This window comes from Emydura macquarii, unplaced genomic scaffold, assembly GCF_026122565.2.
Source record: "Emydura macquarii macquarii isolate MOO-44397 ecotype Brisbane River unplaced genomic scaffold, CSIRO-AGI_Emac_v2 contig_2863, whole genome shotgun sequence".
In the NCBI taxonomy this organism is placed as follows: Eukaryota; Metazoa; Chordata; order Testudines; family Chelidae; genus Emydura; species Emydura macquarii.
The window spans coordinates 1143205-1270652 of record NW_027133000.1 but is presented as its reverse complement, the minus strand read 5'-3'; the positions used below and the strand labels follow the sequence as shown (position 1 = coordinate 1270652).

At 43.0% G+C, this 127448-nt stretch overlaps 1 long non-coding RNA gene across 1 annotated transcript; it reads left to right on the top strand.

Moving 5' to 3' along the window:
* The first annotated feature begins 19952 nt into the window (after positions 1-19952).
* On the top strand, positions 19953-98061 carry LOC137166512 (uncharacterized). The gene is made up of 4 exons (XR_010923723.1): positions 19953-20067; positions 94942-95061; positions 96676-96815; positions 97539-98061. It is a non-coding gene; the product is annotated as an uncharacterized lncRNA (long non-coding RNA).
* Positions 98062-127448: the final 29387 nt, after the last annotated feature.

The window sequence follows — 127448 nt, the reverse complement described above, 5'->3', positions numbered from 1 at the left end:
ATGTCATTTCAATGGATTGCAATGTGTAAATAGAAATTCTAATTCTAGAGAATTTTTACTTCCAGGGTGAAATTCTTACTTAATCAAATCTCCCCTTGAGAAAAAGTTGCAGGATCTGCCCTTCATTGAATTACTCTCTGAAAATACACATGCTTTTACTACACAAGGGTTCTACTGTAAAAGAACTCTACAGGAGGACTTATGCCCCTGGGAGGCAATGTGAGTATTGTCCACCAGGAAAATGTTACATTTTGAAGTAGTATTTGCAAAATTTAATAATGATAAAATAATGGTTTTATTTTTAACATAGAAATCTGGTGCATTATTTAAACCCTGAGTCTGAAATCACATGAATATTATGAATCTCATTAACTATAATGTTGTTAAGACAACATCCTGTCCTAAGTAGTATAAAAAGATGTATATATATTCTTTATTTTATTTTTAAATGCTAGATTCTCTCTTCAATTAAGAGACGCTTTGGTGCAAGCTGTGGCTGGACCAATGGCATCTTTTGGCAGACACCTTGAATTGAAAGTGAAAATGTCAGTTTCAGCAAATACCTGAGATATGGTGCTTGTTTATTCCCTTTAATTTAATTATAATAGATTAAAATGGCCAGGGATGCAGGAAAAATCAACAAAAATTTCAATGTATTAAAAAAAAATATTAGTAGAGGCAGGACAATTTCAAAGGAGTGTAAGAGAGTTAGGAGCCTAACACTCTTTGGCTCCTTTGGAAACCCAGCCTGAGTGAATACTTTAAAGAACAGGTATAGTTGGTATGATGATATCTTTTCTATGCCAGCCTCACTTGTACTTATTCATTCTATGTCACTCAAATTCTATTTATTTGATAGTTATGAATAAAAATTCTGGTTACACCTCCCTTACAGTACTTTAATTAAAGTAACAAAGCATGTGGCTTTGATTCATAGCTGTTAGGGCCAGAAGTGACTATTATAATAATCTTGTCTGACCTGTGCAACACCAGATTTAGACTATCAACTAGTAATTACTGCATCAAGCCCATAGCTTGTCTTTTAGAAAGAAACCTCCAGTCTTGATTTAAAGATTCCAAGTGACCAAGAATCTACTGTCTTCCCAGGTAAGTTGTTCCACTAGTTAATGACTCCTACAGTAAAAAAAAATCTGTGCCTGTCTGGTCTGAATTAGTCTGGTTTCAGATTCCACCCACTTGATCTTTTTCTGCCTTTGTCTGCTAGATCAAAGAGCCTGCTTCTATCAGAAATTGTCTTCCTGTGTAGGTGCTCAGAGGCCATGCCTATGCTACAAACTTTGGTCAACACAAGTTATGTTAGCATATAGCCACTGCAGTTAGTATATTGCTTATGTGCATGCATATGTGGCTCCCTTGTGTCAGTGCTGCATATGCTCACCAGGAATGCTTGTGTCGATGCACAGTGCGGTGCATCATCTGTAGGTCTCCCAGTGTACAATCCACCACTGTCCAGTGCTCTGTCTTTGGGGAAATTTTAGCAGTGCATGGTGAGGCAGAAACAAGTCACGTGGGGTAACTGTAGCAAAGGGTTAACTTCCCAGTGTTCAACTGTCTCCATCCCATAATGGCATTTACATCCCATAATTTTCATGCCTTTTTAAAAAATTCCACAAACCTGCAGAGCCCTCCTCACTGTCCACTATCTCTGCCAGAAGTATACAGCCTGCACAGCACTGCACTATTTTCATAAGCATTGCAAGCAGAGAACACATGATCATCTGGTATTTGCAGAACCAAATCAGTGGGGAACATGAAGATTTCTTAGGGGACAGATTGATGTGGAACATAGCAAGAACCAATTCAAGAACCACCTGTTGTTGGTGGCATTCATGGAGCAGCTGCAGATGGGGGCCTGAGAAATGAGCACTGACTTGTGGGATTGCATCTTAATGCAGATTTGGGATGAGGAGCCTCGGCTGCAGAACTTTCAGATGCTCAAGGCCACATTCCTGGATCTGTGTGCCATCCTTGCCCCAGCCCTCCAGTGAAGGGACATCAAAATGAAAGTTGCATTGACAGTGGAGAAGCAAGTGGCGATCGCACTATGGAAACTTGCAAAGCCAGATTGCTGCCATCAGTGGGAAATCATTTTGGAGCTGGAAAATCCACAGTGATAGCCATTTTTATGCAAGTGTGCTGGACCATTAATTGTCTCCTGCTATGCAGGACTGTGACCCTGAGCAATGTGCAGGACACAGTGGATGGATTTGCAAGAATGGGGTTCCCGAACTGCAGTGGAGCAATAATTGGCTCGCATATCTCTATTTTGGCACCAGACCACCTTGCCACAGAGTACATCAACAGAAAGGGCTATTTTTCTATGGTTATGTAAGCATTGATGGGTCACTTGGGACTCTTCAGCAACATCAATGTTAGCTGATCAGGGAAGGTGCATGATGCTTGCATCTTTAAGAACACAGGATTGTTCAGAAAACTGCAAGCAGGAACTTTCTCGATTGGTGAATTACCATTAGGAATGTTGAAATGCCAATAGTGATCCTGGGGCATGTAGCCTACCCCTTACTTCCCTAGCTCATGAAGCCATAGACTGGCTACCTTGACAGCTGTAAGAAATGATTCGGCTACCGGCTCAGCAGGTGCAGTAGGACATTTGAATGTGGTTTTGGTAGATTGAAGGGATGATGGTGGTGTTTACTCACAAAATTGGATCTCAGTGAAAACAAATCCCAGTGGTTATTGCTGCTTGCTGTGTCCCACATAATATCTGTGAAAAAAAGGGGGGAAAGTTGTTGCTGGGGTAGAGGGTAGAAGTGGAGCACCTATCTGCTGAATCTGAACAGCAAGACACAAGGGCTATTACAAGAGCTCAATGCAGAGCCATATCACTGGGAGAGGCTTTAAAAGAGCATTTTAATAGTGAAACACAGTAATGCATTGTGGTGTACTGTGCTGTACCTGGCCCTGCTGTTTTGGGGCCTAATAGGAATTGTGTGATGCTTGGTGTACATCTATGACTATAACACTGTTAATGCACCTATTAATTTTCTGGTGCTTGCTGTATATTTATGATTATTACACTGTGTTTGTCACTGATCCTATGAGTTGTGTCACACTGGACAGTGACAAATATGTAGGTGCTTTCGGAACTGCTAGGCATTCTGCAGCATATGTTGTCTACTAATACAGATTAATTATTTTCCAAATAAGAGAATTTTATTCAGTAACAAAACCAATATAAAGAAACATCTGTGCAATTTAAAAGCGAGTACATAAAAACTTAATAAATTAATGGAACAGAGCTTGACAAGAGGAAAGAATACTGATGACCATTTTACCTACCCATACAGCAACCGTGGCTTTCCCACATCAGTGTATGTGAAGCTGTGGTTGTCCTTAATGTCTCCAGTGTTGGAATGGTAGGATTAGGGATGATGCCAAATGGAATGTAGAGTGGTGTGTGTAGGGAGGTGCTGTAATGGAGTTCTCCATGGGCTGCAAAGGGAGGTGAGCCCATGATTGTTGAACCTGTAGGTCCACAAAAGTCTGCAGTATCTGTTTTTGCTGTCAGAGAAGCACCATTATATCCTGATGCATCTCACTTTCCTTTTCCTGCTGGGAGTCCTGCGCCTTTCTTCTGCCTGCTCTTTCCTTCTCCAGGCTGTCTGCAGTGTCCAACCCAAGCCCGTTCCAATGGTCTGATGCAGCACTGGCTTGCAAGATCTCACTGAACATGTCATCCTGAGTCCTCTCCTTTCTTCTTCTTATCTGGCTCAGTTGTTTCTGTTGAGGTAGAGGGGAAACCCCTGAAGGCAGGAATGATAAAACACACAGAGGTACCATTTTCAGTACAGTCATAATGGAAAGTGAAAGTTAAGATTCAGAAATCCATTCCACTGCTCCCCTAAAGTTTTAAATAAGACATGGATATTGACACTTTTCCTTCGGAATGCTTTGTGCCTGCCACCACTCACAGCAGCAGCCATAGTGAGTATGGCCCACCAGGGGAGAGGGAAATGAGGAGGGAATTGCTTGATTGCATGGATCCATGAGCATAGGACAATGGCACTGAATGCTGGCACCATTGTCCATGGACGGAGATGATTTTAGCTAATCTCTCACTCGTAGGGCAACAAATCGACAGAGAGCACAGCTACTGATGGAGACCTGAAGCTGCCCAGGCCCATATGCTGCTGATCTATGTACAGCAATGATGCCTGCAAAAGTTATCATTGACTGGCATAGGAAAACGTCCGACTGCGGAGGAAGAAATAAGGCTGTCATCCCTAGAATCCTTCAGGAGAGGATTGTGGAATACCTCCATGAAAGAATCATTGAGATCTCTTAGGAGGGTTCAAGGGACATCCCTGTGTACATAAACAAACTGCTCCTCATGGCCCCCTATGCCTAACTATACAGGGGAATGAAAAACAGATACCAGTGCTACCTCCCTTTGTTGTACTGCTACCTCTTCTAGTATGAGTAAATTAATAAAAAGTCGGTAGCTGTGTCCCGTTAAATTGGTGGCGCTATCAGCACCAGATTGACTGTTGGCTCCCTGGCCTGGTTTGCTTGAAACAGTTCTTCCACTTTCATGTGCCACTGCTTCTGGTCCCTGTTATATCCTTTCCCCTGCAACCCCTGTACAGTCTGCTTATAGATGTCCACATTTCTTCAGTGGTTGCGTAGTTATGCTTGCACAGCCTCTTCTTCTCACAGGCCCAGGAGATCCCGTACCTCCTGTCTACTCCAAGCCAGACAGGGTCTGGAGTATGTAGTTGGCATTTCAAAAGGCATTTCAAAAATTCGCATTACTTTAAAGAGAGAGGGGCCTTCTGGTATCTATGATCTCTGAGCAGTAGAGTTCAGAATTATGAGCAGAGTGGTCAGTATCAGATATTGTGGGACAACTGCTGGAGGACTGTTAGGGCTGTCATAAATAACGCAGTGGCTTCACTTACGCTGCTTTGACTTCAGTACATTGACCATGGCTCAGTGCTGCTCAGAGAAGTGGTGTTACTGTTTCACTGTAACCAGGCAATTACGTCAGTGAGAGACAAATTTAAGTGTACACACATGCACAACTAGGTCAGTATCAGGTGGCTTACATCGACCTAACTTCATAGTGTAGACTAGGCCATAGTCTGTGATCAAAACACCTCTTAACATTCCCTTTTTAAAAATAAATAGATTACATTTCTTTAATCTCTCACTGTAAGGCAGATTTTCTGCTCTCAAATCATTCTTATAACTCTCTTCCGAAGTCTTTCCAATGTGTCATCATCACTTTTGTAGCATGAGCACCAGAACTGAACACAGTATTCCAAGCATGGCATTGAAAGTCATTGCTTCCCATGTATTCCTTAATCTGAGTTCACATCTTCAAACTGTCAAGATGGCAGTTAATTAATTGTTAAATTATATTTAAGACACAAACTACACTCTCACTCTCTTGACCAAAACAGCACATTCACTCCAGAGTTAACAATTAGGTTTATTTCTCAATGCGTATTTTAATAATTCTGAGCCAAACCTGCTTTCCAGCATTCAACCTCAGTAACTAGTAACAAATTCTGCTCTTTTCTATGTATGAGTTATGATACAATCTGTGATTACATAATTGTTTCTCTTCAGGATCCCTGTTTCATCTAATAGATGGGATGGGGGGCTCAGTGAATGAGGCAGCTACTCAATATTTTTTTTCCCTAGCCCTGGTCTACACTACAAACATTGCTCTGGACTCTCAGGGAGGTGGAATACCTACACTGTCAGGAAAAGCTCTACACTGAGCACTACAGCGGCACCAGCAATCTCCACAATACTGCTAAGAAAGTGGTATATGTGGACTTTGAAGTCATTTTTCTGTATCTGAGGGCTTTGATCATTTAACATCTCTCTTCTTGTTTGGTTCGTTCCTTTTATTTTAGTTTTAGTTACTAAAGGATTGGCGTGCAGCGTGGTATTTTGGGTCAGATCCAAACCAATATTCATCTCATGATGTGGCTGACTCTTTTGGGATCAGGACAACTTTTTAATTTAATTTAATTTAAATAACTTATTTCTTTACTGGACCTAGATGCTGATTGGGAGCCAGAGACTGAAATGCAGTAAAGGGGGCTGTGTAACTTCTCGTTTTAGCTTCTTGATAACCAGTGTGGGGAATCAGAGGCACTGTTTGTGACAGGTTGGTGAATCTAATTGCAGTGTTAGCCACCAGTTTGGGAGAATCTGCTTTCAGTTTTGCAGCCTGCCCTGACCTTAGCATTTTCAGGTGGGCTACCCTAGGCATGTACAGGTCACAATTATCTTACAAAACTTCTGTTCAAAGTAACCAAGTCTTATAGGCTCAGCTTCTGAGGCTTATCCTAGCTGTGGTGGCAGCTAGAGGTCCTTTACCTGGCAGATAAAGTCCTCTCTTCTTACGATCCGATCTGGTAAAAAAGGACCCTGTTTCCTTCCACTAAGCAGCTTTTATCCAAAAAACCCTGCCATGTGACTGTTCTGAAGCCAGGACTCACAGATGCAAAAGATGATGGCAGGGGAGTCCATGCAGCATCAATTCCTTGGTGAAGCCATCCTGAGTGACTCATCCCAGGTGGGAGTTTCCCCTTCTCCATTGTCTTGTAAACTGATTTCTAGCTACTGCATTGAGAAGTGAGGAGTTTCCTCTGGACACATTGCTTTTTGACCACTCAACTGATCACTCTCTCCTCTAAGAGGGTAGCCATTTCTATGGGCAAAATTCAGCAATGATTAGTGGCTCTTGTTATCATGGGGTCCGTCTGAGCCATGTGAGAGTTATGTAACAAACTTGCACAGATATTACTCTTAACTTGAGAAATACAAAAATCAGCATGTAAGTATTACAGTCATCTGTTCACCAGCATTTAGAACAGTCCAAACAGTAGATATTTGACAATGTTCCACCAACATTAAGCCTGACACACTCTCAATTGATACATAGACTTAGAGCAGTGTTTCTCAATTAAATTTGGTCACGGAACCCTTTTGAACTCGATAAATAATTGCGGAACCCCCCAAACTCTTAGTATTTTTACATATGGGGCCAAAAAAAATGTCGAAATAAGCAAATTATATACAAACAACTAGGTCAGCGTTTCTCAATTAAATTTCCCCACGGAACCCTTTAGGCTCCACGGGGAAATTACACTCATACCTGATACCCTCCGCCGAAAAATCCGGGACATCTTCCCTTTTTCGGCGGCGCAGAGAACAGTTGCTCTCGGCGGCGCAATGTCACTTTCTCGCGGAACCCTAACAGTGTTCCCACGGAACCCCAGGGTTCCGCGGAACACCAATTGAGAAACACTGACCTAGAGTTGGCCTAAGCCTTCAACATCATTCTAATCACTCAATGAATGGCCCTGTACTTTATTGGAGTGCCCACCATCCAAATGCTACAGTGATGATGGTATTACTAATTTCTTGAACTTTTCTGTGATGCTCATCAGTGCAGTGTTAGCGTATTTAAAAAACACTAATGAATTTGTCTTCACAAAAGCCCTGTGAAGTAGGGAAGTATTATCATCTCCATTTTACAGATGGGAAACTGAGGCACCAAGACCTTGAATGCACATTTTTAAAAAATGAGTGCTGAACTTTAGACATCTAGGACCTAATGTTTGGAAATGCTGAGCATCAATAACCTTCATTGACTTAAATTATAAGTTGTGGCTGTGAGTGTTCTCCATTTCTGAAAACCGGGTTCCACATGTCTTAGGATGAGCACTCAGAATAACAGGAACATGCACTTAGCGACCACTAGTGAACATTCTGAATCACAGATCTTGCCAAGCATCACATGGGAACACTGTGGCAAAACCAAAGGCAGAACTGACTGTTGCTGATCATAGTCAATTTTCAGCCACATAAATTATCATTCTTTCTCTTTCCATAAGCCTCTGTCTCGTGCCCTACATACCTCCCAACTTGTGCGGAAGGTGGAGCAGAGGTCCCACCATCCATCCTAAATTCTAAATGAGGCAGAAATCTCGTGGGGAAAAATAGCATGTGATTATGGAGTTAAAGACTATTCTAATACATATGCATAAGAAGATAGAGAGTGTTGCACAGTTACATGGCCACTTGACTTTGCAACTTGAATAATGTTTTAGCATGTAATTTTCTCATTTTTTAAACAAGAAAAATTAAAGTTTTTATGTGTACATATATATGCACACATACATGCATATTCTGTTCCGTATAGGCTTTTATACCACGCTCATCACTGTAGTATCTGAGTGCCATGTGGTGTGAAGGTTTGATATGTTTGCAGTAGCATATGTTGCTAAGGAGACATGCTGCAGCATTCTGAACTAGTTGGGGTTTCCTAAATGCTGAAGACTTCATGTCCAGGTATATCACATTACTGTAACCCAGCCAGGTGACAAAGGCATGAATAACTGAGGCCAGGTCCTCATCTGCCAGGATGGGATGAGGTCTTCAAGCCGAGTGGAGATATTAGGAAGCATTACTTGTGAATGCTGCTATGTGATAGCTCATTGTCACTGAGGAATCCAAGAGTACTCCTCGACCATGGACTGAATTGACCAATTGTGGGCGTGTATCTTCAACCTATAGAGACTGTGCGGTTGTTGCAAGATCTTCAAAATATTTTCCTCAGCATGCCAGCCAGGTGCCACCTGTTTTTCTCAGGTTCAGCTTCAGTTAGCTGTTCTTCATCCACGAGTTGATCTCATCTAAGCACCGGGCCATCTTGCTGGTGGTGACATGGTTGTATGTGAGAAAGGTTATGCATATTTTTTGTCTCTATGGTGAGAGAGACACTCCCTCACACACCCAAATGTAATATTTATACTCTGTAGTATCTTTGATCTGATAATCTCAGAGAGCTTTGCACATATCAGTTAACTCAGTCTCTACTTTATTATACTTAATGACATTTTTAATAATTATTATTACTTATGCCTTTGAAATAGGGAGTATGATATCCATTTTGCAGATGGATAAAAATGGCACAGAGAGCATAGTGACTTGCCGAGGTTTACCTAGCAAATCAATGGCAAGGGCAGGAATTGAATCAACAAATTCCAGTTGGCAATACCATCTCTGGCCCCCACTCTAATCACTATATCACACTTTCTCTCAATGAAGTGAAGTCTCACTTTGGGCTGGTCTACATCACACTTGTATTCAGACATGAGAAACATCTGTAAACACTTGATTTAGATGGCATGATGCCGACCATAATTTGTCCTGGGCTACTATGACTGGCTAATTTGATTCTTTACAGCTTTGTTCAAATATGTTAACACTTCGTACTGTACAAGCCCACTGGGAGAAAGAATTCTCCTTAATAAAATGGGTATATTTAACAATGGAGATTCTCTTTATGAAAGAGAATTTCCCTTATATAATAATTGATATTTAAGCCTAATTATTTATCCATGAGTGCTGAACAATATAAATTTCTGTTATTTAATTTGCCTTATTAGGTACATATAAGGTTATGCTATAGGTTATGATAAAAGAGCTTATTGGCTAGAAAAACCCTAGACAAAGAAAGAGTGTCTGTATATAGTAGCTGCTGGAGCTGTGAAAGGTTACCATTGGATACCACACAGAGATTGCTTTCTTTTTCTTCTTTTTAATATTTACAAACCATTTGAAGGAGACAGCAACAGCACAATGCTAACATTTTTCCAGCTAAATGAAAGATGAAGATAAAGTGAATGATGAGGAACAGAGGGAACCTGATCCAGAGAAAGATGGAGTTAATAGAGCCAGGTGGCAGAAATAGTCAGTGAATGACAAAGGCACATTTTAGACCTAGCCAATATAATAAGTCTGGTAGCAACAAGTACATATTAAGTTTGAGAGTACATATGAATAGAACAGCACTGCAGAGGGAAAAAGGCTTAGGAGGAGATCATAGTGAAAAAAGCCTCAACTCCAGTGTACACAGAATTTGTAATGAGAAGAGGCTAAAATGTTTGGATATTATTGATGAGTCACAATCACTTCTTAATTTCCCTGGAGAAAATAGGGCTCTTCACCACCTCCTACTCGGGCCAATGGCTAAATGCCACAATTTGGCCTTTCCTGGGCAAAGATAACTGCCTAACTTATGTTTCTGCCTCAGAAAGATGAAGTGGAAAATATGAGGGGGGTGCTTAAAAATTGATGGCCTGATGTGGCCTTCTGTATTGTAGAAATATTTTCCTAGTCAATGGGTTACAAAAAGTTAAGGAAATGAAAATGAATTTAAGGAGATAGTTTGTTGAGGCCGAGACTGCGGGGGAAGGAAGCAACCCATTATCACACCTGAGATTAATGGTACTGAGAAATCCCTCGTAAAATCTCCAGAGAAAAAAGATTCAAACACAAACAAAAGCCTGTGAGACTGGAAGTCGGAGAAAATAAAGAGACCAACACTGACTAGAGAATTTTCTTGAGCTCCCAGAGAAAAGAGAAGGGAAGAACAGCTTCCCTTCATCTTCTGAGTCTACATTTGTTTAAGGAAAAACAACTGTACAGTGAAATGAAAAACTTTCTGTTAGTACTGGAGGAAAAAGTTCTGATTATAGGCAGGTGACAGCTTGAAACTCCCTATTGAATTAAAGCTGATGCATACAGATGCATAACAAATGGAAGAACAATGTGACTGTGAGATGGTACAATTTCTCTAAAACCCAGGCTGGTGGGATTTTATCTGAAAATAAAAGGGAAGGGATTCCCTGTGCAAGATCAGTCTGTGGGGTTGTAGCAAGGCGCTGTGGCCCTCCTAGGAGCCTGGGCCCAAGGAAGGGACATGACACCCCTGCTGGGCAGATCAGGACACTACAGGCCACAGACCCTGGAAGCAGAGGGGCGGGGCCAGGACAGGACAGGGAAGTATAAAAGGCTGGCTTAGCAGCTCAGTCAGGGGGAAGCTGCTGATAGAAAAGGATGTGTGTTCCTTGAGGGTGTGGTCTGTGCCTGATACAGGCCCTGTGGTTGGGCAGAGCAAGTCCTCTGCTGACTGGAGCCTCAAGGGCCTGTCAGGATTGCTGGGCCCTAGTGACTGGGAAGGGCTACTGGAAGCTGCTGACTGGGAGGGACCCCCTGAGGCTAGCCATGACCTAGAGGAGCTGCCTGTTGCCTGGGACCTGCTGGAGCCCTGTGTGGTGGAAGACCCACCGAGACCCTGTGACCTGGAGGAGCTGCCATCTGCTGATGGCCCCAAGGAGTGCCCGGACCTACCACTGGCCGATGGTGAGGGACTAGTGGGACTCCCTGTAACTGTTTACCCCAGTGACTTGGAGGAAGACTCCTGGCTCCAGGTACCTGGGTTCAGGGTGGGAGGAAGTAGCCCAGGGGCAGCTGACTACAAGTTGGGTAAGCTTGTGGTTGCACCAGTGTCAGTGTGTTGTGACTGGAGCCCCACTGACCCAGTGGCAGAACCCCTTGTCACTGGTAGGGCCCTGGGTTGGGATGCAGTGGAGTCAGGTGGACCTGTGTCCCCCTTCCCTAGCCACCCCAGGAGTGTTTGTCTCCTCTGAACTTGCTGCCACAGAGGATACTGGGCATTGTGGCTACAGACTGCTTTGCTATACCTGCCCCGGGGGGCATGGGGACCTGCTTTACTTGCGGCCAGATGGGAGACCTGCAACATCAGTGTCCAATGATGGACTGCTCCTTCAGCCTAGTCTATGCTGGGGAGGGATGAAACCAGGGGCCAACCACCCCAAAAGCCATGATCACGGTCGGCCTGGGAAGGTGTTTGTAGGCCCTGGCCAACTTTGGGTGTGGCCAAACTCTCATTCTGTGGGGGCTGGTCCCTGAGGATGGACAGGTCCTTGGGCAGGTCAGTCTCAGATGCATTCATGGGGACCTGAAGATCTACCCCACACTCTCTGTCTCTCTGACCATTGGGCAGGTTACCTGGGTGCTCCCAGTGGGGCTGGAGCCCTGCCTACCATGCCCTGTTATTTTGGGCTGGGACTGACCAGACTTCATGGGGGTTGTGCAGAGGGTAGGCTGCCAAGAGGCCCCAGGAGAGGTGATCCAGGAAAAGGGAACCCATGGCGACCATGGGGCTCACCCCGAAGATGACAGTCGGGGTCCCGCCCAGGGCCTCCTGAGCAACCTGGGGGCCCAGGAGGGAGAGACCCTTCATGACAACGGCTTTCCCACACAACCCGGGGGACCCTGGGGGGTGATTTCTGCTGGGATCAACAAGAAGACCTCAGCCATGCCTACGAACAACTGGCTGCTGTGGGTGGGGTGGCGAACGACCCCCAGTGGGTCACGCAGTGGCCACAGTTTGAGCTATGACCAGATCGGCTGTATTGAGTGGAACAGGATTCCCAAACCAGGACCCCCAGTGCCCAGTTAGTAGTGGCCTGGGTCCATCAGAGAACCATCCTTCGGTTGGCACATGACATCCTGGCTGCAGGCCACTTCAGCCGTGACGAGACCCTGGCCTGAGTCCTGGCCCATTTCTATTAGCCTGGAGTGCATCGTGAAGTCTGGGAATATTGTGCCTCCTCTCTGGAGTGTCAGAGGGCAGCCCCGACTGGTGTTCCACGGGACCCCCAGTGCCCATCCTGCTGGTCGGGACCGCATTCAAAAGAGTAGCCATAGACATGGTCGGACCTCTGGAGCGGAGTGTGGCAGGGGTATCTCTACCCCCTCGTCCTGGTGGACTACACCACCCACTTTCCAGAGGCCATCCCCCTGAAGAATGCCACAGCTTGGACCATCGCGGGGTAATGGGTAAAGGTTTTTGCGAGGGTGGGGTTGCCCCGAGAACTCCTCATGGACCAGGGGACTAATTTCACCTCCTGACTTTTCTGTAAAGTCTGACATCCTCGGAATCCAGAACTTGATCTTCCACCCACAGACCGACGGGTTGGTCAAGAGATTCAACAGGACAATTAAGCACGTGCTCGGGAAGTTTCCCCCAGAAGATCTACGGAGGTGGGACCAGTTGACCCTGCCCTTACTCCTAGTGATATGAGAAATATCCCAGGCCTCCACCCAATTTTCCCCCTTTGAACTGTTGTATGGCCAGCAACCAAGGGGGATCCTGGACCTGATGAGGGAGAGGTGGGAGCAAGCCTCCTCACCAACCCAGTGGCTGCTACAATGTGTCCTGGATCTGCGGGAGCATCTCCGGCAGGTGGGGACTCTGGCCCAGAAGAAGCTGCAAGCTGCCCAAGTCACACAGGCCTGGACCTACAACCAGGGTGCACGGACCTCCACCTTTGAGCCAGGCGACCGAGTCTTGGTGGTATTACCGTCCGCTGAGTACAAACTACTGGCCCGATGGCAAGGGCCCTATGATGTCATCAGGCAGGTAGGCCTAGTGAACTTCAAGGTCCGACAACCGGACCAGAGGAAAAGAAGACAAGTGTATCATGTCAACTTCTTGAAGCCCTGGCATGAGTGGGAGGGTCTACTAATCAACCCTTATTCCCCCCCAATCCGGATCTGGGCCCACAGATCACTGAAAGGGAGGACCCTGGCAATCCCTAGTTGGGCACCAACCTCTCCGAGGCCCAGCAGCGGCAAGTGAACCACCTTCTGGAGACCTTCACAAGCAACCTTTACAACGACTCCCTTTTCCTCCCCCCCTGAAAACCACCCAGGTATATCACAGTATCAAAATCTGCGCAGGTGAAGTGGTGCGTACTGGCACAATGTCTGCCCCACTCCATCTATAGGCAGCTGTGGAACACTAGGTCCAAGCCATGTTAAGTTTTGGAGTGATCGAATCCTCAACCAGCGAGTGGCGTAGCCTCATCGTATTGGTCCTGAAACTGGATGGGTCGTGCCAGTTCTGTATAGACTTCTGTCGGGTCAACGCCATATCAAAGTTTTACGCCTACCCCATGCCTCAACCAGACGAGTTGCTCGACTGAGTCGGGGAGGCTCAGTACTTTACAACACTTGACTTCACGAAGGGGTATTGGCAAATCCCCCTTGCAGCCAACTCTAGGGAAAAGACAGCGTTTGCTACCCCAAGTGGACTGTACCAATTCATTAGGATGCCCTTCAGCCTCCAGGAGACCCCTGCGATGTTCCAATGTGTGATGGACCAGCTCCTGGGACCCCATGTGAACTACGCCATGACCTACCTGGACGATGTCGTGGTGTATAGTCGACACTGGGATGATCACCTGAATCAAGTGGCTGCTGTCCTGAGAACTCTGCATGATGCTGGTCTGACCGCAACCCCCCAAAAGTGCCACATAGGGTGGCGAGAAACCACCTACCTTGGGTACATTCTGAGTCAGGGAACCCTGCGGCCCTTGATCAGGAAAGTACAAGCCCTTCAAGAATACCCCTGACCAACCACCAAAAAGCAGATGAAGCAGTTCTTGGGCTTGGCTGGCTACTACCGGTGGTTCGTGCCCTACTTTGCCACCATCGCCGCTCCTCTGATGGACCTACTTATGAAAGACCAGTCACTCCACGTCTGGTGTACCCTGGAATGTGACAGAGCATTTACCATGCTAAAGGATGTGCTTTGTCATGAACATGTCTTTTACAGCCCCGATTTTAATTGCACCTTCCTGGTGCAATCGGATGCCTTGGCAGTAGGTCTGGGGGCCATTCTCGCCCAGAACATCAACTGGGAAAAACATCCCATCCTTTACATCAGTTGCAAGTTGTTTCCCCATGAGCAGAAGTATGTGATGATAGAGAAAGAGGTGCTGGCTGTAAAATGGGCACTGGAGGCACTGTGGTATTACCTCCTCAGCAACCCCTTTGTGATCATCGTGGACCATGTGCCCCTACACTGACTACAGCAAATGAAAGAAAATAATACCTGAGTGATGCGCTGGTACCTGCCCTGCAACCCTTTGTGTTCACCATTCAACACCAGGCAGGTAGGGACCAGGCCAACACGGATGCCTTGTTGAGCTTAGGGGAAGGGGCACAGGCCAGCTTCAGAGACTGGGAGCTGGACATGAGGGGTGGGGGTGTGTAGCAGGGCACTGTGGCCTTTCTTGGAGCCTGGGCCTGAGGAAGGGCCAGGATACCTCTGCTGGGCAGATCAGGACACTGCAGGCCACAGACCCTGGGAGCAGAGGGGCGGGGCCAGGACAGCAAGAGGCAGTATAAAAGGCCAGCCTAGCAGCTCAGTCAGAGGGAAGCTGCTGACAGAGAAGGATGTGCCTTTCCCCAAAGCTGTGAGCTGGGTCTGACCCCGGCCCCACTGCTGTTCATAGCAAGCCCTCTGTTGACAGGAGCCTCAAGGACCTGCCAGGGCTGCCGAGCCCTAGTGATTGGGAAGGCTACCAGGCCCTAGTGACTGGGAAAGGCTACCAGTGGCTGATGACTGGGAGGGACCCCCTGAGGCCAACCATGACCTAGAGGAGCTGCCTATCGCCTGGGACCCGATGGAGCCCTGTGTGCTGGAGGACCCACCGTGATCTTGTGACCTGGAAGAGCTGCTATCCGCTAATGGCCCTGAGGAGTTCCTGGACCTACTGCCGGCCGATGGTGAGGGACTAGTGGGACTCCCTCTAGCTGTTTACCCCAGTGACTTGGAGGAAGACTCCTGGCTCCAGGTACCTGGGTTCAGGGTGGGAGGAAGTAGCCCAGGGGCAGCTGACTACAATTTGGCTAAGCTTGTTGTCGCACCAGTGTCAGCGTGGTGCAGCTGGAGCCCCACTGACCCAGTGGCAGAACCCCTTGTCACTGGTAGGGCCCTGGGCTGGGATGCAGTGGAGTCAGGTGGGCTTGCGTCCCCTTCCCTAGCCACCCCAGGAGTGCTTGTCTCCTCTGTACCTACCGCGACAGAGGATACTGAGCATTATGGCTACAGACTGCTTTGCCAGCCCTGCCCCACCCAAGGGTTGGGAGCTATAGATTTCTTGCCAGGCCTGCCCTGCCTGAGGACTGTAGACTTGTGCAAACCTGCTAACTCTCTTTGGAGGTGCTGTGGCCTTCCTTGGAGCCTGGGCCCAAGAAAGGGCCGTGATGCCCCTGTTAGGATGAGTCATCAGCCTACAGGAGTGCTCAGTGGAGAGCAGCTGTCTATACTCTCAGGTGGCTAATAGAAGGGTCCTGTTCTGTTATACTGTTATCTCACTGATGAACCAAGTAAGGTTCTTCAGGTTTAATGGAGATAGTGTCCATATATCATGACTTTGGGTAAGCAAAAAAAGTTCTTTGTTGTAAATCATTTATTTAGAAGCATATGTTTTTATTTCTTTCTAAATTTCCTGCCTGAACTAAAACACTAACAAACGAAAACAAATATCCTTAAGAAACCCTGAGGATGTGTTAACACAATTTTCAGATGCCTTGATCAGTCTCAAAGGTTATTTCAGCAATCCTCTTGAACTGCTATATTGCAAATCCTCTTCAGGCAAGTGCATGTCTGTAACAGACAGTTCTGTCTCATAGTCAAAATTAAGATCAATTTATGAATTGTTTTCAATTTGTAGGTCTGCTCTTACTTCACTTGTCTGTGCCAACTCTAGTCTTGAGTAGATGCTTATGACTCCTTCATAAGATTTTGCCTTTATCTGTGATCACTGAGTATGAGTGAGATGGATCACTGTAGCTTTGACTGGCCAGTGCCTATCTTGCCAAATTCTCACCAAGTCTTTGTTTGTTAACTGTGAAAGAGATCTTGATCCTTTGTAATACTTCACCTGCTTATACTTTTTCAGTCTCTTTAGTCATCCTTTGTTTTTTGTCCTATATTTGATAATTGAGTATTTATACATCTATTGCTGAGGAGTTCAGCGGGTGACTTTCCACACTGCAGCAGAGTAGGTTTATAGTTGAGCAGTGCTCAGTACGGATCTCCTCTTGCATGTTTTGCCTTTTTAGAACGTTCTTTGCTATATGTACTCCACATTCAGGTAACCCATTAGTTTGAGGATATCTGGGAATAGATGTCTTATGATGTTTTATATTTTAGCAATGGTCAAGAATTCTCTATTCTTGAACTGTGGTCTATTGTCCACTGTTACAGTTCTTCGAATTCCATAATGTGTAAACACAGATTTAATGTGCCTGGCAACTGTTGTAGTTGTGGTGTTTTCAGGTATGACTACTTCTGTGAAATTGGTAAAGTAATCCATTATAATCAGGTGATCATATCTTCCCAGGCTGTGTGTGTCAATTCCAATGTCTTCCCAGGGAACTGTGAGTTGTTGGTGTAGTATCACTGTTCTTTCCATGGGGAATCTCTGGGCTTCTGAAATGTTACATTCTTGCTCATTTCTTTGATGTCACTCTACATCTGTGGCCAGAATACAAATTCTCTATCTTTCTTTTTTGATTTTGTCTTTCCCAGGTGCCCTTCGTGTATGTTCCAATATTTTCCTTCTCATCATTCTGGGAACCATGATCCATTTCCATTCAAAAATACTCCTGAGATAGCTGAAAGCCTGCTTCTGTAGAGGGAACAGACAGGTGGGAAGTGTTCACTTTTTCCTCTTTTTTTTGCTTATAGCTTGTATCACCGCTTGCAGCATTTCATTTTTAGCTGTTTGTCTCCAGTTCATTCATATGCCTGGAGATAAAGCACATGATGCATTTATCATGATCACATGTATGTTTACCATTTGCTCCAGATCATCAGCTGTGTACTGACCGATGGTGCTTATGCTGTTGAAAGTGTCTGCCATTATTAACTGGCATCCAGGTTGCAACTCCAGGGTCATGTCTCACTTCAGTATTTTCAAAACTAGCTGCTGTATCCAGGGCCCAAGCATAACTTTTTTCAGGCCCAGTACAAACTTTTAACACAGGCCCCCTCCAGTAATGGAGGTTGCAGCCTGGGCCAGGCTGCTCAGGACCTCCAGGCGCCGGTAAAGTTTACCCTACCCCCCCTCCCATCTGGGGGCCCTGGCTGTATCCTTGGTGGTTTGTGATCAGCTTCTCTTTTTGAAGTTAAGACCACAGAGAAAGTAATAAAATCTTGTAAATGTGTATGCCAGACCTAGTGTCTCTTTTTCAGTTTGTTCATACATTTTCTCTGTAGCTGTCATAGCCCTTGATGCATATGATACTGGCAACCAGTCAGTTCCATGGCACTGTAATAGTGCTGCTCCCAGCCCTCCTTTTGAGACATCTGCGGAGAGTTTGATGCTTTCAATGAGTGAAATGTTGCAGCATTAGAATGTGCTTTAGATCACTGAATTATCTATCATGCTCTGGCATCTCTGGTGACTTTGTGGAGGAGATGTCTTAGGTCAGTCCTGTGAGCCGTATAGCCAGATATGAACTTGCCGACATAATGCAACATGCCTAGCAGTCTGTGAATTCCTTTCTCATCTTCAGTATTGCCTGATTCTTTGCTTCACTAGGCAACATTCCTTTCAGGTCAGTCCTCTACTGAGTATATTATTTCAGTTGTTTGAAACTGATGTTTGGCCTTATTCAGTTTAAGGTGAATAGCTCTCAATTTCCAGTGTTTGCCTCCGTTATTCCTGATATTCAATGGCAATGTTTGCCCAAATGATGATGTCATCGGTATGCACTTTCACAGCATCTATGCATTCTATCAATGGTTCATTTTATGGTGGCATACTTCTGGAGCTGCACATATTCTGAAAGGCCCTCTGTGGAAGCAATATCTGCCAACTGGTTTGTGGAAAGTGCAGATGTTGGATCTGCCAAAATTCTGTGGATGAATCTAATTTGGTGAAGAATTTGGTTCCTTCCAGCTCAAACAATACTTCACGTATTGTGGTCAAGTGAAAGTGTTCTCTTTCTGTATGTGTGGGTTTTTTTTGTTTGTTTACTTCCTTAAGGTCCATATAAAGCCACTGTCCCTCCTGTTTTCTCTACATATCCTAAGAAGTGAGACCAATTTCTTGGTTCTTGTAGTTCTCTGAATGGTCACATCTGCTGTCTTGTTTCACAGCTCTTCTTCCAGCCTCTTTCTTGACGTTTAGAACTTTTTGTGAAGGGTGAAGCATTCACCACTGGTTGCCTATTGTCCCATTAACCCTGCACATTTGGTCCCTCTTTGGGGGAATGCAAGGCTAGCTAAACTTGATTGCAGCCACAGTCTTGTATTTGATCTGTAATCATATTACCTCAGACTGCATTCTTTATACTTGAATAAGCTCTGATTTTTGCATTTTGTCTACTTTAGCTTTGCTTTATCTTACTGATAGTGGGGAGAAGCGCCACGTGAAGTCAGTAGACTCTGTCTATGAAGTGCCAGAGTGAATTTAAACTGAACTTGCATAGTTTTTAAAGACTATAATGGTACAGGCCCAGATTATAGCTGAGACTACTTTCTTTGACTTTGCCCAGACAGTTACCTGCACCAATATCATCTGCAATGTATAGGCACAGGGTAGTGTTCCTTTAAATACTTTAAGAACCTAGTTGTGGTGCTCACCATGTTCTGTGCTTCAGTAGCTGCCAGAAAGTCTTCAGAGCAACCTCAAGTATGTATCGAGATGTAGCAAAGTGGTGATGGGTTAACTGGGTTTCCCAGAGTATTATGAGATGGAGCCATGCTCCACCCTATTGCAGTTCCCTCTGTGTTCCCTCCCTTTTCCATTCAGCTTACCCAGAACACCTCTTCCAGTTCTGGGGTAATACTTCATCCAGTTCTCTGGAATCCAAGAAATCATTTCAACTCCAGACTTATCACTGAAGAGTCTTTATTGGCAGACAATCAAACTAAACTTCTGTTGATCAGGCCCCAGTGTAAAGGGCAGGTACCGGTTATACCACACGTCCAATGTACATAATCATGAATCAGCATATGTATACACTTACACTTAATGATATTGGTTAATATATCATATCACACACTTCATGATTGGTTCTTAAAATTAGTAGACCAATCCCATGAAATGTTCAAGAGCTGCAAAGTATGCAAGTAAGCAAATATGCAGCTGCAAGTTTCACACATTACTCTTCTTACCATTTCTATGTCTACTAGCTATATGTTATTTACCAGGCCACTTTTTGATTTGTCTGTTAACCTGTTTCCTAACTTCTCTTCCTTCCTTCTTGCAGTGTTCATGCAAGGCCTGCACACCCCACCCTTACTTCCTGTTTGATTCAGTGGAAGGCACCCCCACACTTCGTGATGCAGTTGAACAAAGCAACAAGTTCCCAACCTGCAGTCCTGTAAGTAGGCTTTATCATTGTTTTTGAATTGAATGGCCCTTTCCAAAACTAGGTCTGGCATGTTTGTGTATGTTTAGCAAATATAGTTATTTGGGACTCAGCTATGTTCCTGTGGTTTCATCCTATTGTTTTTTGTTATGTAAAGAGTAAAAGACACTATATCCACTCACCATTCAAGGAGCCCTAGCCATTTGTCTTTGCTGTGTTGTGCCCTCTTCCTTTCGGCATTTATCTCAGACTTCACTTGACTCTAAAAGAGCATCTGAATTTTCCCCAAAAGGTGTCTTAATGCGATCACTGGAGACCTGTCTTCAGTACCTTCCCCACCTCTTGTCTCCTCCTTTGTATATTCCCTCACATTTGTTGGGCATTTTAATTATATATTTTATTTATTAAAATATTTTACTACACTTTAAAAGAACCTGAATACTTCCACAGAAGGATGGTAACTGGGGTATTGTGGGGAAGATGGGCAGAGGAGAGGGAGACTCTACAAAAATAGTTACTAAGTCCTGACATGGAGCTGCCACTCTTCAGTGATCTGTCTAATCTGTTCTTTCAAAGAAAAAGGTGCTAAGAAATCACCCAGAATGCAACTTAGGTCTTCAAAAACCTTGTAGTTTGGGGAGTGGGGTAAATGGTCTTCTAGTAAGAAACAATTGAATGAGCTCCTACATGCAGCTAGGCACTTTTATAGAGAGAGTAGATGAAGGATTCAGTAACAAAGAGAGGAGGGGCCGTGTTTAAAATCAGGCAAGACAAACAACTGTTGGTGAAGGTTGAGGTTTACTTGGTCCTGCCTCAGTGCAGAGGGCTGGACTTGACCCCTCGAGCTCCCTTCCAGCCCTACATTTCTATGATTCTGTGTCACTCTCCCACCTAGCTAACCTTTATGAAATTATGCAAAGGGCATTTCTACTTTTGTCAAACTGGTGTAGGTTTTACAGGTCAGCACCCTATGTGTATGCAGAAAGTTTGACAGTGAAAGTGATATGGTTTAGGAAAGAACCCTGCAAAGACAGTGAGAGGCAGACTGCGACAGGACTTAGGAAGATGAGTCAGAAAACCAGGGGCTTGATTGCACGTAGTGCAGTCATATATAACGTGAAGTGGGTGTATAATGTAACCAGCTCAGACGGGTAGATAATTTTCATGTATTTTCCCCTCACTACTTAATATATGCGCAACGTGCCTCATGTGGCATGTGACCAGGATTCATCAGCAAATTTGGTCTGCTGGTTGGATCATTGGCTTACCCGACTGTAGTGGGGTACGGACAGGGAGTGTGATGTGAATGCTGATCTATGTCCCCCTTCCACTCACTCTTCGTGGGTGGCTCTAACTGCAGAAGGTTCAGGATAATGGAGAATCCAGGGTTCTATTTCTGACCCTGCAATTGACATCCTGTATGATCTTGGGCAATTCATTCAAGTGCTCCGTACTTGGTTTCCCTATTTGTAATAGGGGATAATACAACACTTCCCTAGCTTTAAGTGCCTTGATTTTCACAGGTGAAAATCAGCAGCACTAAGTTATTATTATTAGCAAGTAGAGCTGACAGGAGGACAACAATTCCACTTCACTGCAGCTTCTGAGGTTTTGAAATGTGGTTTCTTTCTGCACTGGAACAAAAACAATCATTTTAATGTTTCTGCAGAAATCGAGTTGCCTAAATTTCCATTTTTGGATCAAAACCCGAGCTTTGCAATTTGGGAAGGCAGATGTAGCCTGGTGGATAAAGTATTGGCTTGGGATATGGAAGGCCCAGTTTCAAGTTCCTTTCTTCCTTGATTCAGAGGCAACTTTTTCTTCCTAGATCATTCTTAATCAGCCAGAGCCAGGGACTTGACTCTGGGTTTCCCATATCCCAGAACTATGCCCTGGCACAAAGCTACAAACAGTATCTCTAACTCCCAGGGAAAACATCGTAGAAACCGATATGTCTCTGCAAAACATTTTGTCTTTGATGAAACAGCATATTTCAACAAAATGGAATTTCATTGAAAATGTTCTCACCAGCTGTATGGCAACAGACTGAACCAGATGATCAGATAAGTCTCTGCCACCTCTAATTTCTAGGAATTAAGAGTGAAACACAGAAGTCCACCTTTGGATAATGCACCATTCATAATTCAGATTCAGTTCTAGACCAGTCGTTCATTATACAGCACATAGCCAAAGTTTTTGTTACTCAAAGCATAGCTGCTGATGCTAATTTAGATTTACAGCCAAAGACAATGGCTGGCTTCTGGCCCTAGGCAACCTAAGAAAAGCATCAGGGACAGCATAGGCATTTTGGAACAACATTTCAGTAATTAACTCTTGAGACACAGGAGCTGTCAGTTCTGATAGATTTATTACTATTTGTTTTTGTGTTTTACATTCCCCTCCCTCCCTAATTTTTGGGCTGTCTTTCTGCCAATGTAATTTGAAAATAATCTCACATGCTGTCTGGTCTCCTCCTGAAGGAAGTGCTAAATTGGAATTAACAATTAACGTTTATATTTGAGCCTCTGAAGAAAGTGTTGATGCTTTTCCTGCTGTTAAGCAACAGACAATGGGGCTGATATGTCATTATTTAGATTGTGTTCTAATTACACTACAAGGCACGCACATGCACGCACACAGTGTGAGTTCTTCTGTTCGGGGGAGGGGCCGGAGAGGAGAAAAGAGGAGTGCTGAACCAGTCAGCCAGGTACAAAGCCTGTAGATATTGAGGACCTGCAGTTTGTTTGTTTGTTTTTGATTTCAGTTGGTGTTATGGGTGCTTAGCCCATCAGAGGAACAGGAAATAAATTCATAACAAATATTGGATCAGATCTGCAGCTGTTGTCAATTGTGTCCCAATTTTACAGCAACTGAGAATGTGGCTCATTGTTCCCAATGAATACCTCCACCAAATAGAACAGTTGGCTTTGTTGGCTAAGCTATATGCAAGTTTGGTATGTTTCCTCAGTCTATACAAGAACATGCTTAAATTTCTAAATATAAATGTGAGTTTGCATTAAGTATGTGGTGTTTCCAGTAGGGTCTATTTGGAAAATCTGCCCCTCTCCTCGTTTTATGATCATCATCCTTCAAGAACTTCTGCTTCAATCAACTTTCTTCCAGCTGAAGATGGCTTCTTTTGAAACCCTGCAGATCAAATTAAATCACTAGAAGCAAACCCCCTGCCCCCGCCAGAGCTGAGCTTGCTGCTTGTGCACTCAGTTTCTACCAGTCTGGGGTACAAAAAAGTACACTGAGATTTGCTTCTGGGTCTAACAGAACACCAATGGAGAGACAGCAGATGTTGGTGGGAAAGTTTGGTAGGTTAATGGATGACAGGGGCAGGTCCATTGGCTTACATAAGAACGGCCATACTGGTTAGACCAATGGTCCATCAAGCCCAGTGTCCTGTCTTCAGACAGTGGCCAATGCCAGATGCTTCAGAGGGAATGAACAGAACAGGTAATCAAGTGATCCATCCGCTGTTGCCCCTTTCCCAGCTTCCAGCAAACAGAGGCTAGAGCCACTTCAGAGCATGGTTGTGCAGCCCTTCCCTATTCTGGCTAATAGCCATTGATAGACCTATCCTCCTCCATTAATGTTTCTAGTTCTCTTTTGAACCCTGTTATAGGCTTAGCCTTCACAACATCCTCTGGCAAAGAGTTCCACAGGTTGACTGCCCTGTGTGAAGAAATACTTCCTTTTGTTTGTTTGTTTTAAATCTGCTGCCTATTTCATTTGGTGACCCCTAGTTCTTGTATTATAAGGAGTAAATAACACTTCCTTATTTTCTCCACACCAGTCATGATTTTATAGACCTCTATCATATTCCTCCTTAGTTGTCTCTTTGGGACTTTTCAGTTGGAAATCTTAATCTCTCCTCATATTGAAGCTGTTCCATACCTCTAATCATTTTTGCTGCCCTTTTCTGTACCTTTTCCAATTCCAATATATCTTTTTAGATGGGGCAACCAGATCTGCATGCAGTATTCAAGATGAGGGTGAGCCATGGATTTATAAAGAGGACCGAAAATATTGTATTGCTTATTATCTATCCTTTTCCTAATGAGTCCCAACTTTGTTAGCTTTTTTGAGGCTTTTTGAGGAAAGAGTGGTTTTGAGTAGACATAGGTGAACCAGTTTGATTAAAATAAAATGCATCTGTGACCCAAACTTGAACTGAATCCAAATATGACTTTTTTTGGAGTTCAAGAAATTTCAGTTAACCAAGGGAGGGAGGAGGGGGCGGGCGGGCATGTGGAGTCACATTGCAGCAGAGAGAACTTGGGGAAGGATTTCCCCTGGGAGAAATACAATCCCTTCCTGAGCATGCCTGATGCACACAAGAATTGTGCAGTTTGTAGTATCTATTTTGTTATCTCCTTCTGAAACTACTCCTTACCCCAGTTCCTTTTTAAAAAACAAACAAACAAACAAAAAAACGTGTTGTCCTAGTAAGAGTAAATACTCTACTAACCCTAATCACACACCTAAGGGTGAGCTCCCAGAATAGGATACAGCTGCTGTATCTGCAGTGAAGACATTGGTAATGTGCATCTTTCATGCTCAGACAGTGCTCCGTAAAAGCACACTTGTGAATTTTATAATTCTCAGCAACTGTTTGCTAAGACTGGCCTATCACAACGACTTTCTCTACTGCAGCTGAACAGTAACCTTTTGTCACTCTCCTTTTGCTATTTTTAGCAATATTTAGTCTGCACTAAGTCTTAACAAATATCAAGGTTTATTTCACCTTCCAGAACAATGCAATATGATAGAAAAGATTTCTGGGAACCATCCCACGCAGAAAATTGGTCCCATTTTGTGCACACAACTTAGGGCCTTGTATTTTTCATTTAATTTAATTTAAGGTAAATTGGGTGGTGGTGAAATACATATATGTTTTTAAAAAGCATTCTTTGCAGATCGAGCCAATTAATTGACAGCTTCCCCCAGTTTTAAATAGAAAGTACTGCTCTCGGTATATCAGTGCCAACATAAATCAGCACAAACAATTGTTAAGTCATTAGCAAAGCCAGTGAAAGCCAGTAGTCCTAATATTAAGCCTTCTGGTGCTCTCCCTGGAATTCTTTGACTTGATTGCATCCCGTTACATTTACAATCTGTTTTCTGTTATTGGCAGATAGGCTGACAGCCACTTAAATTCTTATTTAGAAAAATCCAAGAGCACTCACTTTTTTGCTCTCGGAAGGATGAGTCACTGAAATCAGTGATTGATGTAGGGAAATAAAGAGAAGGGCCCATTTCTGTGAGGTGCTGAGTACCCTCAACTGAAGACACCACCTCATAGACTCAGGCCATTAACCAGGATGAATTAATAACCTACTAGAGCAGCCTAGGGGAGATAATCTCTTCTTGCAGAGTGGAGTGCAAAGTGCAAGTTGCTCCATCCATTCAAATGGAGCTGATTGTTTCTTCAGGCTGTTCAGCAGGCCAGTATGGAATAAGGGGGACAATCCCTAATATGGAGAAGCAGAAGTAGGTAGTTATTGTGAGTTGCCACCAGTGCAGCCATTCCAGATGTAGGGGAACATCTGCCCATTATTTGCCCATCTGCTGCTGTGTGGCCATGAAGGGGCAACTCACAATCCGGACTTTAGAGTCCTAGAGAAAAAGGTTCATGTTTCCATGCAGTAAAGACTTCAGTCCTGGCTGGGGGACAAATCCAGTGTTAAGTGTGAAAAGCATTGGAAGGAATAGGCAGCTTTAACATGCATGGAGAGTTCCTGACTATTTAAAAGAGTCAGTAATTCCTTATTTCACTCTGATCTACTTGACATAAAACAAACAAAGCCTATAACAACCAAGAATGTCCTATTCTTGTGCTGACTCCTTAGACAGATCAAGGCACGTCCAGGATGCAGTGTAATTCCAATGCACACTGTAGAGCTAGTAACATAAAACCAACTCCAGTAGCCACTGTTAACATATCTTCAGTTAAATCATAGCAACAAAAGAAGTGCTCATTTTAGTGATTTCTTTGGTTTCTTATGTTTTGTGAGATATCTGCTATGATCATTCAAGTAGTGGACTTGATTAGGATGTCCCAGAAATAGGTTCAAGTGGTTCCTTTTTCCCCTGTGTTTCAGTTGCCTGTGGAGCACCCTCTCCCTTTCTCTTCATCCAAAGAAGGCTCTCACTGGGGTTGGATAAGGAATAAGTGGGCTGAGACAGGATGGGGGAGATGCAAATGATACTCACGTTAATTCTACCTTTGGGGGTTGGGAAGCAGGCAGTGGTGGTCAGGAGAACCCCCAGTAGCATAGGTCTGTGGGAATCACTCTGCTATGGAGCTGGAGGGAGAAATGGAGTCCCCACAACCAGTTTTGTAGCATAGGACATTTCACACAGATGGCCTTGTGCTTGTGGATGATCTGCTTGAATCCACATACCTACATGGTCATCCTGGGGTGTGCTGGGGTGGGGCAGGACCCTCTCCTGTTGTGCTGATTGTAGTAAAGTGGTCATGAAGGGTTTAACTGCCTTACTCAGGCTACGTTTACACTGACGGCAGCAAAAGCACCGCCGCCAGATCGATCTTTCAGGATCGATTGAGCAGTCAGTGAGACCTGCTCACTCGATCAGGAAGTCGACTGAGTAAGTCCACCCCCTCAAGTAGCGTAGTGCTGCGTTGACGGAAACGGCTCAGCGCAGAGTGAACAGCACGTGTGAACTCTGCATAGTTTGCGTAACTCCCGTCGACTATTGCTGAATCATGCGGTAAGTGTAAACTAACCTTTAGTTAGAGTTGGAGCTAAGCTCTATCCTACCTACTGCCTGCTTAGATAGTGGGTGTTTCCCTTCCTACTCTGTTAGGTAGTTGAATAAAGAAGCACACGTTCCCAGCCTGCAGTACAGAAAGTAAAGTGTATATTTCTTGTGTATTGAGTGGTTCCTTTACAAAACTGACAGAATTCTCTGGAGGGAACCCTGCATGGGTAATCTTGCTGAATTTTTCTCACCAGCAGCTCTGTCAGAGGGCAGTCTGATCCTGCAACTATGCGCCAAGTCCTGTTTCCATTGAACTCATGATAAAAACCACCACTGACTTGAACAAGCTCAATATTTGAGCTACACTCAGTGTGGCCAATTGATTTGGAATTAGTTTCTTCTTCTTTCTTTCCCCTGTGGGTTTTGCAACACTTTACTCTGTTGTGAATGTCAGTAACCCCACTTTGGTCCTCTCAGTATGGGATATGCTATGAGGGCAACACTTTCAGTCATAATATACTTTTAGATCAGTATTAAATTACTAATACTTTTATACATTTCCAAAGCCAGAAGTCGTCATTTGCTATGGCCAATTGGCCTTTGAGTCTAGCAAAAATGGGCAAAAGTTATGCCCTTTCTTAAATCTGTGCAATCCCCCTAACTTCAGTGAGGGTGTAATGGAGGGCAAGATTTAGTCCCAAATGTTTACTTCAACACACAGTATCTGAAGGAGAGTAACTGAAGAGCCTTTAGATATTGATCTATCTTATTCAGCCATGTCAAAAGCTTCATTTTGAGGAAAAAGCAAAGGCTGAAAAAATGTCAGACTTGGTTAGTGGTACCTATTCTTTCTGCTCCTATATCAGTAACTAACTGTTAAACAAATGAATGTATATCTTGTTCAATCTATGAGAACTGATCAGAAGTGTGTTAAGCACTTTTTAATCCCTCATTCCCTGTATAATTAGTAGACATTAAAAGTTGCCCTAGTTATAGTTGCCGTTCTCCCTTTTATATGCTTGACACTGATATGCCAGACATTCTCATTTGGACAAATGTTGTGGCTCATGTTTCATCTTGCATATCTCATACTTGAGAAACAGCCAGGAGAGATGAATGAGTATTAAAGAGGGTTAAGAGTACAACTGGGAAATCCTAAGGAGCACTGGGGGACAGAAGTGGCACAGAGAACAGGTGGGAGGTGCTGTTGGTCACAGTGAAGGCCAGTTGTTCAGCTATGAGTATGGTGAAGCCTTCACAGACCATTCCAAAATCTTTTTTTCCTCCATAACTTTCATTTAACAAAAAATGAGCTTGATCCTGCTCCTGTTTAAATAAATAGCAATTTTGTCATTGGCTTAAATGGGGGCAGCATCAGGCTAATATGCGACTATGTCCTGAAAAATCATTTTGATTTCTGTTATTAATTGTATATGGATGTATTAACTTACCCAAATATTATTCATTATGCAAGTGTTTTGTGTTCCTAGAAAACTTTTTGATCTGACTGCCAGTATATTGTATCATACAGGTCTACCTAAGTATTGATTATACACTGTCTTCTGACACTCCTTATATTTGTACAAACTAACTCCTGAGCATGTGTTGATATCCAGTGACGCTGATTATTATTATAACACCAAAACTGAGCTAAGGATTTTGTACAAAAGTTTAAAGACAATCCTGGTCATCAAGTGTTTACGATCTAAATAACTCCAAACTGTAGTAAGATCATTAACAGTGGGGGATGTGGGTGGGGCTCTGTCATGGGTTTCCTTCCTTGTGCAGCTTGGGAGTGGGGTACTGCTGAGCCTCCCGGGCTCCCTCTCACCCTGTGATGCTGATTTCAAGCCACAAACCTCTAACAGGGACTGTACTTACACAGACACTTACAGGCAGGGACAGACCCAGCTAGGTTACAGGAATGCTCTCCCTGAACCACTCCCGAATCAATCCAGGTACCAGCTAGTTTGCCCCAGCTCTCCAAGCCTTACCCTCCAGGAGTGTACAGTACAAGCTCATTCATTAGTTCACTGCCCCCCTCAATGTGGGGCAGGCATACACCCGCCTTTGTATCTGAGCTGAGATATTCTAAACACTTCAACCAAGACACACTGTATTAGGTAAAATTATAAAAACAGATTTATTAACTACAGAAAAATAGATTTTAGGGGATTATCAGTGGTAAGCATAAGGAGACCAGAAATAGTTACTAAAGAACTAAAAATAAGTTTGCAGTCTAAATTCTATAATATTGAACAGGATTTGTATTAGCAAAATCTCACCCTGTCTGATGATACAAGCGGGCTTACAGTTCCTTGTTACACAGGTGACATCTGCCTTGCAGCCTGGGTCCCTTCCCCAGTTCAAAAGTCCTTTATCTTTCAGGCCTTTCTTTAGGGGTTTAGCTGTTGGGGAGTGAGACAAGTGATGATGTCACTCCCCTTCTTTTATAGCTTCTCTCTGCTTGGGAAAGATTTAGGCATATGACATGAGGGGCTGTTCCCTATTGGTCAAGTAGGGTCCATTGCCTATATGCTTCCTCAGTGAAGCCTTCACTGTAAACAATCTCTGGTAGAGGATTCTTCTCTTGAATGGGAGAGCCATCAATGCTGTCTGGCCATGCCATTGTTCTACCTGAAAAGCTGGTTATTAATATTATTTAATATTCAGCAGATCAAGACTTTTAAAATGATACCTCACAAGGCATATTTTGTACAGAACATATCATAGTTATATGATAATGGTGAATATGGGGTTCTGGGGTGTTGCTTTCAGACACAGAATGTCACAGGCTCTCAAACTTTTTCAAAGTGTGCATCACATCTTAAAAAAAGAGTCTAGAAGACTTTGCACTTGAATTGGCCATTGTCCCTAACAAATGTTTGGACAGGACTATAAATAGCAAGAACTGAGCACTCTTGGATTGTGATATACTTGTTATAAAATCCAAATTAAAAATTTTTTCCTCAATTTTCATTCTATTTTCCATCTGTATTTTCCATTCCTCCTCTTCCTTTTTTCTATGCTCTCATTTTTGCTTCTCCTTTACACCTCTTTCTCCCCTCTCGTCCCTTCTTTCCTTAGTCTCCCCTCTTGTATTTCTGTTCCTCTATTTTCTTCCCTTCCTTGACACCTCTCTTAGCTTTCTTCTAGAGCAGTGGTTCTCAACCTGTGGTCCGCAGGTCCGTCTAAAGGGTCTGTGAAAGGCTTAGACTGAAAACTGAACAGAATTCAAGTATGTATACAGACAATGGATTTCCAAAAGGGTCTGGACCTCCATTCAAAATTTTTAGGGGTCTGCAAATGAAAAAAAGTTGAGAACCATTGTTCTAAAGTAGTCTCAAGTGAACTATATTCAGATCAGTTCCTCTCAGATTCTCTATGAATCATTTCAAAGAAAGATCTTGAAAATTGACACATGCTCTCTGTAATGAGTTACAAACAGAGCTGATTGGAAAATGGTATTTTCTGTGACAAATTTAGAATGAACAGAATTTTCTTTTTTTTTTAAAAAAAGTCCTTTTTCTTGGACAAGCATATGAAATATGTTTTGTTTTTGAAAACCAAAAGCCAGAAAAAAGTATAAAGAACCAAATGTTTTCCATGAAAATGGTCATTTTGAAAGGCCATCTTTTGTCATAACATTTTTCAAATGAAATATTTCAACCAGCTGTAGTTACAAAATTTGTTTGTATGTAGTAACCATGTAGAATTTATTATAGGGTAAGATTTACAGCAAAGGTTGTACATTTGCCTATAGTACTACTACTTGTATTGCACTTTCAAACTAGGGTCACAAAGCACTTTACAACTAAAGCTTTACAATACTCCTGTGAGATAAGTATTATTATGCCCATTTTACAGACGAGGGAAACTACAGCCCTGAGAAATGAAGTGACTTGCTCAAGGTCACAAAGTGAATCAGTGCTAGTGCCACTATAAAATTCAGTTCCATGATCTGATCATTAGACACTGCCTCCCTCCTTGTATAAGTTAAATTAGATAGTGAAACTGGAAACAGAGAAATGTCCTGAGGTAAAATCCTCTTATTGGAAATATTGTTCTATTTCATTGCTATAACAAAAACAAGCAACATTTGCAATTTTTCCTACAGCCCCTAATCCTGGTATTTGAACATACTTCACTTTCTACTACAATTTTGCAGCTGAATCGGTCTCTTGATTTCCTGTTTTCACAATTTGCCAATCAAGAGAAATCTGTGGTTTAAAAGCAATGTCAACAGAACAGACACCCAGACTAAAATATATCATTCTGTTTCCAAAAAAGACTTCTACCCGAGCAGGCACCTCCTGTTAAAAAAGGAAGAGTGAATCTGCAATAAATGCATACAGTGCAGTGTCTGAGATTATTAAAATATCTTATCTCCTTTAGCCAGTGCACATCTTGTAATTGGTTAGGATCCAGGGTGACATTCAGTAAGGCAAACAAGTGCATGGAAATGGGGAAGATTTTGCAGTTCACTAGAGAGACATCCCTATCATACATCAACAACGGATGGCAGTCAGGTTGACTACAGGAAAAGTATGACTCAGCTAATCCAAAATGGGAAGTTCCAAGCTGGATTTAAGCAAGGTTGCCTGCCCAACTCTCATTGTTTTTCTAGTAATTCTCACTCTTTAAGAAAACCAGAGGACAGAAAGACTCGGCATTCTTACACAAAATCTAGCCAATAAGTTTTGTCATTAATGATATCTAGGAGGAAATGACAGGTATTTACAGTGAATATGTTAGGGGCCTTGGTAGGCAAATTGTTAACTAAAACTTAGAGGGGAAATTAGAAAGGAGAGGAAAAGGAAAAGCTGCAGAATTCCATGACTCTTTCCTCTAGGAAAGTAGCAAGGCGCAACAACATCCTGAAAGAAGTAGTGAAAATCCCTTAGCTGCCGTACATGAGGAGTACAGAGAAAGAATGGATCAGCCGTAAAGAGTGCACTCACAGACAGACACTTTGCACTTCCAAAGAAAACTGTTCTAGGTCGTTGTTCAGCTCCCTTGTGCCCTGGACCTTTCCCCCTTTCTCTTAAGTCATCAGCAGTGACAGAAAATTTTCACAAGCGAGAAAGGTAAAATAACAGCAGGTCTTGAAAAGTCAAAAGAGCCTGATCCTCTTCCCTGTTCCACCCCATTTGTGCCACTGCAGATGCACAGAGGGGCTATTAAGGTGGTTTCAATTGTGATCTGGTTTCCCTTTGTGAAAGAGAATCCTGAGGTGATGTAGAGCTTGGGCAGGGAAGGAATCCTTCAATATTCATGAAGAACTTGAGGGAAGCATGGAAAAGAATATTTTTTAGTGGAGGCATCAAATTTGGAGTCTGTCAACCTGGACTATGGTCATTTAAAACATCCTAATTCCTTGCACCCCCTATTCATGCTACCCAGATCTTGGGTCTCACCTTCTCTGTTTTCCAACCCATACTCACCACCTTCTTTCTTTCCCTCCCCGCCTCCCTCCCTCTTCTGTTATGGACTAAACTGACCTGGCCTAACCCTACTCTCCACATAACTGCATTTCTCTTCCTTTGACTCTTATCCCTTTGCCGAAAAAGATTCCCCTAGTGTTTTCATCACTTTACCTCTATAGCAATCTGTGCCTGTGAGCCTGTGCAGAAGGCTTCAGATGGTATTTGTATATCTAGGGGAAAACCCAACAGCAGGTTGGGGGGAAAATGACTTTTTTAATTAAGAAGGGACACGTTCCTGCAAAAAAAAAAATTGTGACAATGTTCCCATTTTTCTGCTAGGTCTGTTCCTCAGAATTTGGGATCTTTGTGGTTTTGTGGGATAGTTTGACAGTTGGTGATATGCTGAAGTAGTGAGCAGTGATAGGTCAGCAGAGGGCAGTGTGGTAAATCTGCAGGGGAGGGATGGGCAGTATATGTGGGCTTCTGTGTGGCTTTTTCCTCTTGCTCAGGATGGTGGGAGGGTTGCTGACAGAGGAAGATTTGGTGGCAATTCAGGGACAGGTGGGAGGAGTGGTGCGCAGATGCAGGTTTGCTGGGTCACTCAGAGGAACATGTTGCTAAAGGCAGTTGACAGAGTATGCACAGGGACGCACTACGTGTTAGGGTCCATCTAGCCTTAGCCCTGACATGACTACAATGCTAGACCAAGCCATTGTACAACTGGCATGGAATCAGGGACTGTGTCAAGACAAAGGCTGGAACTGCAGTGCTCCAGCCCCCACGAAGGACCCCTGCTTACATTACGTTAATCAAAGGTGAATTTTTATACATCATTTAAATTACATATAATTTGTATTTGAGTATTTATGTGCAACTGTGGTAACAAATCTAGGGGCCTCAATAACTTTTGCATTAGTTCCTAAAATGTGTCTCATTATTGAATTCATAAGCATTTTTTTCTATATACAGCTCTTAAAGTGTTTTTTAAAGAGAAATTTCTGCTGGTGAAATGTTCTGACTTGACAGATCGGGAGCCTAAAGTGCTCTGTTTATCCACAGGACAGTTGCAACATGGACAATGGCAGTGCAAGCTTCCCCACCCATATGTTTCTTTCTTATTCTGGAGGGGCCTTTACTAAGAGTTGAGAAATTGAGTCAATCTCTATTGATGCACATTCAGTACTTTGCTTCTCTGAGGCCACTGACTAGGGTGCCAGTAAATGCCAGCTGTGGTGGCTGGATACATGTTCACTGTGAACTGGACTGAAACCATCAATTCATTTAACATACACAACTGAGCACAGCCAGTCCTTAGCAATCTGATCTACATCTGTATCCCTTTACTATTCCTATGAACCACCCAGTTCCATCTGTTGACAGCTTTTGCCCTGATTCTCTCACAGGGTTTGTCTACATGGGGACATTCAGGCAAGTTAAGACAAATCAACTGAAGCTCTGAAGTTAATGTGCATAAATTGAAACATTAAACCCTTGTGTGGATAGACTTGCTTAGACAGCCTTAGTTTGCCATAGCTCAGTGATTTTCAAACTTTTTAGGCTGCATACCCCTTTCCAAATAATGTAGTCTACTGCATACCCCCTTCTGAGAGAGGGTCATAATATACCTATGATTAGATTGCCAAGTCTTACTAAATAAAATGCGTTGTCTTCCATTACAGGATTTTTCTTGTGTGCTCTCTGTTGAGAGCTCACGTAGGGATACGCGTACCCAGTTTGAAAACCACTGCTGTAGCTTCATCCTTTTTGGATTCACTGCCATCTCCTTGGGGTATTAAGCTACAGTGAACTAAGGCCACCTTACTTCTGAATGAGAGCACGCGTGTGTGTTTAATGTGCTCTAAATTATGCGCATTATTTTCACTACAAAAAACTAACCACTCGTATATTCTCTGTTCTGCTTTGCTTTCTGTTATCACTTATCCGAATGAGAAGCAGGTGGCAGATGATTCATCACTAGACTTTCATTATGACTTCCATTTACGGATTCTTAGGTTAGAGGGTTTATGATTTTTTCATGTCTGGATGATTCATCCGAGTAAATTGACGCTTCTATCAGAGGCTTCAGTCTCAGAATCATTGTCTTCTGCCATCTCTTGCTTGATGGTTCTGACTGCTCTTCTCTCATGCTGCCCAGAGGTCTCTGATGAAGAAGATAGCCTTGGCCTTTTGTAACTCTGCTACACATTCTCTCATGTAGGGCTAGATTGTGACTTGTACTAGATGGCCATACAGGCCACAATCTCTATGTGGTTACCCAAATTCTAAGTTCAGGCTACTGCTTACTCCTCCCCAGAGCAGGGAGCGGTGGGAATTGTGTGAAGCCTGGGCTTCACCCCACCCATATTCAGGAGGCAAGACTGGGATTGAAAGAGATGTCAATCTTCAAGGAAAAGAGAACTGGGAAGACTGTTCCCTGACATTTTCATGCATCCAGACCTCATTTTGTCTTACTCCATCCTGGCTGTAAATTTCAGACCATTAAACTATAAATTCATTGTATATATACTACCTCTATGGAGATCACCAAACTCTGCTTAAGCCAGTCATTTTGTATCTTTTCTGCATTTACAAATATACTTAAAAAAGGAAAAAAATTAACAAAATAAGAATGATATTTGGGATACCAGAGCTCAGTTCCACAAAATGCTGAGCATTCTGGCCCTGATGTAGCAAAACACTTACGTATGGGTTCCATTCTAAGCACTTGAATAGTCCCATTGACTTGAAGATCAAGAAGCCTTTCAACAGTTAATATTGACTTATCTGGGAAGACATGCATAATTGCTGGTATCTCGGCATTTGTAGGTAACCCTGTGTGGACAATTGGAGGCAATAAAAATAGACTACCCTGTCTTATCATATTTATATACTGTATCTGTACATATTCTATAAAATGATGTATCTCTATGTAACGTTATATTCCAGATAGTTGTCTGTTACAGAGCAATATGTGAGGCATGGAAACAGCTTCTGTAGTGAGAGACAGTAGTCATAACAGTGTTATACCAGGTTAAACTTTCAACCATCTGGGTAGGTGGTAGAAATTCTTCCTTTGTTTTTGATCTCGCATACGGTTTTCCTTAATTTATCTTTTCAGTCCTTTCTATCTTTTCTTCAGCCCTTTCAGGCCTCTTTATTTAGGAGACAATTTATTTTTAAGTCAGTGATATAAACACATTCCATTGAGAAAAGCACCTTACCAAATAAATACATCTAAAAATATTGTAACACTTCATTACTAAAAATACCTTTTTCTAGCAGATGTGAAATGAGATCTTTTGGATACTCTTTCGCTGCTTATGGATGCCTTCCTTTCTGTCTGAATACTAGAGTATTACAAAAAGCCTACCTTTCTAACGAAATGTGTGCAGAGTGTGAAGGTGCAATCTATTATAATTAATGCTAATTAATTATTACATGGTCAAATAAGCAAGAAATGCACATGCAAAATATTCATTATTCATTCATTGGATAATCAATTGTGCATTTAAATAAACATTTGTTTGAGTATGCATGTACTTAACTAATCTTTTTTTAAAAGTGCTAAGACAAAAAATACATGAAAATAAAACACTTCTTAAAATACTCACTACTATATATGAAAGAAACAAAACAAGCAAAGAAACAGACATAGCTAAGAAAAATAGGCCAATTCAAATATAACCCATCTTCAAAAGAGAAAATAGTTTCATCACCCAGCATACTGTACAGTATCCATACGAATATAAAAGGGACATCATGCCAGTGCTGTGATTCTATTCATTCCAGTGTTCCCACCCATTTAACCTCAAATTAAATGTAAAGGGCCAGATTCTGCTATCTTTACTCATCTTAAGTAGTTTCTCATTCTGCAAATAGTCCCATTGAAACTAGGCAATGCAGGGAGACAAGGTCACAGAATGAACTATTCAAAACATTAGGGCAGCTTGCAAAGTAAGGTAAATCTTGATGTAAATAAGACTTGCAGAATTGGGCTCACATAACAGGCACATGTGCTGCACAGAATTAGCAGACATGTAGAAATGCATATATTGTTACATAAATGTCAATATACATGTATGGGGAGCATCCAGAGGGGTCAGAACCAGAATTTTCTTGCCCCCCTGATTTTACTATTCTCACATAACTTCATGCACATATTTTATGAAAGATCATCCCACAAGAGCAAAGAGAAGATTTGTCACTAATGAAGATAGTTGGTTGTTCCTTAAACAATCCCCCCCAGGATTGGTGAAAACAGGATGAGAAAGGTTGCTGCCCACAGTAGTCTAGCAATAGAGCATTACATTATTACCTGGAGCCACAGCTTTCTGTGGGATGATCTATACTGTGCCCATAAATACCTGGAATTTGGGTTCATTAGAGAAATCCAGAAGTGAAAGGGGAAGGTTTTTGTAGAGGGAGAAAAGAGGAAACTGGCTACAGCTGGGGATATAACTGTCAGAGGGGATGAAAGATTGGAAGTACAAAATGTTCAATACTAGCAAACAGAAGCTGCATTGGAAGCAAATGGCCTAAATAGCAAACAACATGGATACAACATGTGAATTACATGGTGATTATTTTATCAAAGTTTCTGGTAGTGTGTAAACCAGAAGAATAAAGCTCAAGTGATTGTGTAAATAACAGAACCCCAAAGTGGACTTGGTCCTGTATAATTTTAAAAAGTACAGTTAAAGTTATACAGTGGATGGATTCAAGTCCATTACAGGCTATTTCCAACTCCCTCCATACTGTGCTGCTCCCTCTATTCCACACTCAATTGCTTCTCTCCCTCTTACTGCCCTATATTCTCTGCCCAGTCTAGCAGCCAGGCTTCATCTTCTTCATTCTTTTTTGACATGCGATCACCCATTCTGCTGGTCTGGCTCATCTTTGCCAATGAAGTATTTCACCTGCTGATCTGGTGCCCTGGCCCATAGCTGGGTATGCAAGAAACGAAGGGTAATTTCCAGCTGATGAACTGTTAGTTTGGAAAATGAGTGGACAGTCCAGGCCACTTCTACCATTGTCACTAATTGGGACTCTTATTGGCAATATAAGAAGAGAGGGTAAGGATTATTTGGGCACTGAGACTGAACTATTTTTTCTTCCCTTAAAGGTGGATCTGCCAGTTGAGATGTGAGGGTAATGAAGAAGCTTGCATTATTGATGCTTTTGTTGCACTGTAGGTGGTTTTTGGACATGTGGAATATTTCAACCTCCAGGGCTGACAACCTGGAAACTTTTACCACATTATATTTGTTTAAGATTGTACGCAATATGAAACTTTGAACAGAAAATCTATTCTGAGTTAACTTGTGGGCTATCATACCGGGAAAAAGTTCACAGGTTGGATTCAGGTTGTTGCTTGGTCCAGTTGAGGGCTACAGTGCTACAGAAGCAATGTTGTCAGCTGTTGGTAAGAAGGTTGAAACAAATGTTTCTTTGGCAGTAACTTCTGGGATAGTGTCATTAATGAGTACTGAAGGATGTAATCAACAATGAAACAAAACAAATATTAGAATGACAAACTATGTAATATATTTTCTTATAAGTGAATTGTCATAGAAGCCAGACATGCAAGTTTCATACGAGAAGGGGAAAAAATCAGCAATTTCCTTGCTCAATGGTAATATAAAGCATGTACATAAAATCTTTAGGACTTCATGATGCAGAAACCTTAACACTTTTCACTATCACTACTCTAAACCATTCCTGATTTTTTACGCCTTCACCTTAAATAAAACAGCCTATGTACCATTAAGAAAATGACCACCTGCAATTTGAATAATAGTATGTTATCTCACTAGGAGCTGGATTGACTATGTGCCAGTGTAGTGGAGTAAGAGAAACTAAGAACCTGCCCCACACCCCTGCACAGACTGCTCAGTTTCAGTGGGTAAGATCTGGCTGGAAAATGGACTTGCATTCCTTAAAAAATTTTGACCAAACAAAAACAGAAAAAACAATTTTAATAGAAATTTTCTATGGAAAAGTTCAACCTTTGGGTGTGGAGAATAAAAAACTGAGATAATTTGTCAAAAAACCCAAAATATTTTGATTTGGAAATGCTGCCATGGTGCCTCTGGGAATTGTAGTTCAGGTGCATCCTGCTTCCATTCTTCTTTATAGGCGGGGCTTCCTGTTTGGACTACATCTCCCATGATGCACTATGATGAGGGGAGATGGGTGCATCATGAGAGATGTAGTCTGACTGGGGAGCCCAGCCCATGAAAGATAATGAGGACATGAGGAAAGCAAACCACACTCCCATGATGAGGCCTAATGGGAGGATATCAAATCAAAATATTTTTTCAGCCACAATATTTTGGGTTTGAGGTGTTTGTTTTTTGACAAAGAATCAATATTTTCCATGGAAAGCAGACATTTAAAAAAAATAGTTAAAAACCCAATTTTCTGTCAACAAGCAGTTTTTATAGACATTTTTTGACCAGCCCTAGACTGGGCACATAGGTGTAAGCAGGCATTCCAAGCATTTTTGCTTACTCTCCATACCCTAAGAACTAGTGGGAGGAGACTGTGCCTTGGTTTTTCCCCATGGAGTGTGTCATAATTTACTGTTATAGGCCAGCAGTATATTACCATCTCTCACCCTTGGGAACAAGGGAGACACAGGAAGAGAATTGTACTTCATAGAGGTGGCTATAGTCACAGTATTTCCTAGGGTCTACTTATAGGGTGGTGTGCCTTTAGCAAGCTTCAATCTAGTCCTAAGAATGTAACTGTTATATATTTCCTGAGCCTGAAGTATATCAGCAGTGCTGATTTGGGATTCATTGAATTTTTAAGCACTTCACAGACTTCGGATAAACTTCAGGGAACAGGATGGGTGAGTGCTCCCTTTTCACTCCTCCTCAATATGCTTAATGTGATTTATATTAAATTAAAAATAACCAGTTAAGCCAATAATAATCCTCAATAGTTAGCAGCCCATTGCCTATAATTGATTTTCTGGGGCCTTACATCGCCTGCTGCAGAGGTTATTTTATTCTATCTGTTCCCTGGTAATTAACTGAGTAATTCCTCTAGCAATTATGGATTCTCATAAATGATGGTCTCATAATTTAAAATGTGCTAGGAGCAGCCTTAATTTATACACTTGTATAATTTGCTCTTCTCGATCAATTCTAGCTCTGTTTCCACACAGCATCTAGCCCCTATAGAACTTATAACCCACAACTCCCATCTTCCCCATATTCTTCATGTACATGGTAGATTTCCAATCACGTTCATGGGTTACTATGTAATTTAAATGTTAGAACTACATTATGACTTCTTTATTTTTAATTTAAATGACACACTGCATGGCTCCTGCCTCAGACCTTGTTCAGACACCAAATCTTGTTTGTCATGGTAAAGTCATAGTTACCCCTGGCTGAAGTGTGGTTATAATCTGTGGTTATTTCAGGCCCGTCTATCATTATGAATCAGGCCTGACCACTTTCTGTCTTTCCTCATTATTGTTACTATAGAAATAACCATACTCATGGTTTAATATTTGTTAACAGTGCCAGATTTTTAAGATAATATGTGGTCCAGTGGCTAGGATACTGGAATGGGAATCAGGAGACCTGATTTTTGTTCCTGGCTCTTCTATTGACCTACTGTGTCACCTTGTGCAAGGCACTTCATCTCTTTGTTTTTGTTTTCTGTCCCACCCCTCTGTTTGCCAATTCTATTTAGAATCGGGATAGGGACCCTATGTGTTTGTACAGTGCCTGGCACAATGAAGCCCAGATCTCAGCTGGAATCTTTGGGCACTGATGCAATTAACGTATCATCTTCATATGAATAACAAAGCTTAACATTTGAGGTATCGACTGTATCAAACACAACTTAACTACTGCAAAGAGCCTTAGAACAACGTTTCAGTTATGATTAGCAGCACATCACTGTAGGAAAAAAAAATTCCGTGGACTTCTGATGATTCCTTGCAAGCACTAGTTTTTACTTCTCATGTGATCAACTCTCCTTCAGATGAAAAAAATTATAATTAAAAATACCTTATAGGGAAACAATTTTGACTTCCCTCCTAGGTATTCAATCATAGATGATACCTATCCTGTTCCACATTGGGATTGATTTTCCTCTAGATTTCTCTGATTTCTCATCCCTCTACTCTGTCTCCCTCTTGTTTGGCAATTATGCACTTTATTGAAGTTAGTGGGAGTTCAGGGCACTCATATCACAGGATCTGGGATAAGGTGCTGAACAGAAGTGTATTCAGCCTATTTTCCATTTCCTTTCCTACCTCCTTAGAAACAGTGGATATCACCAGGAATTTAGTTTCTTCTGTATTTCTCAAAGGTGGTCCATTTCATGTAGTCAGATGCAAAAGGAACTGAGCATGATGTTGGTGATATAGCAAAGTTCTCACATAACTGATATGTGAATTGGTTCTCTTTTCTAAGCAGTTGTAAAATCTTGTGCTTGTAGTTTTTATAATTAGTCATGTAAGGAATGTACAAACAGGCTTGTGGGGAGAGCATTGCGTGGACAGCAGAAGAGGAAGTCAGTTGTGTGGATGTAGTAATAGCATTGACCTTCATGCTCCACTTTGAGATTTTACACCAGATGGTGAGATGGTGTCACAATTGTCAGTTTACTGAAAATGATGGAGGTAACACTACACAGTTTCTATATTTGTTTCAAAATTGGTTAGGTAACTCTATTTAAATAATAAAGCGGACATTTCAACACTTTCTCCTCTGTCAATGAGAGCAGCTAGTGTGCAGCAATTCAGAAGAAAGCCATTAACTTGAGAGCATACCACTGAGATAAGTATGGCCACTGGCCAATGACAAATGGTAACAAACTAACAGGAACACCTACTTCCTCTAGTGTCTTATAAACCAGCTAATTATCCTTTGGTTTTGATGTGTCATCAATGTAATGTTGGCTTGTCGAGTTGGCAGGACCCCATCCAGTTTTAAGAACCGGAACTTTCTTCTGTGAATGCTTAAAACTTCTGATAATTATTTACTAAATAGGTGGAATGAGAGCCAGGATGATACAGAAATGCTTGGAGTTTCTCAGGAATCTTCCATTCCCTTTGATATATTAGCAAGTCCAGCTGTAAAGTTATTAAAAGGAATAATTTCCTTTAATTCAAAGCATTTGACTATATCCCTTACCCACTCTCTCTCTCCCCTTCATGTACCTGGCAAAATCCCTTTCTTACTGAGTCTGTTCACTCTTCCTTTATTTTAGAAAACAGAGAGAAACCATTTATCTCTCTAAACTGGATCCTGGCCATGTGATCTTGGTGGAAAAGATAGAACAGAAGTAAAATCGCTCCACCATAGCTTATTTCTAGGAGTGGGGCGTTGTTGCTGCTAGTCCTGAGACAGAGACAGCTGCTTCAGTAATTATAGTTAAGTGCTTTTGTTTGATCTGTATAACATTTTTTACATTTTCAGGTAATTTCCTTTGTGCTCACAAGCAGGTAGGACGAGACTGTTTGCCAGGCTGTATTTTTTTTCCTTCAATTTTTCTACTCCTTTTCTAGCAAATAAATAGGTTTCCTTCCCCACATTTTTATGACCCGACTTTTTCTCTCAGATTTAGCGTAACTCAAAAGGAAATATGTATATTTATAATTTTATGCTTTTACAGCCCTCCAGATAAAATAACTCCCCCTTGGCCTTCACTCACTCTGTAACACGTGGTAGTACAGAAGACTTTCACAGCAATCCAACATATTGCAAGTGTTTATTACCACCGTGTATTAAAGCCCCTCTCAGAATAGAGGCTGTATTGTGTGGGGAGCTATACAAATTCCGCTTCTGAAAAGAACCACCGGTGGTATAAATAACTGGAACCTCTGAGCCTAGCTTACCCCATGCCTCTCACTCATCATCTCAGATCCTCAAAAAACCTGATAATACAACTGCCAGAAAAGGTGTATTCAGGGATGATAATACCCCATCAGTTCACCACATATACCACCCTCCTTCAAGACATAACTGAAAATAAGCACACTGACCTCAGTCAGTATTAAGATGATTAGAAGAGACATTCCAAAGGGCAAAGGTTTTCAAAAGTGGATGCCTATACTTAAATTAGGCACCTACGTCCATAATTAGGCATCTGATTTTCCAAAGGTGCTGAGCGCTCAGAAGTCAAAATCTTGATCCAGGTTGATCAGCCAAAATGTGGCATATGTGTTGTGTGTTGATGGGAGGTGCAGTGTGATTGCTGATGGAAGACAGTTCCTGCCACATGTATATCTTTTCTGTTCTTGTTTTCAGGCAACCATAAGAAATTTATGAGAATTGTGCTAGTAATGGATAAGATTTCTTGAGATACAGTCTGAGCTCTGAAAAAGGAGGCTGGCTAAAAAACTGGAACTGGAAAATTGTTGGTTTAATATTGATTAGACAACTGTTCAGTCAGTAACATTGGCACCCAGTAAAAGTGTGTATAGAAAACAAACAATTGTAATTGGTGGTTTGAATCTCTCTCCCTCCTGCATAGTACATTCCAGTTGGCTATTGAAGATGTGGTGTTACTCCCAAATAATAGCCCTCATTAGGGCAAATTTTAATCCTTTTGGCTTTACATTGATGGTATCCCCAAAAGATGTTGCCCATGATAATAGCCTCCCAAGTGCTAGTTACTCCATTGTTCATTATGACTAGCCATTCAAAACCTCCCATGGTTGTAGGAAACCTCATGAACTTGGCAGTACTGTGGCTGAGAGGCCTGTTGCTGCATGTATAAAAAGTCTGTGTAGTTACATTTCAAATGGCTATTCTGGAAATGAAGTTTTAAATAGATTTTAGTCCAATGAACACTATAGTTCCCTAACTACCTAAAGTATGTCTTAGATGGTGCCACACGTCTTGAAGTAAAATATGGTGATAGGCCAGAAAAGGGCAGTGTGATGAATCGACTAAGGCTGAATCTGGTGCGACTCTCCTGGCTCCAGACTGGAGGCTTGTAACTCAGCCAAGAGGGGGAATGTTTCATGGCATCTGGGAGGACAGTTGGAGACTTGTGAGGGGGAGGGCAGTGGTGAAGGCAGCTGTTCTTATGGCAGCTCTGAGAGATGGAGTCGGGGGCACAGGAGCTGGCTGTGTATGGTTGGGTCTATCTGGTTTAAAAATAGCAGGACTTGTGTGCGTAGTATAAATAAACAAGTTACACCAGACCTGACTCCATGATATGAGAATCCCTCCAATAATGGAAACCATTCAGTATTTGGCCAATGGCCAATTATACTTTACACATATTGAACCAAATTAATCCTTGGTGGAACACCAATTACTTCAGTGCAGTTCCACCAGAGTTTACTCTGACCCTTTGTTTCTGGCCAATAAGAAAGAAAAATCTTGGTGCTTGAATGTGTCAGTATATCATCTTGCAAAATAGAAATTACACTAACTAGGGGAAATTATTACTCATGTAAGATAGCATTGGGCCAGATTTTCAACTGGTGTAAATCCTTGTGGCTTCACTGAAATCAAGTGAGCTAAAAGAATTTACACAATGATCTGCAGTGCCCAGAATGTCTGAAAATTTGGATTTGGTATCTTGTTGGAAGTGGTTCCTAGGCTTTTCTAGCACTTTCTTGTTCTCCTCTAACTTTCACAGATGCTCTGTCCTTCTTTCAGGCTGCCGAACTCATTCTGACTAACCCTTACTAGACTTTCCCTTTGCCCTCCATGTTTCTATGGATATTCTCGTGGTCTAGACAAATTGAGGACAATAATATGTCTAGACAAAAGAACAGTTAGCAGAATAATGTTTGACAGCATAATTGTGTCTGGAAGTGAATGAATACAGATGTTTAACTATGGGTCATGTTAATGTCAACTAGGTGTATAGGAGAATGGGTGACTAATAAGTATTTGACACAGTTCATTATCCGTTCTGCAAGATTAAATAACAAGACACATTAACTCACTTAATAATTAGCTACCATCATATCAACTTGATAAGAGTACCATTAAATGCTGACATTGTATTAATGCAACATTTTAATATATATTTTTTTCCAACATGGAAGATTAAGAAAAAGCAACTGCCATGGACTATCCTATTACACCTTTTCCAGATCCTTTGAAGTAAACACATTTTGAATAGAGTTAAAGGCTAACTGGCAGTAGTTAATGTTGACTCCTAGTTTTGGACTCTGTCTGAAAGTTATTTCATTACTGAATTTACAAAAGTGTGACTCGTATCATACCCCTGTGGAAAAGAATAAACTAGATATGGGCCTTTTGGGGACAATAGATCTTATTTATGTACAGAAAGCTTCAAGATGTGGTAAAAACTTTAAGAACACACAAGATCACATTTGGGAGAATCATTAAGAGGAAGGATGGTGTTGTTATTGGGGCTTTGGGCTGGGACACAAGAGATCTGTATTCAGTTCTTAGCTCTGCCACAGACTTCCTTTGTTACCACAATCAAGTTATTTCATCTGTGCCTCAGTTTCCCATCTGTTAAAAAAAATGGGGATAATATTCCTTCCTTTTTCCTATAATTTGTCTGTCATGTAAACTCATTGGGGCTGGGACTGGCTCTTACAATGACCTGATGATAGCTAATTATTAAGTGAGTTAGTGTATATTTTGTTGTTTAATCTACCTGAATGAATAATGAACACTTTCTTGGTGTATCATATCTTATCACTGACCGTGTGGAAAATGCTTGTTTATATCCTTAATAAGGAGAAAGATTGTATCTGTGGTTGTTGCCAAACTTAACCAAGTTGACTACTTCTATCAGATATCATTCTTATTGTGAAACACAAGTGGCTGTTTGGATGAGAATCAGTTGCCTCTCTTATAATTAGGCTGATTTTCAGTTTTAACCAATAAACACTGACTAAACACCCCTGATTACAAAAAAAAAAAAAAAAAAAAGAGGAAGACATCTTTGTTTATCCAATAAACATTGGAAATGATTACTTGTATCTCAAGACTTGTCTACACGTAGCAGTAATGTGGACTTTGGGGGGTGTAATTTCTAAAGTGCATTAATGTGTTGTGCTTCAACTGGTCTGTGTAGATCCTGTTGATGTTTGAAACAGTACTATGTTAAAGCATACTAGAGAACATTACAAAGAGATTACTCATTATAGTATATACTACTATAGTGAGTAATGCATATAATATACAGATGTTCTGGAATAATTTTTATAGTGGGGGTGCTGAAAGCCATTGAACCAAACTGTAAACCCTGTATATAATGGAAACCACTTGAAGTCGGGGTGTGGCAGTATCCTTCACACTCCTGGTTCCAGCACCAATGATAATATACATTATTTATTACAGTATGTACAAAGTGCCCTGAATCCCGCCGTGTTTGGGAAATCTACATAAAACTCAAAAAATTGCTTTAAAAAACCCAACCTCTCAAAATGAAATTAATAAGCTCTGAAAAACAGAAACTATACTTATATTCACAATGGGTAAACTGGGTATGCAAATTTTCTATTTTGCACGCCTCTGATTATAGAATCTGTTGTTAAAATGTATAGATGATAGTTTTGACTATTGTGATTCAACACTAAAAATGTTGAAGAGACCAAATAACCAAGCATAGCCAATTTATGGTCTAAAGACCAAAGCAGTACAGAAAGAAAACTAACCTGTTGCCAATCTTTCCAGGAAGCAGTTTCTCCCAGTTGGTTCAGTTCAGAAGGTGTGCTCCCAAAACATGCCTCCCTCCCTGACCCCCCTTCCACAATTACCTCTACGTATACCAGACCTGTTTTCAAGTCAGGAGAGCTTTCCATACATCACTGAGTTCTAACACACCAGCCCATGCAAGTTCTGTACCTTTCTTTATTTCTTGTTTTGGACAGTACATTCCAGGTATTAATAGGAGAGAAGGCATCTCCTAAGCTTGTACCAGGGCAGAAATTAATATACTTTGTCTTTGACAGGTTTCCTATTTTCTAATACCAAAGCTGACTTCAGCTTTGCAAAGTGTGTGTGTGTATGGGAAAGAACTGAGGGGAAAGCTTAATACATTCATTTGGCATAACTTTCTAACACCCATGGTACACTATCACAATAACAATATGTAAATGTTGTGCACATAATATCTATTAATGTGTGTGTAATGTATCTATATTGGCTAACAGAGCTTAATTGTTTTTGCTTGTCTTTCTAGTGAGGTGTCTTTTTTTTTTTTTTTTTTTTTCTGGTACAATTTAAGTAATGTATAATTTCTATCATGCCCTTCATTTAATCTTCTTTCATTTTGATTCTTCAGCCCTGTTTTAGAGAGTTAATTTATGGAAACCAAATGCAATGGTGTCTCCTTTCAAGGCCACAGTACTATTTAGGACTACTCCTGTGGTCTTAAAAGGAGACACCATTACATTACTTCTGGTATGAAATTTGGAGAGAGATGGTGAGTTGCTCCATGTCTATCTTAAGATCCATCAAAGAGAGATTAATTTTTGAAGCTAGATTTAAATCCTGGTAATGAGATGAGGCCAGATCTTAGAGCTCCTGATTTATGTAAAATGAAGATCTGGTCCATTATTCATAATATGCCACTTTAATATTTGTTTTTATTATTTAGTTTTGTGCTGGCATTAAAATTTGAGCTGTTGTATTGTAGAGGAATTTGAGGTGCCTTCAAGGTCTTTAAAATATTGATATTAGTGCATTCCCTAGTAGATAATGCTGTAATGTCAACCTCAAATGTTCAAAAATCATGTCCGGCCCCAAAAATCATGAGATTTAAAAAAAACAAAAACTTTTTTGGTCTTTTCATTTATCTTCTGGTTTTTGGGACTTTAGTGTTCATGTTTTTAAGCTTTTCTTTGCACCTATAAGGGCTAGAAACATACTTTTCAAATAATGAAAACATAGATTCTCATATTATCACCCGATTCCAAGAATTGAGGCTTTATGAAAAACAACAACTGGTACTGTGATTTTTGAAAATATCCATTTGTATTGGATCAAATTGTCTAACTAGCTGGGGGAAAGAGGGTAAATTTATATTGAAATCACATTAACAAAGTTCAGAAAGGAAAATGAACTCTTGATGGGAGGTATAATTGTTATTAATTAAACAATTTACAGATGATAGAATTAGTATTGACCCAGAACATTAAAACAGTACATTACTTATAGAGTAGGCAAGATTACAATAAGGGAAATTAAATAAGTTAATAAATCAAAATTAATGGATGTCTGAAACAATTATAGTAACTAATGGGACTGCAGTCACTTTAGATATGTAAAATGAAGTCCATAGGAACTAATAATGTTATTATGCAAAATAAATTCATGTGATATAGGCCACATTCTTCTAAATGGGTGACTAAACATAGGCACCTGAACCCATACTTAGGTATCTTGTTTAAATGGCCTATTTCAGAGGTGGTGAGCTCTTGTGGCACCCACTGCAAGGGAGAATGTGGGTTATTTTTTTCTGTTGCTTTTTATGGGAGCGCCTATAAAATACTTCTGAGATGCATTCAATATGCACAACTCACAGTGAAGTCAGTGAGAGTTATGCTCTCAGAATACATGTCAGGATCAGGTTCTTGATGTGACTTGCCCCTAGAGATTTATAAAAATATTCACTAGCTAATTAATAAGGTACAAATCCTGCACCCTGCAGCAAACCAAAATAGGCTGGTTCAGTGCTGAGCAACTCTGGTCAGCCTTCGGGGACAGAATCCTTCACCACAGGCCATGAAGCCACTCTGTGAATGCTACTACAACTATGCAGCTGCAGTCACCCCACCACTCGTGGTCCCAAAATGGCTAAAACACCAGATTGCCCCTGTCTCACTGCCAGACACTGCTTCTGTGTAATGCAACTACACCAATTTAGCTGACTCATCACAACTTGCAGTTCCGACTCCTTTGTGATATGTTCCAATTCATAGCTCCCTTGGTTAGAGAAGCTATTGCACTACAGTCCATACTGGAAACAGACTCTTGAGAGAAGGAATAATGTCTATAATAAGGCTTCATAGATTGCTCTTGAAATCCTTTCCTATCCATCACAGAATTTCTTACCAAGGGGACTGCTAGTATGATGCAGTCTTGGAAGGGGATTTCTCATATACAGGAAACTGAAAAACAATCAAGATCAAACTGAAAAACAAAATAGCAGAGACTTGTTTATGTACACATTTTGGGGATCTACATTTGCTCATGCAATTAGTGCAAATGTGCACACAAATCAGATATTTGTATGGGCACTTGACACCTGTGGATACCCACTTGCAAGTGCAGGCACAGTTACTTTGCGCAGAAATGCGCGCACACAAAAATGTGCATGTATCTTGAGCCTCTTTTAAAAAATAAATAAATTAACTGTGAAATCCTGGCTCCATTGAAGTTGGTGGCAAAAGATTTCACCCTAGGTTTCTAACAATGGATTCTAGTATATTGCTGTAAACTTTTTAACAAGGAAACTTTCAGTCTATATAAAGATATCCCATGTAAACAGGTTTAGAACCTGAAATGCCAATAGTTACCATAGCTAAAGATATGGAATCTGATTTTTGGCTATGTTGAACTGCCATTGATTTTTAATTGAAGTTGTGAGTGCAGAACACCTTTGAAAATCAGGCCTTTGTAGCCTTTAAGTTTAAAAGTAAATGAACTTAAAAAATAGTGGGTGTTTTCAGGTACAAAAAGAAACACAAACAAATTCTGAAGTCAATGCAGGGAAATGGAGGTAATGTGTTATGCCTTTGATCTTCCTTATTGCTGTCACACCATATTGTTAGCTTATGTGAAAATGCAGTGATGCATTAAAACACAATAACCAGGAAACTAAAGACCTGCAGCCATTTCATATCTAGAAGGAGAGCTGTATAATGTTACTAAGGCAGATTTAATCAACAGGAACCAAAGCTGGAGGGCAGTGATAGATAAGCAAAGAAATAAGTCCCAGAGTCATTGTAATTAAAGACATCTGGGTGATGTCAGTATGCATAAAAGGCCATTTCTTAAACAGTATATAAACATTCATGAAATATTCTTACTAAATGGGCTGTGCAAGCCTTTATATTGTATGCCACTGTACATATTTTTTTAATGGACAGGAATGCAAGATGAATATTCTCACCATCCCATGCTGTTTTTATGTTAGAAAGGCATGGCCACTTAGGAATTTATAAGGACAAGTCGGTGGCCAGACACTAGAGCAGATTGAAACATTTAGCAGATTCTCCTGTACAGTGAACGGACTAATCATGGGTGCATCTTGCTGCTCAGATTTGAGCCAAGACTCTTGTGGTCCATAAGCAAAAGTTCTCTTATGTGAGATCTCTTACAAAGCCAGTAGGAACAATGAAAAGTGCATCTCTTACACTCCCTCCTCTGCAGTTGAACCTACTCTACAGAATGGAATTCCGGTGGTGGTTAGAGTTGACAAACAGCAAGATTATAGAGCTTTGTTTCTTGCCTAGGATGTATAAATGCTGTTTTTAAATAGCTGATCTCCATCCAGAGAATAAATCTTTGGTGCAAGAAGAAAAGCTTTGTAATTTCTCTCAATAAGTTAAAGATATATATGGTAGCTTGAAGTCATAAAGTACAAATTGTTTGAAACAAAGACCCAGGCCAACTAAACTGCTGAACATTTTGGGAATTTTTACCCACTGCACTGGTCCTTGAAGGGAGCTGAGAATGAGCTTAGATCTGCTCTCTTCTGGCTCTGCAGGCTCTAGGGATAGAAGGGACGGAGCCAGAAAAGTGCAAAGTAGTACTCTGCACTGACCCTGACTAGCTACCCTCTCTTCAACTGCATTCTAAGTAAAGGAAGAGGGAAGGAAAATGCTTCTGTGCCTCCCCTCTTCCCTTTCTTTGCTACTTTATCCCTTTGCACATGTGGAAGGCTGGCCTTAAAAATTGTCTTTGAATATTTTCTGATGAAAATACCCTAAAGGTAGGAAAATATGGTTCTTTAGGCAAGTGTGTGGGGTGCAATTGAAAGGAGTCACTTGGGGTATGGACAGACTGATGGCAATGAAGACCTGCTCAATCGATCTGGAAGTCAATTCAATTAAACAACCTCCTCAAAAGGTGTAGTGCTGTGTCGATGGGTACGCATTTCCCATCGGCGCAGCACAGTGGAGATAGCGCGCTAAAGGGAAGCTTGCATAACTCATGTCAACTGCCGCCGAATTTCCCGGTAAGTGTATACTAAGCCTAAGTGAATGACAAGCACAAATGCAGCTGGAAAACTCAGGGGAACAGGAGCAAGCTCTTTCTGCTGTCAGTCAGATCAGAAATATTGCTAGGATTTCTTTGTCGCATATGTTGGCTACAGTGGGAAATTATAAATGAGTGAAATCTTTTTTTAGGTTTAGTTAGATTCTTTGACTCTCCAAGCAGGTTTAATGTGTTTGGTATGAAGGATAGCGACCTTTAAAACTCCTATCCTATTTTATCTGAACTGATTTGCCTATTCCTAATGTTTATGGTTGTGTATGAAAATTTATTGATGAGCCCTCATTTCAGGGGTTATTTCATTTTCCTTTCAGCCTCATTAGGTGCTTGTTTGTCTTTTCACCTGGAATCAATTGATTCCTATTTCTGATGGGCTAAATGCTGCAGAGAGGAGCAGGAAAATTAACATCCTTAATGACTGAAATGGGTTTTTATAGCTGTAAATGTAATTGCTGGATAATTGTGATTTTTATCATTTGTAACTTGTGGTGACTTATGTTGCCATTGTCAATAGTTAAGTTTAACAGCATATTGCCTTGTTTAATGATCTTTGAGTGAAGAACCTCATTCTCATCAATATTAACATAGGACTGTCAAATAAAAAGGCGCTCAGTTCTGTTTAAGATGATCTCCTGGTCATTTTATGGGTTCTGATATGGGGGATAGATGCCACTACATAAAACCCACTGCCCACTAGAGAACTTGCATGCGAAAGGGAGGCAGTTGAGGGGCATTGCTAATTATCATCAAGGCATGTTTTATTTACAGTATGTTGTCACTAATATCTCCATTAATGGGAATGGTGTAGTCAATTAATTTTTAATTGTTCTAAAATTAACCTCGCTGCTATCATGCAAATGTGCAATCAGTCTGTCTGGTTAGGTACTTATACCACACCCAATGCTGGAGTATCTGTGCACTTTACAAAATTCTGTAAATTCATATAAGTAGTCTACACTGAAACCTGAATTTTCTCCATGCTTCCTCTTTCCAGGAGCAGGTAGAATCTGGATTGCTAGTATGGTGCAGGGGAAAGGCCATTTTTTAAAAAAAAAGGCAAATTCAGTATAATAGAGGCCCGATCCAAACATCATTGAAGTCAATGAAGTTTTTTAACTTCAATGAGATTTTGAATCCCTAAATACAGTCTCATATTATATCATTTCTTGTTCATGTCTCTAATCTACACTTTTTCATTTGGCCTGTCCTATATTAGGCCAACATTTTCAAAAGTGGCCTCTGATTTTCAGTGCATTCAGTCTGGGTTCTCAGATTCAGAACCTCTGTGATTAATTTTCAAAGTCACTGAGCGCTCACAGATTCCACTGATCTCAGCTGGAGTTTTGAACCTTCAGCACCTCTGAAATCAGGCCCATCAGGTCTCAAGTTGGAAACCCAAAAAGTGCAGCGCACCAAATTAGAAGACTTTTTAGATGCCTTTTAAAAAAACGTTGGCCTCATTGTTCAAATATATTTACAATATAGGCCTCATTCAGCTAAATATCGTTGAGTGGTCATGTGGTGGAGCACCCAAAAGGTTCTTGAGATAGCAGGGGATATTTCAAAAAGAGAAATATTGGTTTAACAGTAAAGCTAATTTTCCTGACATTTGATGTGTTGAAAATATTAACAATAATTCATTAATTCATGGTAGATTTTTAAAAAGAAGTTATATGTATATTTGACATGTATTTGAAAGGAATACTTATTACATATTCAAATAGATGTAGCACCTGTTTGTTTTTATTGAAATCACTCAAATGAAAGTAACTGCATGCATTTCAGTTTGAGATGTCCAGATACATTTTCACAAACAAAGTTTCCATAAAAGCCATTTAAGAGCAAAACTCACCCACACAAACCCATAAAAGCAAGAAAATGACAAGTTAAGGGAAACCTCTTTGCCATACCTTAAACATCCAAACATCACATAAGCCACAGTCACTGACTGACTCTTCTCTTCCTCAGGGAACTCCCTTTTCCCATCCAGCAGGTACAGAAATGCACTACACACTCAAATTCATCTAGCTCAGACTGTAACGGAAACCCATCCCTCCAGAGATTTTGCATTATATGTATCACTTCTGCTTTTTCTCTGTATAGAATCATGTATGGTATAACACGGAACACAAAGAGTTGGAGGAGTTGGTTGTTGCTGAAGTACCAGCCCTGCTCTACAGTCAGTTTACCTTGTTGGCAAACCACCTCTGGTTTGCTGGCAGTGAGACCTTGTCTGACGAGCTAAAGGAGGCTCAGCAGACTAGTGCTGCCAATAAATTCATACATGTTGAGGCCAGAAGGGACCATTGTGATCCTCTCATCTGATTTACATAATACAGGCTTTAGGATTTCTCTGCATTAATTCTTGTTGCAAGTCAATAACTAGTTGAACTAGAACTGATCTTTTAGAAAAACAGCCAATCTTGATGTCAAAAATTTCCAGTGATGGAGAATCCACCACAACTCTTGGTAAGTTGTTCCAGTGGTTAATTACCCAGCAAATTTACTGGACCCAAGGAGTCACAAATAGGAGAAGAGATGTTATTGCGGGTAGGCTGCAAGGCTGGTCATGGATGGATGGATTGATTGGGGCAGGGATGGCACCCAAACTCTTCCATGCTGTAGCAGGGATATGGAGGGAGTGAGGATGTTTTGGACAATGGAGGAGACAGAAGCTTTTCTTTTGTGCCAGCACTTGATTGCTTCCCCAGTTACTGCAAAAGATGCAGTTTTTCCTACCTGAAATTAGAGTTTATAATGGTAATGTCTTTTCAACTATAAATATAGTGTTAGTCATAGTGGGTTGCACTGCTAACAATGTTACATACCTGAGAGCGTAACTGGTTATATTAGTGCAACACCATTAATAAATACTTTTCTCCCCCCATTGGGGTGTGTGTATCAGTGTCTGCTGATTTTATTCCTTTGCAAAGTAGCAATATATGTGCCAGCTAAAGATGAGACATACAGACATAACCTTTGCCATCTATAGAGCCTTATAAAATAAAATAGACCAGATCAAAGATCTGAGTAGCTTAATAGCTACTTTTATCCTTTCTGTTAACATTTTACTAAGACAGTACTTAAAGTGTAAACCTGAAAAAACAGGTCAAAAGTGAAGTCATGTGGTTCTAGGGAGAATCATGTTTCATTTTTTTTCAAAAACTAGGAGAGAAAATCCTGAAAACTTCTGCAGTGTGCTAGTCCAAAAACACACCCACTGCAACAGATTATTAATTGCAGACATGTACAAACCTGATGGATCTGCTGCCTCTGTGAACTGATATGTCTTTAATTTTCCTGTGGCAGTGTATAATAGTGCAGTAAAAAAAAGGGCTGTCGTTTGTACCGGTTATTATTTCTAATGCTAATCAGTTTTACTAAACCCATTCAAATTAATTGGGCCAGATCCTCAGCTGGTGTAAATAGATGTAGCTCCGTTCATTGGGATCTGGTTCAACATTTTTAATTGCAAAGTGCCTTTCCATTCAGGACATTGCAAGTAAAAGAATATATTACATACTCATCAGTAAAATTAAATCTATACCAGTGGACAGTGGATTTCAGAAAGATTATAGAAGTTTATATTAGATTAATAAAATAAGTATTCATATTCCAAACATCATTTTGATTAGCTGCTAGAATATTCGAGAAATATGGATACTGTAACTTTTAGGGCCTGATTCTGATCTTATTTACACCAGTTTTACAGTGGTGGGACTTAAGTGAATTCAGTGGATTTAATCAAGAATAACCCCGGTGTAAGTGAAAGGGACACAGATACAGGTCGTTGAACCTGAAAAGATAATGAACCTTCTCAATTAGCATTACAATTCACACAGTTACTTTATGGGAACATGGTAAGAGAAAATCAATAAACTACATCCAGCCAAAAACTATTACACTAGGTTTTCTGAGTTAAGGCCTATGTGAAATGAAAAGGCAAAGGTTTCAACTTTTCAAAAGTCTGTAAATTTAATCCTGTTTTGTTTGCTACCTCTCCCTGAGAGTTTCAATGCTTCAGATGGATATTCACACCTTCTTTCTCATTATAGCCCTGAATCTGTAAGGTATTTAATCATGAATTAAGCCCATGAATATTCCAATTTATTTCAATGGGACTACTCACAGGGTTAAAGTTATGCATATTCTTAAGTAATTTAGTGCATCAGTGCCTAAAAGAATTCTGATCTGCCAATCAGGGAACACACATGATACCATGAGACTTATGTGACCAATCACAAGTAAACAAAACATTTCAAATTTTGACTATTGAATAAAAGAACCACACACTCATATCTTCAGAAGTAGAAAAATAGGCTACATTCATGAGGTAATTTATTTACTTTGAATTTTTGTCATCTGTAATTATGTAATAATATCTATCTAAGGTACCTATATGGCCCCCGTCACTTTAGTAGCTGAGAGCCTCACGGTCTATAATATATTTATACTCGCAGCATAGTGCTATCATTCCCATTTTACAGATGGGGAACAAAGGCACAAAGGATGGGATCCATGCAGGAATTTAGGAGTTGCAATGCTGAGCATCACAGTGACTGACCTTTGGATGCCTAGAAAATCACAGGAAAAACACAAAGCTGAGTTAGGCACTAAGGCTTCTTCTACAATACAGGAAGAAAGATAGGCCTCTAAGAATGTGATCCACAAAGCCGGCACACTGGGCAGACTCCCACCTAAACTAGCCAATGGGAGATGCTGACCCCAATGGATGTGTATTAAGCTCCGCCCCACTCTCAGAGATGGGTGTTTAAATCCAAGCTGCAGGGAGATGCCTATATCAAGCTTAGCGATCCACGAATAGGAACCGGATGCCTTGAGTCAAGTGGCTTAGGCACTTGTGCCACTTTTTGAGTAATGAGTGACACTTGCCTTGCTCCACACAAAACGCCTGGAGGAGATGCTCACATTGTGATTTTTAGCCCGTGGTTAGAGTACTCACCTGGGATGTGAGAGATGCAGGTTCAATTCCCCCCCCCCCCCCCCCGCCAGACAGGGGAGAGAATTTGAACGGGTGTCTCTGCTCACCTTTCAGGAGAGTGCTCTAACCACTGAGATATGGGATATTCTGATATGAGGCCCCCTCAGTATCTCCTGTTGAAGCTGTTCCACTTTGGACCACTAATTAAAAAGTGGTTGGAGCTTGGGGGACTGGACTCAAGGTCTCCTACCTCCCACGTGTGTACCCGAAGCCCTGAGCTACAGAATCATTCTCTCATTCTTGCTCTCTCTGGCCCAAAGACTAGTTAAGTTTTTAACCACAATGGAACATGGCACTCAGCATTGCAACGGCTACATCCCTGTGAAGATCCCACCCAAGTGACTTGCCAAAGGTCACATAACACCTTTCTTTTGAGGAACCCAAAGCGCTATACAAATATTTAAGGAATCAAGTCTCGCAATACCGTTCTGAAATATATATGATTAGGTCACTTTTACAAATAGGCAATCTGAGGCATAGAGATGTTAAGTGACTTGTTCAAAGCCACACAAGTCTGTGGCACAGTGGTGACCACAAAACAGATTTCCTGAGTACCAGTTCTTTGCTTTTAACCTCTAGAACATACTTCCTCCGTCTTCTTAAATAAAAGGCTTAAGAAAACAAAATGTATAATGATGCTCATGTAACATCTAATTTTTTGAATTAGTAACCTCAAAAATACTCAAGTAAAATGCTCAGAGCACTACTGAAAAGTATCTGAATTTTATAAAGCCTGCTAGAAAATACCGGTGTTATGTGTATATGGTCAGAGACAGTACATGTAGTTTTGGAGGTATCTAGGTTGTAATGGAGGTAATGGACAGTTCTGTCTGTCAGTTTGGAAGACACTTAACTGTGGGGATGAAAATAAACAACAGCATGTCAGTGAGTTATGGATGCTACTATTGCTCAAATGTGAATGGAAATGTTTATTAATATTGATAGCAGTTGCTTTCTGACACACCCCAAACTTCAGGCTAACTTTTTACAGTGGTGGTTCAACTCTTATGGTCCAGAGCTTCTGGTCAAATAAGCAATCCAGAGTCTATGTTGTTATCTTAATCACTTTGGTCTGCAGATCAGTCTGGAACTAGTAATTATACTGAATAATAATCTTACACTTCTACAGTATTTTTCCTCCTGAAGAATCCTAAAGCACTTTACAAACTTTAACATGTGGCACCACTGAAATACAGCCATCTCGGAAGTGGGAGGGTTGCAACCCTTCCAAAAAAAAAAAGTTAAAAAAGGTGACCAGAACTGCACAAACTGGTGGGAGGGAATTGTTTGCCAAGGACACTAAGGAAAGCCATGACTCTTACAAAAAACCAAAACAGACAAACATGGGATCTTAAATGTCTATGCAGAGCAGTCAGGAATTCTATTTTTAAGGTCTCAGTAAGAGCATTGCACCAGGCTCCTCTCCCTTCCTCCCAACATACACAGTTGTGGCCTTTTAATAGTTCTCAGTTTAACAGTTGAAGGTTGTAGGGCTAAGTTAGCACTGACAAAATATTTAGTTCCATAGAGCTCAAGTATTTCAAAATAGTTATTTACTCTATTAAGAAATGGGTTGGGGTGTGTGTGTGGGGGAGGGGGGAGGGAGGGGAAGAGGGACACTGAGTAATTGAACAAACAAAGGAGTTCTTACATAACTTCCAGAACTTCCTAGTTTTGGCTTGGTTGAGTAGCATAGCAATTGCCTCTGGTGATATTCTTGGGTGCCTTTAGGAGCCAGCACCAACGACATGATTTCCTTAGCAGTCATTTGTCAGTCAGATAAGGACTGGCTAGTCATTGAGGACCTGATCCTACTCCAATGAAGTCTATAGCAAAACTTCTGTGGGTGCATGTTTAAGCCATATGGGCCAAATCCTCAGTCTGTGCCTAGCTCAACTAGCTGATCTGGGGGATGAGCTGAAGAGTGGAAGGAAATGGGGTGCGGCTGCGTTGAGGCTACTTCAGCCTAATGACTGGAATGGTGCTCCACAGAAAAGAGCATGGGCGAGTGATAGATCCTCTGTCTCTGTCCTGCTTCACCTCTGCCTGCCCTTGACCACTGTACTGTGCAGAGAGCCCTCTGCAGCAGGGCAGTGCGCCATGCCATGTGCAGACACTTTCTCTAGCCCCCTAAATCCAGCACCCCCAGCATAACAGAACTATATCGATTCTGCTGCCAGAGAGCAGGCAAGGTTTCCCCTAGTGGTCTTCAGCTTAGCTACTGCACCTTGTTTTTATCTGATGAATTCAGCCCCACTGAGTCAACTTTACTGTTTAAATAAATACAATTCATCATGCAGTGCAATGTTACATTTTGTGTGCTCCTTATTCTCTTTCACTCATAGCCTGTCACAGATTGAAGCTGTTTGAAAAAAGGTGGAGCTAAAACATTTCATGTGTAATTATGTATTGGGTGAGGGAAATGAATCACTTAGGTAAGCATCTTGCTATTAATAAGCTTATTATAAATTTTGCTGTCATGGCATGTTCATATACAGTGTATTTACATAACCCAATAAATTAGGCCAGAATAAAACGCAGTTAAACAACATGCTTAGCAGCAAGAGAAAATTCATGCTATAAATGGCATCTTATTTCCTTAGTTATGGATAGACAAGCTGCTAGACACAGCCATAACGTCATGTCATGATAGCATTAATCTATATTTACAAAGGCCAAAATCCAGCCCTCACCTCCATGGGCTCAGAGGGATGGGGCACATCGCACATGTAAAGTGGAAATCTGCTCCACCAGGGCTCCTTGCATAGGGAATCTCAGACAGATGTGGGTCAAGAGAAGATTCACCATTGCATAGGTCCTCCTGTTCTCCATCCCATAGGTTGGCCCATTAAAGGGTACAGAGTCTACTCCAGCCATTAGGTAGGAGAAGAGTCTACGGAGTAATTCCAAAAAAATTCTGTTGCCTTGGGAATGGGGAGTATTCCTCCCACCATGCTTCTCTATGCATCTGTCCTGCGCTGTACCTGGCTGCTCCATGGGGACATTGAATAGAGAATTTTTGCCAAAGGATGTAATTCTGGAAATCTGTATAAAGCCTAAGTAAACTTGTTTTATATAGATGCCTCTTAGGGGAATTTTGAGAATGACATACACCATCCAAACCCAAGGATATCTTTTGTGGCTGATCCTCCAGTCTATGGGCTGATATAGCGTCCTTTGCCTCTCCAATCTCCTTATGCAGGCATCCCCTGCCAGTGGATCCATGTAAATGTGGCCCCAACAATCCAGTGCTCTTCTTTAAGTTGCCTTATTTGGAACAGGGGTGTAGAACCTAAATCCCAGGCACACAGGGGTCACCTGCATGGCTACTCTGCCCATTCTCCCCTTCTGCACTGTTGCCTGGGCACCAGTAGAGGGCCTTATAACACATCTGAAGGGGGCGATTTTCATCTTACCAGCCATGCTCTGTCATCAGTTTAGACAAACAACTTCCAACCATGTTAAAGTTAGTTATGCAGAGGGAACTGTAGATGAGAATGAAAGGATAATCTGTCTGGTCATTTATTTCAGAAGAACTCTCCTGGCTAAGGTTTCCTGCAGTCTCACCTGGTATGCTGTACTATGATTAGTTGAATATTTAGGGCTAGATTCACTGGGAGGGCTTAGGTGCCTAACTGCCATTCTAGATGCCTAATTCCAACATTTAGGTGTCACTGGCATTCACAAACCCTGTATGCACCTAAAATCCTAGGTGCCTCTTTCCACTGGGAAAGTTCCCATGGCAGTTAAATTTCCCATGGCATACCTAAATTGGGCATGCAGACATCTGCCTAACTCCTGACATCAGCCCAGGCCCCTCTGTGCCTACTTCATGTCTAAGCCCCAGTGGGATTCACAAACTAGGTGTTCTGAGGCTTATCTCATTTATGGGGTCCAAACCAGTAGATAAGCTCATAGGCAGCCTTTAAGCATGGCTACTGGATTGGGCCCTGCACAAAACAAAGCCATAGGAGGTGTTGGTAGTGCCAACCTCTGCCCCATACTCAATTAACCCAATCGGTAGAGCACTCATCCAGGATGTGGGAGACCTAGCTTCAAATACCCCCTCTGTGTGATGTAGAGCAGGCACTTGAACTCATGTTTCCCACATCCCAGGGCTCTAGGGTTTTCTGGTATGGGGGTCTCAGTCTCTCCTGTTGAAGCTGTTCCACTTTGTATAAAATACTTATATATTCATTGGTGCATGGATTGGAACCTTGGTCTTCCAGGCGGGTGCGCTAACCACAAGGCTATTGAATTTATTATGAGTGTAGTCCTAAAATTGTAAGCTTAATTTTTTTAACGATACTACAATGAATATGTTGACATTATTAGAAGAAAGATTTAATAGGTGATAAGGAAAAGTTTGTAGGAACAAATTTTTAAAAAGACAGAATATGTAGACTGCTTCCAACCCCACTCACTAAATTACCTTTTGCTTTAAAACATCTTATCAAGTTGAATAAAAATGACAGGTCATGTCTCTAGGAACTGAGCCAATTTTTTTTCAATGCTGGTGCAGTCTTAGCCCGAAGCAATTCAGCTGAATGTAATAGCCCCCAAAGCACCATTATTTTATTTTATGTATTGCTTTAAAAAAATTCTAGCAATTTGGACATCAAAACATGAGTAAAACATTCATTGTCTCCCAATGTTATAAATAGACAAAGATTACCTTGTAAAGATACCTGAAAAACAAAGATGAGTTCAATCAGTGCTCCTAAGCTTCAGTCCCATTTTTGTACAATGAAGTTAAAGCCTTGGTTATTCAAGACTGCAAGACAGGAGGTTTATAGTTTTTTCCCTTTATTATTAATCAGTATTATTGTGGTAGCATCTAGGGGCCAATTGGGGTTATAGGCCCTAATGTCCTAGACATGGTACGCATGTAATAAATACATTTTCCTGGGGCAGATGTAAATTTCCATAGCAATTAATATGGAACTGTATAACTATGGCAATGTACACTAGCTGAGAATCTGCCCCCTGTCTCAAAGAGTTTACAATCTTAACACGTGATTCTCTCTACAAAAGCTACCTAAGATTGCATCAGGGCATATAAAGCACAGTCTGTAAATTCAATTTTTTTCAATGCTGAGTTGAATTATGTTAATCGAAGACAACACAAAGCTTTTTCTTTCCTTTTCAACACGTATCTATTGAATGTACACCAAGATTTTCAAAATTGTCTAGTGATTTTGCACACCTCCTTTTTTGGGTACCAACCCAGAACATTTTAAAGGGGGTCTGATTTTCAGAAAGTGCTGAGCACCCATTCTCTGGAAATCTGGGCTTTCTATGGTTTATTCTTTAACCTTTAGAAATTACCCTCTCTCTGTCCCTGATTCAGCAAGGCACTTAAATGCACACTAACTTTTACGGACATGAATTATCCCATTGAAGTCAATGAGAATATTCTTATTGAAGTCAGTGTGACTGCTTACATGTTTTAAAGTTAAGCACATGCTTAAAACTACTTAAGTGTTTCATCACCTTGCTGAACTGGGACCATTATGTGTATATTATGCTCGCGATGTGCACACTCAGTGGCTGAATCCTGACCTGATTTATACCCTGTACAAGCCTTAGATGTCACTGCAGTTGTGAATGTGTAACTGAGAATAGAATTTGGCCTCTAGTCTGTTCAGTACTTTTAGATCTTACAGGATATGAGATGCTGTCTGAATCTAAACGATTATTCTTAATAATGATTATTATGATTTCCAATATAGGCAATATAAATCTATCATTTAATCTATCCCCTCATTAATTAGACAATGATGATAACTTCACTATCTGGTATAGAAGGGGACTCACGGGGGATCAGCCTTTAAAATCTAAATTTCAAATTATTCTCTTCTCCATGAAGGTGGAAGAGGAGTGTTAAGGATGATAAACTCTGGTGATTTAAGTAGTATCCTCTTGTTTTATCAAAAAAAAACCCCGCATAGGTTTGGATAACAGAGGTTTGAATGGGCCGATGGAAAATTTTAATCCGACCAGACTCTGCAAACCATGATATGATATTGAATGCAGATTTAAGAAGGCAGAATTAAATATACTATCTTGACTAATTAAAAGAAGACCATTTCAGTCATCTAAGAAATTATATAACTATGAGGAAACTGTTTAAATCATAATTGAAAACAAGGTAGGCCGACATGCTAAGGACCCATAGGAGAAGCTCAGAATGGCAAACTTAAATAAGGGTGTTAGATTTCATTGGACTTTAATGGTCAACGGGTTGTGAAATCTTCATAAAACATTTAAGTTCAGACCATGGTTAATATACGATTCTCCTATTATTTGGGACTATACCAAAAGGGTTCAATAGTTAGATTAATCCTATTTTATAGATATTGAATGAATAATAAATGGGAACTACCTCTGAAGATAAAAACTTTCCTCAAGTTGGACAAATGACACTAATCTAGTCTGTTAGGCTTAAACTAATTTTTATAAACACTATAATATCTCATGTAAGAAACATGATATATGGGTCTTTGTTTTCTGGCAAGAGACTAACTAACTTCATTTCTTATCTCTAATCATGTAAAATGGATCAGTGTTACAAAAGGTTAATACTATAATGGACCTACTGACTTATTAATGTGTTAGCCAGTTAACACTCAGCCAGTGAAGAGTTTCATAATCCTTTTGATACCAGAAAAGGAAGTACAATCTGAATTTAGACACCCCCAGGCTTGGAAGGGTGGCTGGTCAAGAGCAGGAGTGGTGGACTTGAGATTGACTCCTGGTAGCTGGCTGAAGAGGGAAGGCCGAGCAACGCGCTGGGATTGAAAAGTTCAGGGTTAGGCAGACACATACCATGTTACTAGCAAGGGAACAGCAATAGCTGAGTCCGGAAGACACCACGCAGTCAGAAGGAGAAATCTCAACAATACTCTTTTGACCCTTGTATGGGACTGCCCAAGCCTGAGTTAGAAGTTATTGTTTTGGTCTCTTGTAACCATTAAGGTAATTGTTCCTAGGCTATTTGCACCTTTTATTTCTGGCAACCCAGCAAAGGAATCCTCGGCTTGCTCAGTGAGTGTTCGTGGAAAACCATGAATATTAGAGTTTAAAGTGTCTACAGGACTAGCTCACTCTGAGTGCATGGTACAGAGCATCCTACCACACATCTAGAGGGACTTGTACTGCAATGTTTGCAGTGACATCCTATAGTGGGGTCAGTTCCAACACTCCTGTCACATGGCAGAGGTCAGAATTCACTGACTCTAGTGGCTACTGTTACATTTTGCCTTTTACAAAATAATTCAGTTGTGAATGAACCAAAATACTAACTACAAACAATACAAATGAATACAAAAACACACCAGTGGAAACATCTCTACTTTGGAGGTTAGTGTAGATGATCTGAAGACTCCTGCCAGGTGACAGGATTATGCTGAATATTGTTTGATATCTGTCAGTAATGTCTCCCTTTGGATTGCAATGATTTTCTGATCACATGACCTGACCACTTCTTGTCCTCAAAACAGTTCCTGCTGTACTGGCCTGTTCAAATGCTGAGGTGATTCAGTCACTTAGAGCCTGAGATTCCTGATGTTTTTCGCGATCAATAATGGCGTGAGCTTGTGTTACTTCTATCAGCACAGATGCACTCTCAATAGCATTCTGGGGTGTCTTTAAGAAAGCAAGAGCCAGAGTTCTCCTTGAATTTGTTTAGAAGCCTTCTGTCCCTCCCAAAGGATGATCCTTAGCATTGATTATGACATATCAGCTTGGTCTGAACGGTATGGCTTTTACTATGGTCAGTTGCCAGCTGCTTTCTGTTTAGAATCTTAAATCTTCTCTCTGCATTTTTATCATATTTCTTCTGTTTTAGGTTTCTGGTGAATAGCTCTTTTGTAATGACTTCACAGTTAATTCTTTTTGGCTCAAGAAGCTTTTTAGATGCTCAAACAACGAGTGTCTGTACTGGCAACCTGAATAAAGCACTGTGAGGTATATTTTAGTCCTTCTTTAATACATTATTGTTAGTAGTAGTATTTAGTATGTAAGCACCGGACAGTGACTCCATCATCAAGATTACATTCTAACATGGGGCATAAAGTCCTGTTTTCTGTAAAAGGAAATAGTCAATTAATTTGACATTTCACACAGAGCTAGTTGTTATGCCCCTTGAATTTTTGGTGGAGATTTTGTTTGGTTTCTCTTCATAAACTTTTAATAGGAAGTATTTGAAATTGGGCTCTGGCTGCAATTTGTCCTTGGCAGTCTTGTTTTTCATTGAGGACTGATTTTTTTTTTTTTTTTTTTCAATTGTCTTTCTGCACCAAAATTGGTAGAGGTGCACCCTGAGTCTATCTGATGTGACAGGTAGTTTTCAAAGAAAAATCTTTGCATTTAGGGTAATTTTTAGCTATTATTCACATTATAGCTGACAGATTATATGATGTGCAGTTAAACTTGAATGACAAGGGCCCAGTGCACGTATTAAATCTTCTCCATCAGATAAGATCTTCTCCATCTGGCCCTCCACTATTCTGTTGGCTTTTATCCTACGGCAGAGCACCTATGAGGGTTGATCATCAGCTAATAAAATCTGAAAGATTTTGTTTGAAGCCTCATGCTTCTAATGCTGAAATGATACATTATTGAATTGTATTTCTTTACATCTTGCCATAATTTTTAATTGATTGTTTTTAGTATTGGGTCACTGAAACTTCTTATGTGGACTCTGGGTCTGGTTCTTACTAATGCTAGTTTTACACTGTCATAACTGCTCTGGGCCAGATCATCTGCTGGTAGCTCCACTGACTTCAATGTAGTGATGGCAGTTTACAGCAGCTGAGGAACTGGCCCATTGACTTTAATGGAGTTACTTTTGATTGACACCAGCACAAGTCAGATCAAGACCCAGTATGTCTCACTAAATCCACAGGCCAATATCCTAATGCTGTGCACATTCACTTTTATACACTAACACTCAGCTGACATTAGCATGCAGATGAAGGTATGAAAAGAGAAAATTAACACTGCATCTCAGTGGTGACATTCAAATACAAAGTCTCCATCATTTTCTTGACTCAGATTCTGCAATTACAAAAGATTAGCCCATCACAGGCTTATGATCCTTTAGATTGTAGAACAACATTCTATCAATAAATAAATAAAAAGGAGAAAAAACAATAATGAAACAGCACTTTGTATTCAAATAATGTTTGACAGAATTAAGTATAATACATATGCATCTAACCTTCAGGTGTCCATTCAAGTGCTTGACAACTGCAGATGTAATTTTTTATTATAAAGCAGAGTGTGGTTCTTTTCCTCTGTGAAATGTGGTTAGTTTGTTTCTGCTGTTCAGAACAGACCAGGCAGCTCCAGGTGTGCTTTTTGCTTTATTGAGACATACAGGGACCGATTTGCAGAGACCCAGCTGCTCCCTTAATTTCAGTTGGAGCTGTGGGTGCTCATAACCTCTGAAAATCAGAGCCTAAACAATTGGCCGAACAAACAGTTCTGACTTAAAATGGAAAGTTGCTAGTTCTCTGAGTGGGTAATGGCCGCTTTAGGGAAATGAAAAACGAAGTCACATTACATTTTTGATCATTTTTTTATGTTTTACAAATATTATAACCCCAGGAATAAGAGGCGAAAAGCTGTCAAGATACCTTAACTTAGAGTCAAGAGAAAATTAGGTTATTAGTCAGAGCCAAATTCTGGACACTTATGCAAAGCCTGTAGTAAATGGGCCATGTATAGGGATTTTCCACAGGTATAGATGAGGATGGAGTGAATCCAACTACAGAGCACCAGTGCAGCAACTACTGCAGCCAGTGGGTTGCAACTGTGTCCATGCCTTCTGCACTCTTCTCTACACAGGGCTTTGGCCAGTGGGTCTGTGCAGAGGTGTATCTCTAAGCTGTTCCCCTGCTCGTCCATAATCTGGTGGAGAGAGCAACATCTATGTGGGCAGGGGATGTGAGTTCTGTTGATAAATTGTATAGTCAATTGGTTGACCACACATTAGTTTATGAAGTATATTCAAGAGACCAAATAACCAATATCAATCAGGGTTATTGCTATAAGCTAATTATAATATAGTACAAGAAAAAGGGTTCAGTACAATACCCATCTCTGGGAAGTTGTCTCATGCTGTGTTGTTGCATTTACTTTATATGGAAGGTGGGCTCCCAAAATTGCACCCCACAGTCATCTTTATATACCCCATCTTTTTACAAATAAAAGGTACTATGTATGTCACCTGAGATGAGATTTAACCAATAAGCTTTCTACCTTGTTTTTCTGGTACCAGAGTGTACCCCTTATCTCTTTGTTCTGAACACATCCATTCTAGGGACCAAGAGTGTGAAGGGTCCTCCTAGGTCTGTGCGAGGGTAAAACAATCATATGACTTGTGCTCTTCCTTGAGACATTCCAGTACAGGCCTGAGAGAGTCAGTCCCTTGCTGTTGCTATGGCAACCACTCACCTGTCCTGATCTGGACAGGTTCTGTATTTGCTCTAAGCCAAGACTTAGTTCAGTGAATGCAAGGGGCCATGGGATACTTAGCATAAGGGAGCAGAGTTATATAAAAAGCATAGGCCAATTTAGACTGCTAGTGTGTTTCTATTACATGCTTAATACATACTGATATATGTAGTGTGTGGATAATACATATTGGTAATATGGTATATATGCTAGCCCAGCATATATTAGTCAAGCAACAATTTGCCCTGTGAGTGTCTCCACTGTATATGCAGTAAAGGCATGACCCAGGGGCTGCCATTAAAGTCAATGGAAACACTCCCATCAACTTCCAAGAGAATAGGATCTGGGGCTAAAACTGCTGTTGGTTTAAGGGCAATATTTGATCACAGAACAAGTAGGGTGGTGGAATTCCTGCATTCCTTACACAAGACGGGGGCTGATAAACCAGAACGTACCTTTCCAGATAAGGATAAAACTCCTATGAAACCCTCTTGCATCCTTCTCTTCAGCCCCCTTTTTTCCCTTAAGGAGTAATCTCAAAGGAATATTGTAGAACAAAAATGTTGATATAGTTTTAACAAATGTGCTCCTGTACAGTATTTATAACCAGTTTTAGAAACAGTGTTACAGAAGTAAGAATGAAAAGAAAGATGAAACATAATTACTGAAAAGTAATTTAAAATGCAAATTAATCAGATACACTGCAAAACCTAATTGTAGTTCTCTCTTATCAGCACTTCAAAAGCACTGTGCCTTACTTTCCTCACTTTGGGAAGGCCCAGGTTACAGCTGCACTGCCACACTCTGACCTTTCCAGTGAAATATATTTGCCCTGGAAAAAAAAAAAAAGCTCAAAAATCTTAACTCTGAAAAAAAAACAATGAAATTTCATGATACATGACAGGCCTATTGTTAATTCACAAGGAAACATCTCTGCCTACGTATGGAGACAGTGTTTGTATATAATAAACAAAATGCTGCTAATTTGTACATCTGGAGAGCATTAGCCTACTATATGCACTTTCACAGCAGTTTTGAATAGACAAGTTTTTATAGCTATACTTTAAGATATGTTTTATTGAGAAATTGGAATAGACTTCACAATACTATGAACTGATACTTTAAAAGATAATGTTAAGCAAAATATTGGTAGCATTGGTGAAAGGTATCCTTGGAGACTGAAATCCTCCATTTATCTGTAGAACAGGAATAGCAGCAGTGTAAACTTCAGCAAGATGTCCCTGGTCTCAGTTGTAGAGACCTGTGGGAGAAGGGAGTTTATTCTTCAGTCTTTAACCTTTGCTGAATCTGTCAATTAGGGTGTCAGTTTAATGCTAGTTATTATGTGGCCATATGTCCACTGGGAAGAGGAACTAGACTAACTCATGTCATATTGTCCACTGACTTGGTAGAGGGTGTGAGTGCAATCCTGGCCCCTGTGGAAGTCCATGAAAAAACTCCCAGTCTGTTACACTAAAGCAACTTCAGTGGAGTTTAACACGTTTAATTTTAGCTAGAATTTTGGGCCCTTCAGAACGTGAACAAGGAACAAAGACCAAGAATAGAGAGAGTGCTTGGTGCAGGACAGGCCAAAGGACCAAAAGGAAATGCATCAGGACATAATAGGGTTGCTTGAGCTACAAACATAGGTTGGAGAGCATGGTTGACCTTTAGTCCCAAAAATCCTGCACTCAGCCTTTGCAGTCCTTGGAGAACTCCATAGTTGCTGCTCCCCACACCTCCAAACGTTCCTCATGGCACCACTGTGTACATCCATACCCCTACCACTCCAAGCTAGAGGACAGAGAGAACCATAGCCGCACATAAACTGACCCATGAAAATCACAGCGTGGTGCATGTGTAGTTCACAGTATCTGTTTACATACTGAGAATTAATGTTTGCTGTTTACTTCCCTTTTTACTTGGGTTTGTTGGCAAAAGGTTTTTTTTAAAAAACAAAACAAAACCTTGTATATGTTTGTTTGCAATTTACTTTTGTCAACTATTTTGCACAAAATAAAATTTCTACTTTTGGAAAGCCAGAATATCTTTATTAGTTCACACCAAATGTTAGAGAACACATAGGAGGCAAAGAACCAACCCTATTTATTAATGTACGTTGAGCATTGCAGAATTCACAGTGCAAAGACTCAAGCAATATATAATCTAAAGTACACAAGACAGACACTATTTCATGAAAGCAACAGAGAACTCTACTGTGGCTGACTGGTAAAATGCTCTTTTAATGCCTCCCTTAGCTGCACAGCTCCACAGTTGGCTTTTCTAATAGCTCTTGTGTCTGGCTGTTCAAATTCAGCAGACAGGTGGCTTGCCTCGCCCCTCTGCCTGTAAAAAGCGGCATGTTGGGAACTTGACCCCTAGCTCTTAGAAGTCACTGGGCAACTTGCTACTATCCCACAAAACACTGAGAAAAGTCCCAAAAGTGCACGGATGGTGGTGCAGGGCACACTTGAATACATATCTGGGGTGCACCACACTTCACGTGTATATTACACCAGCCACCCCTGGTGAGTACATTCAGCACCAATGCAACCTACTAAGTAGGCATGTGCCAAAGCAAGACACAGACCTTTGTGACTGTGCCAATGTAACGTGTGTTGACCAAACATTGTAGTGTAGACAGGGCCTAAGTCATTGCATTATTTGGTCTTTTCCAGCCTTCCATAAGACAGGGCAAAAAAAGAGAGAAATTAAACTATCTAAAGGGCATAGGACATAGCTGGAGTGTCTAAATGACTGCAGCTTAGCTAAAGAAAGGAAGGGAGAGGATTGTTTTGTGGGGAAAGTGGAAATAAAAAGCATTTAGCTTTGATTCCTCTTTATCGGCCTTGAAATATAAGAGGTATTTTATCTAACCAGGAAATGCCAGCTGCTTTCTTTCTAAATAGTTGGTCATGCCATCTATTTGCTTGCTTCTCCCCACTGCTGGGGAAGTACCTTACAGCCTGAGGATTCCCCTCTTCACATTAACCTGCCTTTATCTTCACCAAAAGATTCTTGCTTCATAGGGTGGGATTTCCAAAAAAACACTCACCATTGGCCTAATTCTGCTTCTCTTGAAGCCAATGGAAATCTCAAAGGGAGCAGAATTAGGCCGACTCTGATCACTTTTAAAAATCCAACCTATGGTGGCTATTCCTGAACCCAGTGGGGGCTAGACACAGCTTCCTCCACAGCCCATCTGTGCTACTCCTAAAGTATTAACTGGGAGGGTTGCTGAAGTGAGATGCAAAGGGTCACACACCCAGTGTTTGACTAAAGACCACAGAGCTTTGGAGAATGATTCTATATAGGAGGAGAATGTAATACTTCAGCTATGCTCTCTCATTACTAAATATTTCCCTTTCAACTCTCTCTCTTTTTCAGACAACTAATAATTAACAAATGGGGCTTGGGGAGGAAAGCGAAAGCTCTACTTTGGCATACTGACATGTACTGGGCCTGCAGCTAGATGATGATGATTCAGTAATCACAGCTCTTTGCAAATGTGCCAAAAATTCAGACACCTCTGGCAGCTATCACTTCAGAAAACTGAAGTTTGAGAACAAAACAGAAAGATAAACATCTCTTAAATGCCAGAGATGGGGGGCAGGGGAAGAGTCCAGGGTTTGTTGTTTTTCCTCTAGATACCTTCGTGAGCTTCAGCCAAGCTCTGGGCTTCTCTACATTTTCTCTTTCTGTAAGGAAAATTAGTTCTTCTTTGAGTGGTGTCCCTGAGGTGCTCCACTCTAGGTGTCGGCGCATCCTCATGTCCTTGAGCGGAGATTTTGACAGCAGTGCTCTTCGGGTTGTGCATGCACAGGTGCAGTCTTGCAGTGCTTTTGCACCTCTTTTGGCGCGCGCACACACACACACACACACACACACCCCCAACTCCCCCACCCCAGTTCCTTCTCAACTGTCCTTGGTCCGAGACATCTTCCTCCTAACTCCCTTATTATAGACTTTGCAAACCAATGAGGCAACCAGACTACATATAAGTCGATGCCCCAGTTCGCAATGAGACGCCTCTGAGCAGTTTGCAACGTGTGCTTCAACTTTCTCCCACTCATAGAAAACATGATAAAGGTAACGACAGACAACATCACATACATGTTTTATATAAAATCAGCAGGGAGGAGCAAGATCCCACTCCTTATGCACAGAAGCGATGAGACTCTGGAACTGGTGCACCCAACACATCAATCTATCAGCGATGAACTTAGCAGGATGCCAGAACACCACTGCCGATACCCCTCAGCAGACAGTTCAGTCACAAACACAAGTGTGAGTTGAAAGCAATTCTGCAAAACATTTTTCAACACTGGGGTCATCCAACCATCGACCTCTTTACTACAGCACAAATCGCAAATGCCCCCCGTGACATTGGCCTCCAGGGGAGTCATGCTGAGAGCTTAAACAAGCCAAACTGCAAAGAATGGGGCAGGCAAAACCCTAAATACGGTGGTTTTTCTTCCATAAGATCTACCAAGCCAGGAACGAACAGGTTCTGATCACCTCACTGGTCATTCAGAAGACAAAATACAGTATCCTTAAAACTAAGGAGCCCTTTGGCTAGCACCCAGACAGCCAAGTCAAATATGGTGGGGATTACTGAAAACCTTTATCATATGTAAAAAAGTTCTACCAATCCCAAAAGATCAGACACATTATCAAACAGGTCAATGAATAGTTCAGATCTTACGCATAAAGCCAATGCTCATTAACTAACCTAATATTTATTAGAAAAGGAAAGAAAGTAATGGTTAAAAGCAAAGTATACATACAGAGGAAAATAAAGTTAAGACAGTTTCAAAGTAGAGATAACTGACTTGCAAAGTTCTTAAAATTGCAAAGTTTCTGAAATTACCCAAACGACTTGGGGGGCCGAGGGGTCATCAGTTCTTGTTTAGAGCTGCTTTGTTAAAAATCCAGTTCAGAGAAATGGAGTCTAAATAGTCCAAGTACAGAGTTCATTCAGATTCTCCCATGAGAATTAGCAGGGTGATTCCAGGCAGGTGCTGAGATCCTAATCTTGCAATCCAAACTGTCCCTGACAAGCTTGGACAGATTTGAAATAAAAAGGATCAGTCCACTAGAGGTTTTTATAGAGCCATGTAGGCTTACTGATATCTTCTTGACAGCTGGTACCTCCTTGACAATTAATAGGTGGTTACTTGTGGCTCTGAAGTATCATCTCCTATGTCCTAGTTACATTAGGAAAGGTAATTGGCAATTTACTACTTAAACTTCAAAGAGAAATAAAAATAGTATTGTTAATATGTTCCTTCTGAATGCTTAATTGAATAGTAATAGACAGGAAAGCAATTTAGCTATATTGTTAAACTCCAAGATATATGTAAATATCAAATAACCACCAACAATACACTTGCATATCAAAGTTCTAGTCTACTTGTAAGGAATAACCGTCACTACCATTTGTATTTTCCTTTATTAGGTCTTTAAAGGTCAGATTTGGGCCATGCAACTTGCAAAGTTGCTTAGTTTTTCTGGCTCAGTGTCACAGCCTCGCTTCTGCTAGAGAGCAGAGCTGGGTCTGGGATTGATGAGACACTTCTCTTTGATTGGTGCAAATGCCTCCTTTATGCATTTTCCACCCATTCTAATGATACCCAGAGTTATTAACAAAATACGCAAGGACAGGGTGACTGTAATAATGATAGCGCTCATGTCCCAGACAAACCTGGTACTCTTACCTACTTCAGATGTCAGTATGCACAACGATCACTCCCACTTCACAACAATCTTCTATCTCAGGACAACATGACAGAGAGGCCAGTTTACAGATACTGGCATCATTATCTATGGCAGTGGATTACTTTGATCGCATTTGTTTGTGCATACCACACTTCTGCCAACTCCCATTACTAGGATCTGGCTCTGTTCCTTATGTCGCACTCAGCACAGTTGCTCTACCTCTTTCCAGAACTGAATGGGATATAGGAAGCCAACTATTAAGTGGTTAGTGAACTTAAGTCCATCCATAATTCCCAACTCAACTAAAGCGTTACTCAAATGGAACAAACACTTGACAAGTCTCAGCAACTCCAGATGCTGGCTCCTACATGTTCTGATTATTGTTTGTGAAATACCACTGCACTGTAGTAACAAATGATGGGTCTTAGTGGCTGCTGACATCTCTTGCCAGTCAGAACCAGTGTCATGGGACATGTGACTGAGCTAGTTCTATGCCGCCACCACTCTGCAGCAAAGAGGGAATAAAGGATTTGCAGAAAGGCTGGCATGTGCATCATTGTATCAGCTGCTCATGTAAGACTCTCCTTGCCTGGCACATACACCCTAGTCTAAGTGCCTGAACAGCTTGTAAGCAGCTATGCTGCCAGATGAACACATGATCAGATGTAAGCAGCAAGAAGGAGACATCCCGAGTGACTTATGAGGGACAGAGGCTGTGTAAGAGCACCCCAAAATCTCTAAACTGAGATATATACAAAGGGATGTGCCACTTTTAACACAGCCTTCTACTAGAAGAGAAATAGTTTGTGTTACCACTTATGAGCCAGATCCTACCACCTTTGTTTACATGGTGTACTAATTTATTCTAAAAATAGACTTTCAATGGAACTACTTATGGAATAAATACTCAGAATGAATATAGGTATTCTAATCTGATACTTCTTGAATTACTGTTCTGTTAAGTGAACATGAATAATTCACCATAACTTTGCATGGGATCCCTGCCACATGATGTAGGTCCATTGTGCCACATAAGACAGGTTTTGCTTGTGTGTGGAAATAGTAGAGAAAAGCTGTACATTGTGTTTGGTATATATTATTGATTCTGTTTCTGGCAATTCAAGAGCTAACCAAAAACTTTATTTTAGCCTCCCAAAGTTATAATAAAATCTATGGATTCAGAAAAAAATCCTCTGACCCGCTCTTTTCCATCCTGTTTGAGGATGATGAAAAAGTGAATGACATTTTAGTTACCTGTCAAAAACATATCCACCCCCATCAAGTAGAATTTTGCAAATCTGATTAATTATTCTTTTTACCTTGGCCACTATTAATAGATATATAGTTTTAAAGGACTTCTTTTAAAAAGGGTAGTGAGTAGGAATGCTTTTCTAAAGGCTGGCAGAAGGATGCTGTCGGTATACATTTTAGAAGCTGGCATGTTAATGAGACCATTTTTATTGAAATGAGATAAATACTGTTAACATTTGTGGACTCCCAACTGATTTCTGAAGCATTTATTGAACTTCAAAAAGTTCTTCAAGAATCAATTAAAATATTTTTTAGATTCAATAGACAGAAAACCAAAGAATAGTCTGCAGTCATGCTTCCACTTATCTGAATTGAATCTTACCTTTGTGTAGCTGACTTTAGTTTCCTTTTTTCTTTGTGCTCCAAATAATGATAAAAACTGTGTTTGAAACAGTTAAAACGTAGTTTTACATGCCAATACTTTCTTGTTGCTGTTCTGCTTTCCCAACCTTAGGAAGATGGTTACTGTGTGTTTAGAGAATAGTATATTCTCCTTCCATCCTTCCATTATACAATCCTTCAAGATTACACTTGGCCATTTTTCTCAGTGAATGCATAAAAATGAAGTAATGGCAATCAGATACAAAACAGCTGTTGAAAAGACTAAAAAAAGTTTCCTGTCTTGAGTGATAAAAGGAGCTGGTATTGAACTGCATCTCACATTTTGCCTCTCCCTGACAAGTTTAGAATGCAATTTTTTGAGTTTTAATTGATAGATTGTCAAATAGCCCAAAAGGCTAGTCAATTCTAAAGACGTCACTAATGATCTTATTTTCATGTTGGCAATAGATCAGATGCAACAGACCAAATTCCACTCTGTTGCAAGCTCATGAGACTCCATTGACATTAGTGGAGTTTCATCTATCTTCACCAGAGCTCAGTCTGGCCAAATGTCTTTTATTTAGAGTCTTGACAAATTCTGTTGTTGGTAGGAAGGAGTAAATTATCCAGTGCTTTGATACTGGTGATTGGCACTCTAGAAATAGCTAAAACAGACAGATTTAAATATTTTAAAATTACTATCAAAGAAAATCAAACTGTTTTGAAGACTTAATCTAAGCAACATGTCAGACTGCAGTTCAGTGAAGTCACTAGTCCAATTTATGGACTACTAATCTACAAAATCGTATTTGTTTACAAAACCTTTTTGGCATAAAATGGCAATCATGATCTGCAAATGTGCATAAAGGTTGTAGATTACAGCACATTAAAAATAGTGTATCAAAAGTTTTAGCGGGAAGCAACTCTGAATAGCAGAGCTGGGAGCCCAGGTCAGCATTTCCAAAGTCACTGGTAGTTTTGCTTTAGTAAGAAGTGAATAACGAGATCTGGGGAGGTTTGGAGTTGGTGGAGGTATATAAAGAAATATCGTCAGACTCTCAGCTGTGACATTGCTGGCGCACAATGGCAGCAAAAATACCTTTCCTCTACCTGAAACTCAAGAAAGTTAGTGGAAGTCCTGGGTGCCAAAGAAAAACAGAATCAGGCCTGGTGGGTACTAACATCCTCTATGGTACATGAAAAAGGTGTTCTCGTACTTAGTCATTATATAGCACTTTATAGGATCTAAGTGCTATGTAAACATTAACTCATTAATCAGTCTTCACAATACCCCTGTGGGTATTTAAATATTATCAGCCCCATTTAATAGATCCAAAGATTAAGACAGAGTGGTTAAATAATCCACCCATGACCACATAGCATGTAAACTAGTTTTAAAATTCAAGAGTTCCTGGCTCTCAGGTTTGTGTTCAGTCAACTAGACCACAGTGTATCACAAACATACAATTATTGGCAAACTCTGTGCCAACCAAAACTAGAAACAGTTCTGCTTTTATATGCAGAATCCAAGATTACACCACTGCTTCTGGTTTCATCTCATATCTAACATGATAATTATTGGCCACAGTGTTTGTATCATCTTAACTGCTGCTACCAAAGGAGAAAAAAAAACCCAAAAAAACCCCCCCAAAATAAAACAGCAGGTAATTAAAATAAAGGAACACTTCATTTTATAATTATACCTAAAGGCATCGGATTGTCATTCTGCTTGAATCCAGTCCCAAACTTTAAAAATAGAACTAAAGGAAGGAAAAAAGGAAATCTAAAGAAACACTCACATCTGTGTCTTTAATAAACTTCCATTCCCAAAGATCTCCAAGCAGTCACAAAACCAGCACTTACGTGGTGAGTGTATGATACACAAGAGCGAGCAGAGCTCACATTGTGGGGAGGGAATGTGCTTTTCCCACTTTAAATATTTAAAGAAACAAATTAGTTTACAATCTGGAAGAGGGAGTTCTTCTTGGCAAGTGTTAAAGTTGCTTATCCACTTTGGGTTCATTGAAGGGAAGGCAGAAAAGAGGGACCGGTAAAGAGGAAAAAACTGTTTCAAGGGATAGAGAATAAGACAGAAGATATCAAATGCCACTATTTAAATCCATGATATGCCCACACCTTGAATAAAGCTTGTGCTGAGACTATTGACTATGTGACCCGCCATCACCAAGATTGTTTTGAGGAGAATGATGCGGAGATTCAGGACCTGCTTGATGAGAAAAGAAAACCTCATAGCGTATGGCAAAAAGACATATCACACACTAGTGGAAGAAAGTCATAAGCAGCTTAAGGCCAAAGGAAAAGCTGCAATATCAAAAATAGGTGGTGGTGAGAAAAGGCCAAGGAGGTTAAGCTCTGCACTAAAACATGACATGAGTTTTTTTTCCAGGCAACATGGACCACTTATGGTCCATGCTCGCATGGTCTTACACCACTGAGCCCAAGATGGGTCAACATATCTTAAGGACAGTGAATCCATCAAAGCCAGATAGAAGCATTTTGAGTCACTCCTGAACTGTGAATCAGCTGTCTGATGCCACTATTGAATCCTTACCTCAACAACGTGAAAGAGAATCACTTGCTGATCCTGCTTCCCTCAAAGTAGTAACACGAGCCATCATGCAAACTAACAATAAGGCAGCAGGACCAGATGGCATACCAGCCAAAGTCTACAAGTTGGAGGTTAAGAATTGGTAAAGAAGCTGCACAAATTTTTTCTTCAGATCTGATATAATGAGAAGATTCTAGAAGATTTGAGAAATGCCAAATATTGTTATACTCTAAGAAAGGAAACAAGTCAGAGTGTGAAAACTATTGAGGCATTGCCTTGCTATCTATAGCAGGCAACATTCTTGCCCATGTACTCTTAAACTGATTACTTCCCCTTGCTGAAGAAATATTACTGGAATCTCAGTGCAGTTTCAGACCAGCTCACAGGATAACCAACATGATCGTCGTTGCCTGCCATATCCAGGAAGAGTGTCGGGGACAAAAATCAGGACCTGTACATGGCGTTCATTGATTTAACAGAGGCCTTCAACTCTGTCAGTTGTGAAGCCTTGTGGAAGGTGCTCGCCAGATTTGGCTACCTTCCAAAATTTATAAAGGTCCTAAGGCTTCTTCATGATCAGATGATTGCTATCATTCTTTATAATAGCTTGGAGACAGACCCTTTTGTCATCAAGATTGGGGTTAAACAAAGTTGTGTTATTGCTCTAACCCTGTTCTCCATCCATTTAACAGTACAGAGAAGGGCAATGAAAACGATTACATGTAAGAAACAGCTTCCATGTGAGGAGAGATTAAAAAGACTAGCATGGTTCATTTTAGAAAAGAGACAACTGGGGGAAAGGGGCAGATGAATGGTGTGAAGAGTGTGAACAGGGAAGAGTTATTTCTCTCTTCACATAACACAAGAACCAGCCCACATAACACACATAACACAAGCCCAATGAATAGGCAGCAGATTTAAAACATACATAAGGAAGTAATTAGTCATACAATGCAGAGTGAACCTATGGAACTCATTGCCAGGGGATGTTGTGAAGGCCAAAAGTATAACTGGTTGCAAAAACTGTTTGGAGGATAGGTCCACCAATGGCTATTAGCCAAGATGTTCAGGGATATAACCCTGTGCTGTGGGTTTCTCTAAACCTCTGTCTGCCAGAAGCTGGGATTGGACCATTCAATAATTGCCCTGTTCTGTTCACTCACTCTGAAGCATCTGGCATCAGCCACTATCAGAATACAGGATACTGAGCTAGATGGACCATTGATCTGACTTAGCATGACCATTCTTATGAGGGAGCATAGACCCCCTTCCATTCCCTGTGCAACCACACAGGACCCATATAGAATGGGGACATTAGTGCTTTAGGGAGAGGACTGCTGGCTAGTATGTGTGCTGCAGCACTCCAGGGCCCCACCCAGTTTTATTTTGGCCCCACCCCCTGTGGCTGTGTTTGTATCTAGCCTCAGTTTGTCGGGGGAGCACATTGTGCTCCATCCTGCATAGGCAGACCTCCTCCCCTTGACCTATATAGCTCCAAATACACATGCACCAATGCACATACCTCCCTCAGCCAGTGCTTCAGACTGGAGCAAGGGCAGACTGACCCTAAAAATGTGTTTGAATGCAGAGAAACTATTTGATCTGATTTTGGATTTATACCCTGGCAGTACATTGCTGCAGCTATTGCTTCTACTAAATGAATAGCCACCTATCGTAACCAAGACTTTTTGTAGACCTTAGTGCTACTCTGTCAGTTATGTAGCCATCAGTAAGAGAAATAAACTGTCTACTCCCTTCTTCCTCATTATGAATTCTCTTGTTATATTACTTTTCTCTTGTTATGAACTTTATGCTCACAAAAATGGGGCCAAATTCTGTCTTCAGTGCACTGTACAGCCCCAATGACTTCTGTGAAGTTGCATTGGCATAATTCAGAGAAGATATGAACTACATAGTATTCATATATGCAAAAATACTTTTGGGAGATGAGAATTTAGAAAATTGTATTTTTACTTTCTCCTGAATTTGTATATGTCTTTTTTTTTTTTTTTAAAAGTGAGAGAACATAGGTAAATGATAGTTGTCTCATTACTTATTGTAACAGCATGTTTGTCTTCACCATTTGAAATATTTTTTATTTATATCCATTGTTGCTTCTAAATGTATATAATTGGATCAAACTTAGTTGTGTGTGGAAGTTTGTCCTTTATTGGTATAGACCTCATTGATTATTTTTCACATTTTTGAGTTGCATTACCTGTGCTTCAATATATGACTAATAAGATATAGAAAAATTTTCTGCAGTCTGATAATAAATGGCTTAACTTCTCTAATAATGTAACACCAGAACCTTCTGAATAAGGACTTGGTTTTCTCACTGTTATGTCTTGTTTGCATGTTGTATGTATTTATATTTTGCATTTATTCTGAAAGCATTGGACCAGATTCTCAACTGGTGTAGTTCTGTTGACAGCAGTAGGGGGATCTGACCCAATATATTCACAACACATTTTAAATAGAAAAAAGGTTTAAAATCAATTTTTAATAATGCCAGCTAAAATTCTTTCACCCTCAGTTATTTGTTAAGTCAAGTACATGACCACTTTTGTAAGGTAATGGCAATAAATTTACAAACATTAGAGAACAGATAAATATACTAAAGAGAGCAGCAACCAAATCAAGTAACCCACAAAATAGTCAATAAACGTAAGACTAATTAGTTAACTCCTTTTGTGTTGAATTTAATAAGAGCCTGGTGAAGTGTTAGATGTTATGGCCAAAATTCAAAGGTGAGGTAATCACTGCATAAAAATTGGATCAAAACCAGGTGTCCATGTCAGAGCAGTTTTACTAAAACCACTGTTATATGGTGATACAATTTACATGTTGGACATTAAAGGAGTTGACATGGTTGGAGAGGCCAGAATCTAATTTCATTCGTATTTATTTATATATCACTTCCCTATTTGATTTTATTTGCTATGTATTGCCAACTTCCACATCCCTCCCTGCCCCCATGTCTCTGCCTTTACCTATTTATGTTTATAAACTACCACCCATTTTTACTTTTTAAATTCCCTTTACCTCCCCAACTGATTGGGTGAGAGCTTTGCCTACTTAAGAACTGACTTTAGTCCTTAGGGATGCTCATCGTGGAAACTCTCCAACACAGATTTAATTTTGTTTTTTGTAAAACAATTGGAATATTTTCTAGTGACAGGAACCTGCCCACAGAATCCAGCAGGTCGGGAGAATCAGAGCCAATAGGCGCTCATTACAATTAGTCTTAAGTAGCAGCCACTGACTGATCCAAGAACCACTTATCAAAATTGGAGTAGCAATGGATGGAATTGCTGACTAGTATATGATATATGGTAAGTCCTGGGAACTGGTTAAAAACCAGAACTGGATCTAACACACAAAAAAAGTAGGTGGTTGTTGAATGGCAACAAAATATTTAATTGCAGTGTTTTATGTGTGGGGGACATACCGCCATTTGCCTTTGGCAAAGAACACTCTAGAATTAGCACAGGTCAAGATTCTCTCCCTGATGACTCCTATCCTTTGACTGAGTCCTGTTCCAATGCCAGGAGCAGAAGGGGAAGTGATCTGGGCTGAGACTTGCAGGGAGAGTTTCCAGGACAAGTGGCTGGGTGAGGATGAGGAATCAGAGACATAGGGCCAATTCCTGTTCTCATTTACAGCAGCATAGTCCAGTTTGGCTCATCATTTTAAAAAGACAGAAAGAAAAGAAGTGTTTCTGGGAAGAATAGGGTTAAATGAGAAGCCTGAAGACTTAGATAACCATATTCTAGGAAGAGGAGATGCAAAGAAAAAGCAAGCTGATTAAATAAAAAATGAAAGAGTGAATCCCATGAAAACCAGACAAATTAAAATTAGACAGCAGCCTGTGGCTTCCTGATGGCTCTTTTTGAGCCATGACAGTGGGTTCTGCCCGGCCTGATGAAAAGCTAGAAGTTCAGTGGAAGTTAAAAGCTCAAATACATCTCTGGATCTGGGCCAAAATAACTAGTCAGCACTCTGCAGAAGCAAGGAGAAAGCAGGGGAGGCGCTCTGACTCACAAATGAGTCTGAGTCTCAGTCCCTCACAGGGCTACTCTGGAGATGGTGCAGCATATGCACCAGCCCTCGCTCATGGCCATGCCTAAAGTCAGAATCAAGAAAGAGCAGTGTCTGCAGGAGACTCTTACAGCCCAGTTCCAGCAGCATGACTCGTGGGACGCCTTGTGGAGTAAAGCATCTCAGCATAAAGGTGCCAGAAGCTGTGTCCTTACCTGATTTCCTGACAATATGCACACACGGTACACCAGCTGATTGTCACTCTTGAAGCAGTTCAGTCCTCTTCAGGGGAATGATTATTGAAAGCTTTTTCAGAAGAAATGGACTCAGCAGAGAAGGGTCCAAAACTAGAACCTTTTTATCAGAACCAGGCTTTTCCCTGAACTGGAGCCTGTTTTCTACCCAAATCTGAATACACACAAACCAACCACAAGCAATGAGGTGTGGCAAAGTCTAAAACTCTCTCACTAGTGCTCACAAATATGCCTGTAAAACCAGTTAGTGAAACTTCTCTTAAGTAAGCACCCAAAGGATCAGTGATCCTATACTAAAGGTGGAGCAGAACTATATTCAGTATGTCTGGGACATTTAGAGTTGTCTCTTGTCAGGAGACTGCTTAATAAGATATAGCATAATACCTAGCTCTTATATAGCACTTTTTGGCCCAGATCCTATCAAGTATTTAGGAGCCTAACTCCCAATGATTTAACACACCACATTATTTTTAGAAAATATTATTTAAGCCACTCTTTGTTGGGGGCCTGACTTGAGTTTTGACTACTTGGCATTGACAATTCAGTTTTCAATAAATCATTTTGGTGTTTCTCAAAGCCATTTTGCCCAGTTTAGATACTTCTTTAAAAATAAAGTAGAACTAATTTGGAACTTTTTCTTAAACAATTATTGACCATGTAAACCTTTCATGGATCTGTGTTACTTCAGAATGGGTCACATGGCATTAGAGAACTGCAGTGATTAGTAACTAATAAATTGCCCAATTGTATTGTGTAGTTAAAGATAGTCATAACACTCTAGTTGTCTTGCAGTTTTCCTGCTCCTTGCTGCGACATTAATCCATTCCAGACCACTACATCCTGCTGATGGCTGTTTATTTGTTAACAAATAATGAGTCATTGTGTGGTTCTCCCTATGACTTATATAGTTGCATTGCCAAATTTTCCTCTTTCAGGGATTCAACATTTTCTTGGTGGTCTGTCACCAAAGCTAAGTGCAATGATCTTGTTAAATATCCTGCCTGCACAAACACATTTCAGCAATGGAATGGACAGAGTTTTTTGTCTTTTTGCTGGAATAGACTTTCTAATGAAATAATTTGCTTTCATTAATAAAATAACACTTTGCACTTAGGGTCTGATTGTGAAAACAATAGAAAGATCCCACTGACTTCAATGGGCTTTGGATGAGGCCCATAGAAAATCTTTCATTCAAAGGTCTTACAACACTGAATTAAGTATTATTATACTTGTTCATAAATGGAGGCACAGAAAGGTTAGGTGACTTGTCCATAATCGTAAAATGGATTCAGTATCAGACGTGGGAATAGAAGCTAGTAGTTCCATCTCCCCATTACCTTGCAACACAACACACTAACCAGACCCCATTCTCTATATATAGAGATGAAATCCAGAAAACATAAAATTCATAAGTTAAGTGTAAGCTGTGAAAATGTACCTGGGTAAATGGCAAAGTATTGATTTCTTTTAAAAAAAAGAGACCAGCAAATGCTCAGATAACCTTCACCTTGACACTGAAAACATTAAAAAAAGTGTGAAGGCTAGTCATCTAAATAGTTTAAATAGTCAGAACATTGCATTCGCTTTCCTTTTAATTTAAAAAGCATAATCCAGGGTATGGCATGTCTAATTCTTACTAGATCTCAAGGTATGGTTGAATGTTTGTGAATTTCTCATTGATACATAGCATGCAATCCAGTATGCCTGGACTGATTGTATAAAGATGGCCTGTTTAAAAAAAAAAAAAAAAAAATCTAAGTCTAAGATAAAATAAAGTAGAATTCCTGATTTGATTAGTTTTTAAGCAAGCAATCTTGCAACATGTACATGCAAAAAAATGGAGAATGTGTATGCACCCCACAGGAAGGGTATGTACATAGAACTGGTATGTATGTGCAAATGGGTGTCAATGAGTACGTCTACATTGGAATAAAAGACCCATAGCATGACCATGGCTAGCCCAGGTCAGGGGATTTGGGCTTGTGGGGTGCATGCTGGAGGACTGTAACATTGCTGTGTAGACATTTGGGCTTTGGCAGGAGCCCAGGCTCCACGGCTCCCCAAGCTCAGGCTACAGCCTGAGCCTGAACATCTGCACAGTAATTCTGCAGCCTGAGCCTGTGAGCCTGAGTCTGCTAACCGGGGCCAGCTGTGGGTATTTAATTGTCATGTAGACATACTCCACAGGGCTGCTGAAAAAAATCAGACCCAGAATCTGAATGTTATGCCACTTTTAAAATAGACTCATGCCCTTCAGCAACAGAAGGTCCTGATCTGCTCTGACTGAATTCAATGGCAAAGTTCTAGTTGAATGTCATGAGTGGGAAACCTGGGTTGTGTAATATGACACAAATTGTGTTAAAAGTATGTTAAGGTTACAAAATCAAGTACTCAAATGTTAGGAAATGCCATCATTAAGATTACTTGTACAAGATGTGGTAATGTAGCCTGTGACTGTCCTTGATTTTGCAACTTTAATGGTCTTATAATGTAGTTTGTGTGTGTCATTTCCTAGATATTTATTTTTTTTAAATCAAACTGACAAATTTCATGTGGAACCATACTGACACCCTCATGGTTCATCAGTGGGGCTGGAAACTTTACATCCACACACAAACTTCTGCCATTTGAGCTAATGGAGTAACTGATAGTAGTAGCAGGTTTTCATATTCCATGTGAATGAGCTACTAGAGAGACTGAGACACAATTTGCAAGTGGTTTCATGGATAGTTGCTGACAGCTAAGGAATGTTGACCCTCAAATCTTGGTTTCCATTGCGGGTCTGGAAAGGAGTGTGCTAGAGAGACTACAGACCCTTTTGGTCCTGTTCCCCACAATTCTGGCCCCTTCTGGATCTCCAGCTGGTCCCAGATTCTTCTGCTCCCAGTCCCAGTCTCCCTCTTGATCCCCATGCTCCCAATCCCCATCCATAGGCTCCTTGTTAACAGTCTCCATCCCTGCTAGCGCCTCATCCAACATCAGTCTCCCTCCACCCCCTCCCAAACACACTGGCTCCCTGTCCCCACAACCCTCATTTCCCCTGCCACTCACTGCTCACTCCTTCTCCTTCCCCGTCTCCTTCTCATCCAATCTCAGTCTTCCCTTGGACAGGGCCTCTTTCAGCCCAGCTCCCTGTCAGTTTTCTTTACCCAGCTCCTAGGCAGTGTCCCTCTATCATATGAATTCAGATGCAATAGAAAGGCCATTGGTGACTGTCCAATATTAAATAGCATTAAACAAGGTTAAGGGTTTGGTATACAGAGACCTCTGCCTGCCTAGTATCCTACCAAATGCACCATTAGAAACCGTTTTTCTTGTCTGTATCTTCAATAAACAGTAAAACATTTCAAATGCTGTAAGTATTAAGTAAGGTTTTAACAACCTCCCTTGTTCACTTTCCCTTTAGCTGGAGAGAGGTTTTTAGAAGGAAAAAACTCCTTGTTTGATAGTCTCTTAGATGGTATTAAAAATGCTAATAACTGGCCTGTGACAGGAAAAGGGAAGAACTTAGAGATGGGCTGGCGCTGACATTGCTGGTGTTAAAGTCTGATCCTGTTTCCTAGGAGGCAAGACAACACAAATACACACAAGAGGGGAGAGAAAAGAACAGCAAGGACAGAAGTTGCAGCTTGTCTCTGGCGTTGACTTTCACTGTTGGAAAAGAAACAGGAATGGCACATGGTCTTATCAGCCACTCCAAGACCTGGCAAGCTTGTACCAGCATTGGGCTTTAGAGGCTACTGCTTTTAGCTGCCACTCTGGTCACTGGCAGACAGCAGTGTTGCAGAATATGCAGTCTTGGCTGGCTAAACCAGATTCTGATTAAACAGCAGGCAAAAGGAGAGAGCTCAGAAAGAAAAGAAATAAGAACTGGAAGGAAGAGGACACATTGGCGGTGGATAGAGACACAGTCTCACATCCCAGATTGTGTGTGGGATTCAGCTAGAGATGGTGAAGTTGACTAGGGCCCCCTCTTTCTGGCCCGGTCTTATCAGGATTTCTAAGTACCAGGGTGATGGAGGCCCAAGGTCCCAAGAGATGGTGTGGGTGGCAGCCATGGTGGTGAAACTCACTCCAGTAGCCAACTTTTCTCCCTAAGTCTTTCTTTATGGATCCCAGAAAGGAGTGATGGAAGGAATAGCCCATCCTTTCATTATTTTTTCCACCAATTAAACCTAATTTCCAGCATACCAATTTCAATTAATTGATTTCTACTCCTCTTGTTTACCAATCACAATCTTAACACAGTCCTTGTGTTACATCAGCAGTCCTTTGTTTGCTCTAATTCATCCTGTCTTACTTTTGCACCTTTTCCCATCAACATTTGTTGTTATAACTTTGTGACAATCCATGAAGTGTTATGTAGTTCGTAGGATTGAGCTCACAATGAGGGTAAATATGTAGGCCCAATTATTACAAACACCACTGCCCTAGCTTCCAATCCCAGTTCCTCACTCAGGTTCCTTGTCCCAATCTACTCCCTGTGCCACATCCCCACCAGGTTTGGGTCTTTGCATTAGAGTCAGGCTACACCCTCCAGCTTTATGCTCCATGAGTACTGGCAAGGGGTTGGGGGGCAATGACAGGATAGCACCCAGGGAGCACAGAGAAGTAGGACAAAATAGCCTGACTATTGGTTTCATCTTCTATCCTGAGAAGAAACCATTCAATACATAAGACTACCTAAGTATAGTATTATAATGGGGTTTTACCCACTGCTCTTGCACCTCCTGCTGGTTCTCCTGACAAATCAGCTCTGTAGGTCCCAGCCCCCCACACACAGTTGCATCTCTCTTGCCATTAGCTCCACCTTAGGACTCACATCTCTCCAAAGCCCGTGGCGTCTGCTTCATGACACAGCCCTCTGGCCATGCCACAGTCTGTGCTCTCCTCCCTTCCGGGGGATTCTGCAGTCCCAGTCTAGCTATTTCCTTTAATAGCAACTGCAGTCCACTGTCTGGCCCTTACCTTAGGGCTGTCAGCTACTCCTTCTCCAGAGCTAGCCACTGCTCTGTCCCAGGTGCTGCCCTCCCTTGGTCTGCAGGCCAGCTCCAGCCTTGCTTTCCTAAGCTCCTGGAAATTACTACCTTTTCTGCTTGCTGCTGGCTGCCTATATAGGGCCTCTTCGGCCCTGATTGGCTGCTCCTAGTGCAGCTTCCCTAGGGCTTTATTAACCCTTTCCAAGCTAGTGTGAGGCAGCTGCCCCACCACAAATATAATATACACATAGAATGGGCAAATTCTTTTCTTACCTCTGCACAGCAGATCTCAGCTCCAACATCATGTTTTCCCAAGTACTATATAGCTGCAAAGTATTATTTTTATTGCAGGTGATGGGGCAGAGTAGCAGATGAAGCTCACTCTCTAACATAGCTGTATTGTGCTCGAGCTCACTAATAGAGCTGAGTAGAGAACAATAATTCTGTTCCATGGGCAGCTTTTGAGGTTTCACAATTTGCTTTTGTTCCACATCGGAATGAACCCAAACCCTTACAGACATTTTTGTGAGAATGGAATTGGTCAGAACATTCATTTTCATGGTGTGTGTGTCACACTCTGGTTGGCTGGTTACAGTTCTTGCTTGGGATGTGGGAGACCCAGGGTCAAGTCTCTGCTCTATAAATTTGGAGTGATCAGGGATGGAATAAAACTCAGCTTTGAATCAGGCAGCGCACAGGCTTGACTCTCCAGAGCCAGTACCCTACCCACAGACTATTGAGCATGAGCAAGTCTCTCTTGCATTCCTGGCAAAAATTTTATTGAAACAGATATGTCTCTGAAATGATTCAGCGTTGATGAAACAGCCTATTTCACTGAAAATATTCTTCAGCTCTACTCATAAGAATGGTCATACTGGATCAGCTCAGTGGTCCATCTAACCCAACAGCCTGTCTCAGACAGTGGTCATTACCAGATGCTTCTCGCACTCAGAGTTTTAGGGACACCCGAGCATGGGTTCTAGTATCAGCTTCTCCAAGAAGGACAAGGAGATCGGTTCCCAGCCCCCATTTCTGAGGGCTTGCTCATATAAAGACTTCTTTACAGTGTTCTTTCTCAATGCTGCTGAGACAGCTTCATGTTCTTTAGCCACTGCTGTTGTGAGGTACAAAACATGGTAGAAGACCTCCTATTCAAAGAGCAAAAGCTGTGCAACAGGAATACTGACTCCTCACTTCATCAAGAATTCAAGAGCTACCCTGAGGTTGCTTGGAATCTATGTACCTGGAAAAAAGAGATGTTTCAGTAAATCCCAGAAAGCACAACAATCCTGTCCGTTCCAATATTAACAATACCAGGCCTATTTCAGACCTACACAGCCTTTTAGAAGGAGATCCTGGCCTCAAAGGAGAGGGACAACCCCAATGACAACCTGCTGACCCAGGCCTGCCTCCAAATGACCATTCTGACAGCCTGGCCAAGGCATATGTGCTGGAGATGCTGCTGCATCCCCTGGCTTGAAGTAGTTTCCATCATATACAGGGTTTACAGTTTGGTTCAATGGCTCTCAATACCCCTACTGGCAAATTGTTCCAGCACCCCTGAGTCAAGGTCCACAAACAATCCTCTTTTCTGAATATGCTGCGCAAACCCAACCTCCACACTCCCTTTGGGAATCGCCTCGTGCATTTCCTACCTGCTTGGGAACTTATCATGGACAGGTGGATTTCAGAGGTGGTGGCTACAGGTTACTCTATCCACTTCCACATTATTCTTTGTTCCTTCCTTTTTCCCTTCGAGGCCCCATCGCTTCAGGATCTCTTGAAATAGGAATTTCAGTTCCTCTTCAATCTGGGAGTGATAGAGCCAGTTCCCCCAGAATTTGTGGGAAGAGTCTTTTACTCCAAATATTTCCTGATTCCCTAAAGAAACAGTGGTTGGAGACCGATTCTAGACATCAGGAACCCGAACACCTATATCCTTTTGCAGCATTTCAGGATGGAGATTCTTGATACCATAATCCCATCTCTGAACTAGGAGGGTTGGTCTACTGTCCTCAAACTTCAAGACTTGTATTCTCACATTGCTATGCACCCCTCCCACAGACATTTTTTGTGCTCTGTCGTTGACTCAGAGCATTCTCAATACCATGACCCCATGCGTTTTCACAAAGATCCTCTCACCTCTATCGAGATGGCATTGCAGTCTGTCCTTATCTAGATGACTGGCATCTTGTGGGGCACTCTGCTCCTGAGGTACCATCAGCAGGCACAGAACTCTCAACTTATTTCAGTCTCTAGGCCTCCTTATCAACCTAGAGACGACCACGCTGATGTCATTCAGAGAATAGATTTCACTGTAGCTATCCTGGCTGCCCGAACTGCCAGAGTCTATTTTCTGGGAGACAGGTTCTCTATCATATCCATCTTAGTCACTAACCTACAGCTGAGGCCTCAGTCAGCAGTGGGGACCTGGCTTGAGCCCTTATGTGTGCCCCAGCATTTATTATGACACATGAGAGACTACATCTTTGATGTCTTCAGGCTGGCTCAGAACTGTGTACCCACCAAACAAGCTCAGCCTTGACAAACAAGCTTACATACCCTGATGGGTTCTAGACTCCCTGGGTTAGTGGTAAGACTTCATGAAGGTATGTGTGGGAGTCCCATTCTTCAGCCTGCCACCAAAATGAAGCATCATAATGGATGCCTTCCTCCTCGAGTGGGGAGTCCACTTACAGAATTCCACAGTGCAGAGCAAATGGTCACCACAAGAAACATTGCTTGACACCAATGTCCTAGAACTAAGAGCAGCTCATTATGCATACCATCACTTTTCTGTGACAATCAAAGCTGTCATGTCAGGATCATTGTAGACAACAGGGCAGTGATGTACTACATAAATCAACCAGGGGGAACATAATCCCAGTCCTTATGCACAGAATCCCTAAAACTATGGAACTGGTGCTTTTTGTAGACGTCTCGATGACTCCTGCTCCTGTCGAACCTCCAGACACAGAACTCGGGCACCATGAACCACAGCGGATTCCCTTCTCCCAACCTCAAGACCTTTCTCCTCAATGATTCTCAACTTTAGTGTCGGACTGCTTGGCAGAGGGCCAGTCTGTTCTAATAGTAGGAAGCCATCCATACTTAAAACTTTCCTGCAGAAGTGGAAGCACTTTGTTTTCTGGTGTTCATATCACTCTGTTTCTGCTTCTGAAGTTCCTCTCTCTAGAATGCTGCCTGAATTACCTGCTGGTATTAAAAACAAGTGGATTTTGTTTGTCAAAGTACACCTGGTAGTTATGATGGCCTTTCATTTGCCTATTGAGGGCTTTAGCAAGGGAGCCTGGCCTCCATCCTTGATGAAAAGGGAGGGACTACCCAATGCCCTACACATGGTGAAGGACACTGGCACTGTACACTCCCTGTGACAAAGGGGGATGACCTTGTTCATAGCCCACCAGCAGCCCAAGCATCGGCCTGGAGCTTGAGCAACTTAAGAAGTAGAGAGACGAGACTCAGCAGCAGGCCACCCAGCTACAACAGCAGCAACTCCAGAAGCTAGAGGCCCAACAGCAGCAGCTGAACTGGGAGTTGGGGGTCTAGAAGCATGGCCCAGAAACTTAAAGGCGCCTGCTGGAAGTGGCTTCAACCCGAGTGGCGCTCCGCCACCATACTGGCCAAGCAGGTGTGGTGCAGCCCTTTATACATACCCTCTCATCCTGAGGGAGGGTCTAGGTCCTGTGACACCGGCCTGCCACCTTGAAGGCGGCCATCAGCCTTATGGAGAAGTTCCTAGCCGCAGAGGCCCCCGTGATGCCAGGAACCACGGCCACTGCCTGGAACTCCCTACCGGCTGGTGGAAGATCCTCCAACCCTAAGGCTGTGCCTTGCCTGACATTGGGCCATGATGAGGGCCATCGTGGCGAAGGACCACCACGACCTGTCCCAAAACCCCATTGCACACAGGCCAGATGTGACAGAGGGATGAAGGCAACACCACCAAGGGAGCTCCCAGAGGATCCATGGAGCACTGAATCTCAGAAGGATGCTGCCAAGATTGGGACCTGTTTCACTTGTGGCCGCTTTGGGCACGCCCAGCGTTAATGTCCCACCATGGATTGTTCCTTCGGGCACGTGTACACGGGAGAGGTCTGAGCCTGCCTTCATGCCTGTGCCAATGTGATGATCCCCGTAGGCCTCAACAGAAGACAAGTGCACAGCCTAGTGGACTCCAGCTGTGGACGGACCATTGTGCAGCAATGGCTCACCCTGACCACGGACCCAACCAGAGGACAAATCTGGCTGCGCTATATCTACGGGGATGTGATGACATACCCGAGCACCCAAGTAACACTGACCATGGGTAACCTGGGTGATCACCGTGGGGATCTCCCCAGTGTTCCCGTATGCTATCATCCTCAGGCAGGATTGGCCGGAGTTCAACTCAGTGCTGCAATTCCGTGACCCTGCGGTACCCACCTGAGCAGATAGCCCTCGAGGAAAACCTCCCCAAGAGCGAAGATGAGGTGCTGGATGGGAGTCGCCTGAACAACCCACCAACCCTGCCTGAGGAGGATGCTTCGGCTTGACCAGATGATGAGGAACCCCCCCCTGTTGGTGGAGAGGGCTGACTTCAGCAGGACCAGAGGGAGGACCCCATCCTTAGTCGGGCCTACGACCAGCTGGCCTATATTGATGGGAAAGCGACAGACCTGTAGCATGCAGCCCAGTGGCTGTGCTTCGAACTAATCGGGAGCATCTGTATCAGGTATTTCAAGTCCCTCAGACCCACCAACCCTGGTCCCAGTAAGTTGTGCCTCGCTGCCACCAGTGGGCAGTACTATGACATCCTGGCTGTGGGCCATTTGGGTCAAGAGAAGACCTTGGCCTGGGTCCTGGCCTGGTTTTTTTGGCCGGGAGTGCATCAGGATGTCAAAAACTATTGTGCCTCCTGCCCAAATGCCAACTGGCAACATTTCCAGGCGTCCCAAAAGCCCCCCGATCCTCTTGCCAATAATGTAAACCCTCTTGCCAATAATGTAAACCTGGTGGTGCCCTTCGCTAAAAGCATAGCCAGATACCGTTACATCTTAGAAATAATGGACTATGCCACTCAATTTCCCGAGGTTGTCCCACTACAGTCTGCTACCACTCAGAGCCTCGCAGTGGAATTCATGAAGATTTTGCCTTGGGTGGGTTTACCCAAGAAGATCCTAACAGATCAAGGGACCAATTTCACCTCTCGGCTACTGCGTTAAGCCTGGAGCCTCCTAGGGATTCAGAAATTACAGACATCTGTCTGCCATTCCCAAACGGATGGCATTGTGGAACATTTTAACCAGACCCTTAAGGAGATGCTCCATAAGTTCCTGCCAGAGGACTTCTGCTATTGGGACCAATTATTCCAACCCCTGCCTCTCGCCATCCAGGAGGTTCCACAAGCCTCCACCCATTTCTCCCCATTTGAACAGCTCTATGGATGCTGTTGGAGGCCCAGTACAATTTGAGTTGCTTGACCACTGTCCTGCAGGCCTAGCATAGCTTCAGTTGCTTGCTTGGCTATTCTGACCTCTCTAGCATGACATCTTCCAGTTGGCAGAGACTGAATAACCTTATAGATGTCTCAGTTTCTGCATACCACAGCACATAATAAGACAAAATACAGATACTGTATGCTTGCAGCTGCACATAGATAATGATGATGATGGGAACCACAACTTATCCTTGAATGTCCGGGGGTACATTGTTTTATTGCCAAGGGGCATATTTTTATTCCACCCTCCTATCACCAGATGTTGTTTTGACAATCCTAGTTATCATGATGAGAATGGAATGTAGTTAAGAGTGGAAACCCAATGTAGGTAATTAGCATATATGATAATGAGAGAGATAATTAGGTGAAGGTTTTTATGGAAGGGTGTAAGAAATCACCATTTAGACAAAGGGGGGTGCTCCATCAACACCTGACTCCACAGAAAGTACTGCTGGTTGGCCCAGAGGATCCACTGACTCCCTGGCGGGGCCCCTGAAGAAAGTTGTTCCTATATACAGCCTTCTGAGTGACTGCTTAGCTCTCCAAGCTTAGTGAGTATGATATATTGTAGTTAATTTTAGGCTTTGTATCTAACTAGTATATTTATAGAAAACCTTGCACATTAAATCTTATTGATCCGCAAATCGGGCGTACCGTGTCTCACTGGTATCCATGCTGATCACAAAGTGTCCAGAATCAACAGATGCCAGCCATGGGGACTATTGGATCTAATATGGGAGACCAGGTCCCCACCACTGATGATCCAGAGGAACCCCTGCCTGGGGACACCCTCACCATGAAGCAGCGGAGACAAGCCTGGTGTCTGCTGGAGGCCTTCCCCAGAATATTCACCACTGTGCTGGGACAGACCATAGGGACCCAACACATCATTCAGGCCAACCCAAGGAAGGTGGTCCATGAAACAACCAGGCACTCTCGCATTGTCTGTGAGAAGGGGTGGAGCAAGAGGTCCAGGTGATGCTGGACTTGAGAGTCAGAGGGAGGTCACAAAGTGAGTGGCGCAGGCCAATAGTGTTAACCTCCAAGCCAGATAGAATCCACCTATTCTGTATTGACTTTTGGAGAGTCAATGCCATTTCAAAGTTTGATGCTTACCCAATGCCTCAGGTGGATGAGCTTCTTGACTGTTTAGGGGAGACCTGCTAAATCACCGCCCTGGACTTGACTAAAGGAAATTAGCAGATCCCACTGGAGCTGGGTTCAAAGGAGAAGACAGCTTTCTCCACACCCAGCGGGCTCTACCAATTCACTCGGATGCCCTTCAGCCTCCATGGGGCCTCCATGATCTTCCAGCGGCTGATGGACTGATTATTGTAGCCCCACACTGAGTACACCGTGGCTTATTTCGACGATGTCATGATTTGCAACTGCCACTGGGAGAACCAGTAGAACCAGGTGGTGACCATCCTGCAGACTTTCCAGAGCACTGGGCTGATGGCCAAGCCCAAGAAATGCTGGATTGGCTGCCAGGAAACCACTTACTTGGGAGACATCGTTGGACAAGAGAAGTTACGCCCACTAGTTGGAAAAGTCCAGGCCATCCAAAACCATCGGCCCTGACCACGATAAGGTAGGTGATGCAATTCCTGGGACTGGTTGGGTATTACCAATGGTTTATTCCTAGCTTTGCCTCGATTTCCACCCCCCTTGGTGAAGCTCATAACCAAGGACCAGCCACAGTGAGTCCATTTGTCATCCAACTGCGTAAAGGGTTTCCAGACACTGAAGGACCACTTGTGCCATGAACCATTCCTGTACAGCCCCGACTTTACCTACAGCTTCGTGGTACAGACGGATGCCTCGGCAGTAGGAGTTGGCACTGTCATCTCCCAGACTACTGATGGTGAGGAACATCTGGTCTTGTACATTAGCCAAAAGCTGTTTCTACAGGAGCAGAACTACTTGACCCTCAAGGAGGACCTATCAGTTAAATGGGCAGTGAAGGACCTCAGATATTACCTCCTGGGGGACCTCTTCATCATGGTGACCAACCATGCACCCCTCAAGTGGTTCCAGACTGTGTAAGACACCAGTGCATGGCTTATGAGATGGTACCATTTGCATTCATCTTACAGCATCAAGCAGATAAGGAGAACACCAATGGCGATGGTCAATCATGATTGGGTAAGGCAGGCCTGACCAGCCCCAAAGCTCTGGAGCTGGACTTGAGGGGTGTGTGTGTGTAGCGAGGGGGCATGGCCTTTCTCAGAGAGTGACAGGGATAAACCCTTGCCCACTCCCTGGTGGGTGGAGCCAGGACACTTGCACCCATGCCACCAGAAGCAGAAGAACAGGACAGGAAGGGGAAGCATAAAAGGTGAGCCCTCTAGCTCAGCTGGGCTGGAGCTGCCAGAGGAGAAGGACGTCTCTTTCCCATCATTGGTGCCCAAGCCTGACTGCCACAGTGCTGAGGATCCAGAGGAGCTGCCAGCTCTGCCTTCCACCTGGGACACTGAAGAGCTGTTGGGGAGCTCACCGTCTACCCCAGAGAGACAAACAACGACCCCGAAGTCCAGGTACCCCAGGGAGGCAATGTAGGAAGTAGCGCAGGAAACCAGACAGTTGTCTGGTTGTGTTGTGACCCCATATTGGGATCTCACTGACCTAGTGGCGGAACCCTCTGCCATTGTTAGGGCTCTGGCTGAGACACAGTGGAGTAAGGCGGGGCCGGGTCCCACTCCCACCTCCCCTGCTGCTGACCCCACCTCTGAGGTGGCAGCTACCTCATCATAGGCCAGGAGGCCTGATTGCTGGCTCTGCCCTGCCCCAAGGCTGGAGCCCCTAGATTGCCTGAGGGGCCAGAGCCCTCAGACTGCTTGCCAGCTCTGCCCTGCCCAATGAACGCTAATTCCCCCTTTTGAGCTTTTGTCCCCATAGAAGCACTATAGTGAATGTGTGTGGCCTCCCTCCCAGAGAGACAGGGAGGGATGGCCCAATGCCATACAAGGGCCTTTCAGTTTTTGCCCACCCCACCACACCCAGATTCCTTAAAGGGTTATGTAATTTGTTTCTTCATATTCCCCCACCTCAATGGGGACCTTAATTTGATCCTCAGTGCCCTAAGGAACCCCCCATTTGAACCTATGGCCACCTGTTCGTTCCACTACCTCCCCTTTCTGAACTCATTCCTGGTTGCCATCACATCAGCTAGAAGAGTGAAAGATCTTGGAGCGCTCATGGCTGACCTGCTTTGCACTACCTTCTACCCTGAAAAGGTCATGCTCTGCCCCCATCCGCAATTCCTCCCAAAGTCCTCCCAGGACTTTCAAATCAATCATGTGCCTATCCTCCAGAGTTTTTTCCCAAACCTCACCCCTCAGGAGACAAGGCTAGCCGTCACACTTTAGATGTTCGGCAGGCTCTTGCCTTCTATCTGGATAGGGCTAGAATCTTTAGGATTTCTTCTCGACTTTTCTGGAAGATAGAAAGAACAATCTAACTCTTCTCTGAGATTCTCTAAGATTCAGGTTGCATCATAGCTTGGTACAATGTCACTTGTACCACCTCCATCCCTCAGAGTGACAGCACATTCCACGAGGGCTCAGTACACTTCTGGTGCCTTCCTCAATGATGTTTTCATCATGCAAATTTGAAAACTCAGTCCTCCATTCATGCGTTCTCCCGACCTCAAGCTAACTTACCTGAATCTAGGATGGATATGACCTTTGGTGATGCTGTTCTCCCACTGTCTTGGATCTGCCTCATCAGCACCCACCTCTGTGTTGAGTTATTGCTTGAGAGTCTCCCACAGTGAAGCACCCATAGGGACATATACTTAAAGAAGAAGGAGAGGTTACTCACCTTTCATTAACTTGAATTCTTTGAGATGTTTTATCCCTGTGGGTGCTCTACCTCCCACCCTTCTTCCCTTCTGCTGTGGAGTCTGGTGCTCTGTAATGGAGAGAAGGAACTGGAATGATACTGGACCTGTTCCTCCCTCTGTGCCCTTGCTTGGGGCATGAGGCTGCATGGTGAACAGGTGCAGGTCTGTGGCCACTGTTAATTCAAATCTCTGATCGAGAGTGTGCAGGCGGGTGCACGTCCTATGATGGAGCACATATAGGGAGAAAACATCCTGAAGAACTCAAGTTACTGAAAGGTAAGTGGCCTCTGCTTAGACAACGTTAGTTAGTAACTTTATATTCAAGTGCTTGAGCACCTAGCAGCTCCTGTTGACTTCAATGTGGAGTCAGGGTATCACCAATTGGCCTTAACCTAGCTACTCTATGTGCATAGTCTCCCTTTTAGCAAAGTTCAATATTATGTTAAAATTACAACCAGTTTTCATTGGAGCTCTGAATAGAAGCATATTTCATAATTTTCCACCTTCTTTATATGTCTATTTGTGTTTTAAAAACAGACAGCTGTCCTGCTATCATGTCACTTGGGCCATGGAGTTTGTGTACTGGTAGGACAACCTCTTTCAGGATCACCAATCTCCTTTGACCGAATGCTGCTGTTTACTGGGCATAAATGGAAGGTGGGTTTGAATGGAGATATGGAGTTAAGCCGAAGTGGCAGTCCTAGTGCTCTGATGTACCTATGAAATTCACAATGTCTGAATAATCTGTGTCTTGCTGTTGATCTCATAGTTATGCAAGGAAATGGTCCCGCTGCAGGAGAATAGCCATAGATGGAAATGCAACCTTCACAGAGGAGATGGAAGCTAAAAGTTGCATAGTCATTGCATAGTATGGAACAGGGTGGATAAAAATTCATGATTTTTTAAAAATAAATTAAAAATATCAGATTTTCTTACATTTAAATTGGATTTTTATTATTTAAATTAAATACATATTTCTTTTTAAACATAAACCTATTTAAAATTGCATTAGAAATTATGACAACATATATAAAATAATTTACACTAACTAAAAATATTAAGCAGTACATGTTTGCTGCTGAAGTTTTAAAGATAATCAAACCGCTGAACTAGTGGAAGTCACTGGGTAAGCACCTGGAACAAGAGTGTGTTGAACTGCTAACACAGTTTTTGACAGCAGTAACCACTTCTGCAGGTGCAAGGATTATATATACTTCACATCAGTTTATTCAGCTAGTTCAGTTCAATGACTAGTTCATTCAAAGTTAAGAAATCAGTGGACAGTTGAAAAAGCAGAAAAGCTTGTTTTCCTCTTCTTATATATATAAATAAACACTAGGTGTGAGAAAATGAGATTCTACTAGTTCTAAAGTATTAAAGGACATGGTGACCAAAAAGAATTGCTTCAAGTCACCAACTACAGATCATACTTTCTTAGTTTAATAAATCAGTGGGTTTTAATTGCAAAATGTGTTTGGATAGCTTTATTTCTCATGTATCCAGCATATATAAGTAATTTTAAAAATACTGCTTTTGCACATTTCTATTTGAAATCTAGTTACCTTCCAAATACAGCTTGACACAAATCACAAGTAGTCATCATCTAATAAATAAGAAATACATTGTTCGCCATCTTCTAACAACAAAATTTAAAAATTAAGAATCTAAATAAATGTATGTTAAGGTAAATAAATGGTTAGAGCTATAGTGTATCCTCCTGTTTAGCAAAAAAGTGATAAGTCAAATAAACATGTTTTAATGTCTGCTGACCACTGAGTATCAACTTTTGTTTTGGAATATAACAAAAAAGTACAAATAAAAACAAGATTAAAATTCATTATTTAAATCAAGGTTTCCTGCTTGCTGATTTAAATCATGATTTAAATCAGGGAATTAAATCATTTTGATTTAAATCAATTCACCCTGGTATGGAAACATTGGTGCTGCTAGTCTCATTAGGAAGAATTCTGGAAACAAAACACAAAGAGCTGAAATGAGTCCTCATACTCACAGTCCTGTGTGCTCATTATAGCTCCCAGGTGTTGTGGTGCTGATTTGATTGCTGAATGCCAATGCATCCTTGTGAAGCAGAATTAATTATTATTGTAAACACATCTGTAGCTAAAGCCATCTTCATATTTTGAACTTGATTTTTCTTTCCCTTCTATCTTCTCAAATGCATGTTACATTCTATAAAGTTTTCTCTTCTTTACATTGCAATGTGGTATACTGATAGGGCACTGGGTTTTTTTTTTTGGTTTTTTTTTAAAGGGTGGAAGTTGAAAGGCCCTCTCCCTAAACTGGTGTCTGATTACCTGAACAAGAAATGTGATCCAGATGAGTTAATAACGCACACTTTGCCTTTTGATAAAAATCAATTAAGAATTCGAATTGCTGCAGGCAGGGAAAAGGTGAGATATTTTATTTATTCATCTAAACAATGATTTCTTGAGTCAGTCTGATGTATGAATTTCTAGAGAGAGATTTTGCCATTTCTTCACCAATTTTTGTGATAGATAAGAGATGGATTCAAAATGGAAACTGATCCAGATACCAGTTTTTTACACACTTTCAGAATGTTTGTATTTGAAGCTTGTGTCTATCTGTTATAAGGATTTTAAACAACAATCCTGAATCCAATCACTCATGAAACTTGAAGAAGCCTGAGATAAAGATCTGAACCCCATGACTCAGGTCTATTTGTCATATAGAAAGTGTAAATAGCAAGACAGTGGCCTGTCGCTGTGAGAGTTCTGAGTGCTTGGAAACTCTGAAAATCAGGCAACTTATTTTAGGAGCCTAAATACTTAATTTAGGCACCTAGCTTTAAGTACTTATATCTAAAATTTTGTCAATACAGCCTACATGAAGATTTAAGAGAAATTATCCTTCTTCTCTGGAAAAGGGTTACTTCTGTTTCAGTGATCACTTTATGTGTTGCATAGCTTACAAAGTGGAAATGTGAAAATAACTGAAGAAGGAGAATGGTCTTGTTGTAATAGATATCCAATGTCAGCATACAGACAATAATTCTCTCTTGATATATAGGGCATTATTTACATGTTTGAAGTACATCTTGATGTCCATGGAGCAATGTTTGGCAAACAAGTTAATTCTTTCATTTTCTGTTTCAGGATTCGCATTCTCCTGTTGTTTTAAAATCCTGAGAGATGATGAGTGGGGTTTGAGCAGCACAGTGCTTCTCCTCCCGAATCATGTGCTTGACTCCTTCCCATTGTAAAATCAACATGCCAATAAAAATGTTGACTAATCTTTGCTTCTAGAGATGTATAAGTCTACACCTGGAAACATCTGAATAAATTTAAGAGCCATTTTTGTTTGGAACTAAGAATTCAAACATCCGTCTATAGTTTTGAGGTGGATGAAAGCGTGCAGAGCATGTAGGAAGGAAGTTATCCTGGGGATGGGTCTACTCCAAGTTATTCAGAATTAAACTAAATTACCACTCCATCTAGTAATTACAATAGCTCTCCTGGAACATCTCCGAATAACACTTTTGTTAGCATGGGTTTCACATTTTGATCTTAAGTTAATGTAATGTTTAATTAAATGTATGAAAACTAGTTTTCTAATTGCTTCTTGCTTCACATGTTCTCTTGTAATCTCTACTACAAACATTGTAAAAATGTATCAGGATCAAAAGTAAAGTTAACTAATTCAAACTTTGTGTTGTGCCTCCTTGACAGGTGGGGATGCCATAAGCATTGATTACTGTTATAAGAGAAATTCTCAGCATATTGATCAGTGTGCTGCTGTCTGCTCTCCCCTCAGTATATTGCCCTGCTGAGAAACCACCAAGAAACTTGCTTGTGTCTGGGTGTACCAACAGTGCTGTAGGCTGACAATCTGCTCAGAAGGCGCACCAAGTCCTCTTGCCTGTTGACATAATGCCACTGTTCTGTCTCAGAATTTGGAGTTCTATGTATAGTCTCTAGTTTCAGATGTAGACCCCCCCCCCCACCAACTCTGTGACCTCACCTGACCTTCCTGTATAGATTATACCCAGGTAAGATGGGATCCCAATGATCAATGTCATTCCACCATATTTCAGAAATGCCTGTTTATAGAGGCACAGTCATAGAAATATAGGGCTGTAAGGGACCTCAAGAGGTCATCTAGCCCAGTCCCTGGAGCCAAGGTAGGACCAAGTAAACCTCAACCATCACTGACAAGTGTTTGCCTAACCTGTTCTTAAAAGCTCCAGTGACAAGGATTCCACAACCTACCTTGGAAACCTGTTCCAGTGCTGAGCTATCCTCAGAATTAGAAAGGTTTGTCTAGTATTTAACCTAACTCTCCCTTCCTGCACATTAACCCCATTACTTCTTGTCTTACCATCTGCAGACATGGAGAACTGTCCTCTTTATAACAGCCCTGGCCATATTTGAAAACTGTTACCAGGTCCCCCCTCAGTCTTCTTTTCTCAAGACTAAACATCCCCAGTTCTTTTAACATTTCCTCCTAGGTCTAAACCTTTTATCATTTTTATTGCGCTTTAACTTTTTTCCAGTTGGTCCACATCTGTCTAAAAATGTGACACCCAGAAATAGACACAGTATCTAGCTGAGGCCTCCCAGTGCTGAGTGGAGTGGGACAATTACATCCCATGTCTTATGTCCGCCACTCCTGTTTATATACTCCAGAACAATACTAGCCTTTTTAGCAACTGCTTCATGTTATTGACTCATGTTTAGTTTGTCATCCTCTCTAACCCCCAAGATCCTTTCCCATACTCCTAGGGTTAAAGGATTAGGTCAGCTGGTAGAATACTTGTTTTAGCATGTGAACAGTAATGGGATGGATGCTTGTGTTCTCCAGCAGGAGGCTGTCAGGGTGAGTGGTCCAATTCTTTGCTCTTTCTGTTTAGAAGGTGTTGTCAGCGGGAGGGGGAGCATCTCCAGTGACCCTTTTCCCTACTTGGCTTCCTAAGAAACAAGCTATGATGGGGTGGAAAGCTGCTTGGCTCTGGCCCTCATCTGCCTCTCAGCAGCCAACACAGTGAGGTGAGCAGTAGCAGGATCAATTTCCGTGTTCCTGAGCCTGCTGTGTTGCAGAGGGAGGAGCCACCCTTGCTTGTTGCTCTGTTCTGCTTTGCTTAAGGCCCCAGAGCCCTCTCTCTGACATCCTGCCACAGGGCAGGTCAGTCACAAGGGGGTGGGGGAGAGAATTAGCTCATGCAGTGAAGCGCTTGAGAAGTAGGTGAACCAATGCCTATAGACTCCAGACTGTCCGCCACTCCCTGCAAGGTGGCCAGCCCACATCCTTCACTCTTTTTGCCTTCTTCTCCCCTTAGCCATCAGGCAAAAGGGCAAAAGCCATCCTCCCAAGGCTGGGTGGTAAACCCCCACACTGGCATCATCAGCACCAAATTCTAACCAGCACACAGGAAGCATGCCTTCTATGGATGTTTGGGGAGAAACAGGCTGCTGTGGGACCTTTGTGGCCTATGGCATGACATGGGCAGGGCAGGGACAGTCTCCAGTCAGCAGGATGAGCCTAAATGATAGAGACATTGCTTCACATTGTTTTCCCATCTATGGCAGTCAGGTAAAAGAGCAAGTCCCTTACAAAGCCAGAAGTAATGGGAGCCACCAATGGGATCAGGAGCTTCAGTAGGCACTTGTCTCTGGGTAGCCTCACTCTACTGGCCTTACAAGAGTCAGCCAGGGTGAGTCTGGCGTAAGTTGTGTTAGTCAGGGGAAATTTGTCAGGGTCACACATCAGTCAATGAGGATGTCTCCTGAGAATGATGTCAGAGAGGGCTCACTAATCAAAAGATTGGCAGGAGTTGGGGATCAATCGGGGTGAATGACAGAGGGTCCTGGAGAGCAAGGCTGGTGGTGGGAGGGAGAGGTGTGATGCAGAGGTCAATGACAATGAGTTTGGATCCAATCAGGGTCAGAAAAGGGTAAATGAGGGCAACAATCTAGGCAGAACGGTGATCAAGGGAACACAGAGAGAGGCTAAAGGTAGTGAGGGTAATGGAGAGGTCATTGAGAATAAATTTGGAGGCACTGCAGTCATATTGGGTCACAGAGAGAAAGGCTGGAGGAAGATGGGAATAAAGGGGTCAAATAGAATAAATTCGGAGTCAGATGGGGTCATGGAAGGCAATGCTAGAGTTAGTGAGGGGTTCACAGAGATCAATGAAAATAAATTTAAAGGATGTGGGGGCACACTGATAATGGAGAACAAGGGAAGAGGTAGCATGGAGTCAGGCAGAGGTCAAAGAGAATTAATCTGGAGACAGAGGGGGGTCAAATGAGGTCACTGAGGCAGGATTGGAGGTAGTTGAGGGTCATGCAGAGCTCAATGAAGATCAATTGGGAGACACAGGGATCACACGGAAAGCCCTAATGTAGGGCTGCAGGTACGGGGGGGGGGGGGGGTGTCACGCCAGGACCATTGAAGAGCAATTTGGAGTCAAATGGGTCACATGGGGGACACAGAGAGCAGGGCTGATGGTACTGGGGGTCACTCTCAGGCAATGAGACTCAATTTGGAGGTGCGGGGGTGTCAAACGATGTCACAGAGAGCAGGACTGGAGATAGGTGAGGATCAAGGAGAGCTCAATGAGGATCAATTTGAAGGCAGAGGGGTTACCTGAGCTCACAGAAAGCAGGGCCGGTGGTTCGGGGGGGGGGGGGTCAGGTGAGATGAGTGAGGATGAATTTGGAGATAAAAGGGTCACACGAGGTCACAGAAAGCAGGACTGGTGGAATGGAGGGTTCATGTGAGGTCAATGGGGAGCAATTTGTAGGAAAAGGAGTCACATGAGGTCACAGAAAGAGGAGTTGGTGGTTCTGGGAGTCATACGAGGTCAATGAAGAGTAATATGAGGTCACAGAAAGCAGAGTTGGTGATTCTGGGAGGGGTCATGCAAGATCAATGAAGAGCAATTTGGGGTCACATGAGATCACAGAAAGCAGGAGTACTGATACAGCGGGGGTCAATGTGGAACAATTTGCAGGAAAAGGGGCCAAATGAGGTCACAGAAAGCAAAGCTGATGGTTCTTGGGCTCATGCAAGGACAATGAGGAGTAATTTGGCGTCACAAGGGTCACACGAGGTCACAGAAAGCAGAGTTGGTGGTTCTGGGGGGGTCAAGGAGGAGAAATTTGCAAGAAAAGGGGTCACATGAGGTCACAGAAAGCAGAATTAATGGTTCTTGGGGTCATGCGAGGTCAATGAGGAGTAATTTGGAAGCACAGAGGGGGGTCACATGAGGTCACAGAATGCAGAATTGATGGTTCTTGGGGTCATGCGAGGTCAATGAGGAGTAATTTGGAAGCATGGGGGGGTCACATGAGGTCACAGAAAGCAGAGCTGATGGTTCTGGGGGTCAAGTGAGGTCAATGAGGAGCAATTTTCAGGCAAAAGGGGTCACACAAGGTCATTCATAGAAAGCAGGGCTGGTGGTTCTGGGGGTCATACGAGGTCAAGGGAGCAACTTTCAGGAAAAGGGGTCACATGAAGTCCCAGAAAGCAGAATTAATGGTTGTTGGGGTCATGCGAGGTCAATGAGGAGTAATTTGGAAGCACAGGGGGTCAAATGAGGTCACAGAAAGCAGAATTGATGGTTCTGGGAGTCATGTGAGGTCAACGAGGAGTAATTTGGAGCCACAGGGGGGTCACATGAGGTCACAGAGAGCAGTTGATGTTTCTGGGGGTCAAGTGAGGTCAATGAGGAGCAATTTGCAGGCAAAAGGGGTCACACAAGGTCATTCATAAAAAGCAGGGCTGGTGGTTCTGGGGGTCATACGAGGTCAATGGGGAGCAATTTTCAGGAAAAGGGGTCACATGAGGTCACAGAAAGCAGAATTAATGGTTCTTGGGGTCATGCGAGGTCAATGAGGAGTAATTTGGAAGCACAGGAGGTCACATGAGGTCACAGAATGCAGAATTGATGGTTCTTGGGGTCATGCGAGGTCAATGAGGAGTAATTTGGAAGTGGGGAGCAATTTTCAGGAAAATGGGAGTCACATGAGGTCACAGAAAGCAGAATTGATGGTTCTCAGGGTCATGCGAGGTCAATGAGGAGTTCAGGGGAACATGCGGGGCACATGGGGTCACATGAGGTCACAGAAAGCAGAATTGATGGTTCTGGGGGTCATGTGAGGTCAATGAGGAGCAATTTTCAGGCAAAAGGGGTCACACAAGGTCATTCATAGAAAGCAGGGCTGGTGGTTCTGGGGGTCATACGAGGTCAAGGGGTCAGCAATTTTCAGGAAAAGGGGTCACATGAGGTCACAGAAAGCAGAATTAATGGTTCTTGGGGTCATGCGAGGTCAATGAGGAGTAATTTGGAAGCACAGGGGGTCAAATGAGGTCACAGAAAGCAGAATTGATGGTTCTGGGAGTCATGTGAGGTCAACGAGGAGTAATTTGGAAGCACAGGTGGGTCACATGAGGTCACAGAGAGCAGTTGATGTTTCTGGGGGTCAAGTGAGGTCAATGAGGAGCAATTTGCAGGCAAAAGGGGTCACACAAGGTCATTCATAAAAAGCAGGGCTGGTGGTTCTGGGGGTCATACGAGGTCAATGGGGAGCAATTTTCAGGAAAAGGGGTCACATGAGGTCACAGAAAGCAGAATTAATGGTTCTTGGGGTCATGCGAGGTCAATGAGGAGTAATTTGGAAGCACAGGAGGTCACATGAGGTCACAGAAAGCAGAATTGATGGTTCTCAGGGTCATGCGAGGTCAATGGGAGCAATTTTCAGGAAAAGGGGTCACATGAGGTCACAGAAAGCAGAATTGATGGTTCTCAGGGGTCATGCGAGGTCAATGAGGAGTAATTTGGAAGCACAGGGGGTCACATGAGGTCACAGAAAGCAGAATTGATGGTTCTGGGGTCATGTGAGGTCAATGAGGAGCAATTTTCAGGCAAGAGGGGTCACACAAGGTCATTCAAAGAAAGCAGGGTTGGTGGTTCTGGGGGTCATACGAGGTCAATGGGGAGCAATTATCAGGAAAAGGGGTCACATGAGGTCACAGAAAGCAGAATTAATGGTTCTTGGGGTCATGCGAGGTCAATGAGGAGTAATTTGGAAGCACAGGGTGTCACATGAGGTCACAGAAAGCAGAATTGATGGTTCTGGGGGTCATACGAGGTCAATAGGAAGCAATTTTCAGGAAAAGGGGTCACATGAGGTCACAGAAAGCAGAATTGATGGTTCTTGGGGTCATGAGAGGTCAGTGAGGCATAATTTGGAAGCACAGGGGGTCACATGAGGTAACAGAAAGCAGAATTGATGGTTCTTGGGGTCATGCGAGGTCAATGAGGAGTAATTTGGAAGCACAGGGGGTCACATAAGGTCACAGAAAGCAGAATTGATGGTTCTTGGGGTCATGCGAGGTCAATGAGGAGCAATTTGCAGGCAAAAGGGGTCACACAAGGTCATTCATAGAAAGCAGGGCTGGTGGTTCTGGGGGTCATACGAGGTCAATGGGGAGCAATTTTCAGGAAAAGGGGTCACATGAGGTCACAGAAAGCAGAATTAATGGTTCTTGGGGTCATGCGAGGTCAATGAGGAGTAATTTGGAAGCACAGGAGGTCACATGAGGTCACAGAATGCAGAATTGATGGTTCTTGGGGTCATGCGAGGTCAGTGGGGAGCAATTTTCAGGAAAAGGGGTCACATGAGGTCACAGAAAGCAGAATTGATGGTTCTCAGGGTCATGCGAGGTCAATGAGGAGTAATTTGGAAGCACAGGGGGTCACATGAGGTCACAGAAAGCAGAGCTGATGGTTCTTGGGGTCATGCGAGGTCAATGAGGAGCAATTTGGAAAACAGAGGGTCACATGAGGTCACAGAAAGCAGAATTGATGGTTCTGGGGTCATACGAGGTCAATGGGAGCAATTTTCAGGAAAAGGGGTCACATGAGGTCACAGAAAGCAGAATTAATGGTTCTTGGGGTCATGCGAGGTCAATGAGGAGTAATTTGGAAGAACAGAGGGTCACATGAGGTCACAGAAAGCAGAATTGATGGTTCTGGGGGTCATACGAGGTCAAGGGAGCAATTTTCAGGAAAAGGGGTCACATGAATTCCCAGAAAGCAGAATTAATGGTTCTTGGGGTCATGCGAGGTCAATGAGGAGTAATTTGGAAGCACAGGGGGTGAAATGAGGTCACAGAAAGCAGAATTGATGGTTCTGGGAGTCATACGAGGTCAAGGGAGCAATTTTCAGGAAAAGGGGTCACATGAGGTCACAGAAAGCAGAATTGATGGTTCTTGGGGTCATGCGAGGTCAATGAGGAGCAATTTGGAAGCACAGGGGGTCAAATGAGGTCACAGAAAGCAGAATTGATGGTTCTGGGAGTCATGTGAGGTCAACGAGGAGTAATTTGGAGGCACAGGGGGGTCACATGAGGTCACAGAGAGCAGTTGATGTTTCTGGGGGTCAAGTGAGGTCAATGAGGAGCAATTTGCAGGCAAAAGGGGTCACACAAGGTCATTCATAGAAAGCAGGGCTGGTGGTTCTGGGGGTCATACGAGGTCAATGGGGAGCAATTTTCAGGAAAAGGGGTCACATGAGGTCACAGAAAGCAGAATTAATGGTTCTTGGGGTCATGCGAGGTCAATGAGGAGTAATTTGGAAGCACAGGGGTCACATGAGGTCACAGAAAGCAGAATTGATGGTTCTGGGGTCATGCGAGGTCAATGAGGAGTAATTTGGAAGCACAGGGGGTCACATGAGGTCACAGAAAGCAGAATTGATGGTTCTGGGGTCATGTGAGGTCAATGAGGAGCAATTTGCAGGCAAAAGGGGTCACATGAAAAAGCAGAATTGATGGTTCTTGGGGTCATGCGAGGTCAATGAGGAGCAATTTGGAAGGCAAAGGGGTCACATGAGGTCACAGAAAGCAGAATCTGGGGTCATGAGGTCAATGAGGAGTAATTTGGAAGCAGGGGTCACATGAGGTCACAGAAAGCAGAATGGGTTCTTGGGGTCATGCGAGGTCAATGAGGAGTAATTTGGAAAAGGGGTCACATGAGGTCACAGAAAGCAGAATTGATGGTTCTTGGGGTCATGCGAGGTCAATGAGGAGTAATTTGGAAGCACAGGGGTCACATGAGGTCACAGAAAGCAGAATTGATGGTTCTTGGGTCATGCGAGGTCAATGAGGAGTAATTTGGAAGCACAGGGGGTCACATGAGGTCACAGAAAGCAGAATTGATGGTTCTGGAGGTCATACGAGGTCAAGGGAGCAATTTTCAGGAAAAGGGGTCACATGAGGTCACAGAAAGCAGAATTAAAAGTTCTTGGGGTCATGCGAAGTCAATGAGGAGTAATTTGGAAGCAAAGGCGGTCACAAGAGGTCACAGAAAGCAGAATTGATGGTTCCTGGGGTCATGCGAGGTCAATGAGGAGCAATTTTCAGGAAAAGGGGTCACATGAGGTCACAGAAAGCAGAATTGATGGTTCTTGGGGTCATGCGAGGTCAATGAGGAGTAATTTGGAAGCACAGAGGGGGGTCACATGAGGTCACAGAAAGCAGAGCTGATGAATCTGGGGGTCATGCGAGGTCAATGAGGAGTAATTTGGAAGCCCAGGAGGTCACATGTGGTCACAGAAAGCAGAATTGATGGTTCTGGGGGTCAAGTGAGGTCAATGAGGAGCAATTTGCAGGCAAAAGGGGTCACACAAGGTCATTCATAGAAAGCAGGGCTGGTGGTTCTGGGGGTCATACGAGGTCAATGGGGAGCAATTTTCAGGAAAAGGGGTCACATGAGGTCACAGAAAGCAGAATTAATGGTTCTTGGAGTCATGCGAGGTCAATGAGGAGTAATTTGGAAGCACAGGGGGTCAGATGAGGTCACAGAAAGCAGAATTGATGGTTCTCAGGATCATGCAAGGTCAATGAGGAGTAATTTGGAAGCACAGGGGGTCACATGAGGTCACAGAAAGCAGAATTGATGGTTCTGGGGGTCATGCGAGGTCAATGAGGAGTAATTTGGAGGCACAGGGGGTCACATGAGGTCACAGAAAGCAGAATTGATGGTTCTGGGGGTCATGTGAGGTCAATGAGGAGCAATTTGCAGGCAAAAGGGGTCACACAAGGTCATTCATAGAAAGCAGGGCTGGTGGTTCTGGGGGTCATACGAGGTCAATGGGGAGCAATTTTCAGGAAAAGGGGTCACATGAGGTCACAGAAAGCAGAATTAATGGTTCTTGGGGTCATGCGAGGTCAATGAGGAGTAATTTGGAAGCACAGGGGTCACATGAGGTCACAGAAAGCAGAATTGATGGTTCTGGGGTCATGCGAGGTCAATGAGGAGCAATTTGGAAGCACAGGGGATGGTTCTGGGGGTCATGAGGTCAATGAGAAAGCAGACATGAGGTCACAGATGGTTCTTGGGGTCATGCGAGGTCAATGAGGAGTAATTTGGAAGCAGGTCACAGAAAGCAGAATTGATGGTTCTGGTCAGGAAAGGGGTCACATGAAGTCAGAAAGATGGTTCTTGGGGTCATGCGAGGTCAATGAGGAGCAATTTGGAAGAAAGGGGTCAGAGGTCACAGAAAGCAGAATGATGGTTCTGGGGTCATGCGAGGTCAATGAGGAGCAATTTTCAGGAAAAGGGGTCACATGAGGTCACAGAAAGCAGAATTGATGGTTCTTGGGGTCATGCGAGGTCAATGAGGAGCAATTTGGAAGCACAGAAAGGGTCACAATGAGGTCACAGAAAGCAGAATTGATGGTTCTTGGGGTCATGCGAGGTCAATGAGGAGCAATTTGAAGGGGGTCACATGATGGTTCTGGGGTCATGCGAGGTCAATGAGGAGTAATTTGGAGGCACAGGGGGTCACATGAGGTCACAGAAAGCAGAATTGATGGTTCTGGGGGTCATGCGAGGTCAATGAGGAGCAATTTGCAGGCAAAAGGGGTCACACAAGGTCATTCATAGAAAGCAGGGCTGGTGGTTCTGGGGGTCATACGAGGTCAATGGGGAGCAATTTTCAGGAAAAGGGGTCACATGAGGTCACAGAAAGCAGAATTAATGGTTCTTGGGGTCATGCGAGGTCAATGAGGAGTAATTTGGAAGCACAGGGGGTCACATGAGGTCACAGAAAGCAGAATTGATGGTTCTTGGGGTCATGCGAGGTCAATGAGGAGTAATTTGGAAGCACAGGGGGTCACATGAGGTCACAGAAAGGAGCAATGGTTCTGGGGTCATGCGAGGTCAATGAGGAGCAATTTGGAGGGGGGTCACATGAGGTCACAGAAAGCAGAATTGATGGTTCTTGGGGTCATGCGAGGTCAATGAGGAGCAATTTTCAGGAAAAGGGGTCACATGAGGTCACAGAAAGCAGAATTGATGGTTCTTGGGGTCATGCGAGGTCAATGAGGAGTAATTTGGAAGCACAGGGGGTCACATGAGGTCACAGAAAGCAGAATTGATGGTTCTTGGGGTCATGCGAGGTCAATGAGGAGCAATTTTCAGGAAAAGAAGGGAGCAATTTTCAGGGGGGTCACATGAGGTCACAGAAAGCAGAATTGATGGTTCTTGGGGTCATGCGAGGTCAATTTGGAGGAGTAATTTGGAAGCACAGGGGGTCACATGAGGTCACAGAAAGCAGAATTGATGGTTCCTGGGGTCATGCGAGGTCAATGAGGAGTAATTTGGAAGCACAGGGGGTCACATGAGGTCACAGAAAGCAGAATTGATGGTTCTTGGGGTCATGCGAGGTCAATGAGGAGCAATTTGGAAGCACAGGGGGTCACATGAGGTCACAGAAAGCAGAATTGATGGTTCTGGGGTCATGAGAGGTCAATGAGGAGCAATTTGGAGGCAAAGGGGTCACATGAGGTCACAGAAAGCAGAATTGATGGTTCTTGGGGTCATGCGAGGTCAATGAGGAGTAATTTGGAAAAGGGGGGTCACATGAGGTCACAGAAAACAGAATTGATGGTTCTTGGGGTCATGCGAGGTCAATGAGGAGTAATTTGGAAGCACAGGGGGTCACATGAGGTCACAGAAAGCAGAATTGATGGTTCTGGGGGTCATGTGAGGTCAATGAGGAGCAATTTTCAGGCAAAAGGGGTCACACAAGGTCATTCATAGAAAGCAGGGCTGGTGGTTCTGGGGTCATACGAGGTCAATGAGGAGCAATTTTCAGGAAAAGGGGTCACATGAGGTCACAGAAAGCAGGGGTTCTTGGGGTCATGCGAGGTCAAGAGGAGTCACAGGGGGTCACATGAGGTCACAGAAAGCAGAATTGATGGTTCTGGGGGTCATGCGAGGTCAATGAGGAGTAATTTGGAAGCACAGGGGGTCACATGAGGTCACAGAAAGCAGAATTGATGGTTCATGGGTTCATGGAAAGTCAATGAGGAGGAATTTTGAAGCACAGGGGGTCACATGAGGTCACAGAAAGAAGAATTGATGGTACTGGGGGTCATTTGAGGTCAATGAGGAAGCAATTTGGTTCTTGGGGTCAGGCACAGGGGGTCACATGAGGTAACAGAAAGCAGAATTGATGGTTCTTGGGGTCATGCGAGGTCAATGGGGAGCAATTTTCAGGAAAAGGGGTCACATGAGGTCACAGAAAGAAGAATTAATGGTTCTTGGGGTCATGCGAGGTCAATGAGGAGTAATTTGGAAGCACAGGGTGTCACATGAGGTCACAGAAAGCAGAATTGATGGTTCTGGGGTCATGCGAGGTCAATGAGGAGTAATTTGGAAGCACAGGGGGTCACATGAGGTCACAGAAAGCAGAATTGATGGTTCTGGGGGTCATGCGAGGTCAATGAGGAGCAATTTTCAGGAAAAGGGGTCACATGAGGTCACAGAAAGCAGAATTAATGATGGTTCTGGGGTCATGCGAGGTCAATGAGGAGTAATTTGGAAGCACAGGGGGTCACATGAGGTCACAGAAAGCAGAATTGATGGTTCTGGGGTCATGCGAGGTCAATGAGGAGCAATTTGCAGGCAAAGGGGTCACACAAGAGTCATTCAGAAAGCAGAATTGATGGTTCTGGGGGTCATACGAGGTCAATGGGGAGCAATTTTCAGGAAAAGGGGTCACATGAGGTCACAGAAAGCAGAATTGATGGTTCCTGGGGTCAGGGAAAGTCAATGAGGAGTAATTTGGAAGCACAGGGGGTCACATGAGGTCACAGAAAGCAGAATTGATGGTTCTGGGGGTCATGTGAGGTCAATGGGGTCATTTTCAGGAAAACAGGGGTCGAGGTCAATGAGGAGCAATTTTGGAAGCACAGGGGTCACATGAAGTCACAGGGGAATTGATCACATGAGGTCACAGAAAGCAGAATTGATGGTTCTTGGGGTCATGCGAGGTCAATGAGGAGTAATTTGGAGGCACAGGGGGTCACATGAGGTCACAGAAAGCAGAATTGATGGTTCTGGGGGTCATGTGAGGTCAATGAGGAGCAATTTGCAGGCAAAAGGGGTCACACAAGGTCACAGAAAGCAGAATTGATGGTTCTGGGGTCATGCGAGGTCAATGAGGAGCAATTTTCAGGAAAAGGGGTCACATGAGGTCACAGAAAGCAGAATTGATGGTTCTTGGGGTCATGCGAGGTCAATGAGGAGTAATTTGGAAGCACAGGGGGGTCACATGAGGTCACAGAAAGCAGAATTGATGGTTCTTGGGGTCATGCGAGGTCAATGAGGAGTAATTTGGAAGCACAGGGGGTCACATGAGGTCACAGAAAGCAGAATTGATGGTTCTGGGGTCATGAGGTCAATGAGGAGCAATTTGCAGGCAAAAGGGGTCACATGAAGGTCACAGAAAGCAGGGCTTAATGGTTCTGGGGGTCATGCGAGGTCAATGAGGAGCAATTTTCAGGAAAAGGGGTCACATGAGGTCACAGAAAGCAGAATTGATGGTTCTTGGGGTCATGCGAGGTCAATGAGGAGTAATTTGGAAGCACAGGGGGTCACATGAGGTCACAGAAAGCAGAAAGCAGAATTGATGGTTCTGGGGGTCATGCGAGGTCAATGGGGAGCAATTTTCAGGAAAAGGGGTCACATGAGGTCACAGAAAGCAGAATTAATGGTTCTTGGGGTCATGCGAGGTCAATGAGGAGTAATTTGGAAGCACAGGGGGTCACATGAGGTCACAGAAAGCAGAATTGATGGTTCTTGGGGTCATGCGAGGTCAATGAGGAGTAATTTGGAAGCACAGGGGTCACATGAGGTCACAGAAAGCAGAATTGATGGTTCTTGGGGTCATGCGAGGTCAATGAGGAGTAATTTGGAAGCACAGGGGTCACATGAGGTCACAGAAAGCAGAATTGATGGTTCTGGGGGTCAATGAGGAGTGAGGTCAATGAGGTCACAGCAATTTGCAGGCAAAGGGTCACACAAGGTCATTCATAGAAAGCAGGGCTGGTGGTTCTGGGGGTCATACGAGGTCAATGGGGAGCAATTTTCAGGAAAAGGGGTCACATGAGGTCACAGAAAGCAGAATTAATGGTTCTTAGGGTCATGCGGGTCATGCGAGGTCAATGAGGAGTAATTTGGAAGCACAGGGGGTCACATGAGGTCACAGAAAGCAGAATTGATGGTTCTGGGGTCATGTGAGGTCAATGAGGAGTAATTTGGAAGCACAGGGGGTCACATGAGGTCACAGAGAGCAGTTGATGTTTCTGGGGTCAAGTGGGTCTGAGGATCAATTTGCAGGCAAAAGGGGTCACACAAGGTCATTCAGGTCAATGAGGTCAATGGGGAGCAATTTTCAGGAAAAGGGGTCACATGAGGTCACAGAAAGCAGAATTAATGGTTCTTGGGGTCATGCGAGGTCAATGAGGAGTAATTTGGAAGCACAGGGGTCACATGAGGTCACAGAAAGCAGAATTGATGGTTCTGGGGTCATGCGAGGTCAATGAGGAGTAATTTGGAAGCACAGGGGGTCACATGAGGTCACAGAAAGCAGAATTGATGGTTCTGGGGGTCATGCGAGGTCAATGAGGAGCAATTTTCAGGAAAAGGGGTCACATGAGGTCACAGAAAGCAGAATGATGGTTCTGGGGTCATGCGAGGTCAATGAGGAGTAATTTTGAAGCACAGGGGCACATGAGGTCACAGAAAGCAGAATTGATGGTTCTTGGGGTCATGCGAGGTCAATGAGGAGTAATTTGGAGTCACAGGGGTCACACGAAGGTCATAGAAAGCAGAATTGATGGTTCTTGGGGTCATGCGAGGTCAATGAGGAGCAATTTTCAGGAAAAGGGGTCACATGAGGTCACAGAAAGCAGAATTGATGGTTCTTGGGGTCATGCGAGGTCAATGAGGAGTAATTTGGAAGCACAGGGGGTCACATGAGGTCACAGAAAGCAGAATTGATGGTTCTGGGGTCATGCGAGGTCAATGAGGAGCAATTTTCAGGAAAAGGGGTCACATGAGGTCACAGAAAACAGAATTAATGGTTCTTGGGGTCATGCGAGGTCAATGAGGAGTAATTTGGAAGCACAGGGGTCACATGAGGTCACATGAGGTCACAGAAAGCAGAGTTGATGGGTCTGGGTGTCAGGAGGTCAATGAGGAGCAATTTGGAGGCAAAAGGGGTCACACGAGGTCACAGAAAGCAGAATTGATGGTTCTTGGGGTCATGCGAGGTCAATGAGGAGCAATTTTCAGGAAAAGGGGTCACATGAGGTCACAGAAAGCAGAATTGATGGTTCTTGGGGTCATGCGAGGTCAATGAGGAGCAATTTGGAAGCACAGGGGGTCACATGAGGTCACAGAAAGCAGAATTGATGGTTCTTGGGGTCATGGGAGGTCAATGAGGAGTAATTTGGAAGCACAGGGGGGTCACATGGGGTCACAGAAAGCAGAATTGATGGTTCTTGGGGTCATGTGAGGTTAATGAGTAGTAATTTGGAAGCACAGGGCGTCACATGAGGTCAGAGAGAGCAGTTGATGTTTCTGGGACTCAAGTGAGGTCAATGAGGAGCAATTTTCAGGCAAAAGGGGTCACACAAGGTCATTCATAGAAAGCAGGGCTGGTGGTTCTGGGGTCATACGAGGTCAATAGGGAGCAATTTTCAGGAAAAGGGGTCACATGAGGTCACAGAAAGCAGAATTAATGGTTGTTGGGGTCATGCGAGGTCAATGAGGAGTAATTTGGAAGCAGAGGAGGTCACATGAGGTCACAGAAAGCAGAGCTGATGGTTCTGGGGGTTATGTGAGGTCAATGAGGAGTAATTTTGAAGCACAGGGGGGTCACATGAGGTCACAGAGAGCAGTTGATGTTTCTGGGGTCAAGTGAGGTCAATGAGGATCAATTTGCAGGCAAAAGGGGTCACACAAGGTCATTCATAGAAAGCAGGGCTGGTGGTTCTGGGGGGGTCATACGAGGTCAATGGGGAGCAATTTTCAGGAAAAGGGGTCACATGAGGTCACAGAAAGCAGAGCTGATGGTTCTGGGGGATCATGTGAGGTCAATGAGGAGTAATTTGGAAGCACAGGGGGTCACATGAGGTCACAGAAAGCAGAATTGATGGTTCTTGGGGTCATGCGAGGTCAATGGGGAGCAATTTTCAGGAAAAGGGGTCACATGAGGTCACAGAAAGCGGAATTGATGTTTCTGGGGGTCATGTGAGGTCAATGAGGCGTAATTTGGAAGCACAGGGGGGTCACATGAGGTCACAGAAAGCAGAATTGATGGTTCTTGGGGTCATGCGAGGTCAATGAGGAGTAATTTGGAAGCACAGGTGGGTCACATGAGGTCACAGAGAGCAGCTGATGTTCCTGGGGGTCAAGTGAGGTCAATGAGAAGCAATTTTTAGGCAAAAGGGGTCACACAAGGTCATTCATAGAAAGCAGGGCTGGTGGTTCTGGGGGTCATACGAGGTCAATGGGGAGCAATTTTCAGGAAAAGGGGTCACATGAGGTCACAGAAAGCAGAATTGATGGTTCTCGGGGTCATGCGAGGTCAATGAGGAGTAATTTGGAAGCACAGGGGGTCACATGAGGTCACAGAAAGCAGAATTGATGTTTCTGGGGTCAAGTGAGGTCAATGAGGATCAATTTGCAGGCAAAAGGGGTCACACGAGGTCACAGAAAGCAGGGCATGTGGTTCTGGGGGTTAGGCGAGGTCAAAAGGAGAAATTTGTAGGAAAAGGGGTTATGCACGGTCACAGAAAGCAGGGCTTGTGGTTCTCGGGGGCGGGGGTCATGCGAGGTCAATGAGGAGTAATTTGGTAGCACAGGGGCCACACAAGGTCACAGAAAGCAGAGTTGGTGGTTCTGGGGAATCATGCGAGGTCACTTAGAGGTAATTTGGAGGAGACAGGGTCACATGAGGTCACAGAAAGCAAGAATAGTGTTACAGTGGGGGGGGTCATGAAAGGTCAATGAAGAGCAATGTGCAGGAGAAGGGGCGGGTCACAGAAGGTCACAGTCAGCAGATTAGGTGGTTCTGGGGGGTCATGAGAGGTCAATGAGGAGCCATTTGCAGGAAAAGAGGTCATACGAGGTCACAGAATTCAGAGTTGGTAGTTTTAGGGGTCATGCGACGTGAATGAGGAGCTATTTGCAGGCATGGGGTTACCTGAGGTCACAGAAAGCAGATTTGGTGGTTTTTAGTGACCATACGAAGTCAATGAGGCTCAATTTGGAATAAAAGGGGGGTCAGACTAGGTCACAGAAAGCAGGCCTCATGGTACAGTGTAATGCCAGGTCAATAAAGCTCAGTTTGGCAGACAGAGGGGCTACCCGAGGTCACAGAGAACAGTTCTGCTGGGATTAGGCGGGTCATGCAAGGTCAATGAGGAGCAATTTGGAGGCCAAGAGGGTCACACAAGTTCATAGAAAGCAGGCCTTGCGGTTTTGGGTTTTCATGGGAAGTTACTGAGGAGCAATTTGGAGGTAAAGGGAGGTAAACGACATCACCAAAGCAAGGGCTCGTGGGAGTCACACGTGGTTATGGAGAAGAGGGCTGTTGGTGGTATGGTCATGCAGATGTAAATGAGGAAACTGAGAGCAACTCTGAAGGTACTGGGGTCAATGGTGTCATGGCAAGTGAAGCTGATGGCTGTAGGGTTCTGCACAGCAGAGCTGTGGGGTCTCACAAGGTCATGGAGTGCAAGGCTACAAGCTGAGAGATTATGCAGAGGTCATTGACGAAAGAAATCAGGGTCACAGGGAGGTTATTGAAAGTACTTCTGCCGCCTGTCTGGTCATATGGGGTCATGGAGAGCAAGGCTGCAGGCTGGGGAGTTAAGTAGGGGGTCCGTGAGGACAAATTTGGAGCCAATCAGGGTCACAGAAGAGTCAATGAGAGCAAGTCTGAAGGAAGTGTGGTTCGACAGGGTCATGAAGAGCAAGGTTGGAGATGGTGGGGGTCAGTCAGAAAAAGCTTGGACCCAGTTAGAATCACAAAGCACAGAGCAACTCTGCAGGCAGTGGGGTCACATGAGGCCATGCTCACAGCCGTGAGGCAAAAGAGCAAAAGCCACCCTCTTAAGGCCTGTGTGTCCAACAGGGCTCAAACCCTCAACCATAGCATTAGTAGCACCCTACACAAACCACCTGAACTATCTAACCCACAAGAAGATCACCTCCTCTCTTGGCCACTTCAGAAAGGAGCAACTGGCCACCTAGGGGACTTCAGAGCTTCTTGCAGGACGTTGGTGGGGCCAGGCCAGACACCAGCCAGGGGATTAGTTTAAATAGTAGAATGTTTACATGCCAGCAGAGATGGGATCAAGGCACATATGGTGACCTATCTAGGCTAAACTAACTGCGAGGAGAACTAAGAGGCAAACTAAGACAAAAGGTGTCATCTTAAATGTTTAGAAGTTTATAAAGCGAAAACCCAAAAATTGTACCACAAGCATAAATAATATATACATTACCAACGCCTTACCAGTTATACTAACAAACTATTGGTTAACAACTGCTTAACCTTTGTGAGCCCGTACATGCTGTGCACTTTATTAAATGCTTTCTTATTTCCAAGAACAAGAGAATTTCCTTAACAAGGCACTGTATCACTTGAGAGAACAATCAACTTTTCCACTCCTTGGCTGTAACTCCAGCTCCCCTCTTGCGATCCTCTTCTTTGCTTCTCTTAGGCTTGAAGAGCTCCTTAGATTTGTGACTCCTATAGCTGTACCTCTTTTCATCAAATTGATCCACAAGCAGGATTTCTTCACCAAATGGGCTCTCACTTGGTCCATTAGGCACCTTTGAACTGTGTTCCACCTATAGATATTCAAACAGTCATTCTCTCTGTTCATATACTTTCAGTCCTTTGTGGGTGAGTTTCTTGTTTACCATTTTGAGGATCTGTTTTTATCTACCAGCTTTTTGATCAATTCCCCTTTTCACCAATTATATTTCCTTCTAGTTTTTTCCCCTTGATACTCTCTCCCTCTCTGGTGAGTCTGTAGATTTTATTTCTCTTTTCTTCCCTTCTCTAATAGTGTGCAATCACATATCCAGATGTGACCAAAGGCAGTTCTCTATTCACACCCTTCACACTACTGCAATAATCTCTGTATAAAATATATCTTGTAAGGTATTATTTGAAAACTAATAATTTGTTGGTCAATAATATCATGGTGAGATGTCTGTCCAAAATGCCTATTAAAAGTTATGAACAGAAGCTGAAATGAGTTTACCAGACAAGTCTGGGGAGGGAGATAAACCTGTTCCTCAAAGCCAGAGGACAACCTGATGCCTCTAGCCAGGTGTCATCAAAGTTGATAGGCAATCACCTGTCAAGTGGACATTCTTTGGCAGTGAAGGGAGACAGGAACAGATTAACCAGCATCCCTCACCACGAGATCCCATGTCTCAATGCTTGGAGCTGGAAGGAACTTTATCTAGGGGTACACCTCAGGAAAATGAATTTCAAAGGGTGACAACAATAAAAGTCAGGGGCAAAAACACCTCAAGTTCTCTCTCCCTATCCATCTCTCTCATCGAAGAAAACAAAAACAATCATCCTAGGGACTTCAGGGCAGATTCTGCCCTGAAACTTGGTTCACAACGTTACTGGGAACCTGTAGCAACAATTGCACTTTGAACCTAGTTTGTTACGTTTAGGAAGCGTTTTATCTTTCTTTCTCTTATAACCATTTCTGACTTCAATGCCATAGACTTGTACTCACGTAAAATCGCTTTCTTTAAAGAATAAAACACATTTATATAACTTCAATCAAAGCTATCCATGTTGTGAACTGTTGGGATAACTCCATTTAAGGTAGCAGACAACTGTTGTATATTGAACCCCTTAGAGGAACAATGGACCTAATATACCTAGACTGTCCAGGAGAGGGCTGGACAGGGCACAACACATGTTTTTGGGTGAAAATCCAGGACTGGGAGTGTGTTGGAGTCACTCCATAAGTAGCCACCAAGCCTGCTGGAAGCCAGAGGGTGGCTGATAGGCTGCTGGGGTCAGAGTTGCTAGACCAGCGCTGTGGCTGTCCACAGACACTCAGGGTGTGACCTGCATGCTGCTTGTGAGGAACCCAAGTTGGGAGTTACAGCAGCAAAGCATGGTCAGGCACTCCAATTTGCAGGGTAGGTGATTACAGAGCCCCTGACTGGTCTGGAGTGCAGCCCACAATTTCATATTCCCCACCAGAACAACCTACTCTGTCATTCATATATATTTTGTACCCTGGTACTACTGTGACCTATTGATTATCCTCCTTCCCCCAAGTCTCTTGGCTGCCTATTACATCAGTATCCTCATTTAATGCCAGGCACTCTAGCTCACCAATCTTAGTATTACACTTCCCAGCATGTGTATATAAGCACTTGTACATTTTGTCAATACTCAGTTGCTTGCCTTTGTGTGTCATATTTAAATAAGACTCTTCGGTCTGATTCTTCCTCCTAGGAGTAGTTTACCAACATCTTTCCAATATAGCCTTTTCCTTTCCCAAAAGGTCTCCCAGTGCCTAATAAACCTAAAATCTTCCTCCCAACACCCTCATCTTATCCCTGCAGTTCTGTCTGTCCTTTTGGCCTTGCATATGGAATTGGAAGCATTTCAGAAAATGCTTAAAGGGCAGTCTTGAACTTTAGTCTCTTACTTAGCAGTCTACAGGACCTCTTTCCAACCTGGTATCTTCATGTACCATGACCACCAGCTCCTGCCCAGCACTGCACATAAACCCGTCTAGATGTCTTGTAAGATCTGCAACCTTTGTACCTGGCAGGCCATGTACCATGCTGTTCTCCCAGTCATCACTCACTACTATCTATATTTCTAACTGATCAAATCCTCCATCATTATGAGCTGGCTCTTCCTAGTAACCTTGCATCTTCACTTTCCGGGCCTACCCACAATCCTCCTTTCTGGGCTTCAGCAATGGAAGCCACCAAAGATCTTTATTCTCTGGGTACCCAAGGGGACAGAGATTCCTTCTGTGTAAGGTCGTCACTTCCCCGCCCCATTAAATGGGGGCACTGGATGTTTGTGAAGATGGGGGTCAAGCTGTGAGGAAGTAGTTAGGGAGGTGCTTGGTTCTGATCTATGTAGGAGAAATGAAACAGGATTAAAGCAAAGAAAGTCACCCTCACACTTTGTCTCACTCTCAGTGTTTTTTGTTGTATTTTGAGGGGACAGGTTGCAACATTTGATTTGTTAAATGGTGTAAAAATTTAAATGATTATAAAATTAATGAGTCTCCTCCCCATTATAAATTTTATGTAGTGAGCAGTTAAAAGTAAGTGATTACCCCATAAATGCCATTTTAATAGCCCATTCAATGATATAGCCTCCATTTCTGAGATTTTATCTAAAACGGAGGAGAGAAAAACCTTTCCTGTGCATTTATATTGCTGCAGCAGCCAGTTGCCCCTGCTCATTATTTGATGAGTAATTCTGGGGGGGAAATTATTCTTTAACTGCAGTCAGCCAGTGAGGAGTGAATATCAATGTTGGTAAAATCTAGCTGGGCTGGACTGTTTCCTTTAGCTATAACTGGAGGTGCTTCTTACTTGAAAAGAAGAATTATTCTATGCTCCACATTTCGGGGATCTGTAACTGCAGCAGTGCCTCATTGAGGCACCCAGGAAAAGAGCCTTTGGGAAGGGTTTTGCAGTTGCAATTGAATGTTTTACAAAGTATATCATGACATATGGAGGTCTCCATGCTGCTTTAAAGTAACCATTGTACAGAGCTGTGGACCTGGAACTTCCTTACAGCACCAGGCACTTTTGCCATCAAACACTATTTTTTCCCCCCTGTAAATTATACCTGTGTCATATTGGGAAAAGCTAGAAGGCAACCATATTGCCACTACCAATAGCTAGAGTGGCACCATGTGAAACCTTTAGGAGTACTTCCAGAGGGGATGAACTGCCTGTACCCACTTACCTAGCAGTGAAAATTGTCATTTCTGCTCACCACTTTTCCTGTGGAAAATAATAGCTTTTGGTTATTGTGGGCGGATGTGACAGGGCAGTCAATGCCACACCAGCTGAGAAGAATTACAAATACAATACTACCAGAAAATGGCCTCAAAAGCAGCCCACGTTTCATTTCACTATCACTTTATTTCCCCTAAGTATTATTTTGTTATTAATATGCTCCAACTTGTTTCCAACTGGCTTCCTGCAGGAATGAGTGTACATATCAGTCTCTGTGCCCATTCAGTCCCTGGTTTCTCTGCTGAACTACCCATATGGATGCCTGTTCTGATGGTAACTTTGGTGATGTAAGCATCTGTTCACTATGGTCTGCATTGAGATCCTTCATCTTATTTTACATGTGCCTGATAGTAGCAAGTTTTGTTCTCTGCCAACCACAAGTGGATTCAAACCAGTGACATGGCTGGCAGGGATCCTGGGCTCCATGTCTCCATATCAAAGTGACTAGTTATCTCATTTATGTTATCTCTCAAATAATATTATCTGGAATCCAGTTCCTCTATAGATAAAACACAAGGCTCTACAAACATTCAGTGGGGAAACTGTCTGATACGGTGAATGATTTGTTAAAGTTATATTTGTTCAGATATATTCAAAAAGATCAGGTTTGTTCAGATACTAGCAAATCTTTGGACACAAAGAAAAAAAGTTTCAATAATGTTTTTGGCTGCTAAATGATTTTCCTTTTTGGTCCGGTTTCAGAAAAGTCTGCAATACTTTACAGTTCCAGCAGGGGTCAATATGTTTTCATCATTATAAGCCAAAAGCTCAGCAAGAAAGAAGCAAAAAGTGTTGATCCTAATTGGAGCAGACACAAGGATCTTCTATAATCCTCTGACATCCTTTTCAAATAATAATTCTGAGGTGGGTGGTGGGCTGGTGGCTGCAATGCCAGTGCAGACTTCTCTACAATGAAGCCTAACCATTGTCAATTATTTTTGATGTATGCTAGCTTAACGTAAGGATCCTTCTTACAGGTTTTTCTAACCCACAGAAGGGTACTCCTCCTTCTAATTATTGAGCCACAATACACAGAATGGACAGTACAAGAATTCTGTACTAACTGTATCTTACAAAACATTCTTTCCTTCATACACATATACAAGTGAACTGATAAACAGCCGAGTTACCCTCTGATATCCTAATGAATCTAATTGTATCATTCCAAATGGTTATTTTTAAAAAAATAAAGAAAAAAAAAAACTATGTCAGTGCCAGTATTTTCCAGACAAACGACTGAACAGGAAGATGTACAGCAGGTATCTTTTTACATCTAGATCTACAGCACCCAAAGGGTTAATTAAATTAAACAAAAAATTTTTTTATTGGAATACTGGCTAGCTTGGCTGTTGTGTGCAAACACTGGCATTGTTTGTATAAACATTAAAGATTATTATGGTAGCTGCCAGACAGATTCCAAACCCAGCCCTGTACGCTCAGAGGAAAAATCTGAGCCTTGCTACATTTATTTGCTGATTTTTTTGCTTCTATTGAGCCAAGCCCTGGTGGGACACAGGAATCTTTTTCCTTCATTCAGGACAGAAAACAACAAAGACATTTTCAGCAACCCAATTCTAGAAAGCTGGTGAGGGTTTCTAAATAGAATCCGCTCCAAGTGAATCATATTCAGGGATATTTAGCAGCTTGTGCGCTGCTGGTATGTGGAGCAACAGAGTGGGTGCTGCCCTGTTTATACAGTCATCATGGTGAAAGGCAGATGCAAAGAGGGCTAAGCAGGAGGGGCCAGATTTTTAGAGGTATTTAGGCACCTAAATATGCAGATAGGCACCTTTAGTAGTATTTTCAAAAGCAGCTAAGCACCCCACTCCTATTGAAATCAATGGGAAATAAGTCCTTGGGTGCCTTTGAAAAATCTACTAGGCACCTATTTTCCACTGATTGGGTACATAGGTGCCTACTGGCATTTACAGCTGCAGCTATCAGCAGCATTAGGGGCCTAAATACCTTTGAAAATCCAGCTCCAGGGAACTTGCTGGTATGTTTCATCACATCTCCCTTCCATGATTTACCTCAGACCAGGAGGGAAATCTCTTTTAGGTCCCGTCAACACTGAGAAATAATTTGTGTTCAGAAGGACATTTAAATAAAACCACCTTAATGGTGTCAGTTTTGGTGACAATTATCCTGGCCAATCTGAACGGGAACAACCATTAAAAATTAAGAAAAGCCGTGCCCCATTCAACACCCATCATAACAACTTTGTTACTTGAAACCATTTTTTTTTAAGGGCATTGTCAGTTTCACAAGGCAGACATGGTCTTAGAACAATAATTCAGAACTTGGAAAGAAACTACAAATAATGGATATAGATTAGAACATGTTCAAGTCATATGAAAAAAAATCCCTATTTTGGACTCTGCGCCTAACAAATGTAACCGATTCGAACTACATGACATGTCTTGTTTATGTTTGTCTACTCTGCACCCTTTGCTCATCTTAGACCAGCGGTTGCAAACTTTATCTGCGTGGGCTGCATCTTCGAGATATTGGGCCTCCACCTTCTCCCACATAGGACCAGCTTGCACCTAAGCAAGAAGTGGTGTGTCAACTGCACCATCCCAGGAGAGCTGTGGGAAGCAGCGTGCCTCAGAAATGCCTCTCTAAACAACAATTCATTCTCTGCTTCTCCCTTGCTCTGGGAAAGTGGGTGTAGCAATTTGCTGCTGGTCTGTACAACACCCCTCCACCATGCCAGCTCAGGTGCATAGGCTACTATATGGGGGGGTGGGAGGGAGAAGGGGGGAGGAGCACATCCAAGGCTCCATCTACCTGCTCCTGGGAGGGATTAGCACGTGCAGAGCACCCACTCTCTTACGCATGCCAATACAGATGTTTAAGGGGGTTTCTTACTCCCTTGCATAGGCACATAGTCCAAGTCCCAGTCGAGACCTATTCGGGACTGCACCTTGCAGTACATACATGCTTCAACAGACTGGCACTAACAACAAGTGTGGATTTTCTAAGAAGCTCACATTTGTTTGTAAACTCTTCAGGGCTGAGATCCTGAGCCTGATTCTGATCTCATTTACAGAGATGTAAATCCAAAGTAAATGCCATTGAAATGAATGGAGTTACACAGGTGTAAAACCTGCATAAGCCTGGTGAGAATCAGAATGCATGTATGCGAAAGCACTCAACAGACCATTGGAGCTATACAAATTAAAAATAATGTACTCCTGGAGTGCCTCCCTTTAACCTGTAAGCAGGGGACCTGCGAAGTGGAGTCAGCTTCTCCTTGCTAGTGTGATAAACTCTGTACAGAGAACTGCAGGCACCCCAGAAGGACTCCCATGATTCCATGGAGACATTAAGGTCTTCTGAAGTCCTTTCCCTGGTTCCATCAAAGGGCCTGGGTAGCCACTTGTGTTTGGATTCATGCCACAGGATTCTACAAATTTTAACATTGTTTTTATGAACAGAATCCCAGCAATCTGCTGCTCAGAGCTTCAGCACCAGAATTATCTCCAGCAATTAGTCTTAAAGGGGCATATCGTTACATACCTCCTTCTCCTTCTTCTTCTGCTTTATACCACTTTTCCGGGTGAGGGTTGTGGCAGCAGAATGTAGAGTAGGGAGGACCAGACCTCCCTTTCTTCCACAACAGGCTCCAGCTCCTCCTCGGGGATTCCCAGGTGTTCAAAGGCCAGCTGGGAGATATAATCCCTCCATTGTGTCCTGAGTCAGATTCAGGGCCTCCTCCCAATGCAGTGTGCCCGGTATTGTTCCAAACGAAGCCTATCAGGAGGCATCCTTATCAGGTGTCCAAACCACCTCAGCTGACTCCTGTCAATCTGGAGGAGTAGCAGCTCTACTCCAAGGCTCCCGAACAGCCGAGCCCCTCACCCTATCTCAGAGAGTCAGCCCAGATACCCTGCGGAAAAACCTCATTTCTGCTGCTTGTACCCGAGATCTCGTCCTTTTGGTCATTACCCAAAGTTCACGACCATAGGTGAGGATAGGGACGTAGATTGCCCTGTGAACCAAGAGCTTAGTCCAAAAACTTAGCTCCCGCTTTACCACTATGGATCAGTACAGCGCCCGCATCATTGCCGCTGCCAAAGTAATCTGCCAGTCAATCTCATGCTCCTGCTTACCATCACTCGTGAACAAGACCCCTAGATACTTAAACTCTTCCCCTCAGGGCAGCTGCTCCCCCTTCACCTGGAGAGAACACTCCACTTTCTTCTGGGACCTCTGATTTGGAGGTGCTGATTCTCATCCAAGCCACTTCACACATGGCAGTAATGTGTTCGAGTGCGCATCAGAGATCACAGCCTGAAGAAGGAAAGAGGACATCATCATCTGCAAAGAGCAGAGATGCCACCTCCTAGTCCCTGTACCAGACACACTCCACAACTCAGCTGCACCTTGATATCCTGTCCATGGAGGTCACGAACAGAAATGGGGACAGGATGCACCCTTGGCGGAATCCAATGCCCACCCTGAATGAACTCGACTTAATGCCAAGAATGTGGACACAACTATCACCCTGGGAATAGAGGGACTGGATAGCATACGCCTGCAGCACTTCCCACAGAACTTCTCCAGGTCTACAAAACAAAGGTAGACCGGATTAGCAAACTCCCACAACCCCTCGATTATCTGAGAGAGAGCAAAGAGCTGGTCCATAGTTCCACGTCTGGGATGGAAACTGCATTGTTCCTCCTGAATCCAAGGTTCAACTAATGGGCATCAGGTCCACTGGCAGCAATTCCAGGCCCATGAGCAGAACTATCAATGCCCCCCCTAGAAAGGGATGGCTAATGTCCAAGTGGGCTTCCGCTGGAAGTTTTTACTTATTTATTATGCCCCATGCAGGTTCCTGGATGATTGAGGAGATGGTATCTGCTACTCAGCTTCCCAGGTCCCTTGGAACCCCCCATGGAGATTATTGATGAACCCAGGAAGCTGAGTAGCAAATACCACCTCCTCAGCTGCACGGGAACCTCCATGGTGCATAATAATTAAGCTCAGCTCAGGGGAGGGACGGAGGGCACAAGCGACGGGGATTTAGCTGAAGGGGAGCGTGGAGAAGAGGAGGATACATATCTATCCTCCCATCTGCCCGGGCCCTTTTACATCGCCGGGCCCCTGGTAAATTTCTCTCTTTGTCCCCACCTCTGTCGGTGGGCCTGATGGGTGTAGCCTGTTCTCCAGAACCCTGGCATAGGCTTTGCCGGGAAGGCTGAGAAGTGTGATCCCCCTGTAGCTGGAACACACCCTCTGGTCTCCTTTCTTAAAGATCGGGACCACCACCCTGGTTTGCCAATCCTGAGGTACTGCACCCACCTTTCATGCAACATTAAAGAGGAGCATTAACCACGACACCCCAACTTTATCCAATGGTTTCAATATTATTGGGTGAATCTCATCCACCCCTGCTGCCTTACCGCTGAGAAGGTACTTTACCGCTGCAGCAACCTCATCAACAGAAATAGATCTGATCCCACCCGGGGTTTCCGGCACTGTTTCCTAAAAGGAGGGTATGTCCACCAGGTTGAAGAGTTCCTCAAAGAGCTCCTTTCACCTCTCAACAATCTTCTCAGTGACCATCAGCATTTCACTACCCTTGAGGAGAACAGCCTGGGCAACGTCCCGCCGACCCCTCCAAAGGTGATGAATGGTTTGCCAGAACATCTTTAAGGCTATCTGGTAGTTATTCTCCGTGGTCTTCACAAACTCATCCAGGCCCAGGCTTTTGTTTCAATGACCGCTACAGCCGCAGCTCTCCTAGCCCGCTGGCACCTCTCAGCTGTACCAGGAGTCAGATTCATGAGAATTTCTCAGAAGGCCTCCTTCTTCACTTTGACAGCTTCCCTCACCCCTCGTGTCCATCAGCGGGTTCTAGGGTTACCACCATGATAGGCATCAACTGCCTTCAGGCCCCAGCTTTTCATGGCTGACTCAATGATTGAGGCACTGAACATGGTCCACTTGGACTCAATGTCCATGACCTCGCTCAGAATGCAGAAGAGGTTCTTCTGGAAGTGGGAACTGAAGTCTTTCCTCACAGGGTCCTCCACCAGATATTCCCAGGTGACCCACACTGATTGTTTGGATTTCCCATTTCTATCTGGCCTGCATCCCCTGTGTTGGATCCAACTCACCATCAAATAGTGATCAGTGGACAACTCTGCTTCTTTTTTCATCCAGGTGTTCAGAACATATGATCTTAGGTCCGATGAAATTACTATAAAGTTGATCATCGATCTTCAGCCCAAGGTGTTCTGGTACCAAATACATTTATGAGCAACCTTGTGTTTGAACATGATGTTTGTTATGGATAATCCATGACTAGCACAGAAATCCATTAGCGGCTCACCTTTCGGGTCCAGAGCAGGGAGGCTGTTCCTCTCAATCACTCCCCTCCAGGCATCTCCATCATTCCCCACGTGGGCATCGGAATCCCCCAGTAGAATGACTGAGTCAGTAGGTGGCACTCTATTGAGCACCACCGTTTCCAGAAAGGCTGAGCACTCTGAACTGCTGTTCGATGCATAAACACACACAGTAGTCAGAGTTTTCCTCTCTGAAACCTGAAGCTGGTGACTTGTGAATAGCCCCACACTTGCCCGGAGCCTCTCATGTGCGGCCACTCCAGAGTAGGAAAGAGACCACCCTCGGTCGAGACGTTTATTTCCAGAGCATCTGCTACGTGTGAGGTGAGGCCGACTATAGCCACCTCTTCCATCAGCTCTGGCTCTTTCCCCACTGATGAAGATGTTCCTACAGTCAGTCTGAAGGCCAATAAACAGTCTTCTCGAGGTGTTCTCCCTGCATGAAAATGTGCCATTGAGGTATGACATGTTAGGGCTTGAAAGGAGAACTGAAAGCATGAATGATGCTTCCCAGAATACTCCAACTCTCAGTGTGGCATATACACTGCTTCAACTGTTTAAGGCACGTAGCTTGCTCCCCACTGCGTGGCAAGCAGCTCTGTTGGCCTGTGTGCATGCACATGAATGGAGCGGGATAGAGCCATGGTTTCACGTGTTTTTCTGCCTCTTCCTGTTCTTCCCCTTTGTACTGCTACCTGTGCTTAGGCAGCACCCCAGAGATAACAGTTCTTCTTGGCCCCTTCATGGGCCAAAGAAGGGGGGAGGGGTGGCAGGGAAAGGCTTTCCCTCTCCTCCACCCATATCATTGTGTTTTCATTAGGGAAAAGGCATAAGAACACTGCTTTTCTCAAAGTCCTACTTGGCTTTGTCTTCCTGCTCTCCCACTCCTATCTGAAACAGCATTAGAGATGTCTGCTGTTCAGAAGTTTCTAGCTGTCTGCTGTATTTTAACAGCTTTCCTGGGTTTTGCATGACTTTTATCCCCATATAACACTCACTTGCTTTCTTCTCCGGTGTCCCAGAATCACCTGAAATGCAAGGCAGGATGTATATATTTATCTCTGCTGTTATATTGTCAATGCACATCCAGCATTCTCCCCAGCCCCAACAGTTTTATTTTCTCTTTGTCTGTGTTTACTATTGGAACTTCACTTGCACTCTGAGCCCCTGTATGTTTTAACACCTTTTTAGCAATTCTCTTTTGAAAATCCATCAAGTTTTTCCTGTACCTTCTGGAGTCTTTTCAGTCTCTTCCTTTCCTCTCTGCAGTTGTTTGAAGTCATGATTCTGCTTTGTCATAGTGTCTTCCAGCTTATTTGTGTTGGCTGACAGTTGTCTCTTCACAGTCTCACTCTTTAGCCTCTCCTTTTGCACAAATATTTTCCAGACAATGTTGATAGTAAACCTTGAAAGATCTCTCTTCCAGTTCTGCTTTCTGAGCACTGAAAGTTGGACAGGTGCAAGTGTCTTCTAATCATGTAAATATGATCAGCTTCTGCTGGGTCAGCAGTGTCTTCCATGTAGCTGTTGGGTGACCATCCTGGACTTCTTCCACCTTGGCTACATGTCTACCTTGTCCATATCATATGACTTTCCCTTTACCTGACCTAGGGTTGGATTCTTCCATTTGATATAGGCCATTGTACCAGAAATTGTTCTTTAATTTCCATATTTGACACTCATTTTCAGATGTTGCATGTGGATGTGCCCCTGGAACCGGGGAACAGTGTCCGGGTTTTCCCCTCTCTGGGTCCTCCTCAGAGGGGGACCACCCCTCCCGGCTACCTCCCACCGGGAGCAGTCTTGTGCCCTTTTCAGGGCAAGCGGTCTGAGGCCAGGCCCTCAGGCAGGGCTGGCACGGCAGCAGTCTTAAGGCCAGGCCCTCAGGCAGGGCTGGCACGGCAGCAGTCTTAAGGCCAGGCCCTCAGGCAGGGCTGGCACGGCAGCAGTCTTAAGGCCAGGCCCTCAGGCAGGGCTGGCACGGCCTCAGGCAGGGCTGGCACGGCAGCAGTCTTAAGGCCAGGCCAGGCAGGGCTGGCACGGCAAACAGTCCAGGCCCTCAAGGGGCTGGCAGGTGAGCACGCCGCTCTCTGGAACGGCACGGCGGGGAAGGCTTCCTCACGGAGGATAGGGAAGGGGGGAGGAGGACGCAGGCCCGCCCGTCTCCACTGAGTCCCAGCCCAGGGCCCTGGCAGTGGCAACAGCGTTTGCCACTGGGTCGGCGGGGCTCCGGCCGCAACACGCCGCCCGGGTTGCCCCTGACTCAGCCACCAACGTGCGGCTATCCCTGGGCTTCTTCC